The following is a 143,693-nucleotide window of genomic DNA, read 5'->3' on the forward strand; positions in this document are numbered from 1 at the left end:
AGTGTGGGACCAGGCCACACCCTCCACTAATCTCCTGGCTGCCTTTGTTTGAGTGGAGTCACTTCATTAGCATGTAACAATGGAGACGTCCAAGGTGCCCTCCTGTTTTCCATTTACGATTTAAGTGCCGGCAATCACCAGGCGCCTCCATTGTCATTGCTATTAGCTGGACTTAATGGTCTTTTCTTAAAACTATAAGGTCCTCCCTATCTCCCTCCCTCCCCCCATCAGGTTATTTGCAGAAAAATTCTGGAATCCACCAATCACCTTTTCAGGAATGGCTCAGGGAAGCTTCATGTAAGTAGTACCATTATCATTGTGATTAGCGTGATCCTGAGCCCTTCCTTCATTTCTTGGAATTTTTCTTGGGAGGCAGATTCAGGATACTCTGCTTAAAAGAATTTCAATAAATAGAATTTTGGGTTGGAAGTCTTCCCAACTGCCGTGAGACTGTAAAAACAGGGGTCTCAGGTCAGAAGTCCTGGTCTGGAATCTCAACTCCACCCCTCACTGACTTGGGGGGCTGAAACCTCCAGGCTTCTATTTTCACATCCATAAGCTATTTGCTCTTGTATCCAAAACTTCTGACGATCCTAATGCAGTCTATTGAAAATGGGTTGTAAACTTTAAACCCTCTCAAAAACCTGCCATGCACCAGACACAAAGCTTTGCACGTTTTCTCTAATGAGTTAGGCATTCTGTTCTAATTTTCCACGTAGGAAATCGGATTCCTCCTTGACATCCCTCCCTGTGTGCACACGTCCCCACCTCCCCATTATTAACTCCCAACACCTCGAGTCTCTCTGGGAAACTCCAGCCCCTCCCTCCATCCCAGAAGCATGACCTTCATTGCCCGGGTAGTTCCCCCAGAGCATTTCTCTCCTGAATTACTAACAAAGCCTTGCATTTTCTTAGGTTCTTTCTATCCTCCAGAGGGATCTCTTTGTCCTGCAAATCTCTCGAGCCACTCCCCTAACATGCTCCACTGCTCCCCCCACAGTTTGGCTGAGCTCGAACCACCATCCCTGACCTCCCTCCCCTGACTGTACTTGCTTGCTACCCCACACTGAGAAGCTAAACACCGCCTGAGCTACCCCTGTGTTCCTTCATCTCCTAGCCTTTGTATTAGCTGATTCTCACCCCTTTGACTCTACCTGGCAACTCCTACTGGCAGCTAGAAGCACCTCTTCCCCAAGCACATAGGCTGATGAGTGTTCCTCTGTGTTCCCTTGGCACTGGGCCGCATAGCTCCATTACTGCACATTACATTTCTGTTCATGGCGCTGGAATGTACATTCTGGCCTCTAGGTCGGCAAACACTTGCATGGCGAAGAGTGAGAAATTGACATTAAGGTGGCGGAAGGAGGGGATGAGGTTGTAATGCCTGGTGCGTAATGGCAGATGAAGCTGAACAAGAAAAACTAGAAAATTAAGAGTCTTGATGGCTAAGAAACTTTGGGTTTTACCCTGTAGGTGATCAGGGAGTTTCTATGCAGAGAGTGACAGTGGATTTATGTTTTTAATGAGATACAGTCTGATTCTACTGTGGAAAATGAACTGGAGGGCAGAGAACAAGTAAGGTTAGGGTGGAGGCCATTGCAACAGTCCAGAAAAGTGCTTCACCAAAGAAGGCAGTTGTGGGAGTGGAGATAGGAGACAGAAGGAGAGGATACAGGGAAGCTTGGCAGTAGAGGGAAATGCCATCAAGTGTTTGTTTGGTTATGTGGTAAACATGGATTTGTAGGGGAAGATAGTTTTGATTTGGTCATGATAAATTTGGACTATTTATAGCAATATCCAGCTTGGTTGGAAATATATCTAGAGCTGAATGTAAAGCAGAGCTATGATAAAGATTTATGAGTCTTTTCTATACAGGTGACAGTTAAAACCACAGAAGTGGAGAGGATCGCTGAGGGGAAAATTGTAGAATGAACTAAGAACCTAGCACTTTTTCATATGTGTCTCTTGTTACAATGTCACAAATCCATAAATCAAGTGACATTAGTTAATCCACTTGAGAATTCACTTGAGGATAACTCTTCTGGGATTAAAAAAAATCTTGACGGTCACATGACCAGACTGTTTTCCACAGCTGTTATCACATGGACCTGGGGTAATAGAGGCCTCTATTCTGTGAGACCGGAACAAACCATTGTGTTAATCAAAGGATGGAGTGTTCAAGGTCAGATACTAGTTGGTTGTCAACTACCAGCCATTGCCAAGGAGCCAGGCAAGAAATGGACCAGGTGGCCTTTGGTGTTCCTCTTCACATTTGAGGATCTGTAACAGAAAGCTCTCAGGAAAGGGGCGCCTGGGTGGCTCAGTCGGTTAAGCGGCCGACTTCGGCTCAGGTCATGATCTCGCGGTCCGTGAGTTCAAGCCCCGCGTCGGGCTCTGTGCTGACAGCTCGGAGCCTGGAGCCTGTTTCAGATTCTGTGTCTCCCTCTCTCTCTGGCCCTCCCCCTTTCATGCTCTGTCTCTCTCTCTCTCTCTCAAAAATAAATAAAATGTTAAAAAAAAATTTTTTTTTAATAAAAAAAAAAGCTCTCAGGAAAATTGTAACAACATAAGCCCATGACCTATATTTTCTTTTTTTTCTTGTGTTTATTTTATTTTGGGGTGCCTGGGTGGCTCAGTCGGTTGAGTGCCGACTTCGGCTCAGGTCATGATCTCAAGGTTCATGGGTTCGAGCCCCGCATTGGGCTCTGGGCTGACAGCTCAGAGCCTGGAGCCTGTTTTGGGTTCTGTCTGTCTGTCTCTGTCTCTCTGCCCCTCCCCCCTCCCCCGCACTCTTTCTCACTCTCTCAAAAATAAACATAAAAATTTTTAATGTTTATTTATTTTTGAGCAAGAGAGAGAGCACGTGGCACGGGATGGGTAGAGAGGGAGAGAAAGAATCCCAAGCAGGCTCCCGGCTGAGCGCAGAGCTCAATTTCAACGCTGGGCTTGAACTCGTGACCGAGAGATCATGACCTGAGCTGAAATCAAGAGTCAGACGCGTAACTGACTGAGCCACCCAGATGCCCCGACCTACATTTTCTGAGAACTCACCCATGCTCCCAACCCCCTGCACAGAGCGGGGGATCAGGGTCATGTCTGTCATTGACAGGGGAACAAGGGAAAGACCCCTGACTCGGGGGGAGTCAGTTACTCAAGAATGTGAGAGTATGACAAGTACTCTCGGAGTCTCTGTACTTGATCTAGGAGTACATACGTTTTGGAATTTTGGCAGGGGGAGGTCAGCTATCTTTTCTGTGAGCACAGAGGAAGTTCATCGGCAGAGAAAGCAGAATAAAGCAGGGAACATCAATGTAACCCCTAAAAGAGAGAGATAGAGACAGGGAAAATATGCTAAAAAAAAAAAAAAAATGGAGAAAATGGCTGCCTTGGCTCCTCACAGCCCTCCATTTCCAGATTTCCCTCCCAAGGCCCTTGGTTTTTTTTGGACTCATAGCTTCTGTCTTCATTTTTGCCTAAGCCGATCTGAGCGGGCTGCTGTTATTTACAACCACGGAGCAATCGACAGTAGCCATCTAGGTAGGGGCCTCAACGGGAGAAGTGGTTAGAATAGGTATTACGGAGAAGACTTGGAGAATACCTAAATCCTGTCAAGAGGCTGAAGTATATCCTTAGGACTGAAACGGATTTGGTGAAAGCTATAAACCAATCAACTGTTACTTTGACTGAGAAAAGGATACTGCAGGGTACAGGAGTGTAGTACAAAATGGGTGCTTTGCAGTGTTTGTTGAATGGCTAAAACTAAAAGGCAAATATCAAATGGGGGGGGTGATTCACAATAAAGGGGAAATACTTGTTCTACTCACATCATTCTCACTTCTCATTTTAACGAAAGTTCTACGAGGCTAACGCCCACTATTGGCTGTAACGGGCATTATTTTGTCTGTGTACAGCTGGGCCCTTTTATTTCCTTCACCCCACTCAACCCCTGTGAGTGGACAGGACGTGTGATGCACGCTGGACCATCCAGAGTCCTTCTCTGGCATTTTGAAATTTCCAGCCAGAGAGTAAGGAAGGCGCAGCTCCTTTCTAGTGGTAGATGTGAGGCTCGGAGGCTGATTTGGTTGACAAATTCCCAGCTGAGCCCAACAAAGCCACCGATCGGCATACCTGTGCCATGCTCAAACGTGAGGTATGAGGGAACCACTATCCTAATCACCCAATTTGCCAATGAGGCAGGATTGCCGTAGAGATGGTCTACAGCCTGCCTCTGTGTGCATAGACTTGATTAGCTGTATGCCCTCTCCATCTTCGTGAGGCAGAAGGGGAGATCTTTGGAGGGTCAATGCTCTATACCCTATCTTTTATCTACATGGTCATGCTGAAAGCTGCAGGACAATTCTGTGAATCCTTTCAGAATGATGCAGATCATCAACAGGTACAAATGTGTTACTCCAGTATTCATTTTCCTCTTCTTAGTGACACAACAATGATTTTACTCAAGGCAGTAACTCATCTTTCTCAAAGGCATTTCTTGGGGCGCCTGGGTAGCTCAGTCAGTTAAGTGTCGGACTTCGGCTCAGGTCATGGATCTCTCAGTTTGTGAGTTCGACCCCTACGTTGGGCTCTGGGCTGACACCTCAGAGCCTAGAGCCTGCTTCAGATTCTTTGTCTTCCTCTCTCTGCCCTCCCTCCCTTGCTCTCTTTCTCTCTCTCTCTCTCTCAAAAATAAACATTAAAATTTTTTTTAAAAAAAAAGGCATTTCCCAGTCTCTCTTGAAGTTGGTGTACTATGTGACCAAGTCTGACCAATGAAATGCAGGTAGAAGCATTATAGGGTACTTTGGGGGAATCTCCCTAAAAAGAAAGAAAAGATCTTAGTCCCTCCCTTTTCACCTTTCTTCTGCCTGGAACTTGAATTCTAATAGACCTCTTGAACCATGAGACAATAAACCAAGGATAGCTCCATTGTTATTCAGGACCTGAATGCCTTTTTTCTTTTTTTTTTAAATGTTTATTTATTGGCACGCCTGGGTGGCTCGGTGGGTTAAGCAGCTGACTTCAGCTCAGGTCATGATCTCACTGTCCGTGGGTTCGAGCCCCGCGTCGGGCTCTGTGCTGACTGCTCAGAGCCTAGAGCCTGTTTCAGATTCTGTGTCTCCCTCTCTCTCTGCCCCTCCCCCGTTCATGCTCTGTCTCTCTCTGTCTCAAAAATAAATAAACATTAAATGTTTATTTATTTATTTTGAGAGACAGAAGGGGCACAGAGCGGGAGAGAGAGAGAATCCTAAGCAGGCTCCGAGCTGCCAGTGCAGTGCAGAGTCTGATGCAGGGCTTAAACCCACGAACAGGGAGATCATGATCTGAGCCGAAACCAAGAGGTGGCCACTTAACTGACTGAGCCACCCAGGTGCCCCAGGACCTCAGTTCCTTCTATCTTGCTGCCCCATCTAGCTTATTGCCTCACGGTGCAAGATAGCTGTTAGAAATCCATGCAATGCTTCTCATTAGGTTCTGTTGCATATAACAGACTAAGTCCCCCCCAAAAAGTAGCAAAACAAGACAGAAGTTTTTATCTCTCAAAATTTTTTTTTTTCCTCGGTGCCTGGCTGACTCAGTCAGAAGAGCATGTGACCCTTGATCTAGGGATTGTGAGTTTGAGCCTCATGTTGGGTGTAGAGATTACTTAAATAAACTTAACAAAAATTTTTTTCTTTAAGAGAGAAATAAAGTCCTGTCTAACTTATACAACCGTTATGTGGGGTTTTGTCTATTACAAGCAACTGAACTGAATCATCCATCAAGTAAGCTAGAGTGGGCACTGGAGTATATTGGAGGAGTCAGTGATGGGGCCAGTTCCTGGCTCACTGTGAGTAAGGGTACTGTCCCATGGGAATCTGCCCCCCACCTTCAGAATCTTCACAAAATTGTCAGGGCCTTCCACCAAGCAAACTAGGTAGAGAGATTCCACCTGAGCTACTTCTGAGAGAAAGGCTGAAAGGGTGTTACTCTAAACGTTGCCTCCCCATTGAGCATAAGACTTCAGGTTCCATCTGGAATGGTCCCTGCTTCTTTGTTTCCTCACCCTCTCTCGAGGGCCTAGAATCTAGACCGCCACTATCCATATCCATAAGCCATATATGCAATTTAAAAATTTCTAGTAGCCACATTAAAAAAAAGTAGGGGCGCCCTGGTGGCTCAGTTGGTTAAGCGTCCGACTTCAGCTCAGGTCATGATCTCACAGTTCCTGGGTTCGAGCCTTGCATCGGGCTCTGTGTTGACAGCTCAGAGCCTGGAGCCTGTTTTGGATTCTGTGTCTCCCCCTGTCTCTCTGCCCCTCTGCTGCTCATGCTATCTTTCTCTCTCAAAAATAAATAAACGTTTTAAAAAACATTAAAAAAAAAAGTAAAAAGAGGGGCACTTGGGTGGCTTAGTTGGTTAAGCATCCGACTTTGGCTCAGGTCATGATCTCACGGTTTGTGAGTTTGAGCCCTGCATCAGGCTCTGTGCTGACAGTGCAGACCCTGCTTCGGATTCTCTGTCTGCCCCTCTCTCTTCCCCTTCCCCGCTCACAATCTCTCCCTCTCAAAAATAAATAAACGTTAAGAAAAAGTAAAAAGAGATAGGTAAAGTTTATTTATTTGTTTTGAAAGAGAAAGACAGAGAGAAAAAGAGCTTGAGTGGGGGAGGGGCAGAAAGCGGGAAAGAAAGAGAGATTCCCAAGGAGGCTCTGCGCTGAAAGATCACAGCCTGAGCCAAAGTCAGGCACCTAACCAACTGAGCCACCCAGGCATGCCTGGTAAAGTTTATTTTAATAACACAGCTTACTCAAGCCAGAATATGCAAAATACTATCAATTTCAACATAATCAAGGTAATCAGTATAAACAGAATCATTATAAACTGTATTGGATCATATGTAATCAATAGAAAAATTATTAACAAAATGTTTTACATTTGGGATGCCTTGCTGATTTAGCCAGTAGACTATGTGACTCTTTCTTTTAACGTTTATTTATTTTGAGAGAGAGCATACGCCAGCAGGGGAGGGGCAGAGAGAGAGGGGGAGAGACAGAGTCCTAAGCAGGCTCGGGGTGAAGCCTGATGCAGGGCTCGATCTCATGAACTGAGAGATCATGCCCTGAGCCTAAATCAAGAGTCAGGTGCTTAACCAACTGAGCCACCCAGCTGCCCCGAGTATGTGACTCTTGAGCTCCAGCTTATGAGCTCGAGCTCTACATTGGGTATAGAGTTTACTTAAAAAAAAAAAAAAAAAAAAAAGATATTTAATGTCTTTTTTTGTTCCAAGTCTTTGAAATCCAGTGTACATTTTACACTTACAATGCATCTCAATTTGGGCTGGCTACATTCAAGTGTTCAATAGTTCCACGTGGTTGTAATTTGCCTCTGTTTATAATCTCATGGTGAGGTTTTTGCCTCTCTGCCTGACTCTTTTGGATTGATGCATGAAAAAAAAAAATTAAAAAAAAAAATTTTTTTTAAATGTTTAGTTTTGAGAGAGAGAGAGAGACACACACACATACACAGAGAGTGAGCGGGGGAGGGGCAGAGAGAGAGGGAGACAGAATCTGAAGCAGGCTCCAGGCTCTGAGCTGTCAGCACAGAGCCTGAGGCAGGGCCCTAACTCACAAACTGTGAGATCATGACCTGAACCAAAGTCAGGCACCTAACTGACTGAGCCACCCAGGTGCCCTGATGCTTTTTTTTTTTTTTTTTGCAGTGTTCTCGGACCTTTTAGATCTTCTTTGCCTCTTGGTCCATATAGTCATGGACCAGCCCCATCTCCATTCCGTGCCTCACCTGGACGACCTGATGTCTAAAAGGGAAGTTCCTCTGGTGCTTTTCAGTTATATGGCTGATCCTTCACACTGGCAGTCTCACACCATTGCTACCCAAATGCCAAGAGTTAAGATCTAGCAAAGGAAACAGAAAGCTCGGGAGGCAGAATCACCTGATGAGTGAGGTTATTCTTGATGTTAATCACTTGGGAAACTGGCAAGTCCTCAGATTGGAAATCAAAACTGGGACACAGGGTAAGGTCAGGTGCAGAAGGGCTTTCTCTCTTGGCTCTCAGTTGCCCAATGGATATATGAAGTCATCATATTGCTCTTGGCACCTAAGGACAGGCAAGGACCTGGAGTAGGAGGGATCAAGGCCAGGGCTGGTGCAGTTGTATGAATTCCTGTGGATAGAACTGTGATTTTCAAACAGCGCTCTCTGAAGCTCCTCGTTTGTGGAGATCCTCTGGGGGCTACGTGGAATAGGATGTAAAGGGAGTGAAGGGGATGCCTAGTGGATAGAACTCTATGCTCTCCAAGCCCTCCCTCAAACTGAGCAGGGCTTCTTTTATCTACTCAGACATTAAGGTTTTGCATAGTAATTTATTTTTTATTTTTTATTTACTTATTTATTTTTTTTTTACCGTTTATTTATTTTTGATACAGAGAGAGACAGAGCATGAATGGGGGAGGGGCAGAGAGAGAGGGAGGCACAGAATCGGAAGCAGGCTCCAGGCTCTGAGCCATCAGCCCAGAGCCTGACGCGGGGCTCGAACTCGCGGACCGCGAGATTGTGACCTGAGCTGAAGTCGGACACTTAACCGACTGAGCCACCCAGGCGCCCCAGTAATTTATTTTTTAAACACCTCCACTACTTAAAAGGAAAAAGCCCAAAAACCTGAAAATGACTGAGATAGGAAAAAAACAAAACAAACAAACAAAAACCCTGATGCTCAGAGAGGGTAGGTGATTTTCCTAAGATTACACAGCTAGTCAGTGGTAAAGCCAGAATCCAAAGGTCCAGGTCTATCTCATAAAGCTAAGCTCCTTTTACAAGAGACATAGGTAATTTCCTTGGCTCACTACAAAGATATGTGGTGCTTAGAGAGTCCAGAAACTAAGGAGAGATCTCATGGTAGAATGAAGCTTTCACATGTAGTGGTAGGATCTGGGCATAATGAACTCCTGCTGAGAATGTCCCCTAACAAAGGAGAGCAAGTCTTAGGGCTCTGCAGAAGAATTTTGACATTTTTATTTTATTTTTTAAATGTTTATTCATTTTATTTTTATTTTTTATTTATTTATTTTTTTAAACATTTTCTTTATTATTATTGAGAGAGACAGAGTGTGAGCAGGGGAGGGGCAGAGAGAGAGGGAGACACAGAATGGGAAGCAGGCTCCAGGCTCCGAGCTGTCAGCACAGAGCCCGATGCAGGGCTCGAACTCTCAAACTGCGAGATCATGACCTGAGCCGAAGTCAGACGCTTAACCGACTGAGCCACAGGGAGAGAGAGAAAGAGAGACAGAGAGAGAGAGAGAGAGGAGAGAGAGAGAGAGAGAGAGAGAGAGAGAGGGAGACAGAGGATTCAAAGCAGGCTCTATGCTAACAGCAGAAAACCCAATGCAGGGCTTGAACTCACAAACTGCGAGATCATGTCAGATGCTCAAATGACTGAGCCACCCAGGTGCAACATTTTTACTTATTAAAAAGCAGTATTTTAGGGGGTGTCTGGATGGCTCAGTTGGTTAAGCACCCAACTTCGGCTCAGGTCATGATCTCGCGGTTCGTGAGTTTGAGCCCTGCGTCAGGATCTGTGTTGACAGCTCAGAGCCTGGAGCCTGCTTCAGATTCTGTGTTTCTCTCTCTGCCCCTCCTCTACTCTCTTTCTCTCTCTCTAAATAAACATTAAAAAAAAACAGTATTTTTTTTTTATGAAGAAGAAAAAGTATTTGAAATATGTCAGAAGACTGAAGTTTGAGTCAACATGCCTTCCCTAGGCTCTTCAAACTTGCATTATCTTTGTCTATTTGTAATATCTGGAGGTCAAGACTTATGCCTTAAGGGGCTTATAGCTGCATATGAGCATATTCTCAGGGCCACATCCAGCTGTTCTCCTTCCAAACTGAACATTCAACATACTTTTTCAGTAAAAAAGAGAAGGTAGGGGGCGCCTGGGTGGGTGAGTCAGTTGAGCATCGGACGCCTGATTTCGGTTCAGGTCATGATCTCAGGGTCATGGGATTGAGTCCCTCATTGGGCTCTGTCTGCACTGAGCATGGAGCCTGCTTGGGATTGTCTCTCTCCCTTTCTCTCTGCCCCTCCCCTGCTCACACCCGCACTCTCTCTCTTTCTCTCTCAAAATAAAACATAAAAAAAAAAAAAAAAAGAAATAAAGGAAGGAGGAAAGGGAGGGAGAGAGAGAGGGGAGGGAAGAAAGGGAGTGACTAACATGAGACAAAGCCATGCAGGCCTCCTTAGTATTCCTGCAACACACTCAGCATGTTGCTGCCTCAGGGCCTTTGCACTCCTCTCTCTTTCCCTCTCCTCCAAAAGCTCACACCTAACCCCTTTCCTTCACTGAGGTTTCTGCTGAATGGAGAGGGTTTCCTTGACTACCTTATCTAAAAGCCTTAACCCTGCTTTTTCTTCATAGCATTAATCAGCACCTAACATATACTTACTTAAAATATATATATATCATTAAACTTTATTTCGCAGTTTTGAGGAGTATTGGTCAGGTACTTTATAGAATGTTAATATTTACTTTTTTTGTATCATCTCCATTTCTCCATTAGAACATAGGCTCCCAAACTACAGAGAGTTTTGTTCACTGTTGTATTCTCAGAAAATACAACAATGCCAGGCACATAGGGATTTCTCAATAAATGTTGAATGGAAGAATAACAAAATAAATCATGGCCCAGACATAGGGGGCGGGGGGCTCAGAAACACAGGCCATCTTCTAGAGGGCCCAGAGATGAGGGTGAATGCAGCTGCCCTTGGGGTGCCTGTCATTTGTCTGGGTTCACATGGCAGAGCACAGCAAGTGTTGGCAGGGCCAATAGAAGTTCCAAGGAATGCATTAATCATCTTGGCAGGACCCTGGAGGCCTAGGGAAGTGTGGGACATAGGCCGAGCCATGAATCTTGGTCTCACCCATGATTTCTTTTTTTAAAGTAAGCTCTGTGCTCAATGTGGGGCTTGAACTCACAACCCCAAGATCAAGAGTCACATGCTTTATCAGCTGAGCCAGTCACGTGCCCCAAGATTTTTTTTTTTTAATTTTTTTTTTAACATTTATTTATTTTTGAGACAGAGAGAGACAGAGCATGAACGGGGGAGGGGCAGAGAGAGAAGGAGACACAGAATCGGAAGCAGGCTCCAGGCTCTGAGCCATCAGCCCAGAGCCCGACGCGGGGCTCGAACTCACGGACCGCGAGATCGTGACCTGAGCCGAAGTCGGACGCTTAACTGACTGAGCCACCCAGGCGCCCCAAGATTTTTTTTTTTAACCCAAGCACCTGCAATCATTTATTTAATCAATGCAGTTTTAATGGGTCCCACAATTAGTATAACCAAGTGCCTGTTGGTTCGCCTTCAACAAGACTTGACCACGGTCACCTTTGCTAGAGTCGGCATGCCCTGGCTAAAGAGGTACTTCAGGATGGCCACTTCTGGCCATACCACAGCGTCCCTGTTTCTGAAGAGGTGATCGTATTAGTCGTGGGGAGAGAGGGTTTCTAAGTTACTGTTCCAAAGAGAATCCCAAAATTCAGTGACTTTAAGAACAAAGAAGCTGATTTCTCTTTTGCATAACATCTGAGATGAGTGTCTAGGTCAGTAAGTAACTTTGCCTCTTGAGGTTATTTAGAGGCCAGGTTCCTTCCTATGGTTCATCCATCTGCTATGGTCTCATCTCCCTGGTTGAAGCTGGTCCATTGCTTTGTCCAGATTCCAGCAGTGGGGAGGTAGGAGGAGACCCTGTGTCCACCCACATTTAGAACTTTGAGGCCAAGTTCAAGAAATGTAGATTGAACTGTAAGTCCTTTTAGGATAATGATTGATTAAAAATTCATCTTTATGGGGCGCCTGGCTGGCTCAGTCGGTTAAGCGTCCGACTTCAGCCCAGGTCATGATCTCTCAGTCCATGAGTTCGAGCCCTGTGTCGGGCTCTGTGCTGTCAGTTCAGAGCCTGGAGCTTGCTTCGGATTCTGTGTCTCCTTCTCTCTCCACCCCTCCCCCACTCACGCTCTGTCTCTATCAAAAAATGAATAAACGTTAAAAAAAATTTTTTTTTAATTCGTCTTTATGGGGCACCTGGCTGGCTCAGTCAGTACAGCATGTGACTTGATCTCAGGGTTGTGAGTTTGAGCTCTATGTTGGGTATGGAGATTACATAAAAATAAAATCCTTAAAAAATTTCATCTTTGCATCTTAAATTCCCAGTATCTAGCACAGTAACTACACATAGATGTTGCTAATAAATATACGTTGAAGTTTGTGTTAGTTAAGTTTCTTTTAGTTGCAAGAAAATATTATTGAGAGGTGAGTGGAAAGCTTCTCTGGGTGACTCCTAGAATTGACAAAAAGGAGCTCAGTACAAAGTCTCAGAAAGAACGGGAAATGGCACAGCTACAGGGGCCTCGGCAGCTGGTTCATGGACATTTTCTGTAGGGCAATATTCTGGATTCAGCTCCCAACACTGAGGCTTGGTTGTTATTGATTCATTGAATGCTCCAGATCCACCAGCAAGAGAATGTGGCTGTCCCAGGCCGGGCCAGCTGTCATTCCCTCTCAGTCAGCCCTAGCCAGGAGCTGGGAGGAAAAACACAGACAAGAACCCTGGTCACCAGCCTGAGAACATTTCCAGAGAAGGGAAAATTGTCCCATGAATTATTATCCAAATGCCTGACCACACCCTAGTTCAGGAAGCCTCACAAGCTTGTTTGTTAGGTGGGGATACAGCAGCCAAAGAATAGGACAAGCTATTCAAAGTAGCTGAGCCTTGGAGGTGGTTTTGAAAATGTGTAGAGCTTGGAACACGCACTAGGCAGTGGTAATCTTGGCAGGGTCCCAGTTTGTTACTTTCATGCTTTGCAAATTTTCCAGGAGACTCTGGCAGGTACCTTGAGGGTCTGATGACCTCCCACCATAAGCGTGGGTCTACGTGTTTCAGTGGGACATGGATCTTCTGCCTTCTTCTGCCTGTGCTTGGACCTGAGGGATGAATGGAAGCTCAGTCTAATCTCTGTTCTACCATTAAGACTATACCTTGGCTTCTTGCTCTTCCCTGAGCCTTCTAGAAGCACGGGGCCTCCAGTTCTGCTAAGCAGTTGGCTTATGTGTCTTATTCCAGAGGGGCTGACTACTGGAACAACATTATTCCAGAGCAAGCCCCATACCAAGAGCCACAAGTCATCTGCCCCAACCTTCCTGGAGATGCCACTGTGCCCTGACTATACGCTTCCCACAAATTCGAGACACAGATATCTTATATTCTGCCGGGAGTAACCTCATGATCCTACAGCATGTCGAAGTTAGGAAGGGAGCATGTTGTTAACTATCTCTCAGTCTCCCCAGTCGGGTTTAAAATTAGGAAGACTGCTCAGTCAGCCTCTATCACACAGCTGGAAAGATTAGTAAATTATCTATTTGCATGAGGAACTTGGACAGCTTGGCTCAGCTGCCTTAGAAGGAATCAGATACAATTATCTGGCAACTAGCCAGCCTAGATTAGTCAGTCTGACAAAAGGCTTCCCAAACTGGCTTGAATTAATGAAAAGGAAAGTGTTCTGCCTACATTTTTAATTTAATTTTATATTTTAGTATTTATTTTTGAGAGAGAGACAGAGTGCGTGTGTGTGCATGCGAGCAGGGGAGGGGCAGAGAGTGAGGTCTACAGATGGTCTGAAGCGGGCACTGTGCTGACAGCAGAAAGCCTGACGGAGGGGCTCAAACTCACAAACAGCGAGATCATGACCTGAGCTGAAGTTGGGCTTAACCGACTGAGTTACCCAAGCGCCCCTTATTTTAAGTAATCTCTATACCCATCATGGGGCTCAAACTCACAACCCCAAGATCAAGAGTTGGATGTTCTTCCGAATAAGCCATCCAGGCACCCCAGGTTCTGCCTACTCTTGGGTGCCACTCATTCCTTTTGAACTCTCATTCATGGCCCTGCATAATGATATCTGGTTTCTAAGTGTGACGTTGGGCTCACCCGGTTTGAGTTACCCATGAAGGTGGTACAAGGGTTTGAGAGGTATACTGGTTATCTATTGCTGTGTGACAAATTACCCCAAAACGTAGCAGTATAAAACAACATTTATTATCTCAGTTTCTGTTGTCAGGCATCTGGCCACAGCTTATCTGGGTGTCTCTTGTTCAGGATCTCTCACAAGGTTGCGGTCAGTTTGCTGGCTGAGGCAGCAGTCATCACAAGGCTCAACTAGGGTAGGATCGGCCTCCAAGTTCACTCCTGTGGCTGTTGGTAGGTCTTGGGTCCTCTCTATTTGTTGACCAGGCACATCGTCTCCTTGCCATATGGGCCTCTCTGTAGAGCAGCTCACACCATGGCAGCTGGCTTCCCTCCTCAGAGTGAGCAAATGAGAGAGAACAAGAGAGAACACCCAAGATGGAAGCTGCAGTCTTTTTGTAAACGAATCTTGAATATATCATTGTATCACCTTTGCTGTGTTTTATTGATTAGAAGTGAGTTACTAGCTCCAGTCCATACTCTAGAGGAGGAGACCATCCAAGAAGTCATTGGGGGTCATCTTACAGGCTGCCTACCACAGAAGTGTCAAAGACGGAACGCCAATAGAGGTTTGTCAGTTCTAGGAGATGTCAGGACAAAGGAGTGAGGTATTTATCAAAGTCAAGGACTTGAGGTTGGAGCCAGGAAGCTGGGACATTAGGGTAGAAAGGCCAAGCAGAAGAGCCAGTTTGGGAAAGGTTTCGGGGAAGAAGACCAGAGATAATGTGTCATTCTCATCACCTCATTTCAAGGGGTACTTACTATTCACAAGGTATCATTGGTGATGTTGACCATTTTGTTCAAATTGTACTAGCTTTCACCATTGGAAGCCGTTCTCGTTGACTTGTCTGTTGCTTTGACATACTGCCATCATTGTGGTGTTTTTGAGTTCCTTTTTTGGAGAGTAGCATTAGAAACCAAGATCTGGGGGTGCCTGGGTGGTTCAGTCGGTTAAGCGTCCGACTTCAGCTCAGGTCATGATCTCGCGGTCTGTGAGATTGAGCCCCGCGTCGGGCTCTGTGCTGACAGCTCAGAGCCTGAAGCCTGTTTCGGATTCTGTGTCTCCCTCTCTCTCTGACCCTCCCCCATTCATGCTCTGTCTCTCCCTGTCTCAAAAATAAATAAACGTTAAAAAAAAAAATTAAAAAAAAAAAAAAGAAACCAAGATCTGGGTGCTGAGTATGTTCAACTCAACTGTATTTTCAAACTTTATTTCCTCACCTAAGATAAAATGTGCTATACTTTTTCAAAGGCTTGCTTTTGTTTCCATTATGGGTTCTTAATTTCTTTGTATACTTTGTGGGCTTTTTTCCAGGGGTGGGGAGGAGGAGAAGGAGAATCTTAAGCAGGCTCCATGCCTATTGTGGAGCCCAATGTGGGGCTTGATCTCATGACTGTGAGATCATGACCTGAGCCAAAATCAAGAGTTGGATGCTTAACCAACTGAGCCACCAGGCACCCCTCTTTGTACACTTTGATATGCATTTTCTCTTCTGCTTTCTCTCTACATATAAAGGTGCTTCAATGGACTTTGGTTGGACTGATGTCCATGGTTTGTCACCACTAGATTTCTCAGTCACATTTACTGTTTCATGTTTAGACTTAAGCTCCCATAGTCATTTCTCTCCTTCTGAATGTAAGGGTATTGATTGCCATTTTGCAAAATGAAACTATAACATTTGCTTTGAGTTTGTAAGCCTATAAAAATTGGAATTCTGGGGGTACCTGTGTGGCTCAGTCACTTGAGTGCCTGACTTCGGCTCAGGTCATGATCTCACGGTTTGTGAGTTTGAGCCCTGCGTCGGGCTCTGTGCTGACAGCTCAGAGCCTGGAGCCTGCTTTGGATTCTGTGTCTCCCTCTCTCTTTGACCCTCCCCTGCTCATGCTCTGTCTCTGTCTTTCAAAAATGAATAAACGTTTAAAAAATAAGTAAAGTAAGATAATTAGAATTTTGTAAACCCATTGGAGGGGAAGGAGAAAGGCAGTCAGCTGGACACCCAGGGACCTGGGTTGAGTTGGGACCCTAAACGAGGGTCCACTGAGTTTCATGGAGATGTGTCCTTTTTTTTTTTTTTTCTTAATAAAAAGCCTGGATCAAAGGAAAAGGGAGCAATATTTATGGTGTTTTTTAAAATTTATCTCTGTGGCTATTGCCCTGAAACCCAAATCCCTTTCCCTTTGGTTTAATAAACACAAACTGAGCTTTTACAGAAAGAGCTTTTAAAATAAACACACACACACACACACACACACACACACATACGCACACAAATGAAAACATGAAAGTATAGATTTTGTACAAACAGCATAAAAATGGTGAGCTAGCAGCACAGTTTTCTTGTCCTGAGATAACCATGATCTTCCCAACTTTCCTTATTACAGGCCTGGGATTCTTCGAGCCCTCATTTCTATCTCTCAACCTGAGGGGGAGGAGGAGGGCCAGTATTGCTGGTCTGATGGGAGTCTGAGATCTTTCCCTGGCCTTCCTGAGAATGAGCTTCCATTTGCCTCTCAGACCAGCCTGGGATGCCTGGTGACCTGCGTGCTTCTCTGGCCTTCTGAGTCTCCTTGATTCCCAGCTTATTGATTCCGGGTCTCATTGCCTGGACTTCAAATCAGCTGGGCCTAACTTTCCAAATGTCTTTCCAGCAGGTCGTGATAAGTCTGGTTATACTCTTCCATGGAGCTATGTCCCGTGATAGCTTTAAGTGTAGTGTTCCCGTTGACAATGTGGTCTCTGGAGGCCACTTTCTTCGTAACTTAGAACCCATCCCTTTTCCTGGGTGTGGTCACTGGTCTTTCCTTTCTAGGCCTCCTCGTGGCCCTCAGGCAGGTTCTTCTTTTAGCTCCTGAAATGTTCAGTTCCAAGGATATGTGTGAAACTGAGAAGATTGACCTGCTGAAGCTCAACAATGGCAAGTATTCCAAGTTGTTCTCATTTTGTTCCTTAAAGTCCTTCTGACCCTAATTGGTTTTTGCAATATGAATCGCTATAGTTCAACATCTAAAAAAATACCCGAAACGTCCAACAAGGCACTTGCTAAGGCAGAGATACAATGGGCTGCCCCCTGAAGGGGTAACCGGAGATGCCAGCCTCTCCTATGTGCCTAGTTGATTATTTAGCAGGTTAGAAGTGAGGACAAGAGTGAACATTCCTCTAGAGGATCCCATGGTGACGGACTCGAATGAAGTGGCAGGGTTACTTGTATACCTTGCATTTTCACAGTTTGGGAGAATGGATTGAGTGGCACTATTCAAACTGGTTTCCATAAGGGTCCTATAAGTGAGGGGATGTCTTAGCAATGTTTAATCTATACGGTATATAAATATCACTCTTGACTTGGTCACTAGGGGGAAATCACAGCGAACTATAAATGGAAAGTCCTGACTAATGCTGATTCAATGGGAGTTATATTCACAATTTCTCCCTTTCCGTGAAGTATCTGTTGCTACTGAGATAGCCCACTGGTGTAGTCATTGAGCGTTTGCTGCTGATCCCTTGACACCATCTAAGTTAAATACAGACTACATCGAGAGAAGAGAATGCCTTGGCGTTGGCAAAGGGAACTTGGTAAGCCTATTTTCTTCTTTCTTTGGAGATTTACACTGACATTTACTCTAATTGTTCTTGCAGTTTCATCCATCACAATAGAAGCTAGTGAAAGGGTATAAAAAGCTTCTCGGTGTTCCTTTGCTACAAAGATTTTTTATTTGTGATTACTTTCCTCTGGAAAGGAAAAAAATCCTCCTTGGAAGCCCGATGGTACTAACAAATGTTAAGCAGAGGGCAAGGTCCCTCTCAGGCATAGGAAGGTCCTATCTGAAGAGAGGATCTGAGGCCACTTAGCCACGTGGCATTACAGCCAGCACTCAGTTGAGCATTTTTTGCTGAGCCATTGGCTCTGTTCTCCGACCCAGGCCTTAGCGAGGCTTATACCGACGTAATTGCATCTGCTCCAGACCTCCTTTAAAAACTGTAAATCTTCCAGATTGCTGCATTTCTCAGCTTTCCACTAAAAGCATACTTTTTGCTAACCCGTTGGACATGTATCTCAGGGAAAACAGAGGCTGGGGTTTTGCCGTAGAAGGGTATGGGATCACACAAACCAGAGCTGGATGATTTTATCTCGGGTTAAGAACTGGAGAAAAACAGTCTGTATTTTAAATCCTGTACCTTAGCGAAAAATGCAATCGCTGTTGAAGAGTGTATCAATTATTAAGTGTGGAGCCAATGCTATTTTGGTTGCATCTACGAGAAGATCATTTCCAGGAATACCATAAGCTTTGTTTCAGTCAACTCCAGCCCCAATCTTTCCTCTGAGGCAGAAATAATAGCAGTGGGCATTGGTGGGGGTGGGGAGGAGGGCTGGGATTGTGGGGCAGGGAAACAAGATTGTTACAGGGACAGAAGGGTAAGAACAGCAGGTGTTTTTCAAAGCAGACTCCTAAACTAGTTAATTTTGGTTCATTAATGTTGATAAAGGCAGCTCTCTTCTTTGCAGAATGGATAGAACGCAGCAGGGAACTTTCATTCATTTTGAAAATGTCTTTGATTTTTCTTGTGTGTAGAATCCTTTCTTGGGCTGTTTGAATATGCCCTGTGATGTGGTAAGGGGCAAAGTGGGGGAATCCCTCTCTCTCTGCTTGGCTCTCCCACTTCCTTCCTGTCTGGGCTCAAAGCCTGCTTTGCTGGAAAGCTTCTCCTGCTGATCTGGAACACCCAATCAGCCAGTAGGGTCTCTGAGATGCCAGTCTACCATCAGGGCAAGAGCCTTTTAGATTACTTTCCATATTTTCTATAGTTCCTGAGCCAAGATACACAGAACCTCCTGGATCCACATCCAACCCTTTCTGGACAGTTTTATTTATTTTTTTGGTAATAATTTTGAAGTGTTTAATTCAATCATGGCCAGTTTTTTTCCCTTGAAGCCTCTAGTCTGCTTCCACAATATGTCTTTCCTCCAAGGACAGGTACAGGTGGATGACGGGACCCAGACACGAATAGAACTGATTCCAAGAATTTTTCTAATGAAAGCATTTGCTAGGTAAGGACTTCAGGGTTGGGGCCTGACCCAGGGTTGGGGCCTGCTAAATGAGTAGAACTTCTGCAGTGCTTTTAATGCTAGGAAGCTGGCATATGCTGTAGGTCTGGGGGAAAACAGTGCCAAGATCTTCTCTGCCAGTATGCCAATAATTTAATGAAACTGAAGTGGCTTTTCAGAAAGAGCTTGTTTTTTTCAAGTTGGTCATTTCTTTTTTAAAAAAAAAAATTTTTTTTTAATGTTTTTATTTATTTTTGCGACAGAGAGAGATAGAGCATGAGCAGGGGAGGGACAGAGAGAGAGAGGGAGACACAGAATCGGAAGCAGGCTCCAGGCTCTGAGCTGTCAGCACATAGCCCGATGCGGGGCTTGAACCCACAGACTGTGAGATCATGACCTGAGCCAAAGTCGGATGCTTAACCGACTGAGCCACCCAGGCGCCCCTCAAGTTGGTCATTTCTAACTTCACTATTATGTATACACTGACACTGCCGGTTCAGCACGCAGAGAACATTATTATTATTACCATTATTTTAAAGTACCATTTTAAAGTAGCCTCCATGCCGATTATGGAGCCCAGGGTGGGGCTTGATCGAGACCTAAGCTGGGATCAAGAGTCAGGTGCTTAACTGATTGAGCTACCCAGGTGCCCACAGAGAACATTATTTTAAGCATTCCTGTTTTGATTTAGAACATTATTTTAATCAAAAACAATAGTCATTTATTCCCTCATTCAACATACAGTTATTGCGCTTCAGCAAGGAGCCCAGTGCTGTTCTAGGAGCTGCTCTAGGACGTTGCTGTGAACCAGTCCCCAGGCCCGTTCTCGAAGGGAGTGAGCAGAGTCTGATGGGGGAGACAGATGATAAACAAGTAACAGGTAGATGAACAAGAGAATTCTTTTTTTTTTTTTTTTTTTTAATTTTTGAGACAGAGAGAGACAGAGCATGAACGGGGAGGGTCAGAGAGAGGGAGACACAGAATCTGAAACAGGCTCCAGGCTCTGAGCTGTCAGCACAGAGCCCGATGCGGGGCTTGAACTCACGGACCGCGAGATCATGACCTGAGTCGAAGTCGGCTGCTTAACCGACTGAGCCACCCAGGCTCCCCAAGATGATTCTTTTTAAAATCGTGATAAGGGGATAAAAAAAAATAGGCTCATACACTAGCATGGGTGTTCGGGGAAGGCCTCTCCAAGGAAGTGACCTTTGAACTGAGACTTGAGAAACAAGGAGGCAGCCACATAATGCTCTGGGTCAGAGTGTTCCAGGCAGAGGGAGCAGTGGGTGCCTGGTCCCAGATGTAACTGAGCAGAGGAAGCAGGATACACCAAGAACTGGCCCAAGGGAAAGAGAATTTGGTAGGAGGACATGTACTGAGAATTTTTCTTTTTTGAACTTTTTTTTTTTTTTAAACTGAAAACATAATCTTTGAACTCAGTTAAAAGAAAAAAGCACACAGAAGGTTTACAACCAATAAAAGTAGGTCTCATATTTACTCTAACCTTCCCAGTCCCTTGACTAGGAAACAATTACGCATAACTGTATTTTATGTATCCTTTCAGAAGCCTTATCCATGTATTTGTTTTTAAACGTTTATTTATTTTTGAGACAGAGAGAGAGACACAGCATGGATGGGGGAGGGTCAGAGAGAGAGGGAGACACAGAATCCGAAACAGGCTCCAGACTCTAAGCTGTCAGCACAGAGCCCGACGTGGGGCTCGAACTCATGGACTGTGAGATCATGACCTGAGCTGAAGTCAGATGCTTAACCGACTGAGCCACCCAGGCACCCCTCCATATATTTTTAAAAATTTAATTTATTTTTTATTTGAGAGAGAGAGAGAGCATGAGCAGAGCACGGGGGCAGAGGGAGAAAGAGAGAGAGAATCCTAAGCAAGCTCCATGCTCAGTGTGGAGGCTGATGTGGGTCTCAATTCCATGACCCCTGAGGTCATGACCTGAGCTGAAATCAAGAGTTGGATTCTCAACCAACTGAGACACCCAGGCACCCCAATATATCCATGTATCTTTAATATAAAGAAGGCATAATTTAACCCATAGCACAGGACTTAGCACAGTTCCCTAATTATGGACATTTAGGTACTTTCTAGACTTTTGCTATTGAAAACAGTGCAATGATCCTTAAATGTACGTCTCTATGAAATATGTGAATTTACTTGTAGGATAAATTCCTAGCGTTAAAATTGCTGGACCATGGGGCGCCTGGGTGGCTCAGTGGGTTAAGCGTCCGACTTCAGCTCAGGTCACGATCTCGCGGTCCGTGAGTTCGAGCCCCGCGTCGGGCTCTGGGCTGATGGCTCAGAGCCTGGAGCCTGTTTCCGATTCTGTGTCTCCCTCTCTCTCTGCCCCTCCCCTGTTCATGCTCTGTCTCTCTCTGTCTCAAAAATAAATAAAAACATTAAAAAAAAATTAAAAAAAAATTGCTGGACCATTAGGTGTGTGCATTTAAAATTTTAATAGGCATTGCCGAATGTGTGTTCAGCTTTTTTATACTCTAGAGAAATTAGAGGGACTCTTCATTATAGATATCATGAAGAAGTACATTCTGATCTGGTGTGAAGGAATAATTGTCAACATTCATAAATAAGCTTAAATGAAGCTCGGGGCACCTGGGTGGCTCAGTCGGATAAGCGTCCGACTTCAGCTCAGGTCATGATCTTGTAGTTCGTGAGTTCGAGCCCCGCATCGGGCTCTGTGCTGACAGCTCAGAGCCTGGAGCCTGCTTCAGATTCTGTGTCTCCCTCTCTCTCCGCCCCACCCCTGCTTGTGCTCTGTCTCTGTCATTCAAGAATGAATAAACAAAACAAAAAAAAAAGAAAAAAAATGAAGCTCAAGGTTTAAAATTTTTATTTTTATTTTTGTATTATGGACTATTTGAAATAAATACAAATGGGGAGAGATTAATATCATGAACTCTATCACTCAGCTTCAACAATTATCAACTCATGGTTAATCTTGTTTCATCTATGTCCTCAATCCACTTGCTCTTGCTTATTTTCTTAAAAAATGTTTAATGTTTATTTATTTTTGAGAGACAGAGCACAAGCTGGGAAGGGGCAGAGAGAGGGGGAGACACGGAATCCTAAGAAGGCTCCAGGCTGTGAGCCATCTGCACGGAGCCCGATGTGGGGCTTGAACTCATGAACCACGAGATCATGACTTGAGCTGGTCAGATGCTTAACCAACTGAGCCACCTAGGCGCCCCTCCCTTGATTATTTTGAAGCAAATATCAGACATTATATCCTCTCCTGCTTAAATATCTCAGGATCTGAAGGTGACTTTTTGAAGATTAGCTATCTTGTGGAATGACCCCCTTCAAGATTTGTCAGATTCTTGTCTCTGGATCAACCAAAATCGTTCCTCCCTCCCCAGGGGTATTTGATGCTTGGTAGAGAGGGGAGTCAGTGGTGAGATAACATGGTAGGCAGGAGACCCTGCATGGACTTTGGGTTTCCGTACTGGGGCTAGTGCTTCCTAGCAGCTGTGGGTCCTTAAGCAAGTCCAACCTCTTGAAGCCTCATTTCCTTATTTGGAAAGTGACGGTTAGAGGAAGAGGTTTTTGTGGAAAGCTGAGCTTGTGGTGCCACACAGTAAGGGCTCTCGGTTACTGTAAGCAGCAAGGGGCAAGGAGTGGTAGTGGGGAGAAGCGGCCATTATACCACCATCCAACATAGCAGCATAGGAATGAGGGTTGGGTGAAGATAAAGGAGAAGGGCCATTCTGTAAAAGGCACCAAAAATGTTTTTGCTGTTAATGCCGAAGAGTAGCAGAATATGCCACTCTAAAATATGCCACTTTGGCATAAGGATCACTTTGAGCTAAAAGCACTTACAAAAACATCAGCTACAAGAAGGGTGCTCTGATCTTCCCCCTTTTCTTTCTAAAAGCAGATGAAACCCCCATATGGAAGATGTCTTCCCTATACTAGGAGTTAAGTACCATTTTTATCATCAAGGATGAGAGAAGTTGAAGCGGAGAGAGTTCTGTACAAGCAGACTTTGTCAAAACAATTTGTCTTCCTTTAGCCTCCCCATATATTTTAGTTACTTTTCCGTAACTGCCTTTCTTTGTTCAACCGATATAAAAGCATTTAAGTGGGGCACCTGGGTGATTAAGTCAGTTAAGTGTTCAACTCTTGATTTCTGCTCAGGTCATGATTTTGTGGTCATGAGATCAAGCCCTGCGTTGGGTTTCACGCACTGGCATCTGATTAAGATTCTCGTGATTCCCTCAAAAAAAAAAAAAAAAAGCATTTAGGTTCTGCTACTTCCTTGGGTCTTCATTTTCTTTTTTAAGTTTTTTTAAACATTTATTTATTTTTGAGAGACAGAGCAAGAGCAGGAGCAGGGGAGGGGCAGAGAGAGAGAGGGAGACACAGAATCTGAAGAAGGCTCCAGGCTCTGAGCTGTCAGCACAGAGCCCGATGCGGGGCTTGAACTCACAAACCGTGGGATCATCACCTGAGCCGAAGTCGGATGCTTAACCAAGTGAGCCACCCAGGTGCCCCGGGTCTTTGTTTTCTTACAAGGGCTCCTAGGTCACATAAAACTTAAATTTGTATGCTTTTCTCTATTAATTTGTCCTATACCAGCTTAATTCTTAGGCCCAGTCAAAAACCCTAAAATGCTGGAGGTAAAATTATGCCTCCCCTTATAATGATTACACAGTGATCTTCTCAAAGCTGGAGATTTAAGGAAGATAGTGTTCCTTTATGATTTAAGAGCATAAAATGTCCTGGAGCAGAGAATAAGGCAGGACACTGGTGAGGGTGAAAATCCCTCTGGTGGCTTCTCACCACAGGGTTTAAGAACAGGGTTAAGAACAGGGTTTGTGTCGGGGAGCCTGGGTGGCTTAGTCAGCTGAGTGTCCAGCTTCGGTTCAGGTTGTGATTTCATGATTCATGGGTTCAAGCCTGCATTGGGCTCTGTTCTGATGGCTCACAGCCTGGAGCCTGCTTCGGATTCTATGTCTCCCTCTCTCTCTACCCTTCCCCTACTCATGCTCTGTCTCTCTCAAAAATAAATAAACATTTAAAAAAAAAAAAAAAAGAACGGGGTTCATGTGGTGGGACGGTTTTGAGGGCAACTTATTAAAAGTTGCAGTTTTATCTTGTACTTGGGTAACTGTGCATAGTAGGTGAAGTCATTAGAGTCTTTCCTTTATATAAAATTAGAGACATTGGAAGGCTATGTTTCCGTTCAAAAAACTGACCTTTTTTAAAAATTTTTTTTACGTTTATTTATTTTTGAGACAGAGCACAAGTGGGGAGGGGCAGAGAGAGAAGGAGACAGAATCTGAAGCAGGCTCCAGGCTCTGAGCTGTCAGCACAGAGCCCAACCCCACGCGAGGCTCAAACTCACAAACCATAAGATCATGACCTGAGCCGAAGTTGGACGCTCAACCAACTGAGCCACCCAGGCGCCCCGAAAAACTGACCTTTTAAAGCATCCACTGATTCTGCAGATGCTGAGAAATAAGCTGGTGTAACCATAAACACTTGGAAATAAGAAATAACAGCAGAGTGAGAGCTTTTCAAAGCAGTCAATAAGTAAGCAGCAAAGACCGATAGCGCCCACAGGGTATTTCAAATTATAAAGCTTTGGGGCAGGGTGTTCAGAGTCCCCGAGCACAACTAGTTGTGCAATGCTAAGTGATAGAGGAATGTGTGTTCCACTCAGACTCAGCAGTATGAGGGGCAGCACGTTTCACCGAATTTTTGATGTTTTAGGTTACTATTGTGATTGGTCACATTTTTTTTAAATAAAATTTTTTACATGTTTATTTATTATTGAGAGACAGAGAGACACAGAATGTGAGCAGGGGAGGGGTTAGAAGAGAGAGGGAGACACAGAATCTGAAGCAGGCTCCAGGCTCTGAGCCGTCAGCACAGAGCCCAACGCGGGGCTCAAACTCATAAACCGCGAGATCATGACCTGAGCTGAAGTCAGACGCTTATCCGACTGAGCCACCCAGGCGCCCCTGCTTGGTCACATTTTTAGATGAATCCATTTGTCTTTATTTAGAACACAGGAATAAGAGTGAGCATGGCTTGACTGGGCTAGTGGAAGCATACACAAAGTGAATTTTCTAGTATCATGCCCTGAGCTGTAGGATACCCTCATATGATCTCTTAATCCTCACGTCACCCTATGATAAAGCTACCATTCTCTCCATTCTATGGATGACAAAACCGAGCCTCAAAGAATTTGTTCCAGATCACTTAGCAAACAAATTGTGCAGCCAGAATTTCGATCTAGGGAGGGCCTTAATAACCAGTTCAGACTCGTTATTAGACAACTTGTAATTCCACAGATCTATAGTCCTTTAAGGTTCTGAACTGGGGAATGGCTTGATCAAAATGAACAGAAAGAGCTGTCTGGTGGCATAATACAGGATTCACAGAGGAAGGAAAGAACTGGAGCATGGAGAGATCAGATGGAAGGTTGTGGCAGGAAGACAGGCCCTGGAGATCGAGTGACCAGAGTTTGGAGCTAGAAAACTCGGTTCCAGCCTGGGCTGTACCATAATGCTGCTATGGGGAACCTTAGGCAAGTTATAGCCACATCTCTGACATCTTGTTACTCCTCCCTAAATAATGGGTTGATAAATTGAGACGAGACAATCTCTTGGTTCTTTCAAACTCTAAAATTCTGCCTGGTGCCTTTAAATTTTAATGCATTCTAAAGATTTATATTATGAAAGCCCTAAATATCATCCAGAATCCCGAAAAGAATTTAGATGAAATGATTCTCAAAGTAGTCTTTTGAAAGTACAAAGGAATAGAATTTTTAGTAATTCTAAGAACATAGTTTTTAAGAATATTTTCTAAACTGGATTATATTGAGACAAGCCCATCATTTCTGCATCTTACTGTTTTGTTTAAGAACGTGATTTGAGGGGGGAGAAAAAGAACATGATTTGGGTATTGCTGCGGCAGCAGTGGTTGATGATATTAAAATCAAATAAACATATTACTCTTGAAACAAATGAAATTATTTAAACCTACCTCTCTAAGAAATTTTATGAAAATATACCTAGGAGGCACAAATTATATTATCATCAAATTAATTTGTTTTCTAAGCTCAAATTTAATTTAAAATGTGATATTTCTCCAACTGGTTCAGTCAACAGACTTTAAAGGGATTTTAGATAGAGAACACAGGAAATAGATACAGTAACGTTGGAGAAAATAATTAACAAAATAGTTGTTCTGTTGCTGTGATGCTTCTAGAAGGTATTTTCAACAACTCCCTGAGGAATTGGCTCTTGCTGGAATGAAGCCAGGTTCTTCTCTCTGCTCACATCCGCAAACTTTTCTCCATTCTCATATCCTATAACAAACCATTTCCAAGCCTTGCTGAGTCCTTGGTCTCAGTGTTTTTCAGAACTGACACTGCCTCAAAAAAGAAAAAAAAAAAAAAAGGGAAAAGAAAAGAAAGAACTGGCTTTTCCTCATCTACAAAGATTTGGGTTGGGGTTCCCATTCCTGGGTGGCAGAAATGGTCTTCTCCTTAGAATAAATTGAAGGGCAAAAGAACCTTCCTGAATGAAGCTTTCATCAAGCCATTTCTGTTATTAAAACATTCAGGCATCCCATTACTTAGAGTTTGAAATCTAAATTCTGCAGTTGAGATCCCCTTCCTTTGAGCCAAGCAAATGCATTAGGTTTCTTTACAGACTTTAATCCTTTACATCTGAGATTCTATTTGGAATGCTTTTCTGCTCTCTCTCTCTGCCAGCAGATGACCACCACCTCTTGAAACCATCTATCGTGAAACTCATTTCCTTCAGGATGTTTTCCTGGTTTAGTAGCTACTTTGCAAACAAACAACTCTTGTTTTTGAGCTTTTAATCACATTAAGTGCTTTTAAGATAAATTATCCAAGTCAAGGGATAAACAACATATAGAGATTTCCATTCTTTAAGAAACCACCCAGAGGGATTTTACTTTGTGAGGAGGGATATAGGCACTTGAATTTGTAGGTGTCTTGCTTTTTAGCTGAATCCACACTAGAATCAGGGCAAAATGACTCTTTATGGTGACCTCTAGTGGGCACGGGACAATCCTACAAATTATGAAAAGTGAAGGGCAAAGTAAAACCCTTCCCAGTAACCAGCTGGTTTACTCGGCGGTCAGAAGACCGCATCCCACCCCACCCCACCCCTACCCCACCCTTATTTTCAATTCCAGTATTTGTTTTGCATTGAACAGTTTGTCTTACAACTCACCTGTTTCGCCTCTGGCGGGCACCGCGCGGGCTGGGCTACCGGTGTCGGATGTCGCGTGAATTGCAGGTAGCAGTTTAAAATAATCCCTGCCAAGTGGAACCCACTCCCTGCGCTTCGACCAGAAGGCAGGGCAGTTCGCTCTGAGGAGCCTTAAAGGGCACTTCAAGCTCCAAGAGCCAGTGCTGCAGCCGGCTCGGGGGTGCACAGGGGAAATCAAGACATTATGAAAAGGAGGGCGCAGATGAAGGCTACGGGAAAATTGTGTTCTTGCCAGTGGCAGAGCGATCCTCCTCAGACTTTCACCCCACTCTACAGAAAGCGTTCTGGGGGGGGGGGGAGAGGGTGTCCAGGAGCGGTACACGTAGGCGCCCTTTTAGGATCCGCGCCCCACAACGCTGGGGGTGGGCCCCTCCCTTCCGCGGGAGGACAGGCGGGAGGGCGACAACGAGCCTGGGTGCTGGGGTGTGTGGTCGCCTTTAGAGCGGTATGTGGGTCTCCGTGCCGCCAGAGGAAAAGCAAGTCGTCAAGAAAAGCAATTGCTGGGGTGCCTTCTTTGAGAAATCCCTTGGGGCGCTCTCAGAAACTGCGCTGGGTTCCGGATAGTTTCTGGAAGAAGCTCTCCAAACGCTGTCTGCCCCCGCTCCTCAAATCCTGCACCCCAGTCCTCACCCCTCCTTACCCTCCTGCCGCCTCCATTTGGCGGGGGGGGGGGGGGGCGGTTAAAAGGGGGCCGCCCAAGTCATCCTGATGGCCCCGGGTGGCACGCGGGAGCAGGCACCCCGGCCGCGGGGCTTAGCCGCCCCCACCCCCGGGGCTCCCCGTTGCTCCCTTCCCCGCCCCGCGGACCACTCCTGGCCGCAGCGGGCGGGAGCGGAGGGGGAGGACGGCGTCACGAGGCGGGGAGCCCGAGGTCCAGGGCGGGGCGCCGGGGAATCCCAGCCGAGCGGGCCCGGGAGGTGCGGGCGCGGGTGGGCAGAGGAGGGCGGCGCGTGGAGGGAGGTGAGCCGAGCTGAGCCGGGAGGCGAGGAGGGGGAACCGCGAGGAGGCCCCGCCCCCGCCTCGCGGAGCCGGCTCTCCGCCGCCTCCGAACCCGCTCACTTTGCCTCTCGCCTCTGGACGGCGGCGGGGCGGTTGCCGGAACCGCGGCCAGAGGGAGCGCCGGGGACCGTAAGCCATCCCGCACCGGTGCCTCCGCCCGCCGCCCGCGCCCCTCACGGGGGGCACAGCGCCGCCGCTTTGAAAGGACACCCTGGCCTCGCAGGGGGGCACCCCCCCCAAACGCTGACAGTCTCATTCCCAGCCAACGGGGCGCAGCGCTGACGCCTGAGGGGACTCCCCGGCCACCTGCAGGTACCGCCGAGCCGAGGGAGCGTCGCTAGCAGCAACGCCTGGCCGCGGAGGAGGCTAGAGCCGAGGGGTCTCCGGGTCGGCGAAGGGCAGGAGCGGAGCCCGCAGCGGGAGCCGGCCGGCCAGCCCGCGGGCCCCGACGGCGCGCTCCCCCGTCGGCCAACGGCAGGCAGGCCCCGCGCGGCGACCGGGGGGGCGGCGGCGGCCTCGGGCCTCGGGGCCTCGGGGCGGCCAGCCATGACCTTCGGGCGCAGCGGGGCGGCCTCGGTGGTGCTGAACGTGGGCGGCGCCCGGTACTCGCTGTCCCGGGAGCTGCTGAAGGACTTCCCGCTGCGCCGCGTGAGCCGGCTGCACGGCTGCCGCTCTGAGCGCGACGTGCTGGAGGTGTGCGACGACTACGACCGCGAGCGCAACGAGTACTTCTTCGACCGGCACTCGGAGGCCTTCGGCTTCATCCTGCTCTACGTGCGCGGCCACGGAAAGCTGCGCTTCGCGCCGCGGATGTGCGAGCTCTCATTTTACAACGAGATGATCTACTGGGGCCTGGAAGGCGCGCACCTAGAGTACTGCTGCCAGCGCCGCCTCGACGACCGCATGTCCGACACCTACACCTTCTACTCGGCCGACGAGCCCGGCGCCCTGGGCCGCGACGAGGTGCGACCGGGCGGTGCCGAAGTGGCCCCCTCCAGGCGCTGGCTCGAGCGCATGCGGCGGACCTTCGAGGAGCCCACGTCGTCTCTGGCCGCGCAGATCCTGGCCAGCGTGTCGGTAGTGTTCGTGATCGTGTCCATGGTGGTGCTGTGCGCCAGCACACTGCCCGACTGGCGCGCCGCGGCGGCCGATAACCGCAGCTTGGATGACCGGAGCAGGTACTCCGCCGGCCCTGGGAGGGAGCCCTCCGGGTAGGACGCACTGCTTCTCTGCCCGTCCCGTCCGTCCTGTCGCGTCTGTCCGTCCCGTCCGTCGGTCCCGTCTCCGTCCTATTTGCCTCCGGGCTGCCGAGCCAGGCTAGGTTCCCGGCCCAGCGAGGCCCCAGGCGGGGCCCCAGGCGTGGCCAGGCAGGGGATGGGTTTGTCCTCACTCCCCACTCCCTATTTACCTGGAACCAGGCGGCTCTGGTCCTTACACTAGACTCCCCTCTTTTTTTTTTTTTTTTTTTAATCTTTTAACATGTATTTACCCTTGAAAGACACAGTGAGAGAGGGGGAGAGGCAGAGAAAGGGAGACACAGAATCTGAAGCAGCCTCTATGCTGTCAGCACAGAGCCCGACGTGGGGCTCGAACTCACAAACGGGGAAATCGTGACCCGAGCTGAGGTTGGATGCTTAATCGACTGAGCCACCTAGGCGCCCCTACACTCCCTTCTTGAGGGCGAGTCGCCAGGCATGGGGAAGGGCAGGTAGAGATAAACAAGCCTCCCATCTTTTAGTTTACTTTTGAGCAAATAGCAACTAATTAGATTTCTTTAAACTTTTATTGTTAGCATTACAATTTAACCTTGGGTTAAGAGCAGTTTGAATTATTTGCCAATTTTTGGTGGTTGAAAAGATTGAAGTATTGTTATGGTGAAATGTGGTTTACTATGCACTGGCCACACATTCTAAACACTCTACATAATATGCACTTTAATGGAATTGTATTATCAAAGAGATTAACAACAAAAGACTCTAAATAATGGATGTCTGCCCTTTTCTCTCTTCTTTTCCTACCAAGTATGTAGTTAGCAAAGCACCTGTTCACTGCTTGGTACCAAAGATACACACTGTGGCTTTCAGAAGGGTCTTCAGTGTGGGGAGGGAAAAAATCACTACCTTGGAAAAGAAGAAACATTTAAACAGCCCCAAATCCAGAAACATTATTGGACTAATCTTTTTTTTTTTTTTTCCACTTTATTGGGATAAAAGGAAAATATTTTAATCTTTCCTTAGATCATGTTTACCTTTCAATAGAGATAACACACTTCTGTTTTTAGAGCTAGTGAGTTCATTTTGCATATTTGGTAGGGAATAAACAGTAAAGTTGGCTTTGAAGGGAAACAGTCTCTTGGGGGCACAAACACAAGATTGTATATTCTGTTTTACCTTTGACACTGTTTTAAGATGCCTCGTCCATTCATATTTATTTCCTTATTTATTTATTTTTCTCCTTCCATTCATTTTTAAAATTAGGTTGTGCCTGATAATCTTTTCCTGATAGAGATGTGTATGTTTCCGGTGGTATTATATGCCTTGATGTTACAGTGCATTAGTTCCACATAATAGTCTTCCTTTGGAGAGTGAAGATTGTTTTTTAATGTAAGAGGTAAATAAAATTGCCTAGTACCACAGAGTCCATTACCGATATAGTGATATCTTGGCATGATATCCAAGATACATGCGTTAAAAGGAAATTCATTAGTAGACTAATTGTGTGTAATGTATTAGGTTCTGAGTTTTTGATTTACAGATAAGAATTACTTATTTGGTACTCATCAGTACAATGAAATTAATTTATATACCTAAATACATAAATGTCCTTGATTCTTTTAGGAAACCATAGGACAATGAGCCTTGAAATGATTCACTAGTAATTGTGGAATTCTAAGGTTAGTGAAAGTTCAAGCTACATTAGCAAAGGAAACAGGAGAATTGAGTTAGACTTCCTGAGTCTGCAAAAGAAGTGAAAGAAGAAGAGGAATTCTTGATTTGTGTATATGTATTTTACGTATGTGTATAATTATTCAAGTCAGAACTGTTTCCTAGATACCCAGATATTTCAGGCAAAAGCATGTTTTTTCTTGGCTTAATGGCCCAGTTTTAAGCTTCACACTCCAAGTGTAGGTATGAAAATCAACCTCTGTAATCCCAAACAGGTAAGCTGAAGGAGCTGAGGAGGCTGGAAGTCACAGAGGGAGCCTCCCATAGGCCTCCTCCAACTGACAGGGCCTCTACGCTGGTGCTTTGACAATAGTCTCTCAAACCCTGCTTGCTTGTGTTTGCCGAAATTAGACTTTTTAAAACATCATTCTGATCATCTGACCATATTTGGCACCTACCGAATAAAGCCAAAACATTTTTCTTGTCCTTCAAAGCTCTTTATGGGTTACCCACAATCTGCCTTTCTTGACTTATCCTGTCATCATTTGCAAGCATCTTTTTTGAGTATGTGCTGTTTAAGGCACTGTTCGTACTCCAAATATTGTAACTTTTTTCCTGGTTGTTTTCTAAAGAAAAGGTGTCAAATTGCTGATGTCGGAATGAGAGGCACAATTGATTAACAATTGAGTTGTTCTGGGATACAGTCTGGCCTTCAAAGTGGAATGGGATGGAAACAAGTCATCTTTGGAAGGTTGCAGAGGTTGTGCACTGCCCAACAGTGGTGGGGGAGTGGTTGTCATTTATAAAAACTGTATTCACAACCTTTACAACCAGGTGTGCTCCACCTGAGAACATAATAAGGAGAATTTTCCAGGTAAAGAGAACGGCAGGGGCATAGGCATGAAATTTGCATATTATGTTTAGGGAGTGTGAGTCCAATGATTGAGTGAGAGGTGGAGGCACAGCAGATGTTCGAAAGCCTCAAATGAGAAGGATAATGATTTTATTTCGTAGGCAGTAGTTAGCTGTTGGCAGGGTTGGGGTAAGTAGGTTATGTATATAAAATCATGAGTGTCATGAGTTGTGCACTGCGAACTGGGGATGGGGAAGATTGGAAGCAGGAGGATGAGTTTGGAGATCTTTGCAGAGGGAAGGATTGCTCTGAGGTGGTAAGAATGGAGAAGAAATGATCTCTCTGGAAAATATTAGAAAGACTCATAATTAATCCAGGGCATTGGAAGGATACAGGCATCAGGGACTGAGTACTTGGACTTCCAGGAGCTAGGAGTACTCCCTGTCACTTGCCGGCTCCATTTGTCCATATTGGCCTGCTCACTCGTTCCTGAACCCACCCGAATGTTCCTTACTGTGCAGTCCCTTGCCTGTCGAAATTGAATCATCCATCAAGCCCAACTTAGATTCTGTTTCTTTTTTGAAGCCTTTCCTGCCTACCTGAGTAGATGTGATGTTTTCTTTTGAATTTCTTGAGGGATTTCTTATTTGTTCTACTTAGTTGCCATCTATAATGTCCTTCCTAGCATGGTAGTTATTTTTTCATATAAACATGTCCTCGTTTCTAAACTAGATGAGAGGAAAAGGCCTAGAAGGCAGCTAAATTCTATACTATTTATTATGACGGCATCTTTTAGAAAAAAAATTATTTCGGCACAATAAATGTCTACTGTTTATATTATAATTCAAAATACAGCCTTCCAGGATGATATCTTCTGTTGCATAGATTGAAGAGCTGTGTGGGGTAAGGCTGTGGGCTTCAGCTGGTGGAACTCTTAGTTGAGGAGGACAGGATCTTGTGCTAAGAATGAGAAAAAAAGTCTGTTAAATCAAGGAATGATTGTTTATTAGGTAGTGATTTTGCAAAAGGAATAAAGATAAGCATAGGATTTCTTTTTATTAATCTTTGAAATATTAGAATAGCATACAATCTCAAGTTTGGAAGAAATCTTGAGAGGTCTTCCAAATCAATAATTTGAAAGTTTTTTTCTGTATGAATATGATCTTTTTTTTTAAGGTTTATTTATTTGTCTTGAGAGAGAGAGAGAGAGAGAATCCCAAGCAGGCTCTGCACTGTCAGCACAGAGCCCGACATGGGGCTTAAACTCATGAATCATGAGATCATGACCTAAGCTGAAATCAAGAGTCCACGCTTAACTGACTGAGCCACCTAGGTACCCCATGAATATGTTCCTTTTAAATTGATTTGTTCTAGGTGATTAATAATCATATAAATAATGGTTTAAAGTCCAGACGCTATAAAAGCAAGCCTTTCTCCATCTCCTGGGCATTTACTTCTTTTCCCTAGATGTAACCAAAGTTACTTGATTTTGTGTGTCATTTTAGAGACATTTTATGTACTTACAAACATATCATAGATATTTACAAACAACACAACAAAAACAGTACAATAATACTTTTCTGAAACTTCCTTTTCAAACTAACCAACATGTCTTGGAGATTGTTCTGTATAAGTCTATAAAGAGCTACCCAGTTATTTTATGCAGCTGTATAATATTCCACTGTATGAATGTCTCATAATTTTTGGACATTTATGTTGTCTCATCTATAGAGAATGCTGCAATGAATATCCTTGTGCATGTACATTATTTTGCTTTTATCCATAGGATAAACTCCTGAAAGTTAAGACATAGGGTCAAAGGGCATGTGGATTTGTAATTTGCATAGGTAATTCCAAAGTGCTCTTCAAAAAGATGATATCGTTTTATACTCCTGCCTGCAGTGTGTGGGAAAATACGCTTTTTCTTTCTGTTTTTTTATTTTTTATTTTTAAAGTTTATTTTATTTTGAGAGAGAGAGTGCATGTGTATGAGCGGAGGAGGGGCAGAGACAGAATCTCAAGCAGGCTCACACTGTCAGCTCAGAGCCTCACATGGGGCTCTAACTCACGAACCCCCAGGTCGTGACCTGAGCAGAGATCAAGAGTCAGACACTCAAATGACTGAGCCAGCCAGGCACCTGACCCACTCTTTTAAAACCACTCATGGGGCGCCTGGGTGGCTTAAGGGTCCGACTTCAGCTCAGGTTATGATCTCACAGTTCCTGGGTTCGAGCGCTGCGTTGGGCTCTGTGCTGACAGCTCAGAGCCTGGAGGCTGCCTTGAATTCAGTGCCTCTCTCTCTCTCTCTCTCTCTCTCTCTCTCTCTCTTTCTCTTTCTCTCTTCCCCTGCTTGTGCTCTGTCACTCACAAAAAATAAATAGATAAATAAAATCACTCAGCATGGCTGCCTGTGTCATAAAAAGATACTCTATGCTAGTCAGAACTTTGAGGAAAAGGTCACATATAAAGTACTTCTCACCTTTACTTTTTGGTCCCCTTTGCCTCTGAACTTATGTCCCCTCAGCCAATCTCAGCTGTTGTGTTTTGTCTTTTGAATTTTAAATCTCTTTATGGTGCAAAGTCTTGCTGTAATTTTAATCTGTCCTTCAGAAATTATTTCTAAAAGTTGATTCATGTTGGAATTTTGATCTTTAATTTGTATTGCTTTGTGGTGTGGTAGTGAGAATCTGAGGAGATGTAAAGATGTTCAAGTTTTTTTTGCAGTGTTATTTTTAACCCAAGTTTTAAAAATGAAATACATAATCAAAATGAAACACCAAGTGGTGGAAATTTAAAAATCAATTGTATTATTTCTATTGCCTATTAGGTCAATATTGTATAAATTCAGTAGGTTTTTAAGTACTTTAAAAATAAAAAGCAATATTTGAAACTGAAGGTGAAAGTCTCAGTGCTTTTACTTTGCAGATAAGGTGGATACTTTCAGAAGCCGGTAATTAATAGATCTCTGATAGGATTGAACATAACCCTGAATCTCAGTTAAATTTTGTTCTTGCACAGTGGACTGTTTCTTTTAATATATGTACAGGGTTTTTCTATCTGCTGCCAGTTTTAGAATGCAGTGGAAACTTTCTTTTGTCAATACTCTTTTTTTAATCAAGGTGCTTTTTTTCTCCCTCAGTAAGCAAATTAATTTTCTTTTTTTTTTTTTTAATTTTTTTTTTTTTAACGTTTATTTATTTTTGAGACACAGAGAGACAGAGCATGAACGGGGGAGGGTCAGAGAGAGAGAGGGAGACACAGAATCGGAAACAGGCTCCAGGCTCTGAGCTGTCAGCACAGAGCCCGACTCGGGGCTCGAACTCACTGACCGCGAGATCATGACCTGAGCCGAAGTCGGCCGCTTAACCGACTGAGCCACCCAGGTGCCCCGCAAATTAATTTTCAATGTTGTTCTTTTTATTTTATTTTTTTTAAGTGAAAAGTTTGCTCACTGGAGTAAAGTATGGTTCTCAGTGTTGTGAAGTGAAGCGTAAACATGCCCCTCTCTCCTCAATCCCATTACCCAGTTTCTCGGTATTCTTTCCTGAAATGCCCATATAAATGTAGGTACACGCGCGCGTACACACACACACGTGTGTATAAATTATATGTACATATTATAGATATTTTTAAAAATTTATAACTGGGATCATTCTATAATGTTGTTTAACAATTTGCTTTTTTGTCTGCACATCTTGGAACTCTTTCCTCATCAGTTGGATAGAAATCTTCCTCGTTCTTTTGAAAACCTGTAGAATGTTCCATTGTATGGCCGGACCACAGTTCAGTGAACAAGCCTCTGTCCTGTCAGTAATAGTGATGGTTGTCATAGTTAAATTTATTTCATAGTTCGTATATGCTAGCTGCTTGTTAAGTTTTTACATGTAGTTTGTCATCTAAGTCTCCTGTAACAATCTTGTGAGGTGGCACCGTTACTATCTTCATTTTATGAGTGAGATTTAGAGAGGTGAAGCAGCACGTAAGCTCACAGAGTGGGTAAATGGTGACCCGGCATTTGGTTCCCATGTCCCTGCTCCATACTACTGTGGAATGTTTGGTTTTGACTCCAGTTTTTCAAAAATGCAAATGGTGGTAAAGAACAATCTTTTTCATATATCTTTTTTGCAAATTGGCGTGGGTATATATGTTAGATAAATTCTGAAGTGGAAATCGCAGAGGATTGTGTTTAAATTTTTTTTTTTGTTAATATTTTTATTTATTTTTGAGACAGAGACAGACAGAGCATGAGCAGGGGAGGGGCAGAGAGAGGGGGAGACACAGAATCCGAAGCAGGCTCCAGGCTTCAAGCTGTCAGCGCAGAGCCTGACACGGGGCTCGAACCCACAGACTGTGAGATCATACCTGAGCCAAAGTCGGACGCTCAACTGACTGAGCCACCCAGGCGTCCTGAGGATTGTATTTAAAAAAAGTTTTTTTGTCGGGGCGCCTGGGTGGCTCAGTCAGTTAAGTGTCTGACTTCAGGTCATGATCTCATGGTATGCAAGGTCAAGCCCCATGTTGGGCTCTATGCTGACAGCTCAGAGCCTGGAGCCTGCTTCAGATTCTGTCTCCCTCTGTCTCTGTTCCTCCCCTGCTCGCACTCTGTCTCTCTCTCTCTCTCTCTCAAAAGTAAATAAATATTAAAAAAAATTTTTTTTTTAAATTTTGTCAGCTATTACCAAATTTCCCTTAAACTGAGTGCGATTTAGCACTACTCTTTATTAGTGATAGTGACTGTTATAACATGAATGCAATTAATAATGAATAGAATGCTAATATTAATAAAATTTTAATAAAAAACATTTGGAAATAATCACCTTAAAAAAATTAAACAGCTTTAAAGGGGAGCCTGAGTGACTCAATTGGTTAAACATCTGACTTTGGCTCAGGTCATGATCTCAGTTCCTAAGTTCAAGCCCCACATTGGGCTGTCTGCTCCTCTCAGCACAGAGCCCCCTTTGGATCCTCTGTCCCCCTCTTTCTTTGCCCCTCCCCAGCTTGTTCTTTCTTTCTCTCTCTCTAAATAAATAAACTTAAAAAAAAAAAGAATGTCTTAAAAAATATGTAACAGCTTTTTTTTTTTTAGTTTTTTTTAAATGTTTTTATTTATTTATTTTTTATGAGACAGAGAGAGAGCATGAGCAGGGGAGGGGCAGAGAGAGAGGGAGACACAGAATCCAAAGCAGGCTCCAGGTCCTGAGCTGTCAGCACAGAGCCTGATGCAGGGCTCGAGCTCATGGACTGTGAGATCATGACCTGAGCCGAAGTTGGATGCTTAACCGACTGAGCCACGCAAGAGCCCCAAGTATGTAACCGCTTTATTGAGATATAACTCGCATACTGTAGAACTCACCTTTAAAGTGCACAATTCATGGGGCGCCTGGGTGGCTCAGTCGGTTAAGTGGCTGACTTCGGCTCAGGTCATGATCTCAAGGTTCATGGGTTCAAGCCCTGCACCAGGCTTTATGCTGACAGCTCAGACCCTGGAGCCCGAGTCTCCTTCTCCCTCTGCCCCTCCCCCACTCATGCTCTCTCTCTCTCTCTCTCGCTTTCCATCTCTCTCTCTCTCTCTCTCTGTTTGCCTCTCTCTCAAAAATGGATTAAAAAAAAATTTAAAAATGTACAATTCAGGAGTGCCCAGCTGGTTCACTCTGTTGAGCAGAAGACTCTTGATCCTGAGAAGACTCATGAGTTCAAACCCCACACTGGGCGTGGAGCCTACTTAAAAAAAAATTAAGTAAAGCACACAATTCAGTGAATTTTACTGTATTCACCGAGTTGTACAAGTATCGATCATCATCCATTCTACTTGAAGCATTATGTTTTGGTGATGTGTTTGAAGGAGTATTAAAATGTGTTAGAAAGCTGGAACCCATGAATGGCTAAGAAAGGGACCTAGGCATTTTGACTGAGCAAATGAATCAGATGAAGCAATAGGCAAAACATTTGTGTTTGAATTCATTCATTCATTCATGAACGGGTGGGTTCTGTTGGGAGTGTTTGGAAGAGTTATATGTATTTAAGTGATTTTCTCTGCCTGCTGGTAGCAAGGACTCCTCAGCTTTTCCTCTACTGGCGAAGGGAAGTGTGTAATTGAGGCAATCATCTGACTTTCTCAGGCCAAAAAAATGTCTAAAGGAAAAGGCGATGGTGTTAAGAATTCAGGACTCCCGAGTCGGGAGGCCTCCCTGGAGTTAATTCATTACCCTGCTCTGGGCCTGTACCCTCCTCAGTTAAGTGGGGATTTTACACAGAAGGGTCAACGAGAGAATGAAGACTGAGCCCTCAGCAGGAAACTGAACTCCTTAGCTCGTTACCTTTCCTTGTATTGGGCCTCTTCCCGCTGTCTCTCTTTTCTTGAGTTGCTTGTGAATGTCTTACCTCCCTTTTCGTCTACGAGTTCTTTGAGAACAGAAATTCTTCCTTCACAACATGTAGTTCAATACCTTGCACATGGGCAGTCCTTCAGTGTGTATTTTATGTACGTGTGAAAGAAACATGCAGGTACAACAGTGTTTTCATTTTTTAAAAGATTTTTATTTTGTCTTCTTTATTTATGTTTAAAATGTCTATTTATTTTGAGAGAGAGAGAGAGAGAGAGACCAAGAGTGTGCATGAGCAAGAGAGGGATAGAGAAGGGGAGGGAGGGAGGGAGAGAGAGAGAGAGAGAGAGAGAGAGAGAGAATCTTAAGCAGGTGCCATGCTTAGAGTAGAGCCAAACACGGGACTTGATCCCATAAATTGTGAGATCATGACCTGAGCCAAAATCAAGAGTTGGATGCTTAATCAACTGAGCCCCCCAGGCGCCCCTAAAGATTTTATTAAGTATAATCTCTGCACCCACCATGGGGCTTGAGCTCACAATCCTGAGATCAAGATCTGCATGCTCCAGCAACTGAGCCAGCCAGGTGCCCCACATTTTCATTTTTGATACGAGAGTGTGTGTTTTTATAAGTTGCCTTCAACCTATGAGTAGGTTATATTTTAAGGACTTACTTGCAAATGGGTTTTATGGCTTTCTATTCATTTATTCATGAAGTTCGACAAACATTTATTGAACAACTCCTATATATCTGGGACTGTTCTGGGGGCTGGAGATATAGCAGTGAACAAAAAAAAAAAAAACAAAAAAAAAACAAAACACAACCAGAGTCCTTGCCCTCAAGAACCATCTGTTCTAATAAATAAATATATAATGATAGTGATAGATGCTATGAAGAAACAAAGCAGAATTAAGGGATTTATAGAGTGTGGACCATAGTCAGGAAAGGCCTCTCTAATCAGGCGGTGGATGTCTGAACAAGGACCGGGAGGGATGCAGGGAGCAGCCATGAAGGTATCTGGCCAAGAGAGTTCCAGGCAGAGAGCATGTAAGCACAGACTTTGAGGGGGGTGTGCCCTTGGTCTGTTGGAGGAACAGCAAGGAAGCAGAGAGGTAGGGGTGACCAGGGTCTCTGCTGTCCCCCACACATTCTGTTGCAGGACTGGTGGTCTGGAACAAGTGTGGGCAGACTGCGGCCTGCAGACAACTTAGGCCCTTTGCCTGTTTTTGTACAGCAGAGGGGTAGGGGTTGGGAATTGGGGGTGATGGTGACAGTGACAGTGGGGGGGGGGGGAATGGAGTTCTTGTAGAGCTGTATGGGTGCACCAGCTAAAGGGATTTACTTTTGATAGTCTTCATTTTTAAAAGAGAAAATAAAATGGTAAGGACTTTGGATTTGTATTGGAATGTGGGTTTTGAGCAGAAGACATAACTTGATTGAATTGAAAAAAATTTTAAAGTAATCTCTGCACCCAATAGGGGGCTCAAACTCATGACCCAGAGGTCAAAAGTTGGATGGTCTATGGACTGAGCCAGCCAGGTGCCCCTGATTTAATTTAAAATTTTAAGAGATGACTCTGGCCCCGGTATGGAGGGCAGACTCTAGGGGGCAAGGGTGGAGCCAGTGAGGCCAGTTAGGACCCCCATTTCACCTAATACTCAAAGGGCTGCCTAGAGCCCTGGGTCCAGGCTGCTAGCTGCCGTGTTGATCTGAGTTGCCGTGGCAGGGTTTCCTTTTTCGTTTTCTGGGTAAAACTGTTGTCGTAATTGGTCAGGTTTGCCTCTGACATCATTGCATGACCAGGGCTCTGCTGTTCCCCCCACACTCTGTTGCAGGACTGGTGGTCTGGAGCAAGGGTGGGCAGACTGTGGCCTGCAGACAACTCAGGCCCGCTGCCTGTTTCTGTACAGCCCCTGAGCTAAATGGTTTTTACACTTTTAAAATGGTGAGGAAAAAAAATCAAAAGAAGACTGTTTTGTGACTCATGCAAATTATCTGACATTCAGATTTCAGCGTCCATAAATACAGTTTTACTGGTGCACAGCCATGCTCATTTGTTTACATGTTGTCTGTGGCAGCTTCCTGCTACTTGGGTGGAGTTGAACACTTGAACATTTGCAACAGAGGCTAGCTGGCTTGCAAAGCCTGAAACGTTGACTCTCTGGCTCTTTACAGAAAAAGCTTGTCAACCCTGGGTCTAGAATGGTCTTGTCGTAGGTTTCAGCCTGTCCGGCTGTGTGTCCTCGGGCACATTCCTTCTCGAAGCCTCGGTGTTCTCATTTGTAAAGTAAGGATAGCGGTAGAGGGTTGAGGATGGGTTACTAACTGCTGTCTTCTAACCAGCTTGATGCCAGATGCTGCCCTTGGATCTCACTGAGGCCCACCCTGACTCACAGATTGTTCTGTTTTCCCAAGATACTTCCCCTAACCAGAGCTCATTATTCGATCCTAAGAGTTCTGGTACAGTAGGGACTTTTATTAGCATTTTCGGTTGAGGTGGGAAATCCAGTATTTATAAGTTAGGGACTGTCTGTATTAATTTCAGATCACAGATTTAGACTTACCAATTTACTCTGAACTGGTGAATGTGAGAGGTAGTTGGGGAAAGGATGGATGATCAAAACTGGGATTCACCAGGTAGGGTCCTAGTAAACCAGGGACTGCATTTTTATGGGAAATAAAATGGGAAGTACATATCAAAAAAGGAAGGTGTCCTGGGACGCCTGGCTGGCTCAGTCGGTTGAGCGTCCGACTTTCGATTTCAGGTCAGGCCATGATCCCAGGGTCATGGGATCGAGCCCTAAGTCCAGGTCTGCTCTGAGTGTGGAGCCTGCTTAAGATATTCTCGCTCTCTCTCTCTTTCTCTCTCTACCCCTTTGTCCCTCTCCCCAGCTCTCTCTCTCTCTCCTCTAAAATAAAAACAAAAAAACAAAACAAAAAAGGAAGGGAGTCCTATTTATTAATATATGGTGTAACTCAGTTGGCCTTGAGACATAACCAAGACAGCCCTTGCCATCCAGTAGCTTCCTGTGTAGGGAGGGGAGGAACCAGAGTCACTGATGGCGAGAAGGTGAGGTGGTCCTGCTGTAGAAGGGAACACAGGCACAGGAGCAGAACTAGTGCTACCTGAGGTGTCACTTCTGGTGTAGTGTCATTTAAGTCTTCCTGGCATTCCTGGAATGCCGGGCACAAGAGCTCCGGGGAAGGGACGGCGGCACCAGATGGTGTTTAGTAGCTGTTGTGTTCTCCACCACTGTGTACTCGTGGTTAGAAAAAAGTGTCACAAGGAATGCCCTTGGCAATGTAGTCGAAATTACTGCTTTTAATTACACCTGACCCTTAAGTATGTATTTTAACATCTTCTACGTGATGAAACGGGAAGTTGCAGCGGGCACTTCTGCTACATACTGAAATCCTGTGGCTGTCTCGAGGGAAAGAACTTGTACAGTTGGATGAGTTGCAAGCTGCACCAGCACCTGTTTTCACGAAACATTGTTATTTGCAAGAATGACTGACAAACTGTGGTATTCAGACTTGAATACCTTAGCAGACATTTTCTCATAAATGAACAAGGTGAGTCTGTCACTTCAAGGACAACGATGGCCAGCGTTTGTTGCCAGTGATAAAGTGAGAGCTCCCTGGGGCGCCTGGGTGGCTCAGTCGGTTAAGCGTCCGACTTCGGCTCAGGTCATGGTCTTGCAGTCCGTGAGTTCGAGCCCCGCGTCGGGCTCTGTGCTGACCGCTCAGAGCCTGGAGCCTGTTTCAGATTCTGTGTCTCCCTCTCTCTCTGACCCTGCCCCGTTCATGCTCTGTCTCTGTCTCAAAAATAAACGTTAAAAAAAAAAATTATAAAAAAATGAGAGCTCCCAAGTAAAAATTAGACACTTGGAAAACTTGAACCAGCCACTGTGCACTTGCCAGCTTCCCAATACTTAACTTTTCTGATGAGATTGGTAGTGATATTAATAAGTGTGATTTTTAAAATATTATAGCACGAAATGTGTTAACATTTGGAAGATGTGCATAACTCAGGAACCAATACATCCTAAATGACCCAACACCTGATGTTACAATACCATGCAAAAGATCCACCCCGAGTGACCGGGAACTAATGGGTTTTATGGTAACTGAACATCAAAAGTTCAGTGACAAGATTTGCTTCCACATGGTAGCTAACCTTTAAGAAACTACCACTTTTTGGGGTGCCCGGGTGGCTCAATCGGTTGGGCATCTGACTCTTGATTTTGGCTCAGGTCATGATCTCACAGTCGGTCATGGAATCAAGCCCTGCATCAGGCTGTGTGCTGAGCCTGCTTAAGATTCTCTCTCCATCTCCCTCTGGCTTTCCCTTGCTGGTGCATGTGCTTTCTCTCTAAATAAATAAAACAACATAGTATGATATACCGAATGCAGGAACAGATATGAAAAATTCAGCTGTTATATATATATTTCAATTCTCTATCTCTCCCTCCTTCTGTCTCCTTCCCTCCTTCCCTCCTTCCCTCTCTCCCTTCCTTTTTCTCTCTTTTTGTCTTAGAATTCAAAAGTGGAGAAGGTTGTCATAGGGAAATACATTTACACATCATTTGAACTGAAAAAAAGAAATCTGTCTGTTCCTTAAGAAACTACATCTGATTTGAATGATTGGTTTCACAGTGAGGATTGACTTTGCAGATTCAATTACATGGCAAGCATGTTCCAAAAGCTGAATAAGTGTGCAGTTGCAAGGTTTTGATGAAAACATACTTAAATCACATAGTAAGATATAAATATTTCATTTGAAATGATGTATTGACAGGGTGCCTGTCTGGCTTTTGGAAGAGCGTGCAACTTTTGATCTAGGGGTTGGGAATTTGAGCCCCATGTTGGACTCAGAACAAATAAACTTTTATAATAAAAAAACAAATGAACTTTAAAATAAAATGTTGTATTGACAAAGATGTATTGAAATATTTTAATATCTCAACCCTCTGTAATATTGATCAGATTTAGAACTGGTGCCTTAAAGCAGAGTAGTAACTGGTGTATCTGGCAGCCGCTGAATGCATCTTGGTCTAAATGTTTCTTTTTTTTTTTTTTCAATATATGAAATTTATTGTCAGATTGGTTTCCATACAACACCCAGTGCTCATCCCAAAAGGTGCCCTCCCTCCCCTCTAAATGTTTCTTTTAATGCAGTACCTCCCAGGAAGTGTGAAAGTGAGTGATTCTAATGAGGTGCAGTGAATCCTTTTGCAAATTAGGTGATGGTCAATTTTGCTTTCAGCAAATTTGAAGAACATAATTGACTTTACAGTAGATTATTAAAAACAATTTTTTCCAATTTTTAATTTTATAAATATCAAGCCTATAGGAAAGTTGCAAGAATAATACAAAGAACAGCCTCTCTGTATCTGTAATTATTATACTTGGCTGGAAAATTTGAGAGTTGGTTGCAAACATCTTGACACTTCATCCCTAAATACTTCTGCACATACCTTCTAAAAACAAGGACATTTTCCCATCTAACAAAACAATGATCACAATCAGGATAAGAGACAGACAGAGCAGGGCTCCATCCCACCACCCTGGGGTCATGAGCTGATCCGAAATCAAGAGTCGGATGGGTGTTCAACCAACTGAGCTACCCAGGTGCCCCTGGATATTATTTAACAGTGATGATTTTGGAGACTCTAGGCCAGTTGTTTTATAGATGTCCCTGAATTTGAACTTGTCTGATGCTTTCTTAATTATATTCAAGTCAAAACTTCTCGATAGAAATACTACATAGATGTATAAAGAATTGTTTAAAAAGATTTCATTTTTGTCATGTTTATTTTGGGAGGGGAAAGGCAGAAAGAGAGAGAATCTGAAGTAGGCTCCACATTGTCAGCCCAGAGCCCACCTCAGGACTCAAACTCACAAACCATGAGATCATGATCTGAGCTGAAATCAAGAGTTGGACACCTAACTGACTGAGCCACCCAGGTGGCCCTAAAGATTTCATTTTTAAGTAATCTCTGTACCCAGTGTGGGGCTTGAACTCACAACCTTGAGATCTAGAGTCGCATGCTCTTCTGACGGAGCCAGCCAGGTCCCCTGTGAAAAGAATTATTGATGATAGATGATAATGGATCAAAATGTGATTTTTTTGCATATACTTGGAAGGAGGTAAAAGAATAACATTCCTATAATACAACTTCTTCCATTTTCCTCTACTTGTTTAAGTAAATAAGGATTCTCAGCCATTTTATGTGTAAAAACAAAAATAGGATTAGAAATGATGCTGATTTATGTCATTCTACCAATTGGAGGAAATACTCCTGTATTAATTTGAATTAAAATATCCAACTGCTGGGGCGCCTGGGTGGCTCAGTCAGTTAAGCATCTGACTTCGGCTCAGGTCATGATCTTGTGACCTTGTGAGTTCAAGTCCCATGTCCACCTCTGTGCTGACAGCTCAGAGCCTGGAGCCTGCTTCAGATTCTATCTCCCTCTCTCCCTGCCCCTCCCCCACTTATGCTCTGTCTCTCTCAGAAAATGAATAAACATTAAAAAAAAATCCAAATGCTAAAAGGACATAAACTAATTGAAAAGGAAAGAAACCTATCAATTTCATTAAAAGATGCAGTTCAAATAAAATTTTACTTTATGCTTAATTAATTACATGTTGAATTTTGTAATGATAACAAATTTAACACAGATTACAGGAAATTATAGATTCAGTGAAAATTAAGATATAAGCATTTAGGTGTATGATAGTATGTTTAAATTTTTTCAAGCGTTAGAACTATATCACATCAGAATAAAATTATGTGAGAGAAGTGGAATGGAAATACAAGTTTGTTTTTTTTTAATGTTTATTTTTGAGGGACAGAGACAGAGCATGAGTGGGGGAGGGAAAAAGAGAGAGGGAAACACAGAATCTGAAGCAGGCTTCAGGTTCCAAGCTGTCAGCACAGAGCCCAATGTTAGGCTTGAACTCACAAGCCGTGAGATCATGACCTGAGCCAAAGTTGGACATTTAACTGACTGAGCCACCCAGGCGCCCCGGAAATAGAAGTTTTATGAGAAAAAGTAACAGTGTAAAATTCCTGTTAAAGGAGGGTTTGTTAGTGTATTTTTTAATTGAAAGTTGATGGCTTGTATCAAAACACTACAGTATTTGGACTCATTAGATAATTTTTTTTAAGTATATTTATTTATTTTGAGCGACACAGAGAGTATATGGGAGCAGCAGAGAGAGAGAGAGAGAGGGAGAGAGAGAGAGAGAGAGAGAGAGAGAGAGAGAGAGAATCCCAAGCAGGCTCCTTGTTGACATTGCGGAGGACGCAGGGCTTGAACCCACAAACTGCGAGATCATGCCCTAAGCCGAAATTAAGAGTTGGACGCTTAACCGACTGAGCCACCCAGGTGCCCCTAGATAATTTTCAAAGATTTTTTTTTTTTAATGTTTTACTTATTTTTGACAGAGAGACAGAGAGAGATAGAGAGACAGAGCATGAGTGGGGGAGGGGCAGAGAGAGAGGGAGACACAGAATCCGAAGCAGGCTCCAGGCTCCGAGCTGTCAGCACAGAGCTTGATGCGGGGCTCGAACTCACGTTAATGAGATCATGACCTGAGCTGAAGTCGGGCGCTCAACCGACTGAGCCACCCAGGCGCCCCCCTAGATAATTTTTAAAAATGAAGTAACATTTTATTTTTAAAATGTCAATATTTGCAACCTGCCAGAATTTACATGCTTTGCAACTATACTAACTTGATAAAAACTGTTGGGTCAAAATAAAATCGTCCTAGGGAGATCCATGGTTTTTCTAAACTGTTTTAAGAGTCACACGAGCAAAAGGTTTGGGGACCACTCTGCTCAAGGTAGTGAGGAGGGAGGCGAGAGCTGCCGGGATGGTTTTGGAGGATCACATTGCTCTGGTCAGTAAGTCAGGAGAGCGCCATGAGGTGTCAGGAGATGAGGGTGGTCACAGACGGGGCGTCAGGTTGGGCAGCAGTTCCCGGAATGACACGTTAAGTTCCCGGAGTGTTTACCTTTATGAGAAGGGGACAAGATGCCAAAGAAGCATTTAGACCCTTACATAACAATACTGAAGTACAGCATTGGAAGACAGCATTAAGCTTTTGGATTTTATAAAATGCCTCTTCATCGAACATTGGCCACCCTTGGATTCATTTACTAATGATGTGCATTAATTTATAATCCCCAAGGGTATGGTTGTGTGATATGATGTGACACGTTCTGTAGAGAAATAGAAACCTTTCCTTTCTTTGTGTCACGTTAAGGGAAACTTCGCAGTCTGGGCTAGTTGGCGCATCGTCTCGCGAGCACCTTTGCGCGTGTGCAGGGTGGGAGTAGGTGAAATAAATATTCCAGAGCTCCCCACTATCTGCCCAGCCACACCGACGACGCACTCTGAGGTTGTTGGTATGTCGGGTCATAGGTCGTAGGTTAGGCCTTAGGGCAGTCGAATAACCGACTGTAGGTCACAGGAATGTGAAGGCATTGGGGATCACCCGGGTCAGGTTCCAGAGCTCGCGTGCTTCGCCCGAACTCTTGCTTTCTGTGCCACGGCAGCTCTGCTTTGGGGCAGGTAGACGATGCGTGGAGACCTTTGACTTGTCTCAGGAACCTCATTAAGGACCGTGTTGAATTTAATTGATAGTTATTTTTATGTATGTCGTTTAAGTAAATGAAAGTAATTTTTCAGTCTCTAGAAAGATAAAACTTGTCTTACTAGCTAACAACAGTACAATATACAATGGGCTTTGAAGCACATTGTGCTTTTTCTTTTTTTCTCAATTAATCTGTGTAATTTATTTAAATGTTGTTGCTTTAAAGAGCATTTGCTGTAATGGTCTGAGGAATTTTTTTTTTTTTTAAGATAAGAGACTATGGGAAATACAACAAAACTTAAGCATTAAAAAAATGTAGAATTCCTTATGCCAATCGAAACGTATTTTCCTGGACCACAACTACCACAGAATCCCAAGCAGGCTCCAGGCTCTGAGCTATCAGTACAGAGCCCAATGCAGGGATCGAACTCACGAACCCCAAGATCATGTGCTGAGCTGAAGTCGGACGTGTAACTGACTGAGCCACCCAGGTGCCCCTGCAGCTTGCCTTTTTAGCTCAACTTTATATGTTTTTGAGATTTGTGTATATTGATATCTATAGCTGTAGCCCTTTCATTTTAACTGTAATGTGGTAAGCATTGATTTATTTGCTCTTCCTGCAGTGGAAATTTTGCTTTTACTGTAGTGCTGCAATGAATAGTATTATTTATGTCTCTGTGCACATATAGGAGAATTGCTGTAATGTATCTATCTAGGACTGGAGTTGCTATATTGTAAGATATGCACATCTCCCCTAGATGTTGCTAATAGCTCTCCAGAGTAGTTGCACTGATTTATTCTCCTACTGGTTGGGAATGAGAGTCTTTTTTGCTCAGTCCTTGCTGTATCCACATGTTATCAGATGTCAGACTTTAAAACTTTCGCTAATCTAATTGGTATGAAATAATATCTCACATTTTATTCTTTTTAAAGCAATTTTATTGGGCTATAATTTACACAAAATGAAGTGCATCCCTTTTTAAGTATATAGTTTGATATTTGACAAATGTGTGTATCCGTGTGCTTACCATCCCAATCAGAATACAAACATTTTTTCACCCTAAAAAGTTGTCTTATTGCCTTAGGCAGCTACTGATTTTCATCACTGTTTGTACTTAGAAATGAAAACAATATTTTTTTAAATTTAATGTTTATTTATTTTGAGAGAGAGAGAGAGAGAGAGACAAGAGTGTGAGCAGGGGAGGACAGAGAGAGAGGGAGACACAGAATCTGAAGCAGGCTCCAGGCTCTGAGCTGTCAGCACAGAGCCCAACGTGGGGCTTGAACTCACAGCTGTGAGGTCATGACCTGAGCTGAAGTTGGACATTCAACTGACTGAGCCACCCAGGCTCAGTACTTAGAAATATTTTTTGAAGTTCATTTATTTATAATCTCTACATCCAGTGTGGGGCTCGAACCTATGACCATGAGATCAAGAGTCGCCATGCTCCATGGACTGAGCCAGCCAGGGATCCCTGTACTTAGAATTTAATATGACTAGAGTTATATAGGTTGTACTCTTTTGTGTCTGGCTTCTTTTCATCAGCATAATGTTTTTTGTGTTTTTTAAAGTTTATTTATTTAAATAAGCTTTCTACCCAGTGTGGGGCTCGAACTCACGACCCCTGAACTCAAGAGTCACAAGCTCTTCTGACTGACCTAGTAAGGTGGCCCATCGTTATAATGTTTTTAAACATTCATCCATGTGTTATTTATATCAGTAGTTTGTTACTTAAAAAAAAATTGCAGATGTAATTCACATAAAACTCACCATTTTCTTCAAGTGTATAATTTGATGGTTTTTATTATAGTCACTGTATTGTGTAACCATCACCACTGTTGCAGAACATTTCATCACCCCAGAAAGAAACCTCCGCTCTGATAGCAGTCACTCTTCATTCCCCTCTCCTCCTATCCCCTGATAGCCATTAATCTACTTTTGTCTCTGGATTTGCCTGTTCTGGACATATATAAATGCAGTTATACAATAATGGAGTCTTTTGTGTCTGGCTTCTTTCACTTAGCATAATGTTTTCAAGGTTCATCAATGTGTATGTAGCATGAATCAGTACCTCATTCCTCTTTATGGCTGAGTAAGTGTCTGTTGTATGGTTATGCCCCATTTTGTTTATCCATTCATCAGTTGATGAGCATGTGGGTTGTTTCCACTCTTTTATGAATAATGCTGCTATGAGCATTCGTATATTGCAAGTTTTTGTGTCAACCCATGTTTTCATTTCTTTGGGGTAGATACCTAGGAATGGAATTGCTGGTCATATGGTAATTCTGGGTAATTTTTTGAGGAAAGATCATTCTTTTTTGTAATATTCCATTGTATGAATATACCACATTTTGTTTATCAGTTCCTCACTTAATAGGCATTTGCATTATTTCTTGTTTTTATTATTTTATTTTTTTTAAGATTTAATTTTTAAGTAATCTCTATACCCAACGTGGGCTCAAACTCATATAAGCCCAAGGCCCCGGGTCCCACACTCCACCCACTGAGCCAGCCAGGCACTCCTGCTTCCTCTTTTTTTTTTTTTTCAATGTTTATTTTTGAGAGGGAGAGAGAGAGAGAGTGCGCGCGAGCAAGCTCTGGGGAAGGGCAGAGAAAATGGGGGAGAGAGGATCTGAAGTGGGCTCTGTGCTGATGGCAGGGAGCCTGATGCGGGCCCGAACTCACAAACTGCAAGATCATGACCTGAGCAGAAGTCGGATGCTTAACCGACTGAGCCACCCAGGCGCCCCACTTCTTCTTTTCAGTAATAAATAAATCTGTTATGGACACTCTTGTACAAGAGTTTTTATGGACATATTTTTTTTTTCCTCTTGGACAAATACCTAGGAGTGAACTGTTGGATCATGGAGTAGATGTATATTTAACTTTTAAGATACCGACAAACTGTTTTCTAAAGTGGTTGTACTATTTTATACTCCCACCAACAGTGTATGAGAGTTCCAGTTGCTTTGTGTCCTCACTAACGCTGGGTCTTGTCAGTCTCTAATTTTGGCTGTTCTAGTGGGAGTGTATGGTATGTCATTGTGGTTAATTTGCATTTTCCTGATTACTAGTGAAGTTGAACATCTTTTCATATTATTTTTTGCCATATGCATTTCCTCTTTGTGAATTGTATGTTCATATCCTATGCTTTTTTTTCTATTAAAAATTTTTTTTAGTTTATTTATTTATTTTGAGAGAGAAAGAGAGAGAGCCAGGGAGGGGTAGAAAGAAAGGGAGAGAGAGAATCCTAAGCAGGTCCCGTGCTGTCAGCCTGGAGCCCCACGTGGGGCTTGAACCCACGAACCACGAGATCATGACCTGAGCCAAAATCAAGGGTTGGACTTAACCAACTGAACCACCCAGGTGCCCCTATTTCTATTTTTTTCTTTTTCTTTTTTTTTTTTTAATTTTTAAAATTTATTTTTATTTATTTATTTTTTGAGGGGGGGGAGAGACAGAGAGAGAGAGAGAAAGCATGAGCAGGGGAGGGGCAGAGACAGAGGGAGACACAGGATTCGTAACAGGCTCCAGGCTCTGAGCTGTCAGCACAGAGCCCGATGCGGGACTCAAACCTACAAACTTCGAGGGGCGCCTGGGTGGCTCAGTCGGTTGAGCGCCGACTTCGGCTCAGGTCACGATCTCGCGGTCCGTGAGTTCGAGCCCCGCATCGGGCGCCTGTGCTGACAGCTCGGAGCCCGGAGCCTGTTTCGGGTTCTGTGTCTCCCTCTCTCTGACCCTCCCCCATTATGCTCTGTCTCTCTCTGTCTCAAAAATAAATAAACGTTAAAAACAAAAAACAAAAAAAAAACCCTACAAACTTCGAGATCATGACCTGAGCCGAAGTTGGATGCTCAACCGGCTGAGCCACCCAGGTGCCCCTATTTCTATTTTTTTCTTAAGGATTAATTATACATCCTGGGTACTGATTTCTGTCAATTATGTAAATTGCAAGTATTTTCTTCCTGACTGTGGCTTGCCTTTGACTTTATAGTGTTTTTTTGGTGTACAGAAGCTATACAGTTTAGCATAGACAAATTTATCAGTGTAGTCCTTTATGGTTTACGTGTTTTATTATTATTAAGAAAGCATCTCCTATCTTTAACATTATAAGGATTCTTGTATATTTTTAAATATTTTCCTAAAATTGAAAAAATACTTAGAAAATTTATGTAACTTTTATTTTTTGAATTTGGCCTTTAATCTACCTAAAATTATTTATAATGTGAGAGATCTAATTTTTTTTTTCTTTTTCTTTTTCTTTTTCTTTCTTTTTCTTTTTTTTTTTTTTAATGTTTATTGATTTTGGGGTGGGGGGTGGCAGAGAGAAGGGAAGGGAGAGAGAATCCCAAGCAGGTTACACCTGAGCCTGACACAGGGCTCGATCTCCTGACTATGAGATCATGACCTGAACAGAAATCAAGAGTCAGACGCTTAACTGACTGAGCCACCCAGGCACCCCTAATTTGTTTTTTTCATGTGGATAACAGTTTCCTCAGCACTGTAGAATAGTCCAGTATTTACCCCACTGATGTGGAGAGCCTTGTCTGCCATGGATCCCATCTCTGTGAGTATGTGGACTTCTGGGTTCACCCTTCTCCCCATTGCTTTTTGTTGCCTTTTTTTTTTCCTTGGTGAGTCTTACTAGGGGCAAGATATCATTAATCTTTTCATGGAAACAGCTTTTGGTTTTGTTCTTCTCTTTTTTGTATCTTTGCGTCCTTTTTATATTTGTGTTTTTTGATCTTTATTACTTTCCTGACTCTTTCTTTTCCCTTCTGCCCTCTAGTAGTTCTGAGTCATACAAAATTTGCTTTAATGAAAACTCATTTCAGGAAATCATTAACTCATTGATTGTGTCATGTGTTTTAGTCCATCAGAAGTCTATCTAGGGCATGGGGGCCATGGCCACACTGTTTCCCAGACTGGACGTGCCATGCTGTACCACCATGCACGAAGTATAAGAGTTTCAGTTATTTCACATCCTTGCCAATGTTTGGTGTTAATCAATCTTGGGTGAATAGTAATATCTCATTGTGGTTTTAATTTTCATTTCCCTGATGATGAGAATATTGATCATGTTTTTCATGTATTTATTGGCCATTTATATTATGTGAAGTGTTCAAATACTGAGCATATTTTTTTAAATTGGGCTTTTGGTCTTTATTACTGAATTACAGGAGCTCTTTATGCATCCTGGATACCAGTCCTTTGTCAGATAAATGTTTTGCATGTGTTTTCCTCTAGTGACTGGTTTGCCTACTCAGTTTCTTAATGGTGTCTTTTGTTGTACCTACAGCAGTCCCTCTCCCAACTGCAGTTTTGCTTCCCACAGTTTCTGTTACCCACAGTCAACCACGGTCCAGAAGTAGATGAGCCTCCTTCTGACAATCAGAAGGTCAGTAGTGGCCTAACGCTATGTCACAGTGCCTACATCATGCATCTCATTTCATCTCATCACGTGAGGCTTATCATCTGGTATCATCACGAGAAGGATGAGTATAGTGCAGTAAAACATTTTGAGAGAGAAAGGGGGAGAGAAACCGCAATTACATAACTTGTATTACAGTATACTGTAAAAATTGTTTGATTTTTAAAAAAAAATTTTTTTTTCAACGTTTATTTATTTTTGAGACAGAGAGAGACAGAGCATGAACAGGGGAGGGGCAGAGAGAGAGGGAGACACGGAATCCGAAACAGGCTGCAGGCTCTGAGCTGTCAGCACAGAGCCCGACGCGGGGCTCGAACTCACAGGCCGTGAGATCATGACCTGAGCCGAAGTCGGACGCCCAACCGACCAAGCCACCCAGGCGCCCCTAAAAATTGTTTGATTTTATAATTAGTTACTGTTGTTCATCTCGAATTGTGCCTAATTGGTAAATTAAACTTTGTCAGAGGTACGTATGTATAAGGAAAAAACATATATAGGATTGGGTACTATCTGTGGTTTCAGGTATCCACTGGGGTCTGTCTGGAATGTATCCCCCATGGATAAGGGAGGACTAAGGTACCAAAGTTTTAAATTGTGATGAAATCTAACTTACCAATATTTTCTTTTATGATAAGTACTTTGTCCTGTGTACAAAAGTTGTACGCAAATCACGAAGATGATTCCTGCATTTTTCTTCGAAAATTTTTATGATGTTAGCTTTTATACTCCATCTCATTAATTTTTTGTGTGTGATGTGAAGTAAGAATAGTAATATATCATCTTTATTTTTTAAAATTTTTATTTATTTAGCTTTAAAAGATAATTTAAGTAATCTCTGTACCCAACATGGTGAGAGAGTGAAAGAGAGAGAGAGCATGGGAGAGGCAGAGAGAGAGAGAGGGAGTGAAAGAATCCCAAGCAGGCTCCACCCTGTCAGCGTGGAGCCCGATGTGGGGCTCGAACTCATGAACCATGAGATCATGACCTGAGCTGAGATCAAGAGTTGATCACTTAACCGACTGAGCCACCCAGGCACCCCCTGTTTGTTCCTTTAAATCAACACAACAAGCACAACAATGCGCTCACTACTGATGAAATTTATTATACCATTTATTCAAACATTATCGAATACCTCATGATTAGGCACTAAAGTGATTTTTAAAAAGACAGACACCCCCCCCCCCCAAATCCCTCCTAGCTGGGGAAACAGATAAATACACAATCATGTCACAGTGTGGTATGTGCTATGCTAGAGGTAAACACTGACTGTTTCAGGGGCATAGGAGAAACCCAGTCATGCTTAGAACCTAAGGTGAGGCTTTCCAAGGGTGGTGATACTTGAGCTCAGATTCGAAAGTCTGGTTGCTGTTAGCCAGGATGGGGGGGTTAGATGTGCAAAGGAAGAGGCATGAGAATGTTTCACATTGCTTGGAACAGATGGTGCAAGGCGGTGAGTGACATGATCTGGAGCCTTGTATGGTGTGATCATGTATTCAGCTTCTATCTGATGATAGTTGGGAGTCAGTAACTCATTACTGGGAGTTGAACATTGCTGCTTTTAGTGCTGCAAATGTTTTGTATCCTTGACTGTAGAATAAAACAGTTAACTTGTTTCAGTAAGACCTAACTTCTGCATATTTTAATAGCCCTATAATTGATTAAATCTTTTGTGTGTATGTTGTTGGAAGTTTTGTGGGAAGAAGTATCATTTATGGCCTGATGGTTGCATATGGGAACCTGGTACACAGTAATTAAGCAAAAATAACTCAACCTAAGTTCTGGACTTACTGTTTACCTGTGGTTAGAAAATAGCAAATAAAGGGGAGCCTGGATGGCTTAGTTGGTTAAGTGTCTGACTCTTTTTTTTTTTTTTAATTATTTTTGAGAGAGAGAGACAGTGTGAGGAGGAGAGAGGGAGACACAGAATCTGAAGTAGGCTCCACACTCTGAGCTGTTAGCACAGAGCCTGATGCAAGGCTCGAACTCATGAACTGCAAGATCGTGACCTGAGCCAAAGCCAGAGGCTTAACTGCTTGAGCCACCCAGGCTCCCCAAGTGTCTTTCTCTTGATTTTGGTTCAGGTCGTGATCTCTCAGTCTGTGGGATCGAGCCCCATGTGGGGCTCTGCGCAGACAGCACAGAGCCTCTTTGGGATTCTGTTTCTCTCTCTGCCCCTCCACTACTTATGAGTATGTACATGCACACACACACTTTCTCTCCTCTCTCAAATGAACTTAAAAAAATAGCAAATAATGATATTAACATGAAATACCTCACTTTTGAAAATATCATTCTTTTGAAATTAATTTTGAGTGGCTTTGCAGGCAAAAACATTTTTGACATCAAAATGATAAAATGCCATTACAGAAAAGAAATGACATCCATTTTTATGAGATGATCTTGTCTGAAGAGGAGGATGGTCTCCTGATGTCACTTCCTGTTTCTTAATTCTTTTACTAATGAATTGCCAATTAAATAAAAAGGGACTAGAACCCATCTAGAGAGTTACATATGGAATGGGAACAGAACAGATTGATTTTCTTACAGTATTTAGATGGATTTGTGTTGTTTGAGGCGGTGGTGAAGGTGCTGGGAGAGATCACTATGCCTGCAGATGAAGGGGGTCCACCTGATGTGGACAATCAGGTGGCCTGGAAGGGCAGGTGCTGATCAGTTTGGATTTCTATTGCTCTTATCTCTTGGAAGTTTTTTATTTATTTTTTAATTTTATTTTTAATTAAAAAAAATTTTTTTTTAACGTTTATTCATTTTTGAGAGACAGAGACAGAGCAGGGAAGGAGCAGAGAGAGGGAGACACAGAATCTGAAACAGGCTCCAGGCTCTGAGCTTTCAGCACAGAGCCTGACGCGGGGCTCAAACTCACAAACTGCGAGATCCTGACATGAGCTGAAGTCAGACACTCAACCGACTGAGCCACCAGGCGCCCCCTTGGAAGTTTTTTAGTAGTGAGACTTGTAACCACAGATTGTGGGTCTCTGTACTTGTAATTGTATGTCCATTGAACATGGTAATCTTCTAAAAGCATATTCCTTAGCAGTTGGTGAAGAGAAGCCAGCCCAATGGTCCTGACTTGGAGAGCCTCGGCTCAGACCAAAATGCAGATGGTTTCTTCACAGTCACAACAGAGCTGAGGTCCTTAATTAGAGGGTAATGAACATGAACACTGAAGAAAGTGTTGATGCAATTCTTTACATAATTTCACTCCGAAAAGATGATTTCTGTCTTTCCATCTGTTAGGAAAATGAAGAGAATGGTTCAGAGCAGCCATCTCTTGTAGTGAGATTTTTCAGTTTAGGGACAGCCTGGTTCCTCTGCCTCATACATCTCTCCAGGAGGTTTGGGACAGTGATGAATGTCTGTCGAGTGCTGGGCATCTGCTCACATCCTTGTAGCCCGATTCTCTGCCCCTCACTGCCAGCCAGTGGCAGGGTCTTGCTGAAGGCTTCTGGCATCTATCTCCTATCATTTCATTTCATTTCATTCCATTTCACTCCTATCATCTACTAGTTTGGGCCTTCCATGTGTCTTGTCTGTGTCATAGCCTCCTGACTGTTTGCACACTCCAGCCATCCCATAAACTCCTGCCTGATGCGTATTCCCACAGCCTGCTAGGCCACTTCCCAGCTCACGGTTCTGGCACCATGCCCAGCACATAGTAACCTCTTAAGAAATGCTTATCGAATGAATGAATCCACCTGTTGCCAAATCTTTAATGGGTTCCCTTTGCCTTTAAAGCTGTAACTTGAGGAGCACCTGGGTGGCTCAGTAGGTTAAGTGTCCAACTTTCAGCTCAGGGCATGATTTCTCAGCTCATGAGTTTGAGCTCTGCGTCAGGCTCTGTGTTGTCAACTCAGAGCCTGTGTCGGATCCTGTCTGCCCCTCCCCTGCTCGTGCGCTTGCTCTCTCTCTCTCAAAAAAAAAAAAAAAAAAAAGGCTGTAACTTGTCTGTCATAAGCCATCAGCTTCACTGAAGGCTCCTGTGTACACACCCAGCCATAATTCCCATGTTCACCACCCCTTCCCACTACACATCTCACTTTGCAACCAGGCGAGGCTCCTGTTCTCTGAGTGCCATGGTGCTTTTCTGATTCTGTGCTTTTTCTGACTTGGCTTGGGTGGCTCAGTTGATTAAGCATCCAACTTATTGACCTTGGCTCTTGGATCACGGTTCATGAGTTTGAGCCCCGTGTCAGGCTCTTTGCTGGCAATGCAGAGCCTGCTTGGGATTGTGTCTCTCCCTCTCTCTGCCCCTCCCCATCTCGTGCTTGCGCTCTCTCTCAAAATAAGTAAATAGGGGCCCCTGGATGGCTCAGTTGCTTAAGTGTCCACCTCTTGGTTTCGGCTTAGGTCATGAACTCACGTTTCATGGGTTTGAGCCCTCTGCACTGATGGTGCGGGGCCTGCTTGGGATTCCCTCTCCCTCTCTCTCTGCCCCTCCCCTGAACACGCCCTCAAAAATAAGTAAACATTGGGGCGCCTGGGTGGCTCAGTGGGTTAAGCATCAGACTCTTGATCTCAGCTCAGGTCATGATCTCATGGTTGCATGAGTTCGAGCCCCACATCAGGCTCTGAGTACTGACTGCACGGACAGAACCTGCTTGAGATTCTCTCTCTCTCCCTGTCTCTGCCCTTGCCCTCTCCCCTGAGCTCTCCCTGTCTCTCTCAAAATAAATAAATAAACTTAAAAAAATAAAAATAAAAAATAAACATTGAAAAAAATTAAATAAAAACTTTTTAAAAATCACATGGTTAATACTTGAATACATTCCAGTTGTGAAAAATTCAACTATTCATGGATGTTTATGGTGAAAAATGGATTCCTACCCTTACAGTCCTCTACTTGCCAATTTCCCTCTTCCTCTTGGGATCACCACTAAAATAATATGATCTCTTGGCTCCTTTCCTGGGTACATATGTACCTATAACATGACATGGTGTATTTAATGCACCAACCTCATAGTCACTTTAGTAAATGGTGCCCATGATCATTGCCATCACATAAACTTCAGGCTCCAATTTACCTTTCCATCTTCTTAAATGTAGCTGCTTTTACGTCTCTAGGTTTACCCAGTACTTTCCTCCCTTTGCTTGTGCTGGTCTTTCCATGACAAATTAAATTGCCACTTTTTCAAAGAAGCCTTCCATAATCCCCTAGGTGAAGGAAAACTTACCTTCTTCTGCTGAACTTCATGTAGTTGATTACAGCATTTACCACTTTCTACATTTTATATTTGAGTTTATATGGGTAAGGTTGTTGGAGATAGCATGTCTTACCTTTTTACTAAATTAAAAAAATTTTTTAGACTAAGTTATAGTCTTTCTTTTTCTTCTCCTCCTCCTTCTCAGGTTTACCAGTTTATTGAAGGATGTGATAAAGGATACAAATCAATAGCCAGATGAAGAAATACGTAGGGCAATATATGGAGAAAGGGCCAAATCTCCACGTGTTCACAAACTCAGAAGCTCAAAGCTTGAAATTGTATCTTTTTCTAAAAAATGATCTCCGTGCCCAACATGGGGCTCAAACTCATGATCCTGCGGTCAAGAGTCAGATGCTGTATGTACTGAGCCAGCCAAGCGTCCCCAAAATTGTATCTTTTTTAAAAAACTTTTTATTTTGAAACAACTTCAGACTCACAAGAGGTTGCGGAAATAGCATAGAAAGTTCTAGTGTACCTTCATTGAGCTTTCTCCAGTTAACATCTTATATAACTATAGTTCTATCTGTAATTCCTCTTTCTAGACCTCTCTGTGGCTCTATAGAGTCTGGCATACAGTAGGCACTCATAAGTCTTATTGCATGATGAATGGATTAATGTGCTCATGGACTTAGAATCACAGCCAAGTAATAGATTGGCATCCCATCCTTACTACAGGACGTTGGATTGCCCTGGCTTGTACGGACCTGTCTCAGGAAACTCAGATCGAGGCCTTGGACATTTTCTGACTCTCTTCATGAACGTTTGTTTGACCCACCAGGCAGGGAGGACAAGAAAGGGTTCTGAGATACATGCCCACACCTGGGATTTATTTCAAAATAATACCTGCAGAGGGACGTGGATGCGGGTGTGTGTATGGAAGAATTAGCTATGAGCTGATGGTTGATGGGACTGGGTACGTGGGGGTTCATAACACCATTCTGTCTTCATTTGTATATTGAATGGGTCTCGATTTCCTCATCTCGAAAGTTAGCCCCCTCGTCCCCCCTACACACACTGCCACATTCCCAAAGCATCATAACCATTTCTTCCTTAGGTTTTAGAATCCATCACTACTAAGTCACACTAGCAGGACAGAGTTCCTAGCAAGATACTCAGGTTCTACTACAGTGCACTTAATTCATGTATTTGGGTTGAAAATGGGACTGATTATTATGCCTGAAGGAGAAGGTCAGGGTTATTTGTTAATTGCCTGTGATTTTCACAGAGACACACTCTGATGTTTGATGGATTTATATATGGTGAATAGCCCCTTGTCCTGGCAGAGCAGGTATTGTGACCCTTGGATGTATAGTCAAGAATTTGGTTGTTCCTTTGTAGAAGATCACTCGTCCCTATTTGTAAAGAGAAAATGTGGATCTGGTACCCATGTTGTTAAAATAGAGGACAGAGAAATGACAGAGGAGAAACTATGCTGTGCAGTTAGGAGGTAGAGCCCCATTTTACTCAGGCAAGGGGGAGAAGTGCATGCTCCTGTCTACTAAGTGGGGAGTAAAGGAGCACGGGCAGCCCAGTGCCTGTGGTCATAGGGAGAAGACGTCCAGCAGCATAATAGCAGCTTCTTTAAACCTCCAGTGAGAAAGCCCAGTCCTGCATAGACAATCCTCAACTTCCAGGGCCTTTCTATTTATCACTATCCATATCCTGCCACATATTCTAAAGAAATCGCCATCCAAACACAGGCATGAGTAAGCACAGTAATATCAACGGAGGAACATAAAGTAACAAGTATACATTGATTACAGCAATAAGGAAATACATAGATCCCAGCCAGGACTCAACGTAGTACACAACCAATGAGTATATATTACTTAAACAATTTTTTTCCCAACATTTATTTATTTTTGAGAGAGAATGAGCGTGAGCAGGCGAGGGGCAGAGAGAGAGGGGGACAGAGGGTCCGAAGCCAGCTCTGTGCTGACGGCAGCGAGTCTGATGCGGGGCTTGAACTCACAGTGAGATCATGACCTGAGCTGAAGTCGGACGCTTAACCAACTGAGCCACCCAGTTATTATAATAATTATTACTAATATTATATATGTGTGTGTGTGTGTGTGTGTGTGTGTAGAGAGAGGGAGAGAGGGAGAGAGGGAGAGTGTGTGGGCAGGGGAGGGGGCAGAGGGAAGGAATTTCAAGCAGGGTCCATGCTCAATGTGGAGCCTGATGCAGGGCTCCAGCCCACCACCCTGTGATCGTGACTTGAGCCAAAATCAAGAATCAGATGCTCAACCGACTGAGCCACCCAGGTGGTCTATGAATATATATTATTAATCTACCATTTATTAGCTGTGTGGCATGAACAAATGACTTCTCTTTGCTTCAGTTTCCTCATTTATAAGTGGTGAAGATAGCAAAACTTACTGCATTTAGTTGTTGTGGATTAATTAGTACATGTATATTTAGAGAAAGATGCTTGGTACTTGAGTGGGCCCATAATCTGTTTTTATTTATTCTCATTGATCTAGATTGGAAGATAAAAAGATATGAATGGTATGGATTTTTTTTTGGCATGGATTTTTTAAAGGTAATTAAAGTGCACAAGAAAAATCAAGATTTGTTTTAAAAATTCTGGTATTTTTCCCATTTAACTTATTGTTGTGGAGAAAACTCTTGTAGGGATATAAAAGACATTCTAGGTAATGTGGTGAACACTGATGTGCAGTTTGTTGGAAATTTTTATTACACCATGTATTATTACACTCTCTGTGCCTGTCAGAAATGTGATTGGAAATGCGTTATACATTTAAGTCTGAAAGCTTGGGGTAGGAAGGGTGTGCCCTTTGTGGCACTCCTGGGGTTGTGCTGGCTGGTTCAAGCTGCTGACAACTCCATCATGGTGATTGCTCTTCTATTTGGGCATGCTTTTTACTTTTTCTTAAAAAAAAGTGTTTTTAAATTGGAAAAATAATATGTGCACACAGTCAAGCATTTAACAGTACAAAAGGGATTGAAAGTAAAAAAGTGGGTTTCCATCCTGCATCAGGTTCCCAGGCTCTCTTCCTAGAGGCAGCAACTGGTGTTACCAGTTTCTTGAAGTAGCCTTCCAGAACATGCATGTGTGCATACACGTACATTCACACAATTACAGCATAATTATGTACTGTTCTACATCTATACGTCTTGAAGAATGTTTCACATCAAAGCTCAGTAATGCACCTTATTCCTTTTCATGCCTACACAGTACAAAGTCCTAAAGTTGCCGATAACTGGGGTGCCTGGGTGACTCAGTCATTTGAGCGTTGGACTGTGCTGACAGCTCAGAGCCTGGAGCCTGCTTCAGATTCTGTGTCTCCCTCTCTCCCTGCCCCTCTCTCGCTCGCACTCTGTCTCTCTCTCTCTCAAAAATAAATATTAAAAAAATTTTTTTTAAATAAATTGAACCCTTAAAATCCTATTCCAGTTTAAAGATAATTTGAAGTTATTATGTCAGAAATATACGTGCACCCCCGTGTTTGTTGCAGCATTATTTACAACAGCCAAGACTTGGAAACAATGTGTGTCCATTGACAGATGAACGAATAAAGAAAATGTGGCATATATAATGGAATATTATTCGTCCATAGAAAAGAAGGAAGTCTTGCCGTTTGTGACAACATGAATGGACCTTGAGGGCATTTTGCTAAGTGAAATAGGTCAGACAAAGAAAGATAAATACTGTATATCTTGGGACACCTGGGTGGATCAATCGGTTAAGTGTCTAACTCTTGTTTAGCGCTCAGGTCATGATCTTGCGGTTTGTGGGTGGGAGCCCTGGGTCAGGCTGCACGCTGACGGTGAGGAGCCTGCTGGGGATTCTCTCTTGCTCTCTCTCTTTCTGACTCTCCCATGCTCGTGTTCTCTCTCAAAATAAATAAGCAAACTTTAAAAAAAAAAAAAACCTCTATAATCTTATCTATGGAATCCCAAAAGACCAAACTTTATAGATAGAACAGTTTGATGGTTGCCAGAGGAGGGGCGTGGGGGTAGGAGAAATGTGGGTGAACGTGTCAAAAGGTACAAACTTCCAGTTACATGATCAGTAGTTCTGGGGATGTAACGTACAGCATGGTGACTATAGTCAACAGTACTGTGTTACTGCAGTACCGAAAAGTTGCAAAGAGAGTAGATCTTAAAAGTTCTCATCTTAAAAAATACTTGTAACTGTGAGGTGATGGATGTTAATTAAACTTACTGTGGCAATCATTTCGCAGTATATACATAGACCAAATTGTTGTGTTGTACACCTAAAACTAATGCAATGTAATATATCAATCATGTCTTAGTAAAACTGGAAAGAAATAGAATAGAAAACATTTTTAAGAGATAATTTAATAGGAAAAAGAGTTATTGGGATTTGAATTAATACAACATTTTCTTATGTTGTATTATACATTGTGATATTGTTCTTATTTTTAATATAGCTTTGTTATAATTACATATGTACAGATGTGCATATGCATATAAGTGTATAAAATATATAATGTGTGTGTAATAACTATTTCAGATGGTTCTCTGTTCTCTTGTATGTTCTCTTGTATGTTTGTATAGTTCATTTAGCTTTATCAAGTCAACTATCCAGTAAAAACATTCAGTCGTTGGCTGTTTATATATTTTTTTCTCTTTTTTTGCTTTCAAATTTTTTAATGTTTATTTATTTTTGAGAGAGGGAGAGAGAGAGAGAGACAGACAGAGTGTGAGTGCAGGAGGGGCGAGAGAGAGAGAGACAGAATCTGAAGCAGGCTCCAGGCTCTGAGCTGTCAGCACAGAGCCTGACACAGGACCTGAACTGATGGACCGTGAGATCATGACCTGAGCCAAAGTCGGACACTTAACTGACTGAGCCACCCACGTGCCTTTATATTTTTCTTTTATTTTTCTGTTTTATTTTAATTTTTTTAATGTCTGTTCATTTTTGAGAGACCAAGACAGAGCACGAGCAGGGGAGGGGCAGAGAGAGAAGGAGACACAGAATCCGAAGCAGGCTCCAGGCTCTGAGCTGTCAGCACAGAGCCCAACATGTGGCTTGAACTCATGAACCGTGAGATCATGACCTGAGCCAAAGTTGGATGCTTAACCAACTGAGCCGCCGAGGCGCCCCTATTTTCTTAATTGTCCCTGTGGTTTTGAATTTGAATCAGGTTCTTCTTGGTGCACATCACGAGAGCAATCACCTTAAATCCTTTTGAGGTAAAGCAGAATAAGTTACCTAGTTAATTAATGACAGGGCCAGCACCATTTTTCCCCCATTTGCCAGCATGGCTCAGTGGTCTGAGGCTCTGGCTCCAGTCTCTGGTAGGTTTGAATCCCACCGCTGCCTTTTTTTTTTTTTTTTTTTTTTTAATTTTGATTAAAAAAAAAACGTAAAATTTACCATTTTAATCATTTTTATATGTACATTTCAGTAGTGTTAGGTATATTCATGTTGTTGTGAAATAGATCTCCAGAACATTTTCATCCTGCAAATCTGAAACTCTGTGCCTATGGAACAATAATTCCTCTTTCTCCTGTCCCCCTAGCCCCTGATAACCACCGTTCTACTTTCTGTTTCTGTGAGGTTGACTACTTTAGATATCACAAAAGGGAACTCACACAGCGTTTGTCTTTTTGTGGCTGAATTATTTCACGTAGTATAATGTCCTCAAGGTTTATCCATCTTGTAGCATGTGACAGGTTTCCTTCCTTGGCAAGGCTGAATAACTCTCCATTGTATGTATACACCACATTTTGTTTATCCATTCATTGTTTTTATTTTTTATAAATTTTTATTTCTTTAACATTTATTCATTATTGAGAGATAGAGAGACACAGAGCGTGAGCAGGGGAGGGGTAGAGAGAGAAGAGACACAGAATCTGAAGCAGGCTCCAGGCTCTGAGTTGTCAGCACAGAGCCTGATGCGGGGCTCAAACTCACAAACTGTGAGATCATGACCTGAGCCGAAGTCGGTTGCTTAACCAACTGAGCCACCTGGGCGCCCCTATCCATTCATTGATTTTTTTTAATTTATTTTTATTTTTATTTTTTTTAGTGTTTATTTTTATTTTTGACAGAGAATGAGCGGGGGAGGGGCAGAGAGAAAGGGAGACACAGAATCCAATTCGGGCTCTGTGCTGCTAGTGCAGACAAGGCTTGAACTCAGTGAACCTCAAGATCATGACCTATGCTGAAGTCAGACACTTAACCGACTGAGCCACCCAGACACTCCATGTCCTTTGCTAATTTTTTAATTAGGTAATTTGATTTTTGTTGTTGAGTTGTAGGAATTCTTCGTATATCCTGGATTTTGACCCTTTATCAGATATATAATTTGGAAATAACGTCCCCCATTCTGTAGTTTGCCTTTTCACTCTGCTCACAGACTGTGTCTTCTGATGCACAAGTGTTTAAGTTTGATATCTTCCCATTTGTCTTTTGGTGTCTCTGCTCTTGGTGTCATATCCAAAAAATCATTGGCCAAGTCCAATGTCATGAAGTTTTTTCCCTATGTTTTCTTTTAGGAGTTTCATAGTTTGAGGTCTGTAGTCCATTTTTGAGTTCATTTTTGTGTATGGTATAATACAAGGGTCCAATTGAATGGATGTTTTTGATGGTGTGCTTCAATTATCCCTTAAGGGTCCAGAAGAACCAGAAGGCTTCTTGTGCCTGTAGAGTGGCCATCCCGGGCTCTTGAGTTCGATCAAAGTTATTTACGTCATACTGGACAAACATCTGTTGAGTACATGCTAAGTGTCTGATGGGTCTGGGAAATAAGAGAAGGAATTAACAAAAACAGTAAACTAACAAATAGAATAAATAATAAAATAATAAATATAATAAATATAATAAAAATAAAATAAAAAATAAAAATAAAAATAATAAAATAATAAAAAATTCACATCTCTGGGGTGATGTGAATGCTCTGCATCTCTATAGGAGTTTAGATTACAGAGGCTATGCATTTGTCAAAACTCCGTGAATGTACACTTAGGGTTTGTGCATTTCATTGCATGTGAAGTTTACATAAAAAAAAGAAACAAATATTGAACTCTAGTTGATGATAAGCACTTTGAAGTTTTTAGAGGCAAGTGCATTTCCCTCTTTAAAAAAAAGAAAAAAGATATTTTCATCCTGCAAATCTGAAACTCTGTGCCTATGGTGGTGCCTGGATGGCTCAGTTGGTTGAGCGTCCACCTTCGGCTCGGGTCATGATCTCACCGTTCTTGGGTTCGAGCCCAGTGTCAGGGTCTGTGCTGACGGCTCAGAGCCCGGAGCCTGCTTTAGATTCTGTCTCTGTCTCTGTCTCTTTCTCTATCCCTCCCCTGCTTATGTGCTCTCTCTCTCCCTTTCTCCCTCTCTCAAAAATAAGCAAACATTTAAAAATCAGTCAAAATACAAAAAGTAATAGATGCATAGAGAGGTTAATAGGTGATAAGCAAGTATATTTAAAGTGAATTTGCTCCCTGCTTGACATGTTTCATAATAAAATGTTGACGAAAGGAGATGAGCAGGTGGTACGCAGAGACTTACCTTTACCCCACAGAGCACAGTTAATGGCCAAATGGGTTTTGTCAGGGTGGGAGGGTGAGCGGTAGAACTGGTTAGTACTGAAAGCATCTGCTCCCTTTTGGAACCTCTGGACAGATGTGCCTTCTATCACGGGGGATCGGTTGAATGACTGATGCTAGCCAGCAATTGCTGTGGTGCTCCAGTACCTACAGGAAGGAATATGTTTTACGTTGTAACTTAAGGTACAATTATACGTAACCAAAGCAAAAATTTCATAGAACTATACTTTGCACTCTGATGTTTGCTATTCAGTTTCTGGAAGAAAAAAAAAAAAAAAGGTCAGTTTTGATCCATTAACAGGTTAAGAACTGACAGTTTGAAAAATGCTGCTCTAACACATAAACCGTGGAGACCGAAAGATTGACACACATCATTTCGCGTTCACAGCGAACGTTGCCATCAAAATCGTTAGCATCTTTAAATATTTCTTAGAGCTTCAAAGCCCAGGGGAGCTGGGTCTCCTTACACATGCCACTATAATCTCAGTTGTGTGACCTTGGAAAAGATGTTTAAATTTTCAGCCTCAGTTTCATCATCTGGAAAATGGAGATATTAGGGGAAATGCACACTTCATAGCCCTCTAGAAAAGGATTCAATGAGGTGATGTCTGTAAAGTGCTTAGCACAGTGCCCAGCGTTGAAAGGCTCCAACAGGTGGTGAATATTTTTATTAGCCATGAATTCACGAACTTCTGTGTTTGGGCCTCAAAAGAAATCAAAATGGGCTTCAGTGGAATATGGTGTCCCTCGGTGTCTTCTTTAGTTCTTTTTTCCCGTTTGTTTTTTATAGAAGTAACCTTTTGGAAGTACCCACTTGTTGGCTGTAGCTAGCACTCAGTAAAACAGTACTCAGTTTTCCAGCAGTTGGTGGTGGTGGCTTTGGCGAGAATGCCATTTGGAAACATGGGGAGTTTTGGCAGGCTTTGTCGTGTTTGTTGTTGGAGACTGCCTTGGCATAGTCCTGGGTGAAGGAGGGATGCCTGGGGTTTCTCACTGATTCATCCCTTTGGCAGAGAATTCTGGATAAACTGCATCTGATTTGGGGGGGTGGGCAGGAAGAGCCCAGAGGGCCTCATTACAAAGGAGTTTACCTCTTTGAAATTCCCTTACCGACAGTTTATTCTACACCATTTCGATTTCCTCGTTTTTAATCCGAACAACTTTGGCTCTTGGTGGAAATAATTAGAACACGTGCTGGTATTTTTGGCACAATTGGCATTTTTGCTTTTCTTAATTTAGTGGAATGTGAGGGTTTTATTGCTGGGAGGGCCCTTGCAAGACCACTGTGAGTCTGCCGCTTGATAGGCCCCTTCAGCAGGCCTTTGGCAACAGGTGGGGCACTCCTGCTCCTGTGTGGCTAGAGAGAGGAGAGACACAGTACTTTAGCTGTCGGACTGGGGCGTTTTAACCACAGCCAACCTGAGAAAATGATTGCTATCACCACTGTGTGCTGCTGCAGTCTCTCTTTTAAAAAAAAAAAAATTTTTTTTTAATGTTTATTTATTTTTAACAGAGACAGAATGCGAGTGGGTTAGGGGCAGAGAGAGAGGGAGACACAGAAGCAGAAGCAGGCTCCAGGCTCTGACCTGTCAGCACAGAGCCCGACGCGGGGCTCGAACTCACAAACCGTGAGATCACGACCTGAGCCGAAGTCGGACGCTCAACTGACTGAGCCACCCAAGCGCCCCTGCAGTCTCTTTTGAGTATGCATCTTACTACTTACTGTGTTTACCAGCTTATTACCTAGAATAGCAGCCAAGTTAGCAATCTCAGTGGCTTAACACAACCAAGATTTATTTGTTGCTCACATATCATATCCAATCAGAGTCAGGGTGGAGAATGTCTGTCTTTCTCTATACAGACACTCAGGGGCTTGGGCTGATAGGGGCCCCAACCATCTTGTAGCCATTTAGGGGGACTCATGACTTCCAGGTTGCCATGGCAGGGAAGAGAATCAGCATTCACTCTTCAGTGTTTTTGCCTAGAAGTGATAGAGTCATTTTGCTCATAGTTCATTGGTCCATACTGGTCGTATGACCCTGCCTAACTGCAGGGGGACTGGAAATATGGGGGAACCTATGGAATATTCGATGAGCATTACCAAGGAGAGATGATATGTGGTATTATGTGTGTTAAAACTATATATTGAGGGGCACCTGGGTGGCTAAGTCGGTTGAGCATCTGACTTTGGCTCAGGTCATGATCTCGCAGTTCGTGAGTTCAAGCCCCACATTGGGCTCACTGCTGTCAGCCTGTCAGAGCAGAGCAGGCTTTGGATCCTCTGTCCCCCTCTCTCTGCCTGCCCTTCCCCCACTTGCACTCTCCCCAAAATAAATGAATATTTAAAAAGAAACTACATATTGAAAAAATGCAGCTTCCGATTTTCTAGATCTGCCAAGTTTCATTTAATCTCCCAATTTTCTAAGTCTCCAGGTTCAAAGAGGCCACCATGGCAGCAGCTTTTACTGATGGCCTGGTAGGGGCAGGGAAGCTGCTGCCAATCGCAGAGTTACGGGATTCATGAGCAGAGCAGCAGGTAATACAACAGGGAAATGGCGGGGGCAACTGTGACTTCTGCTGACTTGGTGTGGTTACTTTGTGTGGTAGGCTGAAAAATCCTCCCCCCTTTCTTTACCCCATAGATAGCAGGTCCTGATCCCTGGAGCCAGTGGGTGTTACCTATATGGCATCAGGGGTTTCGCAGATTGATTAGATTAAGGATCTTGAGTTGGGGGTTATCCTGGATTAGCCCAGTGGGCCCTGAATGCTGTCACATGTATCCTCATGAGAAGGGAGCAGAGGGATTTGACACTCTGACAGAAGAGGAGGAGGCAGTGGACCATGGAGGCAGAGACTAGAGTGACATGGCTACAAGCCAAGGAATGCCCACAGCCATCAGAAGCTGGAAGAGGCAAGGAGTGGATTCTCCTCTAGAGCCTCCGAAGGGATTGTGGCCCAGGAACTGGGGGATGGGGCAAGAGTGAAAATTTTCTTTTCGTACTCTCTTTTTTCTTTCTTTTTTTTTAAGTTTTTTTTTTTTTTTTAATGTTTATTCATTTTTGAGACAGAGAGAGAGAGAGAGAGAGAGCACGCACGAGTTGGGAGGGGGAGAGATAATCCTAAGCAGGCTTTGTGCTTGTCAGTGCAGAGCCTTACATGGGCCTGGAACCCACGAACCATGAGATCATGACCTGAACCGAAGTCCAGAGTCAGTCACTCAACCGACTGAGCTACCCAGGCGCCCCTCCTTACTCTGTTTTCTCATCTTTTAAATTTAAACCATGTGAATCTACTACCTATTCAAAAGAAAGCAAATAAAATTAACCTTTACAGTTCTGCCAACCCTACAGTAGGGGAACATGGTTCATTTTATTGTGATCTTGTGGAATGCACAACTTGTGATGTGTGGAATGCACTTGTCATTCTTTTCAGAATGTTGCCCCATGGGCCCTCCCATCCCACCTACTCCAGTTTCTTCTCTCTCTCTTCTGGTGTTCGGGGGATATGTCAGTGGTGGGAAAGAATTATGTGGAGAAAAATAAATGATGCTGTAATAATTACAACTTTTGCTTAGAATTTCAAAAGGTAATCTGACTAAAACTTACCTCAGAATTACCTCCCTTTCTGGATCAAGGCTTCCAAAACAGTGTGCTGAGATTTAATTTCCTCAGCCTTGAGGAGTGCAGGCGAGGGCCAGGGTAGCCAGAGCCCAACCCCCACCCCCCCGGCTGGTGGCTTCTACTTCGAGAATACTGCCCGTTGCTGACAGTGTGCTATGTGAATATTATTATTTTCAATGTGTGCAGTGATGTGGAAAGGTTGGTAAATACTGCTCTAGGTAAACTGTGGCCTTATATTTTAGAATACGTGTTGCATAAAAACAGCTATGGAAAACAAACAAACAAACTTGCTGGGTCTTTGGGAAAAATTTAGTGATCGTTTTGCTCCAGTGCAGGAGTCCTTAGCCTTTTTTCCACCGCGACCCTTGTGATGAGGATGGTCATGACCCGGTGGCCATCCTGGTGAGGAAACTGGCACTTTTGCATAGCCCAAAAAGCTGGCTCGGCTTCAGTGTTTCCCACACACGCCTATAGGAAAAGAAAGTAGAGTAACATTTTAGGAAATGATCTTGAGTTCACTCTTATTTACCAAGAAGTGAATTGATGAAAACTTGGGTGTGTCCACCATCTGTAGGAACAAAGGCATTCTGACCCACATCATAAGTGACATCACAGTTGGGAACAACTGTCCTCACAACGTAAGTAACATTTCATACTGTGGCTAGCTGCATATAAGGTAATTTTAAAACAAGAAATAAGAGATCAAGTTTTTTAAAGAATTGGTGACAAGCAAAAAAAAAAAAAAAATAGTGGTACCACATGCAGTGTATAAATAGAAACTTTATCAAGTTCAATTTTCATTTGAATTATATTTGTTGTTCTGTTGTGTCCTGGTGGGTCTGATGATGTTGGTAATGCTGTCTGTTCTTTATGTTTTCTGGAAAAAGTAACTGAATTAGTATGTCAATGTAGTATTATCTGAAGATATCTAAGAGCTGTTAAAATGCTTAAAAATAAAATGATCAATTCTCCCTTTGTTCTCTTGACAGGATAATTGAAGCTATCTGCATAGGTTGGTTCACTGCAGAGTGCATCGTGAGGTTCATCGTCTCCAAAAACAAGTGTGAGTTTGTCAAGAGACCCCTGAACATCATTGATTTACTGGCAATCACTCCGTATTACATCTCCGTGTTAATGACAGTATTTACGGGCGAGAACTCTCAACTCCAGAGGGCTGGAGTCACCTTGAGGGTGCTTAGAATGATGAGGATTTTTTGGGTGATTAAGCTTGCCCGTCACTTCATTGGTCTCCAGACACTTGGTTTGACTCTCAAACGATGTTATCGAGAGATGGTTATGTTACTTGTCTTCATTTGTGTTGCCATGGCAATCTTTAGTGCACTTTCTCAGCTTCTTGAACATGGGTTGGACCTGGAAACATCCAACAAGGACTTCGCCAGCATCCCTGCTGCCTGCTGGTGGGTGATTATCTCTATGACTACAGTTGGCTATGGAGATATGTATCCTATCACCATGCCTGGAAGAATTCTTGGAGGAGTTTGTGTTGTCAGTGGGATTGTTCTCTTGGCATTACCTATCACTTTTATCTACCATAGCTTCGTGCAGTGTTACCATGAGCTCAAGTTTAGATCAGCTAGATATAGTAGAAGCCTCTCTGCTGAGTTCCTAAATTAATGCATTGCAAATCAATTCTTGCATCCACTTCGTTTGATAGAAAGAGTTGACTCTCCTTCCTAGTCATCATGTGCTTCTTGCTGGGTGAGTGCTGCAGTGGTACTACCATCATGTTGGTAGGGTGAAAATTACCCTTCCCAGCTGAAGGGGTGAAAAAATGTACTTATAATGGAGTAAGTAGGATTGAGACCGTGAAGGGAAAACAATGACTCCTAGAATAAATTTTAGGACCTTATTTTATTTATGCCTGTCTTCTTCTTGCCTTGAACAATTACACTTTTTGTGTTTGTTTTAAAGTATAGTATGTGAACGTTTTAAAGCCAAAAGGTACCATTTTCCAAATGTTTTCCCATCTTATGAAATTCAGAAGAAGCTTGGAAGTTACAGTGTTTTTTTTTTGTTGGAGAGTAACATTTTTATTTCTAAATGTTTTATAATCTCTCATATCAATGTCAGAAGTATCCTGGAAACATATGTCACATGCAGGAACTGTTTAACAAATACTTTAAAAATTTGGCCAAATTTTAAACTGTATAATGGAGCTAGATATGAGCAAGGATAGTATTTGAAAAACTTTCCTAGCATATTTCTCAATTCCCTGATTTATTTTTGTTTCTATTATTCACCTTATCATACAGCTTTACGGAAGCTTGAGCATGTTTTCTTTTTTCCGTTTTGGATTTCTTTTATCTTTTTACTGAAGTGACTCAACAGAGTATTTCAGAATGAGGGGAGCTTGTATTGTTTTAGCATTTTATTGGAGTTCATTTTACTTGAATTCATTCACTGCTGTGACTAGGTGATAATTGTCCTAACATTCAGATGTCCAAACAAGAATATTTCCAACATAGGAATGATAATAGAAATAGTTTGATATTACAACCCATATTTATCTACTTCTGCTCTTAGTTTTTTTCCGTGGGTTTAATAAGACTTAGCAGATGAAAGGATGTTTATGTAGCCTTTTTATACCAAAGTCATATTTACATGTTGTCACGGGATTATCATAAAAAGAGAAATTAAATATTTCCTTACTCTTGGTTGCTATGTAGCTAAGCCAGTTTTAAGCCAGCTAAAAGCAGTGAATACATAATTGTTTGATCTGAGCTTCACCATGTTGAATTGCAGCTACACCAAAACTTCTTGTAACAATATTGAACAATATGCCACATTAATCTGGGTAGATTATTAGGATTAGATAATATAAAACTGTTGACTGTTTAGTGCTAAAATTTAGCAATATGAATTAAGATTTTGCTTTGTTAACCAGTTGCCATAAAGAAGTTAATATATAAACACAAAAAATTAAAGTCATAGATTCACAAATAATTTAATGTTATATACTGCAATTTAGTGGGAGTGGAGAGGGTGGGTGGAGAGGAGATGGGGCCTGGATATATTTATTACAGAACAGAAGTGTTCATTAAAAGAATATTAGCTATCATCTAGTTCAAACGTCAACTAGCACAAGCAGACAACCAGGGCAAGAGAGGATATGACTGTGGAGGAATTAGGGCCAAAACCTGGATGTCTAAAAACCTACTTAGCCCAGCAGCTTATTCTTAACACATGTTTAGGGTTTGAGAAAAGCCTCAAGAAGCCACACTTCTTTGCCATTGCCGTTGCTGGGGTAATAATAGCAAAACCATTCCTTTTCCCTAATTTCTGAGTTTATGTGACATTTTGGCCATGAAAAGAATCTCACCCCATCTTTTTTACTATTGCACACTGGTATTGGTATGCTGCTTATTATATACTCAAAATAAATTCTGTTATTTATTGTCTACTTATTGTATTTTAATATATTTGAAATAAATGGCATGGATTTATTTTTTCTTACCTATTTTGATTAGGGCCTTGTGGTTCATGCGAATAATATGCAGATGAAAGCATCCCCATATTACTAATAAAAATATGGCAGCCATCCATTTTGCTGGCACTGAGAAGCCTTCATGGAAGTATGTCTTATGTCCCCAAATAAATTATAATTATCTTGAGGGCTGGGGCCCTCTTTCCGGCACACACCTTCATAGCCCCACAGCGTCTGTGACAGGTTTGGGCACATGCTATCGTTGACTGATTTGGGGGGAGAGATTTCTGTGTGAAGAGGCAAGGAGAAGCCCACACCCACAAGTGCACATGTAGAGCCGCATGTGTGAACACACACACACACACAGACTTTGAGGCTGCCCTTAAGGAACAAGAAATCTGTTGGTGGTGACAGACCAAGGACGTCTAATGACTAATCCAGCTACCCATTTACTAAGAATGGTGATAAGAAATTATAGAATACTTCATGAGTTAAGAGACTGTATCATGGACATTGTAATTTTTGAGGAACAGAGACGTTTTTCTTGAAACTTTTCCCGGAATGTTACTGCTTTTAAAAAAGCCATTCAGTAGGGCGATTTTTTAGTTGTGCATTTGGACGTTTCTCATAACTCCATCGTCACAGCACAGATACTTTCATTAGGATCTGTGTTAATACCAGTAAGTCAGATGTTATCCTAAATTATTAGAATGCTCAGTGAGGAAAGAGGAAACCCGAATGTTGGTTCTGGTTTTACCACATGTGAGATTGTAACTTAACCTTAGGTGTATCTTGTTTTGTATCCTCTAAGATGGTGGGGTTTTTTCCAGATTAAAGATACAAATTACAGAATGCCTTTAAAAGCGAACATACTCTTAACAATCCAAGGCCTTATTTATCTTTTTCTTTTATGGCTCTTTTGTACTGTGGGTTGCTGGTTGAAACTGGCATTTGCATTTGCTTGGCTCTTGGTTTTCGCAGTTACTTGTCACCACACATTTGTAAGTTCTTCCTTTCTTAAAAAATGTAGAAATACGTTCTTTCACAGTGGCTGTCAGTAAGTCAAAGTAGTATTCTGTTTTTAAGTTTTGGTCCAGATGTCTTCCTTAGGTCTCCTGTGACCTGGGAGGTGGGGAAGATGGGGTTACATTGGATATTGGTGTTGGAAGGATTTCCTTTGTTGGCTTGATATTTTCTAAAAGCAGCTTATTTTTCCTCTTTGTTATAGAAATGAAAAATAAAAAACTGAAACCTCCTAGCTGTGCTTCACTGTTAAGCTTCTGTAACCCCAAACTTAATACATAGCTTCACAAAATATTTCCAGAGCCCTCTGATCCTACATAAATGTACATTCACTTATAGTATGCAATATACAGTCCAAACAAATATGGTGTAAATATTTCATAGCGTGACAGTAAATTAGAACTAAAGGGCCCTAGGGGTCAGTTAAGCATCCGACTTCAGCTCAGGTCATGATCTCATGGTTCGTGGGTTTGAGCCCCACATCAGGCTCTGTGCTGACAGCTCGGAGCCTGGAGCCTGCTTCGGATTCTGAGTCTCCGTCTCTCTCTGCCCCTCCCCCGCTCATGCTCTGTCTCTCTCTCTCAAAAATAAATAAACATTAAAAAAAAAAAAAAAAGAACTAAAGAGCCCTAGAGACCTTCTGGTCTACCATGTCCCCTTCCTTTGCCCTTTATCTTGTCCAAATGTCAGCGGCCAAGGAACTGTGCTCCCAGTGGCTTATGAGTTAGCTGTCATCCTGATTTACCTGGGACTTTCTTCGTTTTACCACTGAAGGTCCCCCCATCCGGGGAGATCCTTTCATCTCAAGAGAGATGGTCACCTGGGAGAGTTGGTCACCCTAGTATCAGGTCAGGCCCCCGAAACCTGATTTTCAGATTTTTAGTTCAGTAGTCTTTGGACATACTTCTATTTTATAACATCAGAAAGCATGAAGGATTTCTTTTTAAATATTTTCTTTGGGGCCTTGGAGCCCCTTCTTATAGGTCAAATAAAGAGCAAATGTTGCTTGTAGACACCCTAGATGTCAGGAAGGATGGCTTGGGACAAGTGTATAGGGAACTCAGACTTTCAGTAGAGTTTTTAAGTTTATTTATTTATTTTGAGAGAGAGCGAGAGAGCGAGCACTGGCATGCAGGGGAGGGGCAGAGCCCCTCACAGACTGAGCCACCCAGGCGCCCTCCAGTAAGTACTTAAACTTTGGGCCATTAGTGTCAATTTAATTGTCAGTTTATTGTTTTAGTGAATTGAACTTGATAATCTGCATTTATGCTATAATTTAAGCAAATTAATTAAAGTAGCTTTGGTGAGAATCCTTTGATTTAACACTATATACCAAGCATAGTGAAAACATAAATGACATTTAGTGAATGAAAGCCTGAGGGAATAAATATTTGGATTTCACCTACCAGAACTAAGTAATGCGATGTCATTTATATCTGAAGAAGTGATCTTGCTTTATTTATGCAACATTGTATTAACACTGAAACTAAAATTTCACACAATTTTGTATTAGGTAGTTTCCCCTCCCCTTAGACTTTAATTATTTCATTTTTTTTAAAGTTTATTTATTTTGAGAGGGGCAGAGAGAGAAAGAGAGCGCCTGCGAGCAGGGGCGGGCAGAGAGAGGGGGACCGAAGATCTGAAGCGAACTTCGCACTGATCGCAGAGAACCTGGTGTGGGGCTTGAACTCAGGAACCAAGACATCGTGACCTGAGTCGAAGTGGGATGCTTGACCGACTGAGCCACCCGGGGGCCCCAAGGTGATTTGTTTTTAAAGAAAGAACTCATAAGTAATGACAGGTGTTTTTGTTGTATTCATATACAATGAATTGTTCAATTTACATATATTTTAGCTGTGTGCTACAAGCTTGATCTGACAGCTCTGGTGGGTTTCCGTGTTTTCCTTCTCTGCCATACAGAAGGCAGGAGAATTCCACGTTTTTAGCGGAGAATAGTATTCGAGTTACAAATCCTGAACTGTGATACAAGCGGGGTGTGTGTGTGGCCATAGCTATACGTGCATTTATTTTGTTTTATTGTTTTAGCCATAGCGAATCTTTTATATGAAACACTTGGAGGTAAAAATGCAAAATCATGAAATTGATGTAAGGTTTGTAAGTTTCAAGTGAAAGGTTTTTGTTCATAGGACAGAATTGGAAAGTTTAGATTTTTTGCTTTGAGATAAACTGCCTAGCTTCTTATCTGTATTTTTATTCAATTTTTCTTATCATTTGGAAGTTTACTATTATAAACTACTATTTACTATTATAAATAGTAGAAATCATAGTTGTAAAATTAGAATAATGGGTCGTGGTCCCTTTCTTGATAAGATTTGTCTTATAATGATTTAAGGGAAATCACATTTTATTAACTTTCCCAATTAACTCAATTTAAAAAGATCAGGTGGAAGTTGAGCAACATATATGTTTGTCTTTTTCTTAAGTAATTTTTAAATTTTTTACTACAGTTTTTTTTCCCATTTTATTTATTTTAGAGAGAGAGCATGACTGGGGGAGAGGGGCAGAGGGAGAGAGAGAGAATCCCAAGCGGGCTCCATGCTTAGCACGGAGCCTGATGTGGGGCTCCATCCCACAACCCTAGGATCCTGACCTGAGCCAAAATCAAGAGTCAGACACTCAACAGACCGAGCCACCCAGGTGCCCCTTATATACATTTTTAAAATGTATGCACCTTTATATGCTGCAGTGCAAGGCAGAGATAGGAGGACTGTAGCATGCAAGAAATAATTAGGTGCATCCCACTTTTTGTAATAAATAGGTTTCCAAACATTTGTATGGAAAAAAAGGTTGGTAAACTTCATCATATTTCATATACACAGTAATGGATGTGTACAGGAATCCAATTAGGGAATCCTTCCTGTGAGTCAACCTTCTTTTGTGTTATTATCCCCTAGCATATGTTTTTTAGGTTTGACTTTTCATGTATATAATAATGAGGTCTTATGAGATGGGCATACCTGTATAGGAATCAGAATCAGATTAAATTGGGGCACCAGGATGGCTCAGTCGGTTAAGTGCCTGACTTCGGCTCAGGTCATGATCTCACGGTTTGTGAGCCTGGAGCCTGCTTCAGATTCTGACTAAGCCAGCCAGGCACCCCTCATTGTGATTTTGATTTGCATTTCCCTAATGACTAATGATATTGAGCATATTTTCATGTACTTATAATGATTTATGTACCTTTGGGAGAAATGTCTATTCAAATAATTCTCCCATTTAAAAAATGGGTTGTCTTTTTATTGTTGAATGATAAGACTTCTTTACATAGTCTAGATACCAGATCCTTAACAGATACATGATTTACAAATCTTTTCTCTCAGTTTAAGGGTTGTCTTTTCACTTGCTTAAGAGTATCATTTGTAGCATGCAAATTTTTTTTAATTTTCTTTATTTTAAATTTTCTTTTTAGTTTTTTAAAATTTACATCCAAATTAGTTAGCATATAGTGAAACAATGATTTCAGGAGTAGATTCCTTAATGCCCCTTACCCATTTAGCCCATCCCCCCTCCCACAACCCCTCCAGCAACCCTTAGTTTGTTCTCCATATTTATGAGTCTCTTCTGTTTTGTCCCCCTCCCTGTTTGTATATTATTTTTGTTTCCCTTCCCTTATGTTCATCTGTTTTGTCTCTTAAAGTCCTCATAGGAGTGAAGTCATGTGATTTTTGTCTTTCTCTGACTGACTAATTTCACTTAGCATAATACCTTCCAGTTCCACCCACGTAGTTGCAAATGGCAAGATTTCATTCTTTTTGATTGCCGAGTAATACTCCATTGTGTATATATACCACATCTTCTTTATCCATTCATCCATCGATGGACATTTGGGCTCTTTCCATACTTTGGCTATTGTTGACAGTGCTGCTATAAACATGGGGGTGCATGTGTACCTTTGAAACATGGGGGTGCATGTGTCCCTTTGAAATCGCACACCTGTATCCCTTGGATAAATGCCAAGTAGTGCAATTGCTGGGTCGTAGGGTAGTTCTATTTTCAGTTTTTTGAGGAACCTCCATACTGTTTTCCAGAGTGGCTGCACCAGCTTGCGTTGCCACCAACAATGCAAAAGAGATCCTCTTTCTCTGCATCCTCGCCAACATCTGCTGTTGCCTGATTTGTTAATGTTAGCCATTCTGACAGGTGGTATCTCATTGTGGTTTTGATTTGTATTTCCCTGATGATGAGTGATGTTGAGCATTTTTTCATGTGTCTGTTAGCCATCTGGATGTCTTCTTTGGAGAAGTGTCTATTCATGTCTTTTGCCCATTTCTTCACTGGATTATTTGTTTTTGGGGTGTTGAGTTTAATAAGTTCTTTATAGATTTTGGATACTAACCCTTTATCTGATATGTCGTTGCATGCAAATTTTTTTAAGTTTATTTATTTATTTTGAGAGAGAAAGACAGTGGGAGAGGCAGGGAGAGAGAGAGAGAGAGAGAGAGAGAGAGAGAGAGAGAATCCTAAGCAGGCTCCACACCAGCAGCACAGAGCCAGACATGGGACTCAAACTCACAAACCGTGAGATCATGACCCAAGCTGAAACCAAGAGTTGGTTAACTAACTGAGCCACCCAGGCGCACCTTGTAGCAAAGAAGTTTTAATTTTCGACGTAATCCAGTTTATCTTTTTTGTCTCTTCTGCTTTTGGTGTTGTATCTAAGAAACTCAAGGTCATGAAGATTTACTCCTATGTTCCCTTCTAAAAATTTTATAGTTCTAGGTCTTACTTTCAGGGATCTGATCCATTTTGAGTTAATTTTTGTATATGGTATGAGGTAGGGGTCCAGCTTCATTTTTTCGAGGTGGTATCCTGTTTGTTGTTCCTCTACCATTGAAAACACTCTTTTTTCCACCATTGAGTGGTATTGGCATAATTGTCAAAAATCAGATTGCCATAGATGTATGTGTTTATTTCTCCTGAACACTCCGTTCTCTTCCATTGATCTATATGTCTGTTATTCCAGAACCACAGAGAAGACTTTGGAGTAAGTTTGGAAATCAGGAAGTGTGAGTTCTTCTTTTACAGGATTGTTATGGATCTCTTGCATTTCCATATGAATTTCGTATCACCTTGTCCACTTCTGCAAAAAAAGGCAGTTGGAAATTTGATAGAGAATTGCATTGAATTCTGATTGAGAATGTAGATCAATCAGGGTAGTACTGCCCTCTTAACAATATTGAGTCTTCCAATCCATGAACACAGTATGTCTTTCCATTTACTTACGTCTTGTTTAATTTCCTTCAGTGTTCTATAGTTTACAGTACAGAAGCCTTGCACTTCTTTGGTTTAATTTATTCTTAGTATTTATTCTTTTTGATGCTATTGTTAATGCAGTTGCTTTCTTAATTTCATTTTCAGATTATTCATTGCTAGTGTATAGAAACACAACTGATTTTTGTATCTTGATCTTGTGTCCTGGAACCTTGCTGAGCTTTAATAGTTCTAATAGTTTTTTGAGGATTCTTCACAGGTTTTTACATATCATCTGCAAAGAGAGATAATTTTACTTCTTCCTTCCTTTTATCTCTTTGTCTTACTGAATTACCCCAGCTAGAACTTCGCTAGAAGTCTCAAATAGATGTGGTGAGGGTGGATATCCTTGTCTTATTCCTGATCTTAGGGAGAAAACTCCCAGTCTTTCACCATTAGGTATGATGTTCGCTACGGGTTTTTCATAGATGCTCTTGAACGGGTTGAGAAACCTTTCCGGTATTTCTGGTTTGTTCAGTGGTTTATCATGAAAGGTTTTTGGATTGTAGAAATGTGTTTTAATGAAGAGATGGGTAGATTTTATTGTGAGTTGAGTTGTACTGTCAGTGTCGGGAAATACGTTTTGTTGAAGTGGGTTTCCAACTCTCTACAAGATAACTAATCGGGTTGAAGCCATAGAATTGCTTGTTGATGCTTTTTACGGTTCATCAATTGATGTACATTTAATGGTTTCTAAGACTATTAAACCGATTCTCTTCATTACCTCAAGTTAATTTGAGTTTGTGTTCACTTGCCTAAAGATAACAGAGACGCACAGACACAAGAAAGATAATGTGTTTCTGTTGGTTGGGTTTTTTTAATGCCTTTTTATTACCTGACCTTGTGCTTCTCATACTCAGATAGTCCAGGAATGGTGGCAGGATGCCAGTGGGTGGAGAGAGGCGGGCTCCATCCCCATGAACAGTCCTTGCTCTTGTGTGCAGTTCTCTTCCGCCTGTCTTGGGGGTACCTTGGTAGAAAAGCTCAAGAAGCAGGGAGCCTCTCTGGACTCCCGGGGACTGGATTTCCTAGCGTGTGTTAAGTCCACATCCTTTCATAGTACTTACAGGAAGTGCAAGAATCACTGAATTACTGGGACGGGGAGGGAGTCCTCTCCAAAACAAGACTTGATAGTTAATTAACCTGTGGCATTGCTGTAGGAAAGTTATTTATTTATTTATTTATTTATTTATTTATTTATTTAAATCCTTTGTGTGCACATAGTAGGAGGGTTTGCCTAACAAGTATCACTACTGTGCTGGGCCCTGCGGGGCCCACAGAGGTGACTGTCAGCTGGCCTCACCCTGGCAGGTACCCTTTGAAAAACCCATTCCGTTCTGTGCAAAAGATTCATTTTGTTATTGGTTTAACCTGAGGGTCCTTTTCACAAATACTAAGCCCAGATTTTTTTAAACGTAATCCCTCACCGTGAATATAATCATTGTGAAATTCCTCTAGGAAATTATGTCAGTAAAATAATTGAAGGAAAGCTCAATATTATCCGTAAACAACGCTTCCCCAGATGGTTTGAAAGATCACTTACAAGGTCGCGTTTTGCAGTCTTTTTTTTTTTTTTTTAACGTTTATTTATTTTTGAGACCGAGAGAGACAGAGCATGAACGGGGGAGGGTCAGAGAGAGAGGGAGACACAGAATCTGAAACAGGCTCCAGTCTCTGAGCTGTCAGCACAGAGCCCGACGCGGGGCTTGAACTCACGGACTGCGAGATCATGACCTGAGCCGAAGTTGGACGCTTAACCGACTGAGCCACCCAGGCGCCCCACAGCCTGACTTTTAATGGGTAGAGCTCCACTGGCATTTGTTTTTTTTTTTTTTACGAGTCATATTGCTAATGTGGTATTTGACTGAATACTTAACAGCTGTCTACTTTTGTACATATGCCCCAAAGGCCTTTGGTTACTGACTACAGTTTTAATAAATCTCACGAGTATGCTGGGTGAATGTTAATAATCTTCAGTACAAATGTGGACATCAGACCCGATGGAGTTACAATCCAGGATTTTGGACACCCTACTTTTGTAGTGTTATTTACTAAAAATGTTTAGGAAAAAAAGTTTCAAAGAGAGGTGTTCTTTGCTACAAATGTATTCAGTACTATTCATAACAACCATTCTTAGGAATAGTAGAATTCCCAATTGCTAGTCACTGAATACTTTAATAATGACTATCGTTCCTTATATTTACAGGGTAATGAGAATTATGGCAGCTTTTTCATAAAATGTAATGTACTAATGTCTTAACCATTCTTTTATTTTTACTTACTACTTTTATTAACTATTCTGAAAGTAAATCTCTGACCCTAGTTGGTCATCCTAAAAAACAAAATTTGCTGGGGCACCTGGGTGGCTCAGTTGGTTAAGCGTCCGGCTTCAGCTCAGGTCATGATCTCACTGTTCGTGAGTTCGAGCCCCACATCAGGCTCTGTGCTGACAGCTCAGAGCCTGGAGCCTGCTTCAGATTCTGTGTGTGTGTGTCTCTCTCTCTGCCCCTCCCCCGCTCACACTCTGTCTCTCTCTCTCAGTAATAAACATTAAAAAAAAAATGAGAGAAAAAAAGTGTAACTAGCAGTAACTCAAAAATACATTAGTCTCATTGTATTTATGGGTTTACGTTTCACAGGGAACCTGTGGGCCCCGGAAGTAATGGGTGTTTGTTGTAAAAGACCGAGCAGCAGCTGCCTGAGTCTGGCGGTTCTGATTTCTCTTCTGCCGCTCGGAGATGGCCTCCCTCAGCGATGCACCCCTTCCGGTGTTGCCTTCACCTGGTACACACTGGTTGATTCTTCTTTCTCAGTTCAAATTCCAGAGTAGCATTACCATCACTAAGGTATGGGAGTGGTTTTCTAAGCCGGGCCTCCAGGCTCGGGGAGAGCAATCTTTCTGAGGCGGGGATATTGCTGTGGGCAGGGCAGTTTCTCTTGAGGAGGAGATGTTGAAAGTGCCATAATTGTTCTGCTGGGAGATTGCGCAGAACGCCAACCCAGGCCACCATGTTTAGGGCATTTTGCCGATTGGACGTGACAAACAGGTAGTAGTAGCAAGTACTTAGTGACTGGCCTTGTCTGGTGTAGTCAGAGTAGAAAACTGATCTTACCCAGAGTTGAAGTTGCTGTTGCGATTAGCCACGGTTACAAGAGTAAGTCATTCTGTGGGCAGAAGCTGTGGCTGATTTGTGGCTGTCTCTAGAAGTCCCGAGTGTTTGAAGTCAGTGGCATGTGTGGTTAATTACTAAATAAGCAGATTTCTAGATGCCTTCAAATGAAGGAACACTTAACCTTTACACTTGGAGCTGCTTTCCTTTGCCCCCTACTATTAACCAATGTCAGGACATTTTTACAAAGGAGAAATCTGAGTTTGGTGCCAATGAGAACTTGAGGGTGCTTTGTGCCTGTCCCTCTAGGAATCAGCCGGAGACCCCCACAACCAGCTGGTGCCTGATACCACTGTGGAAGTGGGATTTAGGTTGTGGATCCTCCGGTTACTCTGTGTATGTCTGTCCTAATGGAAACTTCCGTTCATCCGTCCACAGTCTTAAACTCTTTTTGTTCATATGCCAAAAAAGCTTTAAAAATTGATGTACGTAATTCTGTACACCCATCATGGGGCTTGAACCCATGACCCCAAGATCAAGAGTCACATGCTCTTCTGGCTGAGCCAGCCAGGAGCCCCCTCCAAGGCTGGGATATCATTCAGCTTTTTTGTTACTATTATCTATTCATTTACATAGTCTAATTTTTTGAGTCCCTCTTTGTTTCCCTTATTTTGATCTAATTTGGAAATTTAAGAAGCATTTCCTGTTGAACTTCCCCCTTAGAACAGTATTTTTCTAGAGTACCTGATTAAATTAATAGGTGAAAATAATTAGAATTTTTTTTTCTCTTAATATCACTGGGAGTTTGGCAAAGGAAACAGGTGCAGTAATGATCAAACTTAAAATAATTTACGCTGTCATTAGTTTACCTTTGTATTTAGACACAATGAATACTATCTACTTTCATTTCACGGAAAACATTTTTAATGTGAGTACTGTTAGTACAGATTTCTTCACTGAATGTCATTGCATCAGACTATTCAATAACTAAAAATACATGGAGACTATACGTTTTTGGACAAGCAGAAATCTAGGGTACATTTTTTTCCACTTTACGTAGTATCCCTCACTTTTCACTTTTGGGCCCCAAACTAATGGCTTACATGTTAGTGTACTGAATGGCTTATGACTTAGATTTATATTATCTTTCACTGTATACAGCCATTGACTGGAAATATCCAAAGGTAAAACTGTTATGCCATTTCTAACTTGAAAGTAAAGAATATATCTACTTTTGTAAAGGTCACAGAATGTAGATTTTTTAAATATATTATACATACCGAGTTATAAATGCTATTCTATTTAAATTACTTAAGTAAAGGTATATATATGTCTGTTTTGCACTAAATAGTACCTTATACATTCAACCATTTTTATATCACAGTAGTTCAGTCTTATGTTAAAAAATGATAGGAAAAGTTTTTCTTGGATGTATTTTAAAATTTGCTTTTTGCTTAAGTTTAATTTTGCTCAATAAGCTCATCATCTCACCATCCCACATGAGACCAAGTCCTCTCTTTAGTTCAGAATAGCTTAAATTTTGGTGCACATTTTTGCTATTTTCAGAAACCAAGTTGAAGTAGCCTTATATCAAAGGTAGCCTTATGTGGAGAGCCTTATTGCAAAGATTTTAGAGTATTTAATTTCTAGTATTTTTTCTAGAATTCAGAATCTTGGGTATTTCTGGACATACAAGAACTTTGAAAAGAGTTCCGTATTTCGTGATGGGTAAAATATGTTAAGTACATTGAGAATGCCTTTACACTTTCTGACATTTGTATTTATGTTAATTAAGTAAAGTTATACCTCAGTTTTTTGTTGAATTTTGTACTGTCATATGATAAAGTTCACCAGTGGATAAATTGCTGTGTATGTGTGTGATAAAGATACTTGCCTTAAAATAGAGCACTTCTGTTTTGCAAACAGCTGTGGTCGAATTGTCTTTCCAGTTACTCATCTTTCTGTGCACCTGGTGACTGCAGGCCTGATAAAGTCCATGGAGGTAAGAAAGAAGATGAACATCGTTTCATTGTTAGCAATCTAAACCTAGATTAAAAAGCATTTTGACATGTCAAGATTTTTATGGGAAAAATTAATGTGTGTGTGTGGGGGGGTAGCATTCACTGCTAAAGATAGCAAGTGGTTGAATAGATTAAATATGTATTGGTTTTAACCATTATTTCTTATTGACCTTATTCTCAATGGGAATAGTGATTCAAATGTTTGTATGGCCAGTTCTATTACTTCCACTGTGTATTCATAACTAGTGCTAATTGTCATTATTATTGGCCATTGCATAAATCATGGAGGAATCAGATGTACTGTATCAAACAAGAGGGAAGGTAATTCGGATAGTAAAGACTGTATTATATATAGTTTTGGATTTCAGGTAATCATTTTATTATTTGGTAGCTCCTTTAGGAATGATGGTTTAAATGGACATAGTTTCTCTCTAATAATAAACGATTGATAAAATCAGCTCAATTTATGTGGCACAATTTTGTTGTTTTCTACTTTAATATGGGATTAGTAAAATGTGCAACCATATGGGTCATAGCTTTTCTTACTCGGCTGTGCAACTTATGTATTTATGTTAGATCTTTAAGAGTACCTGAAATGTGCATCAAATATTTAATTAATTAATGGTTGAAGCCTTTTAGCATCTTTAATCCTTAAGGAAGTATTTTATAAAAAAAAAATTAGCTTTGTTACGATATCATTATGTTGTATGTACATCTGAAAATAATCTGTACAGCCTGAACATTGAAATAGTTAATAAATTTTGACTTTGAGAACCACCCACCGCTGCTAAGTACATGTCACTGTCTGTCGAGTTGACTTCAGTAACTAGTGTAATTCATTCTTGGTGGACTGTTTCCCTTTTGTTCCGAACCAAAACTTCACTTTGCAATAAACTAATGGTGGTTGAAGCACAAAAGATGTCTCCTGGCTGTGACAGTGTCTCTGACGGTCACGTGGCTTTGAATCAATCCTTTGATCTTTCTCTGACCTGCTTTCACATTTTCTTTTTCTCCCTTTTAACAACTCCTCGTCTCCGTGCTGAGAATACGAATCATCCACGTGAGGTAAGTTCCCAGGCTGTGATGACAGGTGCCCATAGGCACGTAGTATGTGTGGAGCTGAATCAGAAATTTTGGAGTTTGTACCTTCTAGACGCTACGCTTGTTTGTAGTATCTTCTCAGTGACACAAATGCCTGCCAGACCCTTTCAGTTTTCTTAGTGAAAAGGCTGCACGACCCTCCGCCCCCTTTATCCCTCATGTCTCTCTCTTCTGCATGATCGCTTCCCACACACCCACCCCCCACTCCCCTGACTGCCTGGAGAAAGGGAGTTTAGATTAGACACTCTTGTACTCCAGCAGCCCCTTGATTTGATGGTGCGTCAGCCCCACCGCCAGAAGCCCCTTGCTCTGAGGTGGCCAACAGCATGGCAGAGTCCTCAGCAGAGGCCAGCGATGGCTCAGGCAGGCATTTCCTGAGAGCAGAGGCTCTGCTTGTCCTGATTGTCTCAGCAGGCCTTGGAAATGGGCTTAATTGTGGAAAGCACCCCTCCAGGAGTAGATGCAGGGACTGCTGAGGACAGAGAAGTAGGTACCTTCCTGGATAGCTGTCGAGTTCGGGCTCAACACGTTCCCCCCAGGGTCCCTGCTGACTGAGGTGGGAAAACAGTCTAGTCGGCCCAAGCGCTGAGGTGGGGTTTTCGTTTATTGCTATTAAAGTTATTGTTTCAGGAGCTGGGCATAAAGCTACAAAAACAGTGGGGACCACAAGGAATTTGTGATAATTGCATTTAAGATAGGAATCCATTCGTCAGGTAACACTTATGTGCTGTTAATCAGAATGATGGCTTCTAAGCCACGGGGTTTGCTTCTCAACTGAGTTTTTCTTTATGTTTTATTTTTGGAACTAATCAGGTTTTTGTTTTCTTTTAGGGAAAAACAATAGCAAATGTCAGACTGAACATTGTATGGTTGGATTATTTTTCACATATTTAAAAGAATTACCAGCCAGTGTGCATGGTTGAAATTTTTGGTGGCTGAGAAGATAATTAATGTTTTGGTTAAGAAAAGGGGGGGGGGGGTTTTTGGAAGACCCCCCCCCCCCCCCACCTCCTTAGTGTCTTGAGTTGACAAGGCAAGAGAGATATCCCTCAGAAGCTCCATCATCTCCATCCCGTATAACTCTTAGGTAGGTTCTGTGAATGTACCTCTCTGCTTGTGTTCGGCTGCGAATACAGCAAGGTTCTGACGGATATTTGGCCAAAAATGAGTTTTGGCACTCAGCTAGTAGAACAATGTAACCTTTTCAAGGCCAAGGAATTTGTGTGTGTGTGGGTGGTCCTTCTGTGTGCTGAAAATGTTGAAATAAGTGTTTCTACGCTGCTCAGTTCTGAAGAATTTGTGGTGCTTGAGGCAGGGGTCTTAAGGAGCCAGAGGCATCTGAGGAGAAAGGAACTTGACTCCTTAGGCAGTGAATTCTTTTTATTGGAGCTATGTCGGAGAGATTGGACACATCTTAAAAATTAACTGATTTTCAAAAATGTGTGAACGTAGTGGGGCACCTGGGTGGCTCAGTCCGTTGAGCGTCCGACTTCGGCTCAGGTCATGATCTCGCGGTTCATGAGTTCGAGCCGCACGTCGGGCTCTGTGCTGACAGCTCGGAGCCTGGAGCCTGCTTCGGATTCTGTGTCTCCCTCCCTCTCTGACCCTCCCCTGCTCATGCTTTGTCTCTCTCTGTCTCAAAAATAAATAAAACGTTAAAACAAAAATTTTTTTAAAATGTGTGAGAGTAGTATAATACACACACTAGAAAACATAAGAAACCAGAAGAGAGAAAAAAAATAACTACATACTTCCCCATCAGTGTTACAAGTTACTGTCCTCACCTGGCTTTATGTATACCTTTTATTGCCTCATTTCTGTCTGTGGTGGGCCCTACGCATGCGTGTGGAAGACACGCTTCCTATTCTTGATGAACTCCCAGTGGATAAAGAGACCAGTAAGAAAACATGAAAGGGCATTAGGGGCAAAGTTTATGAAATGACTGCTGTGGATCCCGGAAGACAGTCACCTCATTCAGCTCAGGAGTCAAGGAAGGCTTCCTGGAGGAAGTGATTCTGAAATTCAGTTCAGGGAGACAGGCTCTTAAGGATTTGCAACATGTGCAGGGTTCAGCATGCAGCAGGAGAACGTGACTTATTCTGGCAACTGCACTTGGTCGGCAAGTGCACAGAGAAGAGTGTTGGGGGGTGGGGTGCTAGTGGGTGGGCAGAGGCCAGATTAGGCAAGGCCACATGTGCCAGCCAAGGAGATGGGCTTGACCCTGCAGGGAGGGAGCCACCGAAGGACATAAACCAGGAGAATAGCATGGCAAGGTTTGTCCTTAGGGAGGATCACTCTTTTTCAAGATTGTTTTTGTTGTTGTTGTTGTTGTGTTTTGTTTTGAGAGAGAGAGAGAGAGAGCGCGCGCGCGCGCACAGGTGCAAGTGAGCACAAGTGGGGGAAGGGCAAAGGCAGAAGGAGAGAGAATCTTAAGCCGGCTCCACACCCAGCCCAGGGGCCCACCTGGGGCTTGATCCCACGACTGTGAGATCATGACCTGGGCGGAAATCAAGAGTCAGATACTTAACGGACTGAGCCTCCCAGGCGCACCAAGGAGGGTCACTCTTTGAGCTAAGTCAAGGGTGGAGTGGGACCAACTCATCACCCAGATAGGAAGAAGTGAGATAAGAGAGGATCCAGTAGCAGAGAAAAGAGACAGGGAGAGAGTGGGAGTTAACTCCATTTTGGACGTTAAATCTGAGGAGGCTGGGCAGCATCCAAATGCTAGTGACTCTGCCTGAAGCCCTGGGGAGAGGTCTAATCTAGAGTCATCCAAGCGGTCGGGATTTGGGAATCCTTGGCACATAGATGAAAATAGAAGCTAGTCTGGAATAGGATAAGAAAGAAATTCCTCTGAAAGGGAGTATTGAGGGAATAGAGGAGGCAACCTGCATTCACCTCCAGGAGACTAGCAAACGAGGCCAGAGGAGGAGGGGAGGGTGAGGGGCCCTGCAATGTCGAGTGCCTCCCAGTAGTCAGGAGAGCGCAAGACTGGGAAGCGATCATTGGACTCAGCCACTGGGAGCTCTAGTTAAATTTCAGCTGAAATTAAGCCTAGCTCTTCGAAGGCTGAATCTTCACCCTGGACAGACTGCCCCGTGGAAGAGAGGGAATCTGTGGTCAAAACTGACCAGCAGCCTGGGTTCGTGTGCGTGGTGCTGGCCTGGAAGCCCGGTCGGGATTTGGCCCCGAGCACCACTGTGGCTCGCTGTGAGTAGCTGCTTCTACCGTGGCAGCTGTGTCCCACTGGCCCAGAACGTGAAATCGAGAGCAGAAAGTTCAGGTCACATAGCATCCAGGCCGTCCGGCCGCCTGGCAGATCTTTGATTCCAGGTTGCCATTTGCTGGAGTGTAACCTCTTCCAAGGATGTTAAGAAGCAGCGTTGGAACATCACTCTCAAGCACCTGGGAGATGCGGAGGAGAGCTCCCTGGGGCCTGCCAGGAACAGTGTTCCACAGTGTGAACAGCTGGAATCCCAGTAGCTTTTTCAGTTAAAAACCAGGAGCAGTTACACAAGGTAGCGTTCTTACTGCAAATGATGTAGCTGAAATGAAGTGTATTCTTAATCACATTTAGGCTCAGGGAATATGATACTGTAATGAGCTTCAGCTTTGTCCAAAAGGGACTGTTATTACTAATAATCATTAATCATTATGGCCCATAAAATCTGATACAGAAGAATAGGAGAATTAAAGGAGAAAAAAAGTGACAGTATCCTGTGGAAGAGTGTCATTTAGTCATTTACAGCTTCCTGCAGGGTAGTTTTAATTTTTAATTAATGTTCTTCATTTATGGAAGTTCTGTTGCTGGCCCACTAGTGGAGGCACCCTGAGCTTTGACTAATAATTTTTTTAAGGATTTTCTATTTTTTTAATGTTTATTTTTGAGAGAGAGAGAGAGAGGGAGGGACAGAGAGAGGGAGACAGAGGATCTGAAGCAGGCTCCGAGATGTGAACATAGAGACTGATACGGGGCTCAAACCCACGAACCCATGAGATTATGACCTGAGCCGAAATCAGGGGCTGGCCACTCAACCGACCGATCCACCCAGGCACCCCTTTTACAAATAATTTTTAAAAACACATTTGCAGGGAAACCTGACTGGCTCAGTTGGTAGAGCACATGACTCGATCTCAGGTTTGTAAGTTCAAGCCCCACGTTGAGTATAGAGTTTATTTATTTATTTATTTATTTATTTATTTATTTTTTGAGTATAGAGTTTATTTAAAAACAAAACAAAACAGGGGCACCTGGGTGGCTCAGTTGGTTGGGCATCCAATTTGGGCTCAGGTCGTGATCTTGTGGTCCATGAGTTCGAGCCCCGCATCGGGCTCTGTGCTGACAGCTCAGAGCCCGGAGCCTGCTTCGGAATCTGTGACTCCCCCTCTCTCTCTGTCCCCTCCCCAGCTCATGCTCTGTCTCTGTCTCTCAAAAAATAAATAAGTGTTAAAAAAAGTTAATTAAAACAAAACCAAACCATATTTTCAGTGACTCATTATGTCTCTTGTTTGTCCTGCTTCTCATCAAAAGGAAACATTTATTTTTAAAACTCTTTATTAGTTTAAGTTGCATAAAAATTAAAACAAATTTAAATAATATAAGTATATAGAATGAAGACTAAAAGTTTTCTCCATTCTAAATTGAACCCAACAGGAGTGCTTGGGTGGCTCAGTCCGTTGAGCATCCAACTTCGGCTCACAGTTCATGAGTTCAAGCCCCGCATCAGTCTCTGTGCTGACAGCCTGCTTTGGATTCTGTGTCTCCCTCTCTCTGCCCCTCCCCCGCTTGTGCTCTGTCTCTTTCTCGCTCTCTAAAATAAATAGACATTAAAATTTTTTTAAAAAATAAATAAATTGACACCCACTGGTAGTGTTTCTTGTGTAATATGTTAGACCTTTTTCTATAATAGCATGTATGTATTTAACTACTATTAAATTAAGAATGCATAGTAACAGTAGCCGGAAAGGTAGAAATAACTCATGTCCATTAACAGATGAATGGACAGACGAGATGTTGGGGGTACACACATGCATACATGCACACACACATGCACACACACACGACACACACATGCACACACACAAAGGAACAATACTCAGCCTTAGAAACGAATGAGTTTCTCATACATGCTCCTACATGGATAAACGTTGAAAACATTATACTAAGTTAATAAGCCAGACACAAAAGGACAAATAATGTATGGTTCCACTTATGTGAGGTAGCTAGAATATACAAGTTTGTAGAGACAAAAAGCAGAATAGAGGATTACCAGGAGCTTGGGGTGGAAGGACTGGAGAAATTGTTGAATGGGTATAGAGTTTCTGTTTGGAATGATGAAAATATCTGGAAATGGCAGTGACGGTTGCCATTCAGAGCATTTTGAATGTACTTAATGCCACTGAATTATACACTTGAAATGGTTAAAATGGCAAATTTTATGTATATTTTACCGTGATAAAAAAAGAAAAGCACAGTGGGTATGTAATTTTCACATTTACTCTAAACACTTAGAAACGATATAAAATATGTGATAAAAATATTTTTAAAATGTATTTACACTTGACAGCTTGAAGTTTGTATCAGTCACCTTGGACGAAGCTATGCAGTGCTAACCAGCAACCCCCTAAATCTTCATTTCTTACAAGCAGAAAAGTTTATTTTTTGCTCACATTACATGTCTTTCACAGACTGGCTGTGATTCTGGCCGTATCCTTTTCATTCCAGGAGCCAGGGTGAAGAAGCTGCCTTCATCTTGAGATGTTGCTATTCTTGTGCCAGAGGAAAAAAGAGAAGATGGCGAAGCATGCAGGATCTTAAGATTTCTAGTTGGAAGTGGCACGCTTCATTTTCATTCACATCTCGTTGATAGCGCTAATGACTTGCCTCTTTTCTTTCTTTCTTTCTTTCTTTCTTTCTTTCTTTCTTTCTTTTTTTCTTTTTCTTTCTTTCTTTCTTTCTTTCTTTCTTTCTTTCTTTCTCTCTTTCTTTCTTTCTCTCTTTCTTTCTTTCTTTCTTTCTTTCTTTCTTTCTTTCTTTCTTGAGGGAGAGAGACAATCTTAAGCAGGCTCCCCGCGCAGTGCAGGGCCCGACATGGGGCTCCATCCCATGGCCCCGGGATCATGACGCCAGCTAAAATCAAATCAAGAGTCAGATGCTTAACCAACTGAGCTACCCAGGCACCCTTTTTTTACTTGATCCTTTTTTAACACCAAAAACAACTTCCAGATGAATTGAAAATCTGAGCATGAAAACAAAACTTGAAAACTGTTAAAAGTAGTTTTAATGTTTCAAAATTTAAAAAAATTTTTAGTTTTTTAAATGTTTATTTACTTATTTGGAGAGTGAGAGAGCACGGGGAGGGGTAGAGAGACAGGGAGAGAGCGAAAATCCCAAGCAGGCTATGTGCTGTCAGCATGGAGCCCTATGGGGGACTCGAACTCACAAACCGTGAGTTCATGATCTGAGCTGAGATCAAGAGCGCTTAACTGACTGAGCCACCCAGGCACCCCTATTTTTTATTTGTATTTTTTAAAATTTATTTATTTCTTTTGAAAGAGAGAGAGAGAAAGGGTGTGTATGAGCCGGGGAGGGGCAGAGAGGGAGAGAGAGAATTCCAAGCAGGCTCTGTGCTGTCAGTGCAGAGCCGAATTCATGAACCATGAGATCATGACCTGAGCCAAAATCAAGGGTTGGACGCTTAACCCACCGAGCCACCCAGATGCCCCATTGCTCCAACCTCTCTTTAATGGGACACCTGGGTGGCTCAGTGGGTTAAGCGACCGACTCTTGACTTTGGCTCAGGGAATGATTTCACGGTTTGTGAGTTCGAGCCCCACATCGGGCTCCGTGCTAACAGGGCGGAGCCTGCTTGGGATTCTCTCTCTCCCTCTCTCTGTGCCCCTCCCCCACTCGTTTTCTCTGTCTCTCTCAAAAATAAATAAACTTAAAAATAAAAACAATTTTTCAATGGCATAATCTTTTCCTACTCCTAGATTTAAACTCTGGCAAGCCTGAGACTTTTCCATTCATTCTTAGATAGCATTCTTAGAGTCACTTTAATGCATAAGCCTATTCTCGGTTTATAAATATTACCCATTCAAGATCTTAAAACTTTGAACTTGGGGCGCCTGGCTGGCTCAATTGGTGGTGCGTGCAACTCTTGACCTCAGGGCTGATCACACGTCCTGTGTGGAGATTGCTTAAAAATAAAATCTTGAAAAAAAAAAACAAAAAACTTTGAACTTGATTTAATGTAGAAAGTTTTTCTTTCCTCCAACTTAGATCTGCTTTGAGTGGGCAGCCTGAAGTGAGAAAGAAGGGGGCAGTTAGTGTTTTTGCTAGGTCATTGTCTTGGGCTCTCTCCAGACCCCACACCCTAGCCTTGGTTCTTATCTTTCCATGGCCCAGGGGTAGAAGGGAAGGAATGAGCAGGGCTCCCTCATAACATGGCTTTGAGCTATGGGTTTGGCAGAGATTAAAGCATTTTTTTTTTTCTCTCGGGGACACTTTCATGGCCCTCTTAGGAGATTCTCTTAGGGTCCTCTTTCCTGCAGGTCCCTCCACCCTCACAGACGTGTTCTGTGGTGAGTGGCTGCTGTGTCTCCTTCTAGCCCCCTGGGAACGGGATTCATCTCTAGCTTCTTGCTGCTGGGTCCCCTCTGCTTCTTCAAGCAGCCCCACTGGACAGGACCACAGCCTCATTGGACAGGACCATTGCCAGCCCTCTCCACACTGCCCTCGTTTTATTCATGGAAACACTCCTGCATCCTTTTTCTTGATGAACTCAGAATAGGGAGCCAAAGCAGCAGCAGTCTCTTGTCTCTCCCATCTAAGCAATCCGTTCTCATGCCTGCTCTCTGGGTTTCCTGGACAAGAGTCTGATGCTGATCCACAGAGACCCCCAACTATAGGAACACACACGGCGAGCTCCATGAGTGGTGTTGCAGTGATATGTCCATTCTCTCTAGGATTGAGGCAAGGTAGGAAGCAACCCTGTGCCTCCTGCCGAGATGGGCCAGCAACTATTCATTGTAGGGCAAAAAGCCTCTGAAGAAATCTCTTCAGAAATTTCTCTTCTCTCTCCACACTCTGACTCTTCTATTATTTTTTACTGTTTATTTATTTTTGAGACAGAGAGTGAGGGACAGAGAGGAAAGAGACAGAATCCCAAGCAGGCTCTGCACTCAGCGCAGAACCCAATGTGGGCCTCGAACTCACAAACGGTGAGATCAAGGGGCGCCTGGGTGGCTCAGTCGGTTAAGCATCCGACTTCGACTCAGGTCACGATCTCGCGGTCCGTGAGTTCGAGCTCCGCGTCGGGCTCTGGGCTGATGGCTCGGAGCCTGGAGCCTGCTTCGGATTCTGTGTCTCCCTCTCTCTCTGCCCCTCCCCCATTCATGCTCTGTCTCTCTCTGTCTCAAAAATAAATAAACGTTAAAAAAAAATTAAAAAAAAAAAACACAAAAAACAGTGAGATCAAGACCTGAGCCGGAATCAAGAGTTGTACGCTTAACCAACTGAGCCCCCCAGGCGCCCCCATTATTCTTGACTTGGCTAAGGACTCTAGTTTTCTGAAATTTCCTTTGTAAATTCTGCATATGGAGAGCAAGCCGCATGCCCACTTTGGTATTTTGGTATAGAACATATCAGTACCTCTGAGTGAAGATTAGAATTGAAGCAGGAAGAGCCCTCTTTTAACATCCTGTGACACAGAGAACTAGAATAGAGAACTTCTACAAATCAAAAAGAAAGCGCCAACCCAGAATTTTTAAAAATGGGCAAAGGATATGAACAGGCAAGTCAGAAAGCTGAACCTTGTAGGGCAATGAACATTGAAGATGCTGAGGCTGAGGCATTTCCCATCCTGCTCCCAGAAGGTCGGGCAGCCGTTGTCTCTCTCCTTTGGGGCAGTGTTGTTCACGGTGCCATCTGTCAGAAATTCTTTTTCCATTTCTCCTGGGAGCTCTGGGATCCTGATGCAAGCAGGACTCCTGTTGGCCCTGAGTCCCTAGAATGAGCCCCCTGTGCTGCCCCCAGGACACCATGGGAAGCTTTCCCCCTCCATCTTCCATCTCTGTGTGCCTGTCTGTAGCTCGTTGGCATCTTGTGGATCCCCTCACTTGCAGAGAGGAAGGGATAAACCTACTTTTGTAAATTGTGTTCTTCCAAGGCCGTTTCAGAATTAATAATCAGGTTACATGTGTCATAGATACCCAGAGCTTTAAATTGTAATGGGGTTTCCTTTGGAAGCAGCTGCTACATTTCTTGGACTCTTCCTGTGGTTTTTTTTTTTTTAGGTCTCTAAAGGATTGGCTTCTTTAGAGGATTTTTGTTTATTTCATTTGGAAGGTCATAATCATTATCGAAACCTTTCCAAGTCGTTCATAATGTCGTGTGTCTCAAAAACTCATGGTAGGACTTCGGTGTGTCCTGGGTGTTGGAAACAGATCCCGATTCCCAGGGCTTTTCCTGGAGGGGCCACCTTCTCACCTCTGGCCTGAACAAAATGAGGGCCACCCACCAAAATGATGGAGGCAGCTGTGGCAAGAAGCCCTGGTCTCAGAGTCCAACTCCAAAGCGTTGTTACCTTGCCTCGATTTTAAAGACGCATCTGCCGGTTGGAGCTGTCATGAGAATTACGTGACGGAATGAATATGTGTGAGGGTGAGTGTAGGGGCTCACAAATGCAAGCTCTTCTAGTACAGAGCACGGCCAGCTGCGGCTTCTTAAAAGTCGATTCTCTTTACTTCTAATTCACTTTTTTTTTTTTTTTTTTTTTTTTGCTCATAACTAAAGTACTTTTCTAGAAAAAAAAAAAAAGTCGATTCTCTTTTTTTCCCATCATTAAATGAGTTCAGATGCATGAGAGTTTTGAGAACACAAGCAAGGAGAAGGAGAGCAACCATGTAACTCTGTATCCCATGCCCTTGTAGTCATTATTCCATGCCAAGGCTAGGACTATTTTTTCACACTGTTGTAAACATGTGGAACATAAGATGTTGAGTATTACATTTATACCTAATATCACAAGACTTTCTCACATTATTTCAGTCTTTGTAAACCTAGGGGTTTTTCTCTTTACCATTAAACTTTTTGGTTATGAAACCATGATTCCAAAGCTGAAACTATATAATCGGTGTGTGAGTGCTGACCCCTTTCCTCCCCTGCCCCGTTGCCTGCTTCTAACCATTTTATTTGTTGATGATTTGCTTTCCAGTGCTTTTTTTTTTTTTTTTTAATGTTTATTTTTGAGAGACAGAGAGCCAGAGCACGAGCAGGGGAGGGGCAGAGAGTGAGGAAGACACAGAATCCGAAGCAGGCTCTAGTCTCTGAGCTGTCAGCACAGAGCCGATTTTGGGCTCGAACTCACAGACCATGATATCATGACCTGACCGAAGTCAGACGCTCGACTGAGTGAGCCACCCAGGCGCCCTTCAGTGCTTATATAATTAGTATTTTCCCTTCCTTCCCATGTGAAAAGTAGCACACTATAGTTTTTTCATTAAACAGTATATCCTGAAGACCATTCCATGTCAATAATTAGAGTTTTTCCTCATTGCTTTTTATGGCAATGTGTGGCTATATTTTAGCTCATTCAACCAGTTTTCTAAACAATGGACATTTAAGTCCTTTTCAGTTTTATACCATTACAAATAAAGCCATGGGTGCCTGGGTGGCTCAGTCAGTTAAGCGTCGCTCATTTTTTTTTTTTTTTAAATTTTTGTAATGCTTATTTTATTTTTGAGAGAGACAATATGAGTGGGGTAGGGGCAGAGAGAAAGGGAGACACAGAATCTGAAGCAATCCAAAAAGTAAGGACATTCTCCAAAATAAACTTCATTCACACCTTTCAATAATAAACAGTACTTTTTTTAAAGTAGACTAATTTCCTCGTTTCTTTTTTTTCTTTTTCTCTTTCTTTTTTTTTTTTTTCTTTTGACTGGGAAAATAACTTTATTTCCTTTGGGGGTGTGGGCAGACTTCTAGTCTCAGAACTTACTGGAATTGTTCCTTGGTGCCAGTGGCCTTTGTGACTTTGAGTACATTGAAGCACACAGTCTTGATCAAGGGCCAGCACTTGCCCACTGTGGCAGTGTCACCAATCTGGGCATCCCTGAAACGGGGACAGGTGCACGGACATGTTCTTATGGTGTTTCTCAAAGTGGTTATACTTTCAGATGTGGTGGAGGTGACAGTGGTCTTCTGCATCTTTGCTTTGGTCATCACACCAGACAGAATCTGCCCTTGGATGGAGACATCAGTAAAGGGGCATTTTTGGTCGATATTAAGTGCCCTCAGTGGCCTCCTTGGGCGTCTTGAAGCCCAGACCGATGTTTCTGTAGTATCGCAGGAACTTCTCCAGCCAGTTTCTCCTAGCAGGACCCTCGTCTTATTTTGAAAGATGGTTGGCTGCTTTTGGTAGGTACAGTCAGTCTGAATGTCCGCCATCTTCCCGGCCACTTGGAAAAAGGAAGGTCCCCAGTTTCTGACACCTAGTATTTATTCAAATTTCCTTGGTTGTTCCAAAAATATCTTTTACAATTTGTTTTTTAAACCAGGATCCAATCAAATACCACAGACTGCATTTGGTTGTTATATCTTTTTTATTTAAAGCGGGTTCCCCCTCATACCCCTTTTTGTCATCAAACTGACTCCAAGAGACTTGGCCAATTGTCTTGTGATGTGTCCCACATCCTCGATTTGTCTGATTGTTTATTCATGATGTCATTGACCTTGTTTCTTTATGCCATGTTTTTCTGTCTTTTTTTTTTTTTTTAAGTTTTGTTCATTCCAGGTAGTTTCTGTTGGGTTTTTTGATCTCTTTCCCAAGAGGCTGATCCTAGACTGATTGGAATCTCTGCCAGTTGTGGATTGTTTACCTTGTGGGTCTTGTCCTTATCGGCTGGGTCCTATCGATGTCTCCCTGATGTCAGGAAGTCTCATTCCCTGAGAAGATGCATCCAGCCAGTTTCCTGCTTGGAGAGTATACACCTGGGAGCCAGTGGGAGAAGGAGTTTGGGCTTTCAATATTCAACACTTAAACATCCTCCAATTACCCTGTGTTCCAACTGAAAACTTGGGTCATGTTTCTCAGACCCGAGACCCTCTCTTGTCTCCAGATAATAGACCTCAAGTTTCTAGCTGGGGTAGGGGGGAGACCACCACCCAGGAGAGGGGATCTGGGGGTCTAAATGCTTGTTTTTTTTTTTAAGTGATCTCTAGGGCACTTGGTGGCTCAGTCAGTTAAGCGTCCGACTTCAGCTGAGGTTGTGATCTCACGGCTTGTGGATTCGAGCACTGCGGCGGGCTCTGTGCTGACAGTTCAGAGCCTGGAGCCTGCTTCAGATTCTGTGTCTCCCTCTCCCTCTCTGCCCTTCCCCTGCTCGCACTCTGTCTCTCTCTTTCCTTCTTAAAAATAAATAAACATTAAAATTAAAAAAAAAACAAAAAAACAACTAATCTCTACATCCAACATGGGGCTGGAACTCACGACCCTGAGATCAAGAGTCATATGCTCTACCAACTGAGCCAGCCCGGTATCCCTCCAACTGTTTCTGAAACAGCCTTTTCACCAATCCTGCTTTGGGCTCCACCTTCACCGTCATTACCCATGGTACCTGTTGGCCAATCCCTGAGCCTTTGGGGGTGGGCTGTAAAAGGGACTCCTGTTTGTTTTGTTTGTGTGTGTGTGTTTGTTTCCTACCTGTTGGCTTCTATTTCAGCTTTCTCAGAAATGCCTAAATCATTCGGCACTTCCCCATCTGCTTTTTGGCTTCCAAAATATTGTTGTTGCCATCCCCTCTTCTGTCTCTTCTTGGCCCTTGCGGGTTTGCATCCTTTCCAAATCCCTTTACTGATGCTTTGGAGGAGTAAAAGAGGAGGGGGCAGGAGAAATACATGGATCTACCCACCAGCTTATCCAGTCTTTGGTTTCGAGAAATGCTTGGTTGGTTTGATGAGCATTTTGGTTGTAGAAGACCCCTGGGTATTCAGATCTAGGTGAGGGCAGCACAAAGAGGAAGCTGAATTGCCCAGCATTGCACTGAGGAGGAGGATTTTGAGAGAACTCTGCAATGACTGGAGCTCCAGCAGTTATCTTGTGTTATGAAGTAACCTTGAAGAGGGAACAGAAAGAGAGGAGTCTGGCTCTAATAATACCATGAAGCTCCCATACCAGTTCTGCACTATTTACGTCTGGACTTTTTTTTCCCTTTTTTTTTTTTTTTTAACGTACAGAAGAAAATTCTTTGGGGATTTCCCCCCCTCTTTATCGTTATAGTCACTATCACATGCCAAGTACTGCTCTAAGTGCTTGGCTTATATACTAATTTTTATACCAACTTATGAAGTCAGTACTATTACTGTCCCTGTTTGACACATGAGCAGTGAAGCACGACGTGGTTACCTAACTTGCCTGAAGTGACGTAGCTAGTAAAAGCTAGTAAACTAGGCGGTTTGGGCTTGTAAGCACCGGTCTGTTACCTCAGCATGGCCAAACCCAGTCCTCACCAACACGGCTGTGCAGTGCAGTCCCAGAACCTGCCACCCACCACAGTCGTGCGGTATTGGTGACTTTTCAGAATTCCTGGTGAATGATTTATAAGATACCAGGCAGTAAGCACACTCCCGCCCACCCCTGGACCCCCAAGAGTCCCCTGTCCCCTGACACTGAAGGGAATGAAGGGGATTTCAGAGCTACAGGTTGTGAGCGGCTGTGGTGCAGGCAAAGGTCTGAGAAGCAGGGGGGAAGGACCCAGTGACGTGGCAGAGCAGGGTGCGGGCAGCAGGCAGCAGCACAGACAAAGAGCAAATGGCAGACAAGGCCCCTTCCCCAAACGCATTTCCAACATTTTGAACCATTTCCTCAGGACGGATTCCCAGGCATGGGCTTTTGCACATCTTGACTTCATTTGAATAGAACTGGTGAAAAGAATCCTTTCGCCAATTTCAGATGCTTGGCTCATTAGGAACAAAGAGATCCCCCTAGATTCTGCTATATCCCCGGTCGGTAAAATTAGAGGCCAAATTTTAAGATACTAATAAGAGCGCTTGGCACCATGAAATCGTCTTTATTGATTGAATTAATCAAAGACACGAGACATAAAGTGTTAAAAAGAGAGATGAGGGTGCCTGGGTAGCTCAGTCAGTTAAGCATCCAACTCTTGATTTTGGCTCAGGTCTAGATCCCAGGGCTGTCAGATGAAGCCTCACGTCCGGCTCCAAGCTGGGCATGGAGCCTGCTTAAGATTCTCTCTCTCTCTCTCTCTCTCTCTCTCTCTCTCTCTCTCTCTCCCTCTGCTTCTGTCTTGATCATGTTCTAGATAGGTAGGTAGGTAGATAGATAGATAGATAAGAGAAATGAATGTGTCTGGATGTTAACTCCTTTGATTAATGAGGAGGTCTGGAGGTGCAGCCTGAAGGAAGCTATAAGCAAGAAATTTGGCTGTTCCTTTTATTGCCTGAGCCCTCTGCAACTTGCAATACTTAGGGACATCAATTCCAGTCCTTGGTCCCCAAGGTGATTTTAAACAAGCCAACCTCAAGCACACCTTTGCACGCTAGAAGGTGCTTGAGACATTGAGCTCATGCTGGTTAGCTGTGATTTGTGGGGGCTGTGAGTCCGTTTGCCCTTGGTCCTCAGGCAGCTCTCAGGGGCTTGCCTCCTGGTCACAGAAGTAAGGACAGTCGAGGAGGGTGGTCCTTGGGGGACTCCATGAGGAGGCTACGGGATCAATAATACCATCTTAGAGATGTATTTCTGCTCCGATTTTTCTGTTGCATTCTTAATTAAGACACGCAATATAATGAGGCACGTGGGTCCTGCATTTGGAATGCAAATCTGGCCTGCAGAGCCACATCCTGGCAGAGCTGCCCGGGAGGAGACAGTTGTAGCAGCTCTCACCAGTAGAGTCCTTCTAGAAGATTCCCCAGGAGAACCACAAACTTGGTCCCATATTACTTCCCCTCTGAATAGGGGCCAGTGGCGATGGCCTGGGGGAAATCCTAAGCTGAAGCTAGACTGCCTGAAGAAACAAATAGTTGTCCCCACCGTCACTTGCTGGAAGTGTCCAAATTGGACTCTCAGAGAAAATGAGAGAAAATGAAAATATAAGCAAATCAATCATGGTTTCAGATAGATGTGGAGCTTGGGAGATAAGACCTATGAATGCTGGCCTGAGAATTGTTCTAATGGCTCACTAAATATTTGTTAAGTTTTTGAATCACCTAAGAGAAACAGTCTCTCTAAGGAAAGAACAAAGACTTTCAAACAGTGCTGAGAAAGGCACAGAGCTGCTCCACGGGATCAAAACGGCCTTATTCAGGGTAGTTTGATAAACAACCCAGCAGCCTTTTCTCAGCTTTCATTTTCTCCCTTCTGATCATTCCTATATTTTATGACTTCTAGTTCCTTCATTCACTGTTACCCCTGGGGATAGGGTCATGGAGCCATCAGGGGTACATTCAGGAACAGAATATTAAAGGTGCCATCCTTGTTCTGCATTAAAAAGAGAACATCACAGAGCCACGGAAAATGAAGCAAATCATTCACCTAGGTCGGCTGGGAATAGATCATTCCCCAGGCTCTGCACCCACCATTCGTAAACGAATCCAAACCTTTTCTGCAGAAGCTTAAAAGATTTTATTCCTAATCCGTCCCCCCGCCCCCCGCCCTAGAGCTTTGGAAATATGGCTCTGTAATTTAATGATTACAGGAGATGAGCAAAAGAATGAACTAAATAAGATAGCATCAGCTTGCCTTGTAATGAGGAGCCAAATTTTCCAAATATAGAGCAAAATCCAATTGTGATGCTGTTGTTTATGATTCCTGCCTAACAGTGACATGAGAGACCCTGTGGGAACACATGCATGACCTTTCCCACACAAAGAGCCTTCCCCTTGGCATTTTACAGAGTTTGGGGAGATAAACCATAATGGTCAATTTCTCTAAATCACTCTCACTGCCTTGTATAGCAGTAACTTTGCTGATGCAACAAGCATAGGCTGGAACAAGACATACCCTGAAGCAATGAACAATAATTACTAGTTAGCATTAGACACAACAGGCCCCCAAAACACCAGGGGATTTTCCTGTGGCTGATAAAAAGTAAGAGTTAAAAAGTGTACATCGTTTTTACCCGCTCATCTGTCCATGGACACTTGGGCTGCTTCCATAATTTGGCCATTGTAAATAATGCTGCGTGATGCCACACAATACACAATGCAGTATGACAAACAAACAAACAAAACCCCACAACGTGGTGTCCTGGGTTAAATCCTGGGAGAGTAGGAGGACCTTAGCAGAAAAGCTGGTGAAGTGAGAACTAAGTCTGCAGTTGAGTGAATAGTAATGTATTAGTGTTAATTTCTCAGATTTGACAGATGCACCACGGTTTGGTAATATGTTATTTAGCCCTAGGAGAAACTGGGTAATAGGCATATAGGAACTCTGTTCTCTGTACTGTCATTGCAACTTTTCTGTAGGTAGAAATTTATCCCCAAATAAAAAGTTAATGTTGAAAAAAGTGAGGCTACATTTTCATCTGCTACTGGTGGGAGTATAAATGAGCGCAGATGTTCTGACACTGCTCATCAAAGGTTTCAGAGGGGGACCTGGGTGGCTCAGTCAGTTGAGCATCTGACTCTTGGTTTTAGCTCAGGTCACGATCTCACGGTTTTGTGAGTTCGAGCCTTGCGTCGGGCTCTGCGCTGGCAGCTGGGAGCCTGCTTGAGATTCTCCCTCTCCCTCTCTCTCTGCCCTTTCCCCGCTCATGCTGTCTCTGTCTCTATCAAAATAAATAAATAAACTTTAAAATTTTTAATTAAAAAAAAAAAGTCTTTAGAAGTGCCCAGGCCCATTGACCTATACCTGCACTCTCAGTAATCTGTCCTAAGGAAGCAGTCAAGGCTGTTCATCCCAGCACTCTCTGTAATGGGGAAAGTTGGCTGCAAACTAAAAGGCTAAAATTGGGACCATAGGAACAATAATGCGGCCATACCGAGGAATAGGCGGGTTACTAAAATCAATGTGGGGAAAGTAAATTTGATGATGTGGAAAGACTGTCACCATATATTGTTGAGTGAAAATAGCCAGCCACAAACTATTCCTCATGGTGCCATGTTTTTCTCTCTCTCTTAATCCGTGCACTTAGGAGAATAGTAGGAGATACACCTACTAAGGATACACCTCTAAGGATAAAGAGTGGTTTTCTCCAGGCAAGTGAGATTGTGGGCGCTATGGCCTGAATTGCGTCTCCTTTAATTCATATGTTGCAGCTCTAGACTCCCAACGTGACTGACTGTATTTGGAGATAGGGCCCGTCTGGAGGCAATTAGGGTTAAATGAAGTCATAAGGGAGGGGTCCTAATTCTCTATAGAATTAGGCCTTATAGGAAGAAGAGAGATGTCTCTCTCTGGGCACTTGCACGTGCATCAAGTGAAAACGAAGCTCAAAGGCAGCTGTCTGCAAGCCAAGAAGAAAGGTCTCCCCAGAACCTGACCACACCGACACCCTGATCTCAGATTTTCAGCCCCCAGAACTGTGAGAAAGTAAATGTCTGTTGTTAAAGGTACCCGGTCTGTGGTATTTTGTTATGGCGGCCTGAGCTGACTAAGACAGTGGATATACTAGGTTTTCTTGGTTTTGCTCTCTGCTCTTCTGTAATGAATACGAATTACTTTATTATCTGGAGGACAAAGAATGTGAAAATTGTGTTTTGTTTACTATTGACAGAAGGAAACACAACTGCCTGAGTCTCCTTCAGGAATAGTCTTTGCAGTCATTTCCTCGTGGAGTCAACCTGCAGTCATAACTTCAGTTATGCCCTACTCTTGATCTTGGGGTTGTCAATTGGAGCCCCACTTTGGGTGTAGAGAGTACTTAAAAATAAAATCTTTTTTAAAAAAAAAATTTTTTTTTTAACGTTTATTTATTTTTGAGACAGAGACAGAGCATGAACGGGGGAGGGTCAGAGAGAGAGGGAGACACAGAATCTGAAACAGGCTCCAGGCTCCGAGCGGTCAGCACAGAGCCCGACGTGGGTCTCGAACTCACGGACTGTGAGATCGTGACCTGAGCCGAAGTCGGCCGCTCAACCGACTGAGCCACCCAGGCGCCCCAAAAATAAAATCTTAAAAAAAATAAGGGGCGCCTGGGTGGCTCAGTCAGTTAAGGGTCCCGACTTCAGCTCGGGTCAGAATCTCACAGTTCGTGACTTTGAGCCCCGCATCAGGCTCGCTGCTCTCAGCACAGATCCCGCTTCAGATCCTCTGTCACCCACCCTCCCACCTGCTCCTCCTCTGCTCACATACTCTCTCTCAAAAATAAACCTTTAAAAATAAATAAATAAAATGCATATCTGTATATATTAACTCATTTGACTACCATAGAGGTAAGCAAGCAGGTAATATCACACCCCACGGGTGAAGTTCGGGGACGTTACTTGACTTGACAAGGTCACATGCCTAGTGGAGCTGGAGCCAGGACCAGGACCCGGGCCTCTTGACTCCCAAGACCAGTGCCCATCTCTGCTACCAGTTACTGCCGTTCCAGCTCTTTCTTTTGTAGCAGTCCTGGGCCATCTCCTGTGTAGGATTCAGAGAGCTGACTCAGTCCCCCAGAGTCCCACCCCAGGCAAATTCTGGTCCTCATAAATTTCATACTGGAGACAGAAAGACATTACATTCTTCTACTTCCGTGCCAATCATGACCTATTTCTGGAAACTCAAAGGCTGTGCCAGCTTTGATGGAGGTTCAAGCAAGCAGCCTTGATTTACCCTGTGCATCTACCTGGCTGCAAGGTGAAGCCTGGACGCTAGGCTCCAGAAGCAAGGTGGTGTTTTCTGAAAGTGACCCTGCCTGAGCTGGAAATGTCAGGACCTGTCAGTGTTGGGATCTCGCTTCAGATGTCTTTATGTACTTGTTCCACATCGGCCAGTAGTAGGAGCTTGGATAAATATCTTTATGTTCTCTTGGAGATTTTGTAGTTTTTGTATTAGTGAATGAATGCATTAGTGAATGGCAGATATAGGAACTTCTGTAAAAATAGTTATTTTTAAAGTGTATTTATTTTGAGAGAGACAGAGATAGCACAAGTGAGGGAACAGCAGAAAGAGAGAGAGAGAGAGAGAGAGAGAGAGAGAGAATGGAGAGAGAGAGAGAGAGACAATCCTAAGCAGGCTGCATTCTGTCAGCACAGAGCCCAACTCGGGGCTTGAACCCACAAAGCTGGGAGATCATGAGCTGAAACCAAGAGTTTGAGGCTTAACTGACTGAGCCATCCAGGTGCCCCAGATGTTTATTTATTTTTGAGAGAGAGAGAGAGAGCATGGGGAAGGGGCACAGAGGGAGGGAGAGAGAGGATCTGAAGCAGGTTCCATGCTGACAGCAGAGAGCCTGACTCAGGTCTCTAACTCATGAACTGGTAGATCATGCCCCGAGCTGAAGTCAGATGCTTAATGGACTGAGCCACCCAGGAGCCCCTATTTTCTAGATTCTTAATGTTCAGAGAATCAAATAAAAATTTAGGTAACTAAATGGCAGGACCAGTAAGGGTTTGTATTGGCATGGGGATTACTACTGCTCTCTTTGACTATGGAAGTTAAAAAATCAGTGTACTTATAAAGTAGGGAAATAAAACCACTGTCCTCTATGTACATTCAGTGGACATACCTGTGCTTGAAATGTGCAGGGCATTGCACTTGGCTTATAGGAAATGCAAAGCCGAACCCAAAAATAATACCTACTCTCAAGATATGAGTAGTCCACTGGGGGAGATAGACACGTAAACACACTGTTACCCAAGGCAGTCAGGTTTCAATCCGGAGAGTGGTTGGAAGTGCGAGGGACATTATTTTAACTGTCACAAACGCTGGGGATCATCTCTTGGCACAGGGCTTGGGCAGGTCCAGGGATACTGAACATCCTGCGGTCTTGGGAAGTGTTCCGTGCAACACAAACTTGTCTGGCTCAAAATGCTGAGTGTCTTAAAGGAGGATCTGGTGCAGGGAAAACACAGGGCTGGGTGGAGAGGCTGGAGCTTCCAGGGAGACGACACTGAGCTGATGTCTACAGGTGTGTGTGGGGGGCTGTTTTGACAGGCACAGCTGGCACCGGGATATCATAGACGGAGGGGGCAAGGTGAGCCGACACCAGACGTGAGAACACACAGGGCACAGTCTCAGGATGACAGGTAGTTCAAGGTTTGGGGAGTAGAGAGAAGACTGGAACCATATAATAGGTCTCGAAGTGCGATGCTAAGAAGTTTGGACTCTGTTTCCTGATTGGTGGGTAGGCCCCGGAAGGAAGTTCATACACAGGACACAGAGCAAAACTGCTTCGGAAGGATGAATCTGGGAACAGTGTACGGGATGGGCCGGACCGACCTGCTCCACCACTTGTGGAGTCTGCTGCTCACTTTATTTCACCTCTCTTAGCCTCGGATTTCCCATCCACAAAATATCTAGCACACAAGTTGTTTTAAGGTTTAAGGGAGACCTTATGTAAAGTGCCCAGCACACATTGGTAACGGCGGTCATTATCGTTTGTGGCTTCAGGCTTATTGGTTTCTGCGTCCACCACTACCAGTTGCTGAGCCCTAAAGCTGCCCATAGATACAGGTAAATTGCTGCGGTTTGGTGCAAAGGTGTGTTAGCCACTGGCGAAAGGGATGGTTCTGGTCTTTCCCCCTTGACCTTCCTCCCACGGGGGAAATAGGGAAGGCAGAGCTGCAGCCCATAGCCATGCCCCTGTCCCTACATGGGCTGTCCCTAAATCATGAAGATGCTCTTGGAGTGGTTCAGGACCTCAGAGGTCAACTTACATCCCCGAGTGAAATTCAGACGGGGGGCGGGACTGACCTGCTGTCACGCAGCAGAGCAGTGTGATCAGAGTTGGGACCGACCCAGGTGTCAGAGCCCCCAGCACTTGCACTGTCGCTGGTGGGGTGAGGAGAGAGCTGGTGGCCGGGTGGTGGCCCTCTCCCTGCCTTACTCCTTATGCCTGGAAGGCGAGAGGTCCTCAGCAGGAGGAGGGGGACGCTTCAGTCACAGGGAGCACGAGTATCAGACAGAGGCCCTCCCTTTTAAACTCTCCGTGGCTGCCCAATATGGGCAGAGTGCAGACTCAGACTCAGATTCTTCAGCATGGCCTCCACGCCCCCCTAGTGGCCTGTCCTGCAGACACAGCCCATCTCTCTGCTCCTCTGCACGCCCCTGCTGGCTTTCCTTGAAACCTTCCTGCCCTCTGCGGACACTAGCACTTTTCTGCCTTATGTCCCCGCGTCATTCTCTCTCCCTACAGAAATCCTGTGTATCTCAGTCCAGCTCAGCCTCCTGGAAGCCTTCCCCCGTCCCCGCTTTGGGAAGGGCTCCCTCTGCTGCCTCCGAGCACTTGGCCACAGCCTGACCTGGCCAGCCTCGTGTCACAGTGCGTTGACTAGCACCTGCCGTTTGTCTCCGGGGCTCTATGCTTCTCAAGAGTGAGGACTGGTCTTTGCTCAGCATCCCAAAGGCAGCCCTTGTTCATGCTGGCATTCTCCGGGCCCATCTCAGTGCCTTGCAGGTCCTCGCCAATGATTAATACTTCTTCACCGGGATTACATTTTTTTCTCCTCCACTGTAGGACACGCAGTAACTGGCCAACAAATCAAACCTTTGTGCGATTTGAGGACTGAATAAGGAAAGACTAGCACTGGGGAGGCATTTATTCCCCCAATTATTTACAAGAAATACCAGAGGCCTGAAGTTATAAACATCAGCTGGCAGCCCAGCTGATGACCCATGTGTCCCAGCTTCCTAGAGTAGCAGGGGGGTGGCCTTGCTGATGACCACACTCCAGAGAGGGGCAAAGCTGGCACCCTGCAGAGCTGGGGGGCAGGGGGACAGGATGGAGGAAAGGAGGCTTGAGGAAGCACCGGCTGCTGTATTTTTGGAAAAAAGAAGCCAGGATATTTCAGCTTGGGCTTTGCAACACCCTCTTCCAACATTTTCTCTCATAAAAGCCAGTAATAGAATCGTTAATGCTGCTTTTTAAAATTTAGACAGTTCCTTTTACCTGAGCAATTCTGGGGCTTGAGGACCAGTAATCTGATGGCTTGGGAGGTTACTCTAATAACTTTATTTTTGCAAAGTGAAAGAAAACGGCCCGGTTGTTGTTGTTATTAAACCAGTAGGTGTTTTGTAGATAATTACACAGTAGGCTCAGAGTCAAACCAGAGCTCCAGCTCCGGTTCCCAGTTAGAGCAAACCCCCACGCCTGCTCTGGTCTGGAGGTCTAAAAGCTGTTGACCAGATCTTCAAGAAGCAAGTAACATCGTGGCGTGCCTTGTGCCAAACTCTCAGGCCTTTGTCCTTCCCCGAGACTGTCCCCTGAGAGTCCCTGAGGAGGAATGGTTTAGGAGGGTGGCTGACTGACCCACAGTGGAACTCTGTGAGTGGTCCTTACCCAAGGTGTCAGGCCTGCAAACACTTTGGGTGCTGTTTCCATCCGCAGCCCTTTACTGGTTCCCCTTGAACCACCAACGTGACGGGCCAGGATTCTGGGTTTATGAAACTAAGAGGAGTTACCCAAAGCTCAGTCGTTTTAGGCTCCATTTATCTGACCAACTGGCTCTTCACTGGCAGTGGGGGGAAAAGAAACAAGCTGAGGTCATCAGACACTGGCATAAGTCACCAAAGGTGACTAGAGGCCGGAGAAGGGGCTTGAGGTCGGGGAGGGATTTTGGAGAGGGGGAGGGACTTCTAGCCTTGGTTTCTCTAAGGACAAACCTGTTAAAGTTGACCTTTAAACACAGCCACCTGATTTCCAGGCCAAACTGGCTTCTCCCTTGCAAAGCTTGCCATGGACTATGCAGCTGCGTCCCTCAAGGCTGTTGGAAAAAAGTCATCTGTTCTAAAAAAAATAATAGTAATCCTGTTTTGAAGCCTCCAGTACATCCCACCATGCAGAGCGAGTGTTGTAGAAGAAACACGGGGGGCGCCTGGGTGGCGCAGTCGGTTAAGCGTCCGACTTCAGCCAGGTCACGATCTCGCGGTCCGTGAGTTCGAGCCCCGCGTCAGGCTCTGGGCTGATGGCTCGGAGCCTGGAGCCTGTTTCCGATTCTGTGTCTCCCTCTCTCTCTGCCCCTCCCCCGTTCATGCTCTCTCTCTCTCTGTCCCAAAAATAAAAAAAAAAAAAATTATAAAAAAAAAAAAAAAAAAAAAAAAAAGAAGAAACACGGGTCTTTGGGCTCTGTTTCAGGCCATTAACTTAATGGCCCTGGCGCTTGGAAGGTCTGCTGAGGATAAGAGTTACCCTGTACAGAAACATTCATCTGGCTGCGAACACGTTCTCGTGCTCTGAGTAATGGTCATTTGAAGTAACGTGTGGGTTTTCTCCCATCTGATTGTTGTGAACATTATTTAGGCTCCTTTGGAAAAGCGGTAACAGCCCCAAGAAGCTCGAAGAACGACAGACTTTTCCTTTCCTACCAATCAGATGGGGTATGAGAATCATTTTGCACAAGTTGAGGACTGGTACCCAGCCATCGCAGCTGAGAAGATAATTAGGAGATAATGTCAGTGGCAGAGACGGTTGTCAGAGCAGAGTGGTCTCCTGCCGCTCTCTGAGTGCTGAGTATGGATGTGGGGAGGGCAGGGGGAGCAAAATCCTCAGCGGAAATAAATGTGGAGGAAAAGCCGACGATTGCTTTGCTGCTAAGGAGATGATCGTCTTGCGGCAAAATAGTCTGCCGACGGCACACCCCACCAAGTGCCCGCGTCGCCCCCTGCTCCCCGAACTCCCTTACATAGACGTGGGCAGAGGCGGGTGTCACCAGCTATTACAACGCACAGCTGAGATAAGGAGGCAGCTAATTGAATTTAATTCACTGAGGAGGCAACCAATTTTGTGCCGAAGCTTAACTTCTGGATGGTAAATATTTTGCACTTGGTGCTCATCTCCTGAACACTGAATGGCAATTGTTTTTGCGAGACAGATTGTTCAGTCAAAGGGCAGAATGGTGGGCAGTCAGGGAGCGTCTGGCAGGGGACCCCAGGTCTGGCCTTTAGCCCGCGTTAGTGGGTTGGCCTATTCTCCCCGTTGCCAGGGCCTGCTGCCTGAGGGACACATGCACGACAGGGACCAGGGTCTGTGAGGCAGCCTTTGTGATGAGGCCCTAGATCCAAATTTAGATTTGCCAAAGTAAACAAAAATGCAACCCTCCCACTCCACTGTATGTGACAGATAGTAGGACATTTGGAATGTTGTGTGTGTGTGAGCAGTGCTTACTTATGGAAAAACTGTTCCTTGAGGTTTTGGATAGTATGTGATGCAATGTGTTCCTTCCTTCCTTCCTTCCTTCCTTTCTTTCTTTCTTTCTTTCTTTCTTTCTTTCATGTTTATTTATTTTTGAGAGAGAGAGACAGAGAGACAGAGACAGAGACAGACTCCGAAGCAGGCTGTAGGCTCTGAGCCGTCAGCACAGAGCCCTACCCGGGGCTTGAACCCACGAACTGTGAGATCATGACCTGAGCTGAAGTTGGATGCTTAACTGACTGAGCCACCCAGGCGCCCCAGTACCATGCATTTCTAAACTTTGTCTGCCACTATCGGTCTGTGGTCACCAGTTGGCTGTGTCGCTAGTGTTTCTCCCGGGTGGAGATTGTTTCCTCTCCCCTTTTCTGTTTCCTTCCCACCCTTGTTTGTTTTATTTCAGAGCTGACTTGGGATAGCATCTCAGGTATCACACATTTTTCCTCCACATTTTCTCTGATTGAGTACTCTGCACTCATCAGTGCTTGGCCCATCATGGATACTCAACAGGAATTCGTGGGATGAATAAGTGAAAAAACCAAAACCAAAACCAGAACCTGTTCTGTGTTTTTCTTTCTTTCTTCAAGGAACTAGACAGGAGAGGTGGCTTCAGTGACTTTGAGTTGTGATGGTTATTGTGTGATCCATGAAACCCTTATCTACAAACTTGCAGAGTCTCAGGGAGGGTTGTTATTCTTCATTTGCACCTGGGAGCAGCTGTCTTGTCGTCATGGACCCCAAGGGGTGGCGTTCCACTGCCAAAGAGCCTGGCAGTTCACTTGAGTTCCTCATACTCAGAGGGGTCCTGTCACTTATGACAACTAGTTTGATGGCGTTTTTCTTCATGGCTCACACTCAAGAACCAAGGAATGAATGCAGATATTCACACAGACCAGTCCCAGTGTGGGATAGTCACTGTCTGAAAACAGTCAGATAGGGGCGCCTGGGTGGCTCAGTCGGTTAAACATCTGACTTCGGCTCAGGTCATGATCTCACAGTTCGTGAGTTCGAGCCCTGCCTCAGGCTCTGTGCTGACAGCTCAGAGACTGGAGCCTGCTTCGGATTCTGTGTCTCCTTCTCTCTCTGCCTCTCCCCGACTTGCACTCTGTCTCTCAAAAATGAATAAACGTTAAAAAAATTATTTTTTGAAAACAGATAAAACAAAATTAATTATACCAAGAAAATAAAAGAAACAAAGTTCATTCTGTTAGAATGAAACTCAATGAATTTATAATTTCTCAGATATTTTCCTTTGAGAAGAACCACTTATCAGAGATGGACTCTGATGAACCAAGGCTGGAAAGTGATAACTACGTAGTGATTGTGGCCCAACCAGGGATTGGGAGAAAGAGGAGAATTTAGTTGAGCAAAGTCAGAAATTCCAGTGGGATGTTTTCTGTACATCAATCAGACTGGGAGAATCGAGGTGGCAGCTGCCTTGGGGGCTGAAAACCAGTCATTCTCAAGGGGTGCAACATGGACCTTAAGGGGGAGAATGTATATTTCCTGCAATTATATCTTTTACAAAATGGAAATATTTCTCCTTTTTTTTATAAAACTTTATAAAATGTAGTTATTTTTTAAAATTTTTTTTCCATTTATTTATTTTTTGAGAGACATAGAGAGACAGAGCACAAGTTGGGGAGGGGCAGAGAGAGAAGGAGACACAGAATCCGAAGCAGGCTCCAGGCTCTGAGCTGTCAGCACAGAACCCGATGCGGGGCTCAAACTCACAAACTGTGAGATCGTGACCTGAGCCGAAGTCAGACGCTTAACTGACTGGGCCACCCAGGCGCCCCTAAAATGTAGTTATTTATTTATTTACTTATTTAAGATTTTAACTTTTAGGTAATCTCTGTATCCAACGTGGGGCTTGAACCCACCACCCTAAGATCAAGAGTCACATGCTTCACCGACTGAGCCAGCCAGGCACCCCATAAAATCTTTAAACGTTATAAAAGTAAATAAAATTGGAGGTGTATATCCATGTAATCTTACCTTGTAAGACCACTTTGAGTGGATGCTGGTTGGTCCTGCCATATTCCATTGGGAGTCCCCTCAGTTCACCTGAAAACAGGTCTCATATTCACAACCCAAGCAAGGGGCGATGAATGTCTCCGTAGATCCATCTGTGTGGAGTAATTCTTTTTTTTTTTTTTAATGTGTATTATTTTTGAAAGAGAGAGAGAGCACGAGTGGGGAAGAGGCAGAGAGAGAGAGGGAGACACAGAATCCAAAGCAGGCTCCAGGCTTTGAGCTGTCAGCTCAGAGCGTGACCCGGGGCTTGAACCCACGAACCGTGAGATCATGAGCTGAGCCGAAGTCGACTACTTAACCGACTGAGCCACCCAGGCGCCCCTGTGTGGGGTAATTCTGAGGGCCCTCAGGAGGTGGAGCCCTGGGTGCCCCCAGAGCACATCAACACACACCCTTGGTCCAATCTCATTAGTCTCTCTGTACTTCCTAAGGCCATCTCTCAAATAATGTGCTTGCACTCAAATGTTTGCCTCATGGTGTGCTTGGGGAGCCCTACTGCATTCATAACCACCTCCTAGATTTACACTGTCTGCACCCAGGACCAGGGAAGGGCCATGGCTTAGGGCACTCCCGCCTTTCTGCCTCATTTTTTTCTCTCCTACCCAAGGCTCCCTGCGCCTCATCTCTCTTCCTTCTGCTGCTCAGCTCTCTGGTCCAGAGCCCATCTCTCTGCGCATGGAGTCACATTCGCACCCAGCATGTTTTCGTGTTTATTTTGGTAACATAAGTATATTGTAGAGGCACACCTTAATTTACAGCTCAGTATGTACACATTCAATCATCATTTGCTCAAGCACACATGTCGATCTTCATCGTATCAAGCACAGGGCAGACCAGAGGAATAGGTCTTGTGTCTATCCTCAAAGCAGGGGAGTAGGAAGACAGAGACAGACATTTATGAAATAGGTACAGTATAGTATGCCAAGTGCTATTATAGACATTGGGGTGGAGAGTTGGAGTTAGGAATTTAGAATGCAATAGAAACAATGTAATGCTTGTTGGTTTCCGGGCAGATATAATAGGTTGAATAAAGACACCCCAAAGATGTCCAAATCCAGATCCCCAGAACCTGTGAATATATTACTTTACATGGTAAAAGAGACCTCATACATAATTAAATCACACAATTAGAGAAGGGGAGATTAACTTGGATTATCCAAGTGGGCCCAACGTAATCACAAGAGTCCTTGTAAGAGGGAAGTAGAAATGTCAGATGCAGAGAGAGAAAGATTTAAAGCTGTTACACTGCTACCTTTTAAGACAGAGGAAGGGGCTGTGAGCCAAAGAATGAAGGCATCCTCGAGAATCTGGAAAAGGAACCATCCCTGCCAACAGCATGATGTTAGTCCAGTGGAACTGATTTTGGACTTCTGGCCCCCAGAATTATGAGTAAATTTGTATTGCTTTAAGCCACTAAATATATAGTAATTTGCTATAGCACTAATAGGAAACTAATGCAGCAGGTTAACTGTCACCAGATAAAATAAAAACACCCAGCTAAATTTGAATTTCAGATAATGAATAGTTTTTTTTAAGAACTTTTCTTTGTTTAATGTTCACTCATTTGAGAGAGAGAGAGAGAGAGAGAGAGAGAGTGGGGGAGGGGCAGAGAGAGAGGGAGACACAGAATCTCAAGCAGTCTCTAGGCTCTGAGATGTCAGCACAGAGCCTAATGAGGGGCTTGAACTCATGAACTGCGAGATCATGACCTGAACCGAAGTCAGACACTTAACCCACTGAACCATCCAGGCGCCCCATGACTTTCTTTTTTTTAATGTTTTATTTATTTTTGAGAGAGAGAGAGAGAGAGAGCGCAAGTGGGGGAGGGGCAGAGAGAGGCGGACAGAATATCTGAAGCTGGCTCTGCACTGACAGCAGTGAATCAGTGCGGGGCTTGAACTCACAAACCCGTGAGATCATGACCTGAGCCAAAGTTGGACACCCAACCGACTGAGCCACCCAGGCACCCCAACAATGAATAGTTTTTTTCGATACAATTTTTAATATATTTTTTTGATGTAAGTACGTCCCATGCAATATTTGGGATGTACTTATACTGAAAAATTATTTGTTATTTATCTGAACTTCAAATTTAACAGTGTGTTTCATATTACTGTTTGTTAAACCTGACCACCCCACCAGTAGCTGAATTGGGGGATGGCCCCATTGAGGGTAGATCTGGGTGTGCAGGCCTTCTGGGACCTACCATCAGGTTCCCGACCCCTTGGAAAACTGAGCCCTCCTTATCCTCAACTACCTCCAGTGTCCTGGTCCTCTAAGCCCAGCCATGGGCCAGTCCTGAGGATGAAGCAAGAGAGGTCTGAATGCTAAGCAAGGCCCCCCAGAGCTGTGGCAAATTCTGGATCTTCCCGCAGCAGCCCCGGGGAGAAGACACTGCCTGCCACAGGTGGCCCACAGCGCTCCCAGCAGAGTGCTGGGACTAGACTGGTGTGTGACTTTCCCAATCCGCTGGCCGAATGAATACATCATTGAGAAGCCAGCAAATCTGTGAGGAGAAATGGCCATAATCATCTTTGTGGTTTAAGAAATACAAATTTAAACAAGAAAAGAACATTTTTGCCTATCAGATTAGCTAAAATTTGAAAGATAGTAAGGGCAGCTGACTTTATGGGTGCTTAGGTCATGCTGGGCACTTTGGGAGGGATTCCCTGATGTAGCACCCACAGCAACCTTTGCTGCTGGTTCTGTCATTCTCATTCCTGATAGGGACTGAGGCTTAGTGACGCTAAGCAGGTGGCGTAGCCATGAGGCGGGAGCAGGGCTGAGGCCCCACACCCCAGCCTGCACCCTTCCCACACACCCTGGGGTAGAGGGGCTGGAGAAATGGCTGCAGCCTTTCGGTAAGGTAAGTCAACAATACCTAACAAAATTAAGATGCATACCCTCATCAACCCAGAGTTGCTCATCAATAGGGGCCTATTAAAATAAATTATGTCACATTCATGCAAATGAGGTGTATTGGGAAGGGTGAGTATGTGCGTGCATGCACACATGCATGTGTGTGTATGTAAAGAGAGGCCATAACGACATAGGAGCATCGTTGAGAAAATAGAAAGTTGTGGAACAGGATTCCATTTTATTTTGGTAAAGTGTCCATATATAAGTATCTATACTATTTTAGCTATACTTTCTACTTATATTTATCTATATTATCTATACATTTATATCTCTATATCTAATCACAAAATCTGTAATGAACATGTATTATTTTTGAAGTCCAAACATTACCATATTTGAGTCTCTCTGAACTTCTGCTCATTCTTCAGAGTCCTTGTCCCACCACACAGCCCTGGTTCAGTTTGCCTCAGGGCCTGGAACGCTGCTGTCCCCAGGACCTAGAGTGCTGCCTGCCTTCCTCCCCCATGATACCCATTGAATTGTCCTTTTCCTTCAAGATTGGCTCACTATCCACCCACCACTGCTGTCTCTCCTCCCCGTGAGGTTCCCAAATTTGCAGGTTCTGGGCAATCTTGTCTCAAAAGCATCTAGATCACATCCACAGGCACAATTTTGCACTTTTGTAAAGCCCTCTGTGGTACCCTTGCCGTGTCTTGTGTAAGCATTAACAGACTGCAAATATCTTGAAAGCAGGTGTAGATCCACTCCTGTGGACTTCCCTTCAGCTTTCTAGCAAACCCCAGGGCAGGTGCTGGCCATTGCTGAACAGAGAGGCAGAAACATAGTCAAGAGCTACTTCTACTGTGCCCTTGCCAGATAGGATGCAAAAGAGCAGTAGAAAGGTTTTCCTGTAAATATTTATGGTTTGCATCTCTTGGTCTGTATTCCTTGAATCTATTAGCCTATGAAGTTAAAAATAATTTTATAAAAGCAACACATTGTAGAAATATTGAAAAATACAGAAAAAAACATTAAAAAATGAAAGTAAAACACTTTTTTAAATTTTTTAAAAAATTTTTTTTTCAACGTTTTTTATTTATTTTTGGGACAGAGAGAGACAGAGCATGAACGGGGGAGGGGCAGAGAGAGAGGGAGACACAGAATCGGAAACAGGCTCCAGGCTCCGAGCCATCAGCCCAGAGCCTGACGCGGGGCTCGAACTCACGGACCGCGAGATCGTGACCCGGCTGAAGTCGGACGCTTAACCGACTGCGCCACCCAGGCGCCCCGAAAGTAAAACACTTTTAACTCTACCCCCTTATCTTCCCTTTTGATGAAACATATAAAATAAAATAGGAATAGAAAAGATCCTCTTGCTGTCCCAGAGTTAAACCCTGTGCATTAATGACTGGGCACAAAGCAGGCTAGACTTTTGTTTCTATGCATACACTAAATGTAATATCTCTCCATATTAATAGCTATCTATCTATCATCATCATCTTGGTAGAAACAGAAGCTTGTGTTCTCATATTCTCAATAGTTCGTGTGTCCAGAGCCCAAGGAGTTTCTACCATGCTCTCTCCTTTGTATCTGCTGTCAAAAAACTCTATGAAGTATGAAAAGATGCTCAGGGGGTGCCTGGGTGGCTCAGTCAGTTAAGCATCTGACTCTTGATTTTGGCTCAGGTCATGATCTTGCAGCTCGTGAGATCGAACCCTGTGTTGGGGTCTGCACTGACAGTGTTGAACCTAGTTGGGATCCTCGCTCTTCCGCTCACTCTCTGCCCCTCCCCTGCTCTCACACCCGTGTTCTCTCTCTCTCTCTCTCTCTCTCTCTCTCTCAAAATAATAAACATTATTTTAAAGTTAAAAAAAAAGAGAAAAGGAAAGATGCTCAACATCACTAGTCATTAGAGGAGTGCGAGTCAAAACCATGGGATACCACTTCATTCTGATTAGGTTGGCTATTTAAAAAAACCCAGAAAGGGGCACCTGGGTGGCTCAGCTGGTTAAGCATCCGACTTCAGCTCAGGTCATGATCTCACAGTTTGTGAGTTCGAGCCCCGCATCGGGCTCTGTGCTGACAGCCTGGAGCCTACTTCGGATTCTGTGTCTCCCTCTCTCTCTGCTCCTCCCTTGCTCATGCTCTGTCTCTCTCTCTCCTTCAAAAATAAATAAAAACATTAAAAAAAAAATAAACCCCCCCCAGAAAATGACAAGTGCTGGCGAGGATGTGGAGAAATTGAAACCCTATACGTTGCGAGTGGGAATGTAAAACAGTGCAGTCACTGTGGAAAGGGGTATGATGATTCGTCAAAATATTTTACAGAATTACATGTGATCCAACAATTCCACTTTTGGGTACACACCCCACAGAAGTGAAAGCAGGAACTCAAACAGATGTTTGTGCACTCGTGTTCACAGCAGCATTATTCACAGTAATCAAGAGATGGAAGCAACCTACGTGTCCATTGAAAGATGATTGGATAAACTGTGGTACGTACATGTGATGGAATATTATGCAGCCTTAAAAAGGAAGGACGTTTTGAGACATGTTACACATGGATGTGCCTTGAAGGCATAATGCTAAGTGAATTAAGCCAGTCACAAAGGACAAATATTGTGTAATTCTTCTTACATGAGGTTCCTGGAGAAGTCAAATTCAGAAACAGAAAGTAGAATGGTGGGTCCAAGGACTGGGCTGGGGGCTTGGGGGAATAGGGAGTTAGTGTTTAAGGACTACAGAATTTCAGTTGGGAAAGATGAAAAAGTCCTGGAGATGGATGGTAGTGATGTTTGCACAACAATGTAAGTACTTAATGCCACAGAACTGTGCACTTAAAAATAGTTAAAACAGTACATTTTTTGTTTTTTTAATTTAAATTTTAATTTTTTAAAAGTTTATTTATTTTGAGGAAGAGAGAGAAAAAGAGAGAGAGAGTGACGGGGGGGGGGGGGGGGGAGGGGCAGAGAGAGAGGGAGAGACAGAATCCCAAGCAGGCTCCCTATTGGCAGCGCAGAGTCTGAGGCGGGGCTCGATCTCACGAACCAAGAGATCATGACCTGAGCCGAAATCAAGTCAGATGCTCAACTGACTGAGCTACCCAGGCGCCCCTAAGTTTTATGTTCTGTATATTTTAACACACACACACACACACACACACACACACACACACACACAATGGCTTTGTGAAGGAGTCAAGGGTGGTGTTCTGTCCCTCAGGACTGGAACTTGGGGTGGTTGGCTTCAGAGCCCGATCTTTAGCCTCATGCTGTACCCTCTTTCTGGTAAAAGACAAATCCATTGGCCAAGTAGGCAACAACTCTCGGTAGCTAAAGGCAGGTTCTGAAACGGTGAGCACCAGCGGAGTCTTGCATTCATGGGACGTGGATAAATCCCGTGCATTTTGACCAGTTCTGCCTTCCTGAGCCCTTCAAAGGGAATTTTTAGGCAGAGATGACAGAGGTTCCCTGTACTTTTCACAGCACACTGTATCACTACAGCTGCCGTCACTTCTCCCCTGTGGCCTCCCTCCCTTCTCTTGGAACCCACTGCCTTTTTGACATGAAAAATGTACTATAATGAGTCTACTGGCTAATTAATTAAAAGGGAAAAAAATCCCAATCTTCAAATATGAAATGATTAATTACATAAGCATTAACGCCTCTGCACCCTCAGAACGGCACGTCTTTAATTTAAAACTTTTCCAGCACATTATTTTCTGCCGACGTGCGTGTTTTCTGCCGGTACAAGGCCGGCTTCTCGTACACCCCAGTCCATTTCACAGCAAATGGCCCCAAATGGTGTTTATCCCGTTCATTAGGAGACTGTATCAATTAAGCAGGCCTGGCTGAGCTGCCTGTCCAGGCCTGCACCCCCTGGGCCCGCGTGACTGTGTTCACACCCACAAGCCGCCTGGGACACCCCACGCCCCTCCCCACTGCGGAGGGGCCACCTCACTGCTTAGGGGCCCTGATGCTTTTCACAAGATCAGGGCAGAGCTCTGAGATCAGGAAGTGTTGTTGTGTAATGCTTACACTTCATGGATTTTAAAAAGTGTATTGTTTGGCTCAGACACCTGACTCCAAGCTGCTGGCTTCCTGAATCTTTTAGTTTATTTTGTGTATTTTGTTTTATTTTGAGAGAAGGAGAGAGAGAGAGAGAGAGAGAGCGAGCGTGAGTGGGGGAAGAGCAGAGAGAGAGAGAATCCCAAACAGGCCCTGCACCACCACTGCAGAGCCCGATACAGGGCTCAAACTCGAACACCGTGAGATCACGACCTGAGCCAAAATCAAGAGTCAGATGCTTCACCGGCTGAGCCACCCAGGTGCCCCTGGTTTTTCGTTTTTAACCAGAAGAACCTTACCCCTCTCTTCTTCCCCTGCTTCCCAGCCCGCACTGCTTGAGAGGTCTTTGTTCACCTTACTCAGGCCCCCTCTGCTTGACCTTTGTCCCTTGCAGGAAGTGAGGTCAGGGCTTCAAGGCCTGCTCCACAGGAGCTGCTGGGGTCTTAGGCCTGGGTGGGCAGCAGGGAGGCCTGTGTACTGCCCCTTCCCTTGTACCTGTTGTCTGTGGGCCGAGACCACTTTTCAGGGGATTCGCCTAGGCCCAAGAGTGGCGCTCGAATCCGCTGGCACCAGCTGGTTGCTGACCAATCAGCACGTGAAACATTTCTCCGAGGAACAAGGTGCCACTTCACAAGCGGAAGTGTTGAAACGCGCTGAATTCCTGGATGGAGTGGTTGTCTACATCCGGGCGGCAATAGAAGAACTTGTTTATACTTCTGGCTGTAACAATCATAATCTGACGGGAGAAGCCTACAGAGGCAAAGCTCTACGTGGCTCAAAGGTGGAGATGCTAATGGAGGACACATGCTGAGAATGACACTTCCACTTTCCAGAAGCATAAAATGGTATTTTTTTCCCATAGAAATTGTGAAAAAGAGAAGCTATTATGGTTCAACATTTAGATGGGCATTAAAGCACTTTGGGTCTGAATTGAAATTATTACTATTTTTTTTACTCCTGTGGCCTGAATTCATTAGCAAATGAGTGGGATTTCCTACTTTTGGGATTTGAACAAACAGGAAGGTTGTTCTAAGTGTCTCCTTTCTCTTTCCCACTTTTTTTTTTTAATGTTTATTTATTTTTGAGAGACAGAGAGATACAGAGTGTGAATCGGGGAGGGGCAGAAAGAGAGGGAGGCGCAGAATCCGAAGCAGGCTCCGGGCTGTGAGCTGTCAGCACAGAACCCGACGCGGGGCTCGAACCCACGAACCTGGAGATCATGACCTGAGCCGAAGTCAGACGCTTAGCCAACTGAGCCACGCAGGCGCCGCTCTTTCTCACTTTGATCCCCTTAAATCTGAGCTGTCCAATATCGCAGCCATCAGCTGGATGTTATCCAAAGAAATATTAAAATAATGTAAAGTTACAAATTAAATTCATCAGCTCTGCCAGCCACATTTCAAGTGATCGACAGCCACACGTGGCTGGCACAGACCTACAATATTACCCTCACCACAGAATGTTCTATTGTACTGCTAATCTACCTTTATTATCAAAGCTAACTGTGCATTTTGGAGTAGTAGTTATTCAACAGCATTTTTTGTAGCCTATATGTAATTTAATTAACAAGTCACTGAAACACTTAGTAGTTTTTCCCCCCTAAATCTCATCTTCCCAAGACCCCCACCGCACACAGTGACCCTACTGACTCAGTGCTCCAGCTACAAGGCTCCATGAAGTTGTTTCTTATGTGGTCCTCCTTAGAAACGAAAAGTTCTCCATAATTTTCTAAATCATAGGTCTGCAAGCCCAGGAGAGGGGTATAAACGTCTGATGGCAACAGACCAGCATCCTCAGCCAACTGCCTGTGTCAAGGCCATTGCTGCTGTCCCCTTGCCAGCTGCCTCAGGGACCACCTCAGATCCTAATTGGCCTGACTCCACCCATTCCCGTGACATCCTGTTATTGGCCGGACAGTGTCAATGTGGCAAAAACGTGGCCTGAGGCCATAAGGACAAAACTGCCTTTGTGCCTATGAGGTGCTGCTAGATGGCTGTGGGCCTCCGGTGGTGGCCATCCACTCAGGTTACACATGGCTCTATCAGGGGAATTTAATGGAAAGTGATTTCTTCGCTACAATATTTGCCGTTGGTGTAAAAGTAGGTTTGGTCTTTTTTGCCTCGTTTTTAATTCTGAAGCATAGAATCCTTACGGAGAGTACTTATTCTTGCATCATTTAACTTAGAATCCTAACGTGCCACTCGCCCCGACGCTTGCAGGATAAATGGCACTTTTACAACCCACCGGAAATTAAGCGCTATTTGACTGGCAGCATTACAGCTCTCTTGGAAAAGCCTGTGGCCACCGCTCTCAGTTCTTGAATGTGATCAGCCCCCAGCCCTCCCAGAGCTTGCAGGAAGTCGGGCCCCTGGCCTGGTTAGTATCCCTGCTGCAAAACCTTGTCCTGGACACTAAATGTTATTGGCTGGACAGGTTTTCAGATCCAAAGGCAGGTACCTGTGTGAAGCCTCATCAGGCCCTCCTAGGGAGGGAATGATGTGGGGACCCGTGGCACTCCAGGGGCCTCCTAGACCTTCTCCAAGGCTGGCCCTGGGATTGCTACCTGCCTTGTCCATTTCTGGGCCGGGGAGGCTTCCCTGTACCTGTTTGTGTCGTGGGTAGAGTCTGAAAGGCCCTCCTGTGGATGAAAACCCTCTGCAAATGAAGTCTCATCAGCCTATTGAAAAGCAGTAATACTCCATTGTTTCTGAAAGAATCCTTGCACTTAGAGGCAGAGGAGAAATTATTACAGAACTAAGTTATTAGATCCATTCCATGGAATATTTTTTAAAAACCAAACTCGTTTTCCCGAGAGGAGATTTAATGCAATCGCTCTCTCGTTTAAAACACCTGATGTCACCACTCTGCCTCTAGCAGCAGGCTGGCTCCCGAAAACAAGGGGATATTGCTGTGATGAGAACATGGCCGGGGGTGTGTGCCAGGCAGGACAACGCCAAGAAGCCAAAAACAACAAAAGGAAAAATGATGAAGTGAGATCCACCCAGATGGTAAACACAGCACCAGAGCTCAACAAACACACACACGCCCCTCCTATGGTGGGAGGAAGGGGGGTAGCAGCCGGGCAGGTCAGTCTAGAGATGAACAGAAACTGCGGGGGGTCCGGGAAGACTGGGCACTAACTGGGGTGATCACCACGGTAAGTCCGGGAGCCCCCGTTTGGTTGGATCTCTGCCCCAGCCAAGGCTGGGGGATGGGTGTATCAGAGAAAAGGGTTAACAGGATCTGGCAAAAGCCATCCTGTCTGTCCCGTTGCTGCTGCAAACTATCAGCAATGGTAATAGCAGCTACAGTTTCACGAGTGCTTACTATATTCTAGGCACTCAGTCCTCACAGAGTAGATACTGTCCCCATTTTATAGACAAAGTAAGTGACAGTGAAGTTAAGTGAAAAATCCTGTGGCAGGTACACAAACCACTAATTAAACCCTGGTGAGTCTTAGCATCACAGAAATTTCAATTCACTGGGTTAACAGGGTCCTCGTGACACACGATGGAGCAAGAAAGGTGCTTCTCATGATTTGGTAGCAGTTGTTACGAGCTTTTTAACCTATCTGCTGTGTTCAAATTCATTAGTTACCTGTGTGATTCATATTAGTCATTTATTTTGATTAAGGAAAAGGAATTGGTTTAGAGAGACACTTAATGTAATCTATTCTTAAAATTGTGGAGATTTTTGTAATGCTCTCAATGTTTCTTTTTAGTGGGTGTGGGAGAGCTGGGGACAGGAAGGAAGGTGGGGTGTTAGAAGGCAAACATAGAAAAGATTCTTCATAAAAAAAGAAAACACGTCTAGAAATGATTGCTCCATAAACAAAACATGAGTGCACACAGTAATTTCATGTTCTCGTTCCACCCACTCAGTTGTTCTTAATGACTCAAGAACAGAACTGCCTGGGCAGATTTACAGGCTCTGCGTTCCTGACATCTGTGCCGAAACAAGGCTACGGTTGTGTGTTCGCAGGGCGCTCACTTCTGCTCGGGGGAGAAAACACAAACACCTTGATTTGAATTTTACCTTTACCATGATTTACATGAATAGAGATGCAGTTGTTCTCCACTCTGGATCCATGGACTGTTAGGATAGAAGAATAGGTGCCAGGAAAGAGGACAGGGTACCCTTGAGCTTGGGAGTTGAATGGGATGTGATGATAGCACGCAATCATGTGCTAAGAACCACGTCTTCTCCAGCTCTCCTCACTGTTAGAAAGCCAGGCTTCCACCTAAGTCTCTAGCTGGAAATCTTTGGGTTGTTTGGATCGGTGCTTTGGCAAATTCTTCTTCTAGGTCAGAGTCAGTGGAGGGCAGGGTTGTGGCTGGGGGTTATAGGCCCAGGGCAAGTGGTGCTTGACTTGGGCTTCCCGAGTTTCTTAGCTGTGATTTTGGGAATGTCATACTCTCTCCCCTTTTTTCAAGGGGGGAACTGCCTTCCATTAGACACTTTTCCCAGATGTATAACTTCCTCCTCCCCTCCCCGCCCCCCGCCACCCCCATGGCCTTGCTTCCCAGACTGTAATAGTGATAGTCAGAGCCTGACCATTTCTTGGAAGAAGACCTCCAGGCTAACCTCTCTGTGCCTCCACCCCAAGTCGGCCATCTAGAATCACCTGGCATCCTGTGCCCATGTACTAGTGAACACAGGCTGGAACCTTGCTACTGGATAACACGATAATCCTATGATATATATCCTTCATTTCATCTCTGAGACATGAGTGGGGAAGTCACTTTCCCGAGGTAACTAAACTTGTCAGTGGAAAGAACTGGGATTCAGCCCTAGGCTGGTCTTATGTTCTGGCCAAATGTTCTAGCCAAGTACCTGTCACCCTCTTCTAGAAGGTGATCTGAAGTTAGACCTGTGACTCTGTGTTTCTGTGTAGCAGAAACTAGAGAGATGTCACATCTCTACCATTTAAGAATCTAAGGCGGAAGGAGAGGCAAGTAAAATTATGGATTTGGCATTTGAAAATGATGTGATTTTTTATTTTCATGCTGATGTTAAAAGGTTGGCTATTATTTTAGTGGGATACTCCTCTCTTTGGCCTTCAAGATTTCAAGATAGATTCCACATCTTTGGGGGCTGTTTTCATACTGGGTTCTACCTGACAGTTCTGATCTGTTGTCCCACAGCCTTACCTAATATTTACCACTCTTGGGGAAAGGAGAAAGGAAGAGGGAAATGCTACAGGGAGATTGGGTGGCGTTTGAGGAAATGGAAAGATTTTTAGGTTACAATTTTAATTGAAACCAGCTAACTTTCTACAAGCACAAAATCCAATGGACTTAAAATTCTAATGCTTTATATATCATGCTAAATTAATTTTTGGTTCATATCAGTGACTAGGTTCAGTTTTATAATTTTTGCTCAATAATATTTTCCATAGAGACGTCTATATATTTACATATTTTCTCTTAATTTTTTTCACACCATCTTATTTAATTGTTGCAGTCACCCTGTTAAGTTGAAATTTGTATTCTGTGGCCGAGAAAGGTTGAGGAACTAGGATACATAAGTCCAGTGCAGAGCTGACACCTGGACATGTTAACTTTTATTGGCTACGGAGCACCCATGTTTTGATACTGGTTAAAGTTACGTAGGTTTTTCTAAAGACAGAAAGTTCTACTACCTGAAAAGAAAATGGTCCATCAACATTTACCTTCTTGAAACCCAGGTTTTTCATTTCTCTTTTCACTTGATCATCAGTTTCCATGGCCATCAGAATGCTCATGTAAATAACTACCCAGGATGGTCACTCATTTCTCACAGCAATGCGTGGAGGTGATGTTTGTTCTTTTGTTCGTTCGTTTGTTCATTCATTCATTTCTCCAACAGCCCCGTGAAGAACCACTATAATTAACCCTAAGGGGCAGAAGGACCCTCAGGTGACCTTTCCTGTGGCTTAATACTTGGAGACTGTCACTCAGTAGGCTCCTCACATCTATGCAAGGGATGATAAAAGAATATTATAGGGGTGCCTGGGTGGCTCAGTCGGTTAAGCATCTGACTCTGGCTCAGATCACGATCTCAAGGTTGGTGAGTTCGAGCCTTGCATCAGGCTTTGTGCTGACAGCTCAGAGCCTGGAGCCTGCCTCTGATTCTGTGTCTCCCTCTCTCTCTCTGCCCCTTCCTCACCTGCACTCTGTGTGTCTCTCTCTCTCAAAAGTAAATAAAAACATTAAGTTTAAGGAAAAAAAGAATATTCTAAATTAATTGGTAGTTTGGGGTATAAGTACACAGAAACATATGAAAATTCTAATTTTTATGCCTTTTGGGGACTTTGTATTATTTGTCTGTGTGTATATGGACTTACAAAAAGGTTACTAAGGCTCGTAAAATATTGCAACGCTGCAGGCATTCAGGGCACAGAGTGAGAATCTCCAGGAGTTAGGAATCACCCTCTGACCCCCACTGGAGAAGGCCACTTCTTTCATTCTCTGTACAAGACAACATTATGTTATATATGCTAAATTTGAATAGATGATGTTAATGTAAAGTTGCATGAATCTTATTTTGGATTTCCACTTTTTTTTCTATGCATAATTAAGTATATTTAAAATGATTTAAAATAAATTATGAGTCATACCTCAGCCTTTCTTAACGAGAGAGATGAAATGTGATGTGTCAAAATTGAGTTAAATCCATAATCTCTGCGGATGTGCTTTTGACTTGCACATAACGAGAAGCAGGCAGACGAAAGTGAGGCGGCTTCACACACCATATCGACATTCAACAACGAGAAGGTCAGAGCAGGGAGTTGATGTCAATATGTTCATCCTCTATTGCAATAAAGCTGTCCCAGCAACTGCAACCCCAACTGCCTTTTCCCCTCCTACGGGTGAGAAATGTGCCATTCAGACCCTTACTTCCTCCTGTGAAATTACAATGCTTTAACACAGGTTTCATTGTTTTCCGATAATATCGATATAATCTAGATTTCAGGTTTCAAAGACAAACTTAAACTCACACACCCCATAGGGCTTTGTTTGACAAAAAGACTACGAGATGGCAGCTGAGATGCCTATTCTGCCACATGAAAATTACCAAATAATTGCATGGCAGGTGTCATCGTTCTGAAAATCATAAAATGTGTGTAGGTCTCTCTTTTGTTTTCCAGTGTTTTACTGGGGATGCTTTTCTTGGGGACATCACTAGCTGTTTTGAACACTGGGAAAATGTTTTTCCTCTGCCTTCCTTTTTGCCAAAGAGAGGATAGACAGAAGCCACAATAAAAAACACATGACACTATTATAGTCCATTTCCCACCGGGGAAACTACATTAGAATGGGCGAAATGCACAGGCACAGACATGCCTCCCCAGCTTAGAAAGTTACTCAGTTGGTAGTTTTGGCAGCAGAAGAACCATAAAAGTGGGGAAAGCGGGGCTTCCTGGAGGCCTGCATGCCCGAGACGCCTTCCCCAGGGTAAATCAGCCCAGAACAAACGCTCATTACTCAGACATCTGTTCCCCACTGGTGACACCGAGGCCAGGTGATATATGAACCCTTCTGAAGACAGGGAAAGATTGAAGGAATCGGAGAGAGGAGCCCACAATGACCTCCCTCAACTACTACAGGGCCTGCATGCTTTACAACTTGGCCCGACCCACCAAGCGTCCATTTTTAAAAAGTCACTTCTTGGAAAAGCGGAGAATTTAAAAAAATTAAGAACTATTTCACACGGAGGCAGTTTCTATTTATATCCAGCACAAACCAATTTAAAATTTATACTGGTCTTCCATCCACTGTCCAGTGCTTTCACAGAGCAGCCTGCCAGAGGCCATTAGTGCACCGTCCTCACAAATGGAGAAGCGGCAGTGGTCTGATTCCCCCAGAGCCAGACTGGCGTTTGAACTTGCCCGCTTGCACGCTCTCCTAGATCGCCTGATGATTGACACGTCCGTGTGCACGGTGAATTGTGGTCACTTCCCCTCAGAATAGGATCCAGCGAACAACCTGAAGGGATCACGATATAAAGAAAGATCATGCTTTGGTGTTGGGTGGGATATGCAAATAAGAATGAGAATAGCTGGCTTTAGTGCTGTCAGAGTGCTGTGTTTTATTTGAGAAATGAGACAAAATCTTCCTATGATCAGCCACTCCATGTGACATCCCAACCCACACTCTGCTACTGACATTTTACCTCCCACTGAACAGCCCGGCTGTTGTAACATTTTCAGGATTCTTAATTTATGTCTTGCAGGATCTAAAATCAGATGGCAGGAACTTTAAGAAAATAACCAGTGTTGACAGGCACCTTTATACTTCAAGAAGCTGGTACACCTGAGTGCTACTAGGAGTCGGGGAATGTTTTCTACTTATTTCTTGAATATATGTCCAGAAGACAGTAGAACGGAAACAAAGAGCTGTCCTAAATCATTTAATTTTCTCTTTTCAATCCATACTCTGTGAAACACCTTTCCTTCCACCTGGTATTTTTTTAACAAGCTTATGCCCCTTTCTTACTATGAGTCATTCCAGCATTTAAAAAATTAATTGATTAATTACATTAATCAAGAAAAGACTTCTACATATCATCAAGAACTGTGGAAAAATAAAATGAGTGAAAGGTAAGATCAGCAAGTTAACATTTGTGTAAGCTTTGTAACTTACTGACCTGTTGGGGCGCCTGGGTGGCTCAGTCGGTTGGGCGTCCGACTTCGGCTCAGGTCATGATCTCACGGTCCGTGAGTTCGAGCCCCGCGTCGGGCTCTGTGCTGTCAGTTCAGAGCCTGGAGCCTGCTTCGGATTCTGTCTCCCTCTCTCTCTGCCCTTCCCCCACTCACGCTCTGTCTCTATAAAAAAAAATGAATAAACGTTAAAAAAAATTTATAACTTACTGAACTGTTGATTCTCAGAACACTAGTGAGGGGAAAATATGGTGATGATGATGATGATGATGATGATTCCTACCTTACAGAAGAGGCAAGGGAAGCTCAGAAAATGGAAATGAGTAGTTGCAAACCCCTCAGCCTTGAAGAAATCGCAACTGCAACTCAAACCCAAATTGCATGTTCTTTCCACGATACCACACTGTTGCTTTGTAAAAGCAGCGACTTTGGGTGAGCTGATCATATGAATGTGCCTGAAACCTTTGCTCTTAAGAGCACTGGCAGTGCTGAACACTTGGGGTTCTCGGGCTTATACCTGGCAAAGTCGGGATGCTGGTATATACCCGAGATCTGGAGCACTCAGCCTTCATCCTCTTCAGAATGGATTTATGTCTATTCTCTATCACGTAGTGCTTCAGAGTACGGGTTTTGAGCCAGATGACTAGGTCTGCTACTAACTAGTAGCTGACCTGGGCAAGCCACTTAACTTTTCTGGGCCTTTTCCTGTATTATAAGATGAGGATGATAATAACACTTGTCTCATAGGATTGTTGTAAAGATTAAATGAGTTTATTTGTGCAAAATGCTATATAAAGGTTAGTATCATCTATCAGTTTTCTACATGCTTTCATAAATGCATTATAATATGCTTGTGAAAACCTGCAGTTAGACGACAAAGCTAAGAAAAGCCTTGCTCTATCCCCGGAGGTAGGAAACTAGTATACTCCTTTCATACAGTACCTTGCACATAGCAGAGGCTTAAAAGACATATTATTTTTTTGAGTATAGTTGACACAATATTACATTAATTTCAGGTGTACAACAGAGTGTTTGGACAAGTTAATATATTATGCTATGTTTACTGCAGGTGTAGCCACTCTCTGTTCCAAAAGATCACTATTACAATATCATTGCTCTATTCCTTCTGCTATGCCTTTTATTCCTGTGACTTATTCATTCTGTAACTGGAGGCCTGTATCTCCCACTCCCCTTCACCCATTTAGCCCAACCTCCCACCCCTCTCCCCTCCGGGTATTTATTTATAGGTCTGATTCTGCTTTTTATTTGCTTATTCGAATTTTTTTACATTCTACTTATGAGTGAAATCATATAGTATTTGTCTTTTCCAGTCTGACTTATTTCACTAAGCATAATACCTTCTAGATCCATCAATATTGTCACAAATGGCAAGATCTTTTTTTACGGTTGTGTAATATTCCATTATAATCTATCTATCTATCTACACACACACATTCCTTATTAATTTGTCTATTGATGGACACATAGGTTGCTTCCATATTTTGCCTATTGTAAATAATGCTGCATTAAACGGGGCTGCATACGTATCTTTTCAAATTAGTGTTTTCATTTTCTCTGGGTAAATACTAGTGGAATTATTCAATCATATGGTATTTCCATTTTTAATTTAAAAATATATTGAACTAAAGTGAATACTACTGGAACTTAAAATGGTAGTCCTAGATCTTCCAAGTTCAAGGTCCAAAGTTTTCTTTTCTTTTTTAAAATTTATTTTTTTTTTTTGAGAGAGAGAGAGAGAGGAGAGAGAGAAAGAGAGACTACAAGTGGGGGGGGGGCGGGCAGAGAGATAGAGAGGGAGGGAGAAAGAATCCCAAGCAGCCTCTGTGCTGTCAGCACTCAGCGGCTCCATCCCGGAACCATGAGATCATGACATGAGCTGAAATCAAGACTTGGAGGCTTAACTGACTGAGCCACCAGACGCCCCTCAAGGATTTTTCAAGTATTTTCAAGTATTTTTAGTCTACTTTCCCTCTACTCCCCACCTCATTCATCTCAAAGGGCAGAGGCCTGAAAAAGGATGAATAACCAACCAATTCCCATAAAACTCAAGTAAGAATAAAAACTAGTTCTGAGAAACTTTGCAAAATATACATCCTGGTGCTTGAAGTTTAGGTCACTAGGTATTTCTTCTGCACAAAGCACAAGAGGTTATCTTTATATTATTGGGGCGAAACCCCTAACAGCCAGCCCTCTGTACTAAAAAGCTTTCAGCAAAAGATTCCACATTTTCTTATTTGCTCCCCCACTCCCAGGCTGCCGGAGAAGCCCGGCGGACGGGTTCATACTCCGACTGAGTGAGAGCTGGGCGCTTCACCAGGTGACCAAAGGAAGGAAGGAAAGAAATAAGACTGAGCAAAGTTTGGTAAAGGAAGAGAAGCCTTCAAACCAAGAACCAAGTGGCAGCCCCTCAACACTAGCTCTCCCCGCCCCTCCCGCCCAAACCCCGCCCAGGGCCCGCCCAACCCCGCCCAGGGCTCGCCCCACTCAACCCCGCCCAGGGCCTGCCCACTCAACCCGGGCGAGTCCCGTAGCCTCCATCCTGGTTTCGTGGGGCGCTTGCGCATTTTTAAGGCGTCTTGGCACTGCCCGAATCTAAATGTGGGTAAGGGGCAGGGAACTTCGTGGTTTCTACAGATCCCCCTCCGGCGGCTTTCTGCACTCTCCAAGAGCTTGTTTTTTTGTTTTTTTGTTTTTGCCTTTCTTGTCATGAGACCCGGCTTCTTCTTCCCTGATATACTGAAGAGGGCATGTTATAAATTAGGCGATATCCGGGCAGCCCGTCTCCTGGCGCAGGGTCCTTGGGCTGAAGCTTAAGGCGACGGCAGGGAAGGCAGGGTCCTTCTCTGAGGCAGTCGCGCAGGCACCGGCTGCGGGTAGCCGGTCACCGGGCGTCATGTATTACAAGTTTAGTGGCTTCACGCAGAAGTTGACTGGAACATGGGCTTCCGACGCTTACAGCCCTCAGGTACAGGTAGCTCCAGGCCCTCTCGGACAAAAGTGGCTGCCCGAGCCTCTGTGCCAGGCAGTCGTGGCGCCGGAACCGGGTGGGGTTTCTGCCTGCGGTTCGGTTTAACTCGGCACCATCCCTCCCGGCGCCTCTCAACATCTTGCGGCGGCCATAAAGGCTCCTAATTCTGTAGCTGCTTCCCCGTCGGGGCTGGCCCGGGGCGGAAGTTGGGCCTGGCACTCAGCTGGGGTCAAGGTGACCTCCGAGGTCGCTGCTTCTGGGTCTTCGGGGTGGCTTGTGGGGTCGGCGTGGCCCAGAATGCGGCCCCGTAGTTCGGCTTTGTCCTTTTTAAGGAGGTTTCGCTTTTGGTCTCCTCGGTGCTCCATTGCTTACCCCGCCCCGTGTAGCCCAAAAGCCTCATCAAAGCACGAGATTGGAGAGCTGGGATGACAGCCCCGAGGGAAGCCATAGGGGCAGGAGAGGCTGTAGGATCAGAATTAAGAGACCTAATGGGTTCTTTCAAATGTCCAGGTGAGCCTGGGCAGTTACGTGTAACGACCTTAACGTTTCTCAACGGTGAAATGGTTGATGGCCGTTATTTGAGTCTAAAAAGTATTCCAATTTCATTCAGATTTTGCCTGTTGAAGTTTGTCTCAGTGGTAGACTTTTTTTTTTTTTTTTAAAGTTATTTGAGAGGGAGCGCGGGCAGAGAGCCAGAGGGAGAGAGAATCCCAAGTAGGCTCCATACCATCAGCACAGAGCCCAAATGGGGACTCCAGTTCACAAGTGTGAGATACCACCTGGCTGAAATCAAGAGCTTAACCGACTGAACCACCCAGGTCCCCCTTCGGTTGTAGACTCTTAATATGAGCTAACATCGTGGCTTTGATGCTTTGATTTTATGGCCTTTCCCAGGATTACTTTATCGTGAGCTTAGTTTCATCTAGGGCAGCTTTCCTACAGGTTAAATGAAATGACTGGCAGTCTTTGGCAGGTGGTTGGTACTTGATAAGTGGTAGCTATTCTCCAGAAGTTGAGTGTTAGATACCATCATATTCCTTATCCTCATGGAGTAGTGTGGGAACGGTTCGTGAAATACGCAGTTGGAAAACTGGACTGGAATAGTAAGGATCCTAGGTGGGGTGTAAAGAATGCTCTATTATGTTACTTCCTTCTTTTTCTGGGGGACACAGCGGCTTGTCTAAGTGGGGAAGGTGTTTAAGAGTAATTTCAGTCTAAGATTGGACGTGCTGTTAATGTTAACTAGGGTAGAGAGGGGAAAAAGGGCAAGTTTTGGGGGGAGTGTGGGGTTTGGGAGGAAGGGTCCAGGTTTATAAATGTTGACCATTGGATGATGTCATGTTTGGTACCAGCTGGATTTATGAATATGAAGTTTAATAGAGCTGGGTGTCTTCAGCCCATAATTGGTAGAATCTGTGGTGGGGAGGGGATCATCCAGGGAGCATATAAGGAAGAAAGGTGGGAAGATGATTAGGCTACAGAAACGCGAAGCGGAGGGTAGAGGAGGAAAATTTATGAAAAGAACAAACCAGGTGGGGCGCCTGCGTGGCTCAGTCGGTTGAGTGTCCGACTTCGGCTCAGATCATAGTCTTGAGGTTCAAGAGCTCAAGCCCAGCATTGGGCTCTGTGCTGACAGCTGGGAGCCTGGAGCCTGCTTCAGATTCTGTCTCCCTCTCTCTCTGCCCCTGCCCTGCTCATGCTTTCTCTCTAAAAAATAAAGAAACATTTTGAAAAAAACAAACCAAGATTAGAAGGGAAATCATCCTGGTGGTGTCACTGACTGCCAAATGGGGTCAAAGAAAGATCAAAGGAGGTCAAAGAAGGAATTGTCCCTAGGGATTTATTTATTTTGTAGATTACAGGGGAATAGCCATTTCTATCTTATTTGTTTCAAAATACATGTAGTTTTCATGCACTGATCTTAAATGTTACAGTGTAATGAGTTTTGACAAATGCATACACTGTAACCTCCAGCTCTGTTAACATATAGGACATTCCATCGCCCCTAGGAAGTTCCCTTCCCTATTCAGACTTTTATAAATAGTTTTGCATGTTTCTGAATTTCAGGGAAGTGGAACCACATGCTACTCTTTTATAAGGTTTTTTTGTCCTTCCATACTTTTTTTTTGGTTTATTTTTGAGAGAGTGATAAAGTACGAGCAGGGGAGGGGCAGAGAGAGGGAGACTGAGAATCCAAGCAGGTTCCAGGCTCTGAGCTGTCAGCACAGAGCCCGATGCAGGGCTTGAACTCATGACGCGAGACCATGACCTGAGCTGAAGTTGGATGCTTAACCAACAGTCACCCAGGCGCCCCAGCATATATTGAAATTAGCTCTCAGAGATTACCCTGAGATTAGCAGAGATTTTTACCCTGAAATGCATGTGGTACAGATAGGGCCTTCAGATTTTTAGCACCTCTTAAATTGTGTTTCTCTTGAGAATTTAAACTTCTTAGTCACTTAAGGATTTCCTTTTTTTCCCCCTGGATCTGTTTTTATTTATTTATTTATTTTTAGAGCATGAGCAAGCGGAGAAGAGGGGCAGAAGGAGAGAGTGAGAGAGAATGTCCCAAGCAGGCTTCATGCTTCTTAGTCACTTAAGGATTTCCTTTTTTTTAAAATCAGTTTTTTAAATTTTTTGTTTTTATTAAAATTTTTTTTTGATGTTTATTTTCGATAGAGTGCGAACAGGGGAGGGGCGGAGAAAGAGGGAGACAGAATCTGAAGCTGAGCTGTCAGCACAGAGCCTGATGCGGGGGCTCGAACTCAAGAATTGTGAGATCATGACCTGAGCCGAAGTTGGACACTCAACTGACTGAGCCACCCAGGCGCCCCGATTGATTGATTGATTGATTGATTGATTGAGAGAGCGAGAGCAAGGGCGGGGAGAAGGTGGAGAGAGAGGGAGAGAGAAAATAGCCCAAGCAGGCTCCACGCTATTTGCGGAGCCCTATGCGGGCTTATCCCAGGACTCTGGGAACATGACCTGAGCCGAAATCAAGAGCTCTTTGACTGAACCACCCAGGTGCCCAAGGATTTCTTAAGCTATGTTGAAAGAAGTGATACTGTGTAGACTTTATCTATGGATTTCAGAGTGCTTGTGACAGGCACACACCCCACCCCACCCCCAAACCAGGTGTTCTGGCTTTGGTAATTAGGAGTACTTTAGTTTTTCCTTTCCTGGAAATGTTAACAATGTAAAATGTATATGTTTGTAACTCTCAGTATTTCCTAAAGTGAATAAGCTAACATGCATTGAATAACTTGGTATAGAAAGGCTTGTTTGCTAACAATGGTACAGGTAGATCAATTTGATAAGTAATTGTATTTTCCAGTGGTTGATAGAAAAGTATTTTCCTTTTTGTGTCCTATGTCAAAATAAATTGAGGCTAATAAACACGGAAAGATGCTCAATATCATTAGTCATTAGGGAAATGCAAATCAAAACTGCAGTGAGATACCACTTCACACCTGCTAAAATCAGAAGACAGACAACAGGTGTTAGTGAGAATGTGGCAGGGGCGCCTGGGTGGCGCAGTCGGTTAAGCGTCCGACTTCAGCCAGGTCACGATCTCGCGGTCCGTGAGTTCAAGCCCCGCGTCAGGCTCTGGGCTGATGGCTCGGAGCCTGGAGCCTGTTTCCGATTCTGTGTCTCCCTCTCTGTCTGCCCCTCCCCCGTTCATGCTCTGTCTCTCTCTGTCCCAAAAATAAATAAAAAACGTTGAAAAAAAATTAAAAAAAAAAAAAAAGAGAATGTGGCGAAACAGGACCCCTACTGTATTGCTGGTGAGAATGTAAAATGATTCAGCTGTAGCAGGATTCTCCCACAGGAGTGGTGACACCAAGGCTTTTCTTTCCAGGAAGCAACTTTATTCTTGCCCACACTGCTCAGTTGGGTTTGTACTCAAAGCACTGAGCCCTGAATGCCACGTGGTGTAGTTTTTTAAGACGTTTTTTTACTTCTTTGTCTCCCATATATGGTAACACACAAACATATAGTTTGATTAAGTGGTCTCCTGTTAACAAGGTCGTGAGGGATGTTGTCATTTATGCGTATAGGTCAGGTTGCCTTGAGGTTTTTTTCTTTCCTTAGGGAGGGGACCCTACCACACAGCCACTTTGGAAATAGTCCAGTAGTTTCTTAAAAAGTGAACATTTTGGGGTGCCTGGGTGGTTCATTCATTTAAGTGTCCGACTTTGGCTCAGGTCATGATCTTGCAGTCCATGGGTTCGAGCCCCGTGTCGGGCTCTGTGCTGACAACTCAGCCTGGAGCCTGCTTCAGATTCTATGTCTCTCTCTCTTTCTCTCTCTGCCCCTTCTCCACTTGTGTGCACACTCACTCTCTCTCAAAAATAAATAAACGTTAAAAATTAAAAAAAAAAGAAAAAAGAAACGTGTTTACCTTATGACCCAACAGTTCTTCTAATTAAGAGGGCAGGATGACCTTCTAGGTAAAGGGACTTGTGGGAGTGATGGGGTGGGGGCTGCTGCAGGGGAATCACTGAGTAGTAAGTTTAGCTGTGGTAGGTGGAGATAGGTCATGAAGGGTATAGGATGGTAGGACTTACTTTTGTGAGAAACAAATAGGAATTTGCAAAGCGACTTGATGCAGGAAGTTGTGGTAGAGTCTTATCCAGAGGTTGGAACAAGGACATACTTCTTACCTTTAGTTGCGTGAAGGTTTATGATGGAGGAACAAGTATCATAACCAGAGCTGTGCTTCGAAAAGTTAGTCTACTGGGAGAGACCAGTGAAAGGATGCCTCTTATACCCATAGAATAGTTCAGGGTCTTCTGAGTGGGAAAGGAGAAATGGACGTCTGGGAGATAAGGACTTAGTGACTGATGAGGGAGATTGTGGAAATGAGAAAGGAGGACTCTGAGATGACAGTAATGAGAGGAGGGTGGTGCTGTCCTTAAAAACAGGGGGCTCCTGAATAGATTTGTGAGAAACTGGGTGAATTTAGGACTTGCAGAGTGTGACGTGTCTGGGAAACATGGAGGTGGTGATATCTAGCTGGCAGTTAGGAACAACTTGAGTCACTGCAGATTGAAACTTGATTCTAGTCCTAAATCAGAGGGCAAGAGGTTTTCGGTTTCTATCAGTTAAAAAAAAATTTTTTTTAAATATTTGTTTTTGAGAGAAAGAGAGAGCACGAGCAGGAGAGGAGCAGAAAGAGAGGGAGACAGAGACCGAAACAGGGTCCAGGCTCTGAGCTGTCATTACAGAGCCCGACGCGGGGCTCAAACTCAGACTGTGAGATCATGACTTGAGCTGAAGTCGGACGCTTAGCTGACTGAGCCACCCAGGTGCCCCTAAAAATTAAAAAAAAAAAAATTGGGTAATTCTCTTATTTCTTCTCTTTCTCAAACCTAAAAGGTAGAGCAAAAGGGAAACTTGGGCCAGTCAACTTCAGGGGGGAAAAAATCAAGCGTATGTCTCTAAAAATTTGGAGCAAGTAGTAGGAGCCCTTGGCTGCCTCGTTTGGTGGAGCTGGCTCTCTTGGATCTTGGGGTTGTGAGTTTCAGTCTGTGTTGAGTGTGGAGACTACTTAAAAAATAAAATCTTAAAAAAAATTATTTTGGAGCAATTAGACTAAGGAGAATTCAACTGCTAAATGGTTGTGGTTGAATGGTTTTAACTGTAGGGGTAGTGATTGTGTAAATAGCTAAGAGATTTGCTATTAAAAAGCAAAACTGGGGCGCCTGGGTGGCTCAGTCAGTTGAGTGTCCGACTTCGGCTTGGGTCATGATCTCATGGTTCGTGAGTTCGAGCCCTGCATCAGGCTCTGTGCTGACAGCTCAGAGCCTGGAACCTGCTTCGGATTCTGTGTCTCCCTCTCTCTGCCCATCCTCTGCTTGTGCTCGCGCGCTCTCTCTCTCTCTCTCTCTCTCTCTCTCCAAAAATAAACATTAAAAAAAATTAAAAAAAAAACACAGCAAAACCTGTGATTTCCATTTGGTCTACAGTCCACTATTTTAAGAACAGCATTCATTCACTAGTTTTCTTCTTCGTGGGAGGTATGGGAGGCTCTGCCATCAAGTGCTGATTTGGTTTACATGACTTTGGTTCTGAAATACTCAAGTCTACATTGTTGTGAAGCTATAGCTTATTTATACTTACAACAAATATTTATTGAATGTGCTTTTTGCTTTTTTAAGTCTAGGAAAGTAAGAGCAGTGAACAAAACCTGCCCTCATGGGGCTTCCATTGCAGTCGGGGAGACACAGTAAACAAAGTAAAATACAATATACCAGGTGCTGATAAGTGCTGTGGAGAAAGAGGGTAAGTGGGAGGACATGCCGTAAAAGGGTGGTGAGGGAATGTCTCACTGAGAAGGTGACACATGGGCAAAAATCTGAAGGAGGTGAGGGTGCCAGCCACGTGGATACCTAGAGAAGAGCATTGTAGGTAGAGGGAACAATGCCTGATGCCTGGGAGATTTAAGGGGCTTGTCTAGTGGGCTGGGGTGGAGAGAGGGGATGATGTTGGTGGTGGGGTGGTGGGGTTTGAAGGGTGCATCTCACGTGGCCCTGGAAGCCATTGTAGTAATTTTGGGTTTAGCTCAGTGAGATAGGACGCTTTGGGAGAGGTTTGAGCTGAGTAGTGATCTCTCCAATCACTGGTTGCTGCATTAAGAGTAGAATGCAGGGTAGCAAGTGTGGAAATGGAAGGAGGGTGAGCAGTTAAGAGGGTGTCATAAAGATCCAGGGGTTTGGGGGCACCTGGGTGGCTCAGTTGGTTGAGCCTTCGAGGCTTGACACCGGCGCAGGTCATAATCTCCCTCTTTCTTTGCCCCTCCCTTGATCTTGTTCTCTGTAAACTTAAAAAAAAAAAAAAAAATCCAGGGGCTTGGACCAGAGTATGCATTGGTGGAGATGGGTGAGACGTGGTCAGATTCTGAATAGATTTTGAAGGTAGAGCCATAAGGATTTACAGTGTGTGTGCAGAATTAAGAATGATTCCAAGGATTTGGGCCAGAAAACCTGTAACTATGCTGTTGTCAGTTTTCAGATGGGGAGGCTCATAATTCTATATTGGGACAGCTGCAACCCTGGAAGAGGCATGCATGAAGGGATTTCCTGTCCTGTAAATACAGCTTCTTGGTTAATTAAGTCCACTCTTAAGAACCCCAGTGTCGGTCTTGTCTAGCTGCCTTGAAACATTGGAAACATTGACTGCTCTTAAATTGTTAGGAGGTTTAATGACAGATAGATGAATATCCATTCCTTTTATTGGTGGGGCCAGGACAGTTGAATTATTGATTGTATGGTATAATAAAATTGTGTAGGTTTGAATCCCATCTTCCTAATGGAATCTCTGAGCTTTGTTTTAATCATCTGTAACTTGGGCTGATAATACCTTATTTACAGGGTTGATGTGAAGAATATTCATGAAGGTTTTGTAGGATTCTGAGGATGTAGAATTTTATGATGTTAAAATATGCATATGAAGAAAGATTGGAGGAGAATATACAGTTCATAATGGTTGATGGGATAAGGTAATGGGATTATAGGTAATTTTAAAATTCTATATTCCAAACTTTTACAGTATTCTAAATGGAAATACGGAATTATTTAAAACCAGTCAGATGGTTGATACTCCTGTTTTCAGATATTGTTCAACAGCTGCTGTAGTTCTGAATCACTTGATGGGTGAACAAACACTGAGCAATTAGGTATAATCCTTTCTAAAAATGCTCCACATTAGTCCTGTCAAAACAAGAATTTAATTTCAAACCATTTTTGGAGATGCTTGGTATAAAGGATTTTTCAATTTTTGCATTCAAGGAGAAATCCTTAGAGGAGAAAATACAGAGCTCACATGTTAAAATTTTCAGTTCAAAGAGCGATCCTTTTTTGCCTTCTTATCTCAGTCATTAGGACCTCTCTTCCCATCTCTGAATCCTTGTGAGTCTGAGTGTATTATATAACTAAATTTAGACTAGTGGCTTACTCACCAAACTTTACATGAATTATTGCTTTTAAGCAGTAATTGAGAGGGGCAGTGAGGGCAGGTAGTGGAATACTTAAAAACCCAAGTCTCTCAGGGGCGCCTGGGTGGCTCAGTTGGTTAAGCATCTAACTTCAACTCAGGTCATGATCTCACAGTTCATGAGTTCGAGCCCCACATTAGGCTCTGTGCTGACAGCTGAGAGCCTGGAGCCTGCTTCTGAATCTGTGACTGACTGACTCTCTCTCTGTCTCCCTCTGCCCCTCCTCCACTCACACTTGCACGCATGTGCACACGCTCGCTCACTCTGTGTGTGTGTCTCTCTCTCTCTCAATAAGTAAATAAATAAATGTTAACAAAAAATTAAAAAGCAGAAAACAAACCAAGTCTCTGGACTTTAGAGAGGCCTGAATTTTGGCACTAAACTCCATCTTTTTTGCAACATGCTCTTAGGCAAGTTACCCTCTCTGATCTAGTTTTCTCTTCTATAAAATAGAAACAGTAACATCTTGGTAGGTTTGCTGGCAGGATTAAATGAGATGATGCTGTGAAATGCTTGACAGGATGCTGGGTGTATAACAAGGGCTCAGTAGATAATTAGTGGCTGTTATTCCATAACATTAATGTCCATAATGGCAGAGATCGTATCTGTCTTCTTCATCGTATATTTTCACTAAGTGTTCAGTAATATGTGCTGAGTGAGTGAATGCAGTGCAGATAATTCCCAGTTGTGTGACTATGTCAAAGAAATAGAAACCAAGTTTACTTTTGGAGGGGGGAGTTTAATTGAAGTGTAGTTGATTTACAATATTAGTTTTAGGTGTATACAATGTAGTGATTTCACAATTATATACATTACAAAATGCTCACTACAGTAAGTGTACTTACTATCTGTCACCTTACAAAGCGATTACGGCATTATTGACTATACTGTACTTTTCATCTTCCTGGCATGTATTTTATAACTGGATATTTGTACCTCTTTATTTCCTTCACCTCTTTCATTCTCTCGATCCCCCTCCCCTCTGGCAACCACCAGTTTGTTCTTTGTATTTGTGGGTCTGTGTATATTTTTTGTTTATTTTTTAGATTCCACACTTAAGTAGAATAATTTCTTAAGTAGAATTTTTCTGCCTGACTATTTCACTTAGAGTACCCTCATTCCTATTCAGGTTGTTGGCCAATGGCAAGATCTCATTTTTATGGCTGAATATTATTCCACATCTTCTTTATCCATTCATCTATTAGTGGACACTTAAGTTGTTTTTGTATTTTGGCTATTGTAAATAATACTGCAGTAAACATAGGGGTGCACTTATCTTTTAGAACTGACATTTTTGTTTTCTTTGAGTAAATACCTAGAAGCAGAATTACTGGTTTGTATGGTATTTGTATTTTTAATTTTTTGAGGAACCTGCATTACTGTTTTCCATAATGGGTGTACCAGTCTGTATTTCCATTAACAGTGGATGAGGTTTGTTTTTTCTTTACATCCTTGCCAGCACTTGTTGTTTCTTGTCTTTTTGATACTTGCCATTCTGAGTGGTGTGAGGTGATACCTCACTGTGGTTTTGATTTGTATTTTTCTGATAATTAGTGATATTGAACAACTTTTTACGTGTCTGTTGGCCGTCTGTAAGTCGTCTTTGGAAAACGTGTGTTCCAGGTCTTCTGTACGTTTTTTTGGTATTGAGTTGTATAAGTTCTTTATGTATTTTAGATAATAACCCCTTACTGGATGTATCATTTGCACAGATCTTCTCCCATTCAGTAGGTTGCCTTTTTGTTTTGTTGGTTTCCTTCACTATGCAAAAAGGTTTTCAGTTTGACGTAGTCCCAATTTATTTTTGCTTTTTTTTTTTTTTAATGTTTATTTATTTTTGACATAGAGACACACACACATAGAGCATGAGCCGAGAGGGGTAGAGAGGGAGGGAGACACAGAATCCGAAGCAGGCTCCAGGCTCTGAGCTGTCAGCACAGAGCCTGATGTGGGGCTCAAACTCACAGACCGCGAGATCATGACCTGAGCCAAAGTTGGACGCTCAACTGACTGAGCCACCCAGGCGCCCCTAAAGATTGGTGCCACATCTGTCAGGCAGTGTTGACAGACTTATCAAAAATGATATTTCCACTCTGCTTAATAGTTCTCTGCTTCTTTCTGTCTCATGGTAGTTCCTCGAGGGCTTTGACAATCAGCAGAGGCAAGAAGGTCCCACTTTAATCTGGGTTTATCTATTTGGAATGGTGAGTTTCGCTGTAATCCCTAGATCCTTCCAATCACCAATTGCCTTGGCTATGTCATCACCAACCTTTTTTGGAGTCAGACTCAGGCAGCTGATTTGTGGGTCAGGGCAGACATGGCATTCAACTTTCCCACCGGTGCACCTCCATATATGACTGATCTCATTAGGGTTGAACTTAGGTGGCCTGGTGAAGGTGGCTGGATGAACCCAGATTTGGGATGACCAAAAACAGTTGCACCTTCACCTTCTCCGCCAAAAGTCAAAAGCATTTTTTTTTTTTTTTAAAGTAAGCTCTAGGGGCACCTGGGTGGCTCAGTTGGTTAAGTGTCCAGCTTCAGCTCAGGTCATGATCTCACAGTTCATGGGTTTGAGCTGCACATCGTGCTCTGTGCTGACAGCTCAGAGCCCAGAGCTTGCTTTGGGTTCTGTGTCTCCCTCTCTCTTTGCCCCTCCCCTGCTCGTGCTCTGTCTCTCTCTGAAAAATAAACATTAAAAAAATAAATACAATAAAATAAGCTCTACACCCAGTGTAGGGCTTGAACTCATGACCCTAGAATCTAGAGTCACATGCTGTGCCACTGAGCCAGTCAGGTGCCCCCAGTTTCATTCTTTTGCATGTAGCTGTCCAGTTTTAATAACACTACTAATGAAGAGACTGTCATTTCCCCATTGTATATTTTTGTCTCCTTTGTTGTAGGGTTGACCATATAAGTGTCAGTGTTGTATTTCTGGGCTCTGTATTCTGTTCTGTTGATCTGTGTTTTAGAGCCAGTACCATACTGTTTTGATTACTGTAGCTTTTAGTATATCTTGAAATTTGCGATTGTGATAACTTTAGCTTTGTTCTTTCTCAAGATTGCTTTGGCTATTTGGGATCTTTTGTGATTCCATACAAATTTTAGGGTTATTCTAGGTCTGTGAAAAATCTTACTGGTATTTTGATAGGGATTGCATTGAATATGTAGGTTGCTTTGGGTAATGTGGGCATTGTAACAGTATGAATTCTTCCAATTAATGAGCCTGGTATATTTTTCCATTTATGTGTGTCTTCAATTTCTTTCTTTACTGTCTTAATAGTTTTTGAAGTGCAGGTCTTTCACCTCCTTGGTTAAATTTATTCCTTAAGTATTTTATTCTTTTTGATGCAGTTGTAATTGGGATTGTTTCCTTAATCTCTCTGCTTCTTCATTGTTAGTAGATATCAAAATGCCACAGGTTTCTTTAATTTTGTATCTTGCAACTTTACATGTATTGTAATAGTTTTTTGGTTGAGCCTTTAGGGTTTTCTTTTCCTTTTTATTTTTCTTTTTTAATTTTTTTATTTTTTAGAGAGAGAACATGAACAGGAGAGAGGGACAGAGGGAGAGAATCTTAAGCAGGGCTCAGTCTCACACCCTGGGATCATGACTTGAGCTGAAATCGTGAGTCAGACACTCAGCTGACTGAGCCATCCAGGTGCCCCTAGGGTTTTTCTTATGTCAGCTGCAAATAGTGAAAGTTTTTACTTTTCTCTTACCAATTAGGATATGTTTTATTTCTTTTTCTTGTTTGATTACTGTGGCTAAGACTTCCAATACTGTGTTGAATAAAAGTGAAAATGGACATCCTTGTCTTGTTCCTGATCTTAGAGAAAAGGCTTTCACTTTTCACCATTGAGTATGATGTTAGCTGTGGATTTGTTATATATGGTCTTTATTATGTTGAGGTATGTTCCCTCTAAACCCACTTTGTTGAGAGTTTTTATCATGAATGGGTCCGATGTTTTGTCCGATGTTTTTTCTCATCTGTTGAGGTGATAATGTGATTTTTATCCTTCATTTTGTTAATGTTGTGTATCACTTTGATTTGTGGATATGAAACCAATCTTGCATCCTGGAGTAAATCCCACTTGATCGTGGTGAATGATCTTTTTAATGTATTGTTGAATTTAGTTTGCTAATTTTGTTGAGTATTTTTTGCATCTGTATTCATCAGAGATACTGGACTATATATATCTATATATATCTATATCTATATACATAAAATTTGTATTGTCTTTGGTTTTGTTATCAGGGTAATGCTCGCTTTGTAGAATGAATTTGGAAGAGTTTTTTGGAATCATTTGAGAAAGATAAGTGTTAACTCTTTTTTCTTACTATTTTTTTATTTAAAAAAAATTTTAACATTTATTTTTAAGAGACAGTGACAGAGGCATAGAGAGAGGGAGAAATAGAATCTGAAACAGGATCCAGGCTCTGAGCTGTCAGCATAGAGCCTGACATGGGGTTTGAACTCGTGAATCGCAAGACCATGACCTGAGTTAAAGTCAGATGCTTCACTGACTGAGCCACCCAGGTGCCCCTCTTACTATTTTTTTTTTAACATTTATTTTATTTTTGAGAGAAAGAGAAACAGAATGTGAGCAGGGGAGGGGCAGAGAGAGAGAGGGAGACACAGAATCTGAAGCAGGCTGCAGACTCTGAGCTGTCAGCACAGAACCTGATGCAGGGCTCGAACTCACGAACTGAGAGATCATGACCTGAGCCAAAGTCGGGTGCTTAACCGACTGAGCCACCCAGGTGCCCCTTAACTCTTCTTTAAATGTTTAGTAGAATTTGCTTGTGAAGCATGTGGTCCTGGGCTTTTCTTTCTTGGGAGGTTTTTTTTTTTTTTATTACAGATTCACTTTGACTGCTAATAATTGGTCTGCTCAGGTTTTCTATTTCTTCCTGATTGAGTCTTGGAAGAATTGCATGTTTGTAGGAATTTATCCATTTCTTCTAAGTTGTCCAACTTGTTGGCATATAATTTTCATAATAGTCTCTTATAATCCTTTGTATTTCTGTGGTGTCAGTTGTAACTTCTATTTGTGATTTTGTTTGAGTTCTCTTTTTCTCGGTAAGTCTGGCTAAAGGTTTATCAATTTTGTTTATCTGTTTGCAGAACTAGCTCTTAGTTTCATTGATCTTTTTTAGTCCCCATTTCACTTATTTCTACTATTAGTCTGTGTTTAACTTCGTTCTACTATAATTGTTATTTTCTTCTTTCTACTAACTTTGGTCTTTGTTCTTTTTCTGGTTCCTTTAGGTGTAAAGTTAAGATTGAGATATTTCTTGTTTCTTGAAGTGGACCTTCATTGTTATAAACTTCCCTCTTAGAACTGCTTTTGTTGCATCCCAGAGATTTTGAACATTGTTTCCATTTTCATTTCTCCATGGATTTTTTTTTTTTTTAATTTTTTTTCAACGTTTTTTATTTATTTTTGGGACAGAGAGAGACAGAGCATGAACGGGGGAGGGGCAGAGAGAGAGGGAGACACAGAATCGGAAACAGGCTCCAGGCTCCGAGCCATCAGCCCAGAGCCTGACGCGGGGCTCGAACTCACGGACTGCGAGATCGCGACCTGGCTGAAGTCGGACGCTTAACCGACTGCGCCACCCAGGCGCCCCTCCATGGATTTTTAAATTTCCCTTTTGATTTCTTCTTTGACCCATGGGTTGTTCAGGAGCATGTTGTTTAGCCTCCATGTGTTTTTGTTTTTTTTTCCATTTTTTTCCCTGTAATTGATTTCTGGTTTCATACTGTTGTGATTGGAGAAGATGCTCTGTCTTATTAAATTAATTGGGACTTGTTTTGTGGCCTAATATGTAATCTGTCCTGGAAAATGTTCCACGTACACTTGAAAAGAATGTATATTCTGCTGTTTTGGGATGGAATATTCTATATATATCTGCTAGGTCTGTCTGGTTTAATGTTGTTCAAAGCCATATTGATTTTTATGTCTGGATGCTTTATCCATTGATGTAAGTGGGTTGTTAAAGTCCCCTGCTGTTATTGT

The 143,693-nt window shown here is 43.4% G+C and overlaps 2 protein-coding genes, 3 long non-coding RNA genes and 1 pseudogene across 9 annotated transcripts in view; 3 read left to right on the forward strand and 3 right to left on the reverse strand.

Annotated features, from left to right (window-relative positions):
- Positions 1-26,147: 26,147 nt before the first annotated feature.
- LOC125937498 (uncharacterized) lies at positions 26,148-28,148 on the reverse strand. Of its 2 annotated transcripts, none has more exons than XR_007462401.1 (2): positions 27,309-28,148; positions 26,148-26,410 (listed from the first exon to the last, which is right to left on the reverse strand). It is a non-coding gene; the product is annotated as an uncharacterized LOC125937498 (long non-coding RNA). The 2 variants fall into 2 exon arrangements; XR_007462402.1 differs by having other exon boundaries at positions 26,148-26,472.
- Positions 28,149-28,416: 268 nt separating this feature from the next.
- KCNG3 (potassium voltage-gated channel modifier subfamily G member 3) lies at positions 28,417-89,577 on the forward strand. 3 transcript variants are annotated; one of them, XM_049652236.1, is made up of 5 exons: positions 28,417-29,524; positions 69,812-69,885; positions 83,621-83,673; positions 88,127-88,311; positions 89,448-89,577. In XM_049652236.1, exons 1-4 carry the CDS (start codon positions 28,893-28,895, stop codon positions 88,274-88,276), a joined length of 909 nt encoding a protein of 302 aa, XP_049508193.1. In that variant the 5' UTR covers positions 28,417-28,892; the 3' UTR covers positions 88,277-88,311; positions 89,448-89,577. The 3 variants fall into 3 exon arrangements, with proteins under 3 accessions (XP_049508193.1, XP_049508192.1, XP_049508191.1); XM_049652235.1 differs by having other exon boundaries at positions 88,127-89,577; XM_049652234.1 differs by lacking the exons at positions 83,621-83,673; positions 88,127-88,311; positions 89,448-89,577 and having other exon boundaries at positions 69,812-74,840.
- A 6,173-nt stretch (positions 89,578-95,750) lies between these two features.
- On the reverse strand, positions 95,751-96,313 carry LOC125937497 (40S ribosomal protein S11-like; annotated as a pseudogene).
- A 27,278-nt stretch (positions 96,314-123,591) lies between these two features.
- Positions 123,592-129,316, reverse strand: LOC125937505 (uncharacterized). Its single transcript, XR_007462405.1, has 3 exons — positions 129,224-129,316; positions 126,676-126,853; positions 123,592-126,014 (listed from the first exon to the last, which is right to left on the reverse strand). It is a non-coding gene; the product is annotated as an uncharacterized LOC125937505 (long non-coding RNA).
- Positions 129,317-129,589: 273 nt separating this feature from the next.
- The window catches only part of LOC125937501 (cytochrome c oxidase subunit 7A-related protein, mitochondrial), a 21,695-nt gene continuing 7,591 nt past the window's right edge, over positions 129,590-143,693 (forward strand). The window contains exon 1 of one of the 2 annotated variants that reach the window (XM_049652245.1): positions 129,590-129,674. In XM_049652245.1, the coding sequence (XP_049508202.1) occupies positions 129,603-129,674 (72 nt within the window). In that variant the 5' untranslated portion in view covers positions 129,590-129,602. Of the gene's footprint in view, positions 129,681-143,693 lie in introns of both variants that reach the window. The other variant, XM_049652244.1, reaches the window with a different exon arrangement.
- LOC125937503 (uncharacterized) lies at positions 130,325-142,502 on the forward strand. Its single transcript, XR_007462403.1, has 3 exons — positions 130,325-130,506; positions 135,839-135,962; positions 141,929-142,502. It is a non-coding gene; the product is annotated as an uncharacterized LOC125937503 (long non-coding RNA).

This window comes from Panthera uncia (assembly GCF_023721935.1).
Source record: "Panthera uncia isolate 11264 chromosome A3 unlocalized genomic scaffold, Puncia_PCG_1.0 HiC_scaffold_12, whole genome shotgun sequence".
In the NCBI taxonomy this organism is placed as follows: Eukaryota; Metazoa; Chordata; class Mammalia; order Carnivora; family Felidae; genus Panthera; species Panthera uncia.

Excerpts from the sequence above, each read along its gene's own strand:
- KCNG3 (XM_049652234.1), top strand. The coding sequence starts at position 28,893 with ATGACCTTCGGGCGCAGCGGGGCGGCCTCGGTGGTGCTGAACGTGGGC. Across the intron at positions 29,525-69,811 it reads AGCTTGGATGACCGGAGCAG|GATAATTGAAGCTATCTGCA; the intron begins GTACTCCGCCGG and ends TTCTCTTGACAG.